Source organism: Chionomys nivalis, chromosome 2 (genome assembly GCF_950005125.1).
Source record: "Chionomys nivalis chromosome 2, mChiNiv1.1, whole genome shotgun sequence".
Classification (NCBI taxonomy): Eukaryota; Metazoa; Chordata; class Mammalia; order Rodentia; family Cricetidae; genus Chionomys; species Chionomys nivalis.
This window is the reverse complement of record NC_080087.1, coordinates 107,625,708-107,768,858: the sequence shown is the minus strand read 5'-3', so window position 1 is coordinate 107,768,858 and position 143,151 is coordinate 107,625,708. Positions and strand designations below refer to the sequence as shown.

General features: G+C 49.0%; 1 protein-coding gene and 1 long non-coding RNA gene across 2 annotated transcripts; one reads left to right on the top strand and one right to left on the bottom strand.

Annotated features, from left to right (window-relative positions):
- Window positions 1–28,421: 28,421 nt before the first annotated feature.
- On the top strand, window positions 28,422–110,280 carry Sh3bp4 (SH3 domain binding protein 4). The gene is made up of 6 exons (XM_057762784.1): window positions 28,422–28,639; window positions 61,471–61,556; window positions 92,320–92,567; window positions 98,804–101,157; window positions 107,369–107,557; window positions 108,298–110,280. The coding sequence occupies exons 3-6, from the start codon at window positions 92,450–92,452 to the stop codon at window positions 108,520–108,522; spliced, it is 2,886 nt and encodes a 961-aa protein (XP_057618767.1). The 5' UTR covers window positions 28,422–28,639; window positions 61,471–61,556; window positions 92,320–92,449; the 3' UTR covers window positions 108,523–110,280.
- A 25,158-nt stretch (window positions 110,281–135,438) lies between these two features.
- LOC130890558 (uncharacterized) lies at window positions 135,439–141,179 on the bottom strand. The gene is made up of 3 exons (XR_009058764.1): window positions 141,114–141,179; window positions 140,704–140,904; window positions 135,439–135,701 (listed from the first exon to the last, which is right to left on the bottom strand). It is a non-coding gene; the product is annotated as an uncharacterized LOC130890558 (long non-coding RNA).
- Window positions 141,180–143,151: the final 1,972 nt, after the last annotated feature.

Here is a 143,151-nt window from a genome sequence, read left to right as displayed (position 1 = left end):
GTATTGGAAAGGAAGAAATTAAGCTTTCATTATTTGCAGATGATATGATAGTATACATAACCGACCCCAAAAACTCTACCAAAGAACTCCTACAGCTGATAAACACCTTTGGTAATGTGGCAGGATACAAAATCAACTCCAAAAAATCAGTTGCCTTCCTATACACTAAGGATAAGGAAGCAGAGAGGGAAATCAGAGAAGCATCACCTTTCACGATAGCCACAAATAGCATAAAATACCTTGGGGTAACTCTGACCAAGGAAGTGAAAGATCTATTTGGCAAGAACTTTAAGTCTTTGAAGAAAGAAATTGAAGAGGACACCAGAAAATGGAAGGACCTCCCTTGCTCTTGGATTGGGAGGATCAACATAGTAAAAATGGCAATTCTACCAAAAGCAATCTATAGATTCAACGCAATCCCCATCAAAATCCCATCAAAATTCTTCACAGATCTGGAGAAGACAATAATCAACTTTATATGGAAAAACAAAAAACCCAGGATAGCCAAAACAATCTTATACAATAAAGGATTGTCTGGAGGCATTACCATCCCTGACTTCAAACTCTATTACAGAGCTACAGTACTGAAAACGGCTTGGTACTGGCATAAAAACAGAGAAGTCGACCAATGGAATAGAATAGAAGACCCTGACTTTAGCCCACAAACCTATGAACACCTGATTTTCGATAAAGGAGCTAAAAGTATACAATGGAAAAAAGAGAGCATCTTCAACAAATTGTGCTGGCAAAACTGGAAGTCAATCTGTAGAAGAATGAAAATAGATCCATATATATCACCATGCACAAAACTCAAGTCCAAATGGATTAAAGACCTCAATATCAGTCCAAACACACTGAATCTGATAGAAGAGAAAGTGGGAAGTACTCTACAACACATGGGCACAGGAGAACACTTCCTACGTACAACCCCAGCAGCACAAACACTAAGGACATCATTGAATAAATGGGACCTCCTGAGACTGAGAAGCTTCTGTAAAGCAAAGGACACTGTCACTAAGACAGAAAGGCAACCCACTGACTGGGAGAAGATCTTCACCAACCCCGCAACTGACAAAGGTCTGATATCCAAAATATACAAAGAACTCAAGAAATTAGACCGTAAAAGGTTAATCAATCCAATTATAAAATGGGGCACTGAGCTGAACAGAGACTTTTCAACAGAAGTTCAAATGGCCAAAAGTCACTTAAGATCATGCTCAACTTCCTTAGCAATCAGGGAAATGCAAATCAAGACAACATTAAGATACCATCTTACACCGGTCAGAATGGCTAAAATCAAAAACACCAATGATAGCCTCTGCTGGAGAGGTTGTGGAGAAAGGGGCACTCTCATCCATTGCTGGTGGGAATGCAAACTTGTGCAACCACTTTGGAAAGCAGTGTGGCGGTTTCTCAGGAAAGTCGGGTTCAACCAACCTCTTGACCCAGCAATACCACTATTGGGAATATACCCAAGAGATGCCCAAACATACAACAAAAGTATATGCTCAACTATGTTCATAGCAGCATTGTTTGTAATTGCCAGAACCTGGAAACAACCTAGATGTCCTTCAATGGAAGAATGGATGAAGAAAGTATGGAATATATACATATTAGAGTACTACTCAGCAGTAAAAAACAATGACTTCTTGAATTTTGCATACAAATGGACGGAAATAGAAAACACTATCCTGAGTGAGGTAAGCCAGACCCAAAAAGAGGAACATGGGATGTACTCACTCATATTTGGTTTCTAGCCATAAATAAAGGACATTGAGACTATAAATCGTGACTCTAGAGAAGCTAAATAAGAAGGTGAACCCAAAGAAAAACATATAAGCATCCCCCTGAATATTAACCTTCATCAGGCGATGAAAGAAGACAGAGACAGAGACCAACATTGGAGCACTGGACTGAAGTCTCACGATCCAAAGGAGGAGCAGAAGGAGAGTGAGCACGAGCAAGGAACTCAGGACGGCGAGGGGTGCACCCACACACTGAGGCAATGGGGATGTTCTATCGGGAACTCACCAAGGCCAGCTGGCCGGGGACTGAAAAAGCATGGGACAAAACCGGTCTCGCTGAACATAATGGACAATGAGGACTACTGAGAACTGAAGAACAATGGCAATGGGTTCTTGATCCTATTGCATGTAATGGCTTTGTGGGAGCCCAGGTAGTTTGGATGCTCACCTTAATAGACCTGGATGGAGGTGGGTGGTCCTTGGACCTCCCACAGGGCAGAGAAACCTGCTTGCTCTTTGGGCTGAGGAGGAAGGAAGACTTGATTGGGAGAGGGGGAGGGAATGGGAGGTGGTGGCGGGGAAGAGGCAGAAATCTTTAATAATTAAATTAATTAATTAATAAAAAAAATCAGCAAGAAAACAAAAAAATAAATAAAAAAAAAAAAAAAACCCAGTCACCAAAGGTCATCCCAGAACAGTGGCTTGGAGTTTGTCACCTCATGCCAACAGACTAAGAACAGGGACTCTCATGGGAATGAGCAAAAGCAGAATCAGGCTTTCTTGGGGATAATTGGAGAAAAGTGAGAAATTAGGGAAAGTAGGAGACACTCTGGAGTGCAGGAGGAGTTTCCAAGTCATCGCCATCCTTTTCTTGGACAAAGGATGAGCTCGTTACCGTGGGACTGGTTGGCTCTCTGGAGCTACCACAGAAGAATGAGCTGTGGTAACTCACCAGCTAAATGAGGGACCCCAGCCTGGGCCCAGCCAAGGAAATGATCACAGACTGTTCATATGTTCCCCACACACTTAGGGGTGGCTGAAGTCCCACTCTGTCTATGTCTGACCTGCGGTTTGCTCGCTGCTGACCTTGACTGGCTGCTACAGGCAGGGCTGGCTGCCATCACCGATAGCCACCATGCAGGTGTTTTGCATCTGTTAATAAGACTACATCCTCTTTGTTCTCACATCTACACGATCAACTCATGGTTTTATCATGGCAGGGGGCTAACTCTATCCCAGCCACCAAGATGTAGCTGTGGTCTTTCTTGCATAGGCCCCTCAAGAGCTCGTGAAGGGGGTGCAGCTGGCTGGCCTTTACTATCCAGAGCCCTGCCCCTCCTCTTCCCTATCCAGCTTGGTCATATTCCATAGTCTTATTCCTCAGTGTTCTAGATTTTGACTTGTTAATCTTTCATGAGAGTTTGAATGAGTAACGTCCCCCATAGGCTTGGGTATTTAAATACTTGGTACTGGGTTGTTGGCTCTGTTTGGGGAGGCTTGGGTGGTGCAGCTAGGTTGGAGGAAATACATCTCCCAAAGCAAAGCTTCCAGGTTCCTCTCCCTGCTTTATGTTTGTGGTTGAGGGTGTGACCTCTCAGCTTCCTGTTCCCATTCACTTGCTTCCACACCATGATGGAGGGCTCTTATCCCTCTGTCCAGAACCCTGAGCCCAAATCAACACTTTCATTGGTAAGCTACCTTGGTTGTGGCATTTGGTCACAGCAGCAGAAAGGTAACTCATACACTCTAAATCTCCCAGTTCAACCCCAGTTTCTGTTCTCACTGAAACAAGTGAGCTGCCTGTAGTCTTCCCTGTGGTCCCCTTCCCTTGCTACCTACAGAGAGCTTGCTTCAGGATGATCTCAAACAGAGTAGGAAAGAAGATGAGGTCTTTTGTGAGCCCAGGACACAGATGATCTGGGGGAAGAGTGAATGCTCTCTTTGATCCTAAAAGATCCTTTCTTGAAAGCAGCAAAGCCTCCTCCACTCTGCCAAGGCCCTCCGAGGATCCCATGGACCATCAGGGAGGAAGAACCGGCTGGTCTAGGCGGTAGGAAAAGGGATTTTGTGTTAGATGACATTGACCCAAGGTGACCTTGACATTTCTGTGAACGTGTGACCCTAAAATCTATTTTGTGGCCCTACTGGAAAGAAAAGCACCAAATCGGGCTGTACCGTGTACTCCACTTTTGGCACACCAAAAAATTCTAGCAGTGAAAGGCCTGTGCCTGTAATTGAAAATACATGTGCCAAAAACGTGAACAATGAAACTTCTCAATAACCGTTTAAAGGTGACAATTGGGTAGGTGGATACCAGATGGCCACTTAAGAATAATTGCTGGGCAAGTTTTAAAGGTGCAAATTGCTATTCAAAGAGCCCTGGATTTTAGACAAACTCCCACAGACATCTTGAGAACATAGCCTCCAGCTGGATGAGTAATGAGGTCCAATTCATCAGGGGTCAGTCCTATGTGGGTAGGGGAGTATCCTTCATTATTTGTAGCTTAATGAATTATGGCTTCTGTGTGCTCGGTGACTGTGCTGGTTCTTTGCTCTTCACTCTTGACCAGCACTTCACAAAGGGCATGTAGATTATCCAAGGCATAGCTTTCAACAATAAATATCAGGTGCCGGGTTTTCTTCTTAGGAATTTGGGAACACGTCCAACGATGGGCTGAGGCTTGTTAGCCATATTCAAGGCATGTACGCTTGCTCTAATTACATTAAGTAGCTAGTACTGGGCAGGGTAGGTGGTTGGGGACACAGCGATACCCTCTATGGCTTAAAGTAAAGGCCGTCAGCTTTTGGTCCATTAGCACAAATCATTCAGTTTTATGAACTACAATGAGAGTACTACAGACACAGGCATCACGTAAGAAACGACTTTTCTTTAGCTCTGCCACGCTCACCAGACATTCAGGCCTTGCACAGAACAGCCTCTCTAGTCTCACAGAGAAGAACAGAAAGCTTTACTGGAAAACAAGTGACGTAAGGCAGGTGCAGCTGAGTTGAGTTCCCTGGAGTCACTCGTGATCAGAGGACATCCACAGGTGTGCCAGTCCCTGGGGAATCACTAGAGCCCAGGAGCAAACCGTGACTGCTGGGTGTCACTCCACTGCCAAATTGCCTTCTGTACTATGTATTGTTACTGAGAATAATTGACCTATAGCATCTAAGAAAATAACCTCATGACTCTTAAGTAATAGGCTTGCCTACAATAACAGCAATAATAATAATGGCATTTCTTTTGTTCACCAACCCAAAATTTAAGTCCTAACTCTCTGAAGAGATTTGTGCATAGTTCACTCGAGCAAATCCATTTTCCCTTGGCAAAGAAAGTGCTGGATGGTGCCCAGTTACATTGGATCACAGTTTTTCAGTCAATAACTGGTTTAAGTTAGCTGCCTGAAGTCAAAAAAACTGCCTGCATATTTAAACTCTAGACAGATAGCCCTGTGGAAGTGAGAGGGTGTGGCTATGCTTGCTTGGAGTGTGCAGGCTGTGCCAAAATGGGAGCCAGAGGAGACAACAGGAACAGACACATCTCTCAAACACTAGAAAGGCACCCACACGATGAAGCGTGCATCTGTGGATGTATATACCCATGTCAGTTATGGGCATGCTGGGTGTGCCTGTCACTCCTCACTTGCTGTGAATCAAAAAATAAGAAATCTCACTTTCTATCCGCGAGTCTCAAACTTTGAATTGGGCTCTTCTAGCTGGATCCCCTCTTGCAGACAATCTGCATGCATCTATTTTTAGATAACTGTTGTAAGCATCAGAGCCACATAAGACACGACAGAACACAATCCATCATTTTGCAGCAAAGCCCAAACCCAAATAACCTTGCGCTGCTGCTGTTAAAATTGCTCCAGTTCTGTGAGGTCAGAGTAGTTCTCCTTTTCTCTGAGCAGTTCTATAAACAAAACTTCACAAGAGGATGTCTATGAAGTAAATGTTTAAAGGCATATCTGGCTATAAAAATAGTCCATTAATAAATATTTAGGAAAGTAAAGTGCTTCAGAATACAGCATCACAACGAGCAAGGCCTAGTAAGGGAGAAAAGGAGGGTGTGGGTTGGACCTTAGCTGTAGGGCACTTGCTTGGCATGTGTGAGACCTGGGACCGTCCCCTGAACTTCAAAATAAACAAACAAAACCTCTCTAATTATAAATGTTGAATAAACATCTATTAACAGGCATAGTAATAAGCTATTAACTGCTGAATCTCTTTTAATTTGTTGTTTCAATGTGATGGCTAATCATGGATGTCAACTTGACTGCATCTGAAACCCAAGCTGCTGGGCACTCCTGTGAGGGATTTTCTTGATCAGATTATTTGAAGCAGGGAGACCCACCTTAAATGTGTGTTGTGTGTGGCATCTTCTGGTGACAGTCCACATAAAAGGACGTGGAAGAAGGGAACTCTGCTTTCTTCTTGCTTGCCCTCACTCTCGCTGGCAAGTTCATCTACCCTGCTGCTGCAGCACCCCTTCACATGATCAGAGTCAGCTTCTTCAGGATTCCAATGCAGACTAAGAGCAGCAGCTTTCCAGGAACCCTTCAGTTTTCAGAGCCAGACTGGGGCTGCTGAGACATCCAGCCTCACGTGCTGTGGGACAGTGGCCTTGTACCATGTAAAGATTTGTCACTTGTGTTGGTGTAATAAGATGCTGATTGGCCAGTAGCCTGGCAGGAAGTATAGGTGAAGTGACCAGAATAGGAGAGTTCTGGGAAGAGGAAAGGCTCAGTCTACAGCTGTCACCCAGACCAAGAGGAAACAAGATGAGAATGCCTCACTGATAAAAGGTACCAAGCCACGAGGCTAACACAGACAAGAATTATGGATTAATTTAAGATGTAAGAATTAGTTAATAAGAAACCTGAGCTAATAAGCCAACAAGTTTATAATTAATGTAGTCTTCTGTGTGTTTCTTTGGGACTGAATGGCTGTGGGACCAGGTGGGACAGAAACCTCTGTCTACAGTTAGCACCCAATGTGGGGAAACTATATCCACATAAAACCTGAGAGAGCTTGGGAAGTAATTCTAGACACAAAAGAACAGAGTTAAGCTTCTTGGTAGTAGCATTTTCTCTGGTGGGTTCTGTTTGCTAGAGACAAGTGTGTCTCATTTAAGAGAGGCTTCCTGACTCAGCTTTAGCTACAAAAACCTTGTAGCTCTTTTAAGAGACCCTGCCACAAAAACATGTAAATGATGATTATGAATAGCCAACTTACATGCTTCTTAGTGGTGGCAGGGAGTTGTGGCAATAAACATGGTTCCTGCCAATACCTCTGCCATGAAGCTAGACTCTCAGAAAACTAAGGAATAGGGTTGATCCAGCTGTCAAAGCCATAGCTTTAATCCTAGCCATATCACCTAGCAAATTAAAGACTCATGTGGTCAGAAAAAGAGAGATATACAGTAAGGATAGATTCAGAGGGGAAAAAAAAAACCTCTAAATGTTTTACGGTGTGTTTAAAAAAATATGTATAGGCTTGGGATAGAAAAGAAAAAGGATAAAGTTCTTTTAAAAAAAGAAAGAGAGTAGTTGAGTTTGGTGGTACCCACCTTTAAAACCAGTACTTAAGAGTCAGAGGCAGGCAGATCTCTGTGAGTTCAAGAATAGCCTGGACTTAAGAGTGAGTTCCAGGACAGTCAAAGATACACAAAGAAACTCTGTCTCAAAAAAACAAAGATTAAAAAGAAAAAGAAAAGAAATAGTTTAAAATAGAGCCACATAAAGATGGAAAATATACAGAGAGTACTGTGTTATCTTTGAATTGTTTGATGGCCGAGGAAGAAAAAACAGCTGCTAGATGACATTTGATTATAAATGCTGCTGGATTAATCCAACAGAAATTTTGAAAGTGTCTTGACTTCAAATTTTAAGTCCAAAGATATGTTACTTTGGAGAAGAGGTTTTACTTTTGTTTCCACAGGAAGTAAAAATATTTACTCATTCTGGGTAAAGAAAAGTCAGGTTTGATCAAGGAAGAACCCCCTGAAAAAAATCTCTGATAGGGGCAGATGGCCCAGATGATCCAACATTTCAGAGGACCTCTGTTGGAGTTTCCTCTGAGTTCTATATTCAGAACATCCTCAAAACTGTTGGCTGAGATGATCAAGCCTCACAGAATATTCCAGTCAGAAATTGACCATAATCTTAAATTTTCTTTATGTCCCCATAAGATTACCAGTGCCCCTAGTCAACAGGAAGTAGCCTGGAAAACTATACCCATATTCCCAAAAAAAATGGATTATGGATGTTTGTCTTTGTTTAGCATGTTGGTTACAAGTTGTTATGAATAATGATCAGGAAGAAAGCTAAACAAAGGAGATTAGATTCAGAGTTTTTGTTTTGAAAAAAAGGGGGAAGTGCTGTGGGACAATGGTCTTGTAAAGATTTGTCGCTTGTATTAGTTTAATAAAATGCTGATTGGCCAGTAACCAGGCAGGAAGTATAGTCGGGAGACCAGAATAGGAGAATTCTGGGAAGAGGAAAGGCTCAGTCTGTAGTCGTCACCCAGACCAAGAGGAAGCAAGATGAGAATGCCTCACTGATAAAGGTACCAAGCCACGTGGTTAACACAGACAAGAATTATGGACTAATTTAAGATGTAAGAATTAGCTAATAAAAAGCCTGAGCTAATAGACCAATCCATTTATAATTAATGTAGTCTTCTGTGTGTTTCTTTGGGACTGAACGGCAGGACAGATACCTCTGTCTACACTCGTGGACTCTCCTGTGTGAGACAGCCATTATTGGGCTATGCAGACCACATCCTGTGAGTCAATCTAATTATCACTGTCTTAGTTAAGGTTTTCTGTGCATTGTTACAGAAGACCTTCCACCTTGAGGCTTGCCTTTGGGTTTGGCAAAGCCACCCACACAGCAAAAAGTGGCCTTTTACCTCTTTAGTTTTCTGGATGCCAGCCGGTGAATCTATCTTCTCATTCTGCCAAGACAGGTAGACTAAATCTTCACCCTCACAGGAAAATCTTTGGGCCTCTTGTACTCAGCAGTTAATGGCAAGTACTGCTTCTAAGGCTGGTGTTCTCCAAGGACTAAGGAGAGACTTGGGATTGCTGATGTTTGGTTGGAAGTGAGACCCCATCCCCCTGACACCCCTATATCCAAGAAGTCTGGGATGTTTGATTAGAAGCTCACCCCAGTTCCCTAATACCCCTTATATAAAGAGTTTGGAATGTTATAGTCAGGAGCCTCATCCCAGCCCCTGGTACCCATCTTTGGAGTACCGGGCAGGCACTCCATTTCAAGGCTCCTCCCCTGGGAGTTACCTTAGTCCGGACTCCACCTCTGGGAAAGCCCACCAAGCAGTGACCCCTCCCCAGGTCCCAGGGAGGGCCAAGAGAGCCTGCCAATTGGTGACCCCTCCCCAGGGAGGGTCAGGACCACTCCCACAGGCTATTTAGGCTGCCTCCCAGAAAATGAACATATGGTCTCCAGGTTCCACATGGTCTCCCCTTCCCTCTTCCTCTCCATGCTTTCCTGGTGCCACCCAGGAGTATTGCATTAAACATGGGCATCTTTTATTCAGTCTAATTTGGTCTGATTGGAATTATTTACATCAGCAGAGAGGCTCGTCTTAAGAAATATTCCTAACATTTTCTATTGCTGTGAAGAGAAACTGTGACCACCACAACCCCTATAAAAGAAACATTTAATTGAGGTGGCTCGCTTACAGTTTCAGAGGGTTCAGTCCAGTATCATCAAGGATGTGAGCATGGAGGTGTCCAGGCAGACATGGTGCTGGAGCTGACAGTCCTTACATCTATCTGACTCAGAGGCAACAGGAAGTTGATTGTCACACAAAGTGAAGCTTGAGAAAAAGACTTCAAAGTCAGACCCCACACTTCCTCCAACAAGACCACACCTCCTAAAAGTGCCACTCCCTTTGGGGAGCCAATTTCGCTCAAATCACCACAGTCCCCTTTTAATATGTGTGTGTGTGTGTCTGTCTGTCTGTATATATATGTATATGTGTGTATATGTATATATTCATTCTACTGGTTCTCTTCCTTTAGAGAACTTTAAACTTATTCAAGGAAGGTATGGGAATTCTAAACTCTTAGCAAACTCAAACGTACCACAAGTGAAACAAATGGAAATAGACAACTGAAAGGCAATGGGAAGGGAATGAGGAGGTGAAGACATTTTTGAGTCAGGATAGAAAGAAATTACTAGCCCCTGCAAGAGAAAAGCTGTCCCCTCACCCTAGAGTCTAGTTGAAGCCTCTTGCCAGTGGACTGGCAATCCCAACACTAAACATTTGCTCTGAAGGCTGCAAGCATAGAATAAATACTCCTTTCATATAAGAAACTTACGTTAAGAAAACAAAGGCCTTTAATCCCAGCACTTGGGAGGCAGAGGCATATGTGAATTTAAGGCCAGCCTGGGCTACAGAGCAAGTACTAGGCCAAGCTCCAAAGCTACATAGAGAAACCCAGTCTTGAAAAACAAAAACAAGCAAACAAAAAACACAAACAAAAACAAAGCAACAACAATTAAAAAAAAAACAATGACCCAGGCTTCCGGCATGGATATATACAACCTTAGATATTGCCTTATTCCTTCTGGAAATCTCAAACACAGCTGTCACAGGGAAAATGGCTGTGTCCCTGCCAGCCAATCCTGTTGGGTGCCCCTAAGGCTCCATCAAGTGACTTCATTCGCTTTCTTAGCAACGTTTTTTATGACAGTTGCTACAAACCCTACCAAAGCATTAAAGGTGGCTACTGCAAACACAAGCAGCAGCCTGCTGTGAGCTGCCAGTGTCCCAGGAGAGCTGGTGCCCACTCTCAGGGATTCTTCTCTAAGAAGCACAAGGCCTGGTTCTCAGGTGTGTCCTCTGAGGATCTCCTCTCTAACCTCATGCTTAAGCCTTTATTCAAGTAACTTCCTCAAATCCCACATCTACTGCATTCTGCCTAGTCCCGAAGTTCCTTTCTGCATCCAAGTCACAGATAGGGGCTGCCCTGAGGCGAGGTCCCCTCAAATGCTAAGGGCAGCTGAGGGTGGCAGGAGGGAGCTGTGCCTGTACCCCAGGAAGCTGGTGTTCCATTCCAACTGACTGCTCTAGAGAGGATGACCAAGTGAAACACACAGACACCATGCCCTTGGGTGGTGGGGTTTTAAGTTGCTTTTTAAAAAACATATTTAAAGGAGTCAAATACAGGGAGGCTGCTTTATATTCACTAAGCCACGGGCAGGGACTTGGCTACTACCTCACAGTTTATTTGCACTCCACTGTTACTGGGTGCCAGACACACCATGGAGGAAGTGCAGGGGTAGATGGCCCCCAAGCCAAGGTTTGCCCTCCTTGTGCTCTGAGAGAGAGGTCCCTGAAGGGGGGTGGAATTCCAATCTATGCTGGTATCACGAATCAAAACAAGTTGTTCCCTGGTTTCAGACATTGGAGTTCATGTTAGATGTCTGGTTTTCCTGGGACCGGTTCAATTATCCCTGGGATCCCCGGAATCCCCACTCACCTCAAAACCCCTCAGTCTTGGGCCAATAGGAACAGTTGGTCACTGGCTGGACAGAGTGACCAGCCAGAAAGGAGGAGCTAGCAGTCAGCTGTAACCAGGCTCTGGTGATGGCAGACAGCATCTGGCCTGATGTGTAAACAAGAGTTAATTAGCATATAGATGATAAGGATGAGCAGGGAGCGCCCCACCAAGAAGGTGCTGTTAGTCTCTGTCAATCAGAGTGAGGGGGGGGGGCCTCCCTTCCAGGTGGCATTTTACCTTTTCTCTAAAGCTCAGGTAGCCTTCCTCACTCCCTTCAGGTATCCACACCCGATAATGTTTGCTGTGACCTTTCCATTGCTTGTCACCTGGGAGGGCTGACTTCTGGGCCATGTGCTTTTGATTTTTTTTCTAACTCAACCTTTCTCCTTTGTCGTGGAGAATGGCTCCATTTCCACCCCTTTCCCTTGCTCACCTGCTGGTTGTTTATTCTTGTTCTGTTTTCCGTTCGAGCAGTGTCCTCACCCCATTTTTTCCTTTCCTTATCTGGACTTTAGTCTTTTGATGCTAATAGTGGCTACAAGAAAGATTTAAAGGGCCATTCTCGAAGGAGATTCACCATCTTAGTCGACAAGAAATATGCTTCGTGATAAATCGCCTTCTGCAAGGGAAGGAGCGCGTTCAGAGAGTCCTTTCTCTGCGCCAAGTGTGCTCAAGATAATCTAATCTACAGCCACCAGCACCCGCGTGCTACCATGAGATTGCTTCTTCCTGCACCGTTTTCTCTTTTTATTTCATCCAGCACCCCAGTCCGTGGGATGGAGCTCCCTACAATTAGGATAGGTTTTCTGGCTACCTCAGTTAACCCAAACCAGAAATTCTCTCACACATGTGTGCAGAGGCTTAAACAATCGATAGACCACAGACACCAAGCATGAGGTACAGAGAGATGGAGCTGACAGCCTGTAGCAGTGGGAAAGAACCTAAGAAGTTTTGGTGAGAAGAGAGACAGTTTTCGGACTGGAAATGCTGTAGGACAGCCAACCCTGTGAGCACCGGGGAGTCAAATATGTACAATGGGTTCGGAGGCACCAAGGCAGGTGACTGTATTCAAGGGGCATTTTCAAGGTGGTGGGAGAAGATATACAGAGCAGGGGGAAAGCCAAGGAGCCCAGGGGCAAATGACAGTTCTCTCCTGTCCTGGCTGATCCAAGCCTACAGATTCACCCAGGTCACTGTTTTTTAAGACTCAGACTCTGAACAGGTCATAGTGGCCTTCTCAAACAGCGTGAAGAGGCAGCTCCAGGCCAGTGTGATATACAGAACAAGTTCCCGGCCAGCCAGGACTCCATGAGACCCATTTTGAAAAGAATCAAGACCCTGGAGGGAACAGACTGGCTTTGGTTAGTGTCTTAGTAGGGTTGTATTACTGTGAAGAAACGCTATGACCGTGGCAACTCTTATAAAGGAAAATACCTAATTGGGCTGGCTTATCCGGTGGAAAGCATAGCGGCGTGCAGGCAGACATGATCCTGGAGAGGTGGCTGAGAGTCCTATGTCCAGATCCACAGGCAGCAGGAAGTGACTGTCACACTGGGCCTGGCTTGAGCCCTCAAAGCTCACCCCCTAGTGATGTACTTCCTCCAATAAAGCCCCATTGCTCCAACAAGGCCACACTGCCTGAAAGTGCCACTGAACCTAATGGAGGCCATTGTCTTTCACTACCATACCACCACAGTTAGATATAGCATAAATATTTCAGAATCAAGTGTTTAGACCTGACCTTATTGTTTTCTAGCTTGTGACCTGGGGAGACCCTACGCACCCCAGATAAGAATCCCACAACAGACCAAAATATGGATATCACCAAAGTCAACTTGATGAACCAATGAGTTTTATTGGGGTGACTTACAGGAGCAGAAATAACCCAAAGACAGCTACATCACCAAAGCCCACCCCAGAATGGGTGGCAGCTCACAAAGCTGGGAACCTGGGGGACACTGCACACCATGAAGGTAGCTCAACAGCTCGGAGAGTGTTCTTTCCAAGTGCCTCACTTGATCTAGACCTCTTCCAGGCAGCTGGTCTGGTCCCAGAGTCATTTTTGCAACTTGGTTCTTCTGAGTCTTCTTTGCAGCTTTCATTGCTTACTGTGGTGGAAAGAGGCCAGTGAAGCTGCTCAGTTTCAGGGACTTCCTGAGGCTATTTTGAGTTGTTTACCCTCCTATATCTGATCTTAGAGGAAACTGCTGCACAGCATTTTCTCAGTACTGGTTTCATCCTGAGAAGGAGCTATCACCCCTTAGGTCATCCACACCCAAGCTGGAGCCTTGTTCTTCTCATGTGTCCCCTCACAGACTCTGAAATGAGCAGGTTTTGCCTTAGTGACATTTACATTGCTGAGTGTTTCCTTTGCTTGATCTCACAGGCTCATCTTGCTTCTGTGTCAGCAAGAAGCACCTCAGTGTCCCCTGGCACATCCTGGTTTCTTCTCATCTGTCTTCCTTATTCTGGATAAAGGGACTTTTGAATGACAGATCTTGTCATGTTTTGTTTTGTGTCTGTGCTTTAAGTCTAGAGAATCAAGACCACAAACATAGAAACAAAGAGAAATTTCTAAGAACATGAAGAAAAAGGTACTATCTCCACAAGATGAATTCTGTCCTCTGGGTGAAGTGAATAAATTTATATTCCTACACAGGACACATATTCATAATTCGCCCTGCTTTTTTTGTGTTGAATTGCCAGTGACCTAAAGGTAAAAAACAGTGAACATTCTTCTCAGTGAATCTCATAAAGTTGGGATACAAATCTCACTTCATTATTACAAGGTTTTTAAACATTTGAGCTTTTAAAAATGGCTTTGTGACGTAGTGTTAATAATTGATAACCAAATCCCTCTTGGGTACACATGTGTCTCCAATGAGCTAAAGGAACAATTTGTTTATTTGTTTTCATTTTAGAAAAGGCTCAGTGAGTAACAGCACCTGGTACTTTGTCTGATAACCAGAGTTCTAAGACCGGGATCCACATGGTAGAAGGAGAGAATAGATTCCTGAAACATGTCCTCTGACCTCCACCCCGTGCTGTGGCACACATACCCGCACACATATGTGCACACACCCATAAATAAACTAAAGTAGTGTAGTGATGAGCTGCGGGCAGGCATGCTTTTCGTCCCGCCCAGCTCCCGCATGGTTAGCTTTACACCCCAAAATAACAACACACAAACTGTATTCTTTTGAACAGTGCCTGGACCATTAGTTTCAGCCTCTTATTGGCTAATTCTCACATCTTGATTAACCCATTTCTCATAATCTGTGTAGCACCACTAGGTGGTGGCTTACCGGGAAAGATTCAGCATGTCTGACCTGGTGGCTGGCTCCATGGCGTCTAACTCACTTCCTTCTTCCTCCCAGCATTCTGTTCTGTCTTTCCCGCCTACCTATGTTCTGACCTATTAGGCCAAGCAGTTTTCTTTGTTAATTAACCAATGAAAGCAACAGATAGACAGAGCACCCGTCAATGGAGCCCTGGGAGCTCTCAGCTGAGAGATGCAGGCTACCCTGGAGAAGTTGCCCAGAAATTAGCCTCCTACAGTTCCACGCCACTGCCTCTGCCCTGGGGGACATTTTAACCTTTTGCTGGGCACAGTGGTGCATGCTTGTGATCTCAGCACTCAGATGCCAAGACAGGAGAATGGTGAGTTTGAAGCAAACCTGAACTTCACAGCAAGGTCAATGTCAGCTTGTGCCACACTGAAACTGCCAAAAAGAAGGCAAGAAAGATGAGCTTTTTAAAACATGTGGTATGTAATCACATGCTTTGAATACAGTCGTTCATGCTTTGGTGCCTAAAAGATGCTCTCCCATGTTAGCTACACCCGCAACTACACTATGAGAGTCTAAGTTCTAGAATGTTCACCCTGTTTGTGTAGAGTTGGATGTTGTCAGCCCCCCAGAAGCACACCCACAAGAGTACTTTTATTTATTTATTCATCTATATTTCCTGTGAATTTGTGGTTTGCCTGCGTGTATGTCTGCAAAAGTGTCAGATCCCCCAAAACTGGAGTTACAGACAGTTGTGAGCTGCCATGTGGGTGCTGGGAATTGAACCTGGGTCCTCTAGAAGAGCAGTCAGTGCCCTTAACTGCTGAGCCATCTCTCCAGCCCCAAGAGTAATTTCTTAATGGATAATGGGATTAATAACATGAAAAAAGGCTCCCATCAAGGGTGAGACACACACACACACCAGAACCTAGGCGTGCACAGATCCCTTAACTTTTTGCATGTTGGAAACCACTCGAGGAGCTGCGTATGTGGCAGCTATAATCCTAACACTTGGAAAATGGAGGCAGGGCAATCATTAATTCAAGGTCATCTCTGGATGCATATAGAGTTGGAGGCCAGTCTCAGATACACAAATTTCTAAACAGGCACACATGCATGCATGCGTGCACAGACACACATCAAACCAAAGCAACGACAACAAAACCCACATGTGGTCCAGAATCGCCGGCAAGAAATGGTTCATTTAACGCTCATCTCATATCTGTCTCCCTGTGACTTCACCCAGAGTGGGCATTGAAAATAAAAATGTGGTTTAGGAGGCTGAGAAAGTAGAGAAAACTCTTATCACAGGAGAGAAAAAGAGGAAGGGTAGGCAGGAAAGAGGACTGTGGGAAGGAGAAGGGGAGCCAGGGATTATGAATATGCCCTTTACAGCATCTTGAGCAGCACGCACGGAGAGAGGAGCTCTGCCCACCAGTAGGTGGAACAGCAAAACAGAAGAAAAGCCTACAGATGGTGTTGTGCAGCTATTTCCTCTGAACTGAGACATTCTCTCCTGGGGGAGGAGGGAGGTGCTTAAGACTGGGGAAGTAAAGGAACCGTGCAAGGCTAGGGCAGCCTGCCAAGCCTCCAGGTTCCCAGGCTCTGCTGGGAAGGTGAGCAATAAACAGTGACTGCTAGGAGGTGTCTTCAGTGCAGATGTCCAAAGCTGGGCAACCAGCTCCAGGGATGCAGCTTTTGGGAGTGCTCACTCAAGCTAGGTGGCTTCTCCGTGATGAGCTGCCTTGGAGTTGCCCATGCTCCTGGATAAAATTCCAGTAAATTCTTTGGTTCACCGAGCTAGACTTTGTTGAATCATTTCTTTGGTCTATTATTGGTGCTCTATCTAGAGTGAACACATACTTATTTCTCCCCAGAAAAAGTAATTTGCTGGGGACTATGGACCCCCAGACTCTGAATTTCCTGTGACCTTTTGCCTGCCGGAGCAAACAACTTGTTTTCCTATGCTTGTAGCTGCTCTGAGCAAACAATTTGTTTTACAGCTGCTCTGAGCACAAGACCCTCAGGAGTTCCTGATGGCAGGGGAGTGGCTTCTGGTGGGCTTGCAGCTGAGAGTTAGGGTGTGGCCATATAGTCAACCTATATAAGCTGTCCTAGAACACAATAAAAGAGGGCATTCTTGGCGTTGTCTGTGTCTCTGTGTATCTGTTTCCATCTCCAGCCCCTTGTCCAACTGGTGAGCCATACTATAGTGCCTACCATTTAGTGCAGACTGTGCATTGCAAATGGAGGCCCCCAGCGAGATCAGGAACTAGGGATTCCTGAGAGATCACCCTCAGAAATGGTGAGGGTGGATTGAAGATAGGTGTGTGTCTATGTGTTTTTTTTCATTCCCAGACTCTTGCCCGATAGTGGTTCCAGGTGGTGCAGGCTCCACAGGAGGCATAGCTGAGATTGGGAACTAGGGACTCTCTGAGGGATGCCCTCTGGAAGACTATCCTACTGGAAAGTATAAAGAGGAGGTGGGAGGGTGAATTGAAGACTTCGAAAAGATGGAATGTGCACAGAGAATCTGGATTATGGGTATTATTGTATTTTCTTTTAATTTTTTGACTGGAGACATTTGATTCTGGGGACTGCTAAGAAAGGTATCTTGACTTTAAAATTTGGATCTAAGGATTTGTTGCTTTGGAAAAGAGGTTCTGCTTTTGTTTCCACAGAAGATGAGAACCTGTGGAATCACTCCAAGGTAATGTGGTTTGACGGACCAAGAACCCCCGAAAGGTTGCTGTGAACAACCCCCCCTCCAAAAAAAATACTTCAGCAGGAAGTAGTTTAGAGAGAATGATGCCCAAATTCCCCAAATGATTGTTTACTGGAGGTTGTGGAACCGAGGCAGCAGTGCCAGGAGCCAAGGTGGGAGTGAGGCATGTTGGCAACCATGGCAAGTGCTGGAGCCAAGGGGAGCCTGAGCCGCCCAGACCCCACTGGGCAGCTCGTGCATGGCGTATGGAGAAGGTGGTGGCGGCATAGGAAGGTGGCAGCAGTCCTGGGCTCTGCATGCCCAAGAGTTTGCAACATGAGCTGCATTGCAGGCTTTCCTGCAGGACCCAAGGGACCCCTGCTCCCCCCCCCACCCCCCGCAGCAGCCACAGAATGGCCCCAAGCCTGTCTGCCGCCCTGGCTCCCAGCAGCAGCAGGAGGCGCGTCACCCCGGCCCATTTGATGCCCGGCCTGGTAGAGCCACCCTGGCCAGTTCTGGTGCTGCATGCCGGGTAGGATTTGCTGAAGGAGGCAGAGGCAGGAGGATCTGGAGTTGGAGGTCAGCATTTACGACTGCCGCTAATCAGCTGGTGCTGAGCTGTCCCAGTTGAGAGAAACTTCGGGATCACTGCGGTGTAGTGGCCGCTATTGTCATCCATGCGGCCCCCACCAGCAGCCAGAATTACAGTGACTATGTTCGCTAGGGCATTTTCCAACTTATTGCTGCATATTTGTGCTACACCCATGTCTGTCCAGAACCTTGGTCTAGTTATATAGAAAAGGGGGAGATGTTGGGGACTGTGGACCCCCGGACCCTGAATCTCCTATGACCCCCAAGCCTGCCAGAGTAAACAGCTTGTTTTCCTGTGCTTGCAGATGCTCTGAGCAAATAACTTGTTTTGCAGCTGCTCTGAGCATGTGACCCTCAGGAGCTCCTGATGACAGGGGATTGGTTTCTGGTGGACTTGCAGTTGAGAGTTAGGGCATAGCCATTTAGTCAAGAAGACCCTATATAAGCTGCCCTGGAATAAACAATAAAGGAGCATTCTTGGCTGTGTGTGTGTGTGTGTGTGTGTGTGTTTCAATCTCCAGCCCCTTGCCCGACTCACAAACCGTAGTGTAGTAGTACATAGACTACAGTAATTCAAGTTGGGTTGGAGAGATGGCTCAGTGATTATGAGGACACACAACTTCTGCAAAAGACTCAAGTTCAATTTCCATCACCCACATTGGGAAGTTTACAACCATGTGTAACTCCAGCTCCAGGGAATCTAACTCCCTCCCTTGGTTTCTGTAGGAACTGCATTCACATGCATATACCCCCCCACTCACACAGATACACACATACACACATATACACATACACATATATACACATACACATACATACACATTCTCTCTCTCTTCCTCTCTTTAATTTTCAGGGGGAAAAAAGCAATACACCAAGTGAGTTTTCTAAAAAAATTACATCCATGGAAGTCTATAGTACTTAAAAACACAAACTGATTGTATTCCAGTCACAGACAATTGCCATTTTAATATAAATTGACAAATTATATGTATTTATAAGTTAGAGATAGATTGCTGGTGTGATATATGGATATATACATAATTAAATCAAGCAAGTTATCATGTCCATCCCAAATGCTTCTCTGTGTGTGTATGTGTGTGTGTTGAGAATATCTGAAATTATACCTCATGATTTTGAAGTATATTATACAGTGTTATTTACCATCTCTTAGTTACTTATTGCAATGATGTAACACCTAGTAAAAGTGACTCGAGGAAGAAAGGGTTTTTATTGGCTCACACTTTGAGATACAGTTCAGCGTGGCGGGAAAATCGTGGGTGGCAGGAGCTCGAGGGGGCTTCTGGCCCACATCAAACCTGTATTAAGGAAGCAGAGCAAAATGAATTCCTGTCCCTATTTTTCTCCTCTTTCTACAGAACAAGATCAGAGTGGGTCTTCTCACCTCTAACCTAATCAAAATATCCCAAGGGGGCATGGCCAGAGGCTAACCTAATTAAGAGGTTAATTAACTAACTAATTAATTATCTCCTGGGTGATCCAGGATCCTTTCAAGTTGACAATCAGCACTAGCCATCAACACAGCTATATTGGCCACACCACAACAGAGCTTGGAAAAGAAAAGCAACTCGGACCATCTCTCCAGTCTGAGATGAGGCGCTCTGTCCTCTGATCCACAGCTCCCCACCCCCACGCCGATTCCCTAACTAGCAATTTCATCTCTGCGTCTGCTGTTTTAAATCCCACAGATGAGAGAGCACGTGTGGTATTTGTCTTTCTGTGCCTGCTTTACTTCACTTAGCATAATCGCTCTCCAGTCTCATCCAGACTGCCAGAAACGGCAGCATTTCCTCCTCTGCTAGACCTGGGTAGCATTTGAACTGGGTAAGCCTCCCTTTTGCTTCATTTGCCTGCCAATGAGAACTTGGGCTTCGTCTCTTTTAGCACACCACTCGGCACACATTAAACACTCTAGATAGAGTCATTTCAAGTGAATAAAGGAGAGATGTAATGAATATTTAGAGTTATTTCCAGGAGTTCCATAAAGCCTTCATCCTTTCTGAATTCTACATGGACTTTCTGAATTGTGGATTGAGAATCCAGTGCTTCTATGCCTCTGTGTGTGTGTGTGTGTGGTGTGTAGTGCGTGTGTGTGGTGTATGTGGTAAGTGTGTGGTGTGTATGTGTGGTGTGTATGTGTGGTGTGTATGTGTGGTGTGTGTGTGCACATGTATATAGTGTGTGTGCACATGTGTGCATGTGGTGTGTGTGGTGTGTATGTGTGTGAATGTGTATGTATGTTTGTTTGTGTGGTGTGTATGCACATGTATGCATGTGATGTGTGTGTATGCGTGTGAATGTGTGTGTGTGTGTGTGTGTGGTCTGTCTCTGTGTGTGTCTGTGTAAGGACAGCCAAAAGGATGGATGGTCCCTACATTTTAGAGTTTGAAGAATAAACATTTCCCAGAATGGCAAACAGGTCACCCGTTGTTTCCTGACTAAATCAGATGTCCTTCCTATAGGAGTGTCCTATGACAGTCTCAGCGAAACTGTGCTCGCTGCGGTGGTAAGGAAGCGGCAAAGCATAAAGCAGTGTCTGGAGGCCCCACGACTCTAGGTTCCCTACACGGTCTCCTTAGGACCTCTCCCACATCGCTGATTTCTTTTCAGTTCTATAGCCAAGCACAGTTCTAGATCTTTCCACCCTGGGGTGGGTGTGGGGCTCTGCCCTTGCTGCCCCTGCCTGCCATCTCTCCTCCCCTTCCCCACTGGGCTTCCCTAGGACATGCTTCAGCCCCAATGCCCAGAGCAGTCTCCTTGTTCTTCACAGGTCCTTGGGTTTTCTTTAAGGCACCTATCAGGGGCTTGTGACTTTTTCCTTCCTCATCCCCAAACCCCAGAGGCATGAGCAGATGTGCCTGTCTCTCTGGGCCTTGTCCTCTCTCAGAGCTGTCCCTGCCCAGGGTCAGCACATGGTAGGCGAGAAATAAATTCTTCCTCAGTAGCCCTGGCAGCTGCTCTTTAGAGGGTTGTATTTGGCAGCCCAAGTAGACCTTTCTGGTTATGTGGATTTTTTTTTTTTTTTTTTTTTTTAAGAAAGGAGGATATATTTACTTGCTTTTGAAATATGTGTTTTTCCCTCGCGTACCTGGAATGTAATGAAAATGAGGAAATGTGAATATCTGAATTATGGATGAGTGTCTGACTGTTTAATCTGAGAATGAATATACAAAGAAGGGTTCTGGACGTAGCTCAGTGGGAAAGGGATTTCTTAGCATGTTAGAGATCCTGGATTTGATCCCCAGCGCGCGCACACACACATGCACACACACACACAGAGACAAAGCGAGAGCAAGACTCTCACTTTAAGAAATAAACATACAGTCATCACAACTTACTGCAAAGAGTATGTCTTCATCTCTCATCCCATGACAATAAAATATGTAACATTTTTGGCCAAATTTCATATTGGATTCATGATTAAAATATTTATAGAATTTGTTTGCAAAGCAAGAAAAGGAATGTGGGGTGTAGGCAGAAGTTTCCCTACCCTGACTGCCTGCTCCAAATAACCAACCCAGAGACTTATATATTAATTATAAATGCTCGGTCAATAGCTCAGACTCTAATATTTTAAGTTAACCCATAATTTCTTATTTATGCTCTGCCATGTGATAGTACCTTTATTAGCGTGGCATATCATCTCCTGCTCCCTCTGCCTTCGCTGGTGACTCCGGACTCCACCCTTCTTCCTCCAAGCCTGGCTTTCCTGCCTCACTTTATCCTGTTCAGCTATTGGTCAGTTAGCTTCTTTATTACACTAATTACAGTGACAAATCTTCACAGCACACAAAAGGATTATTCCGCAGCAGTGGGGTAGTGCAACCTCAGATCTGAATTCTGAGAATTCAGCTGTGTCCCTTGGAGTCACCATACAGTTGACTTCAGTGCTATGGCTATTATGTTTTTAGAATCGCAGCTGACTTTCATTGTTTTAATTTTGGAAGTGAAGTTGAAGTTTATAAAGAAAAAGTTTAACACAGATTTAAGTGTGGGTGTTAAGAGAGAGAGAGAAATGTTTCTTAAAATACCTTGTTTGTTTGTTTGTTTTCTTTGAGACAGGGTTTCTCTGTGTAGCTTTGTCTGTCCTGGAACTGGCTCTGTAGACCAGGCTGGCTCGAACTCAGACATTCACCTACCTCTGCCTCCTGAGTGCTGGGATTAAAGGCAGGAGCCACCATGCCCAGCTTAAAAGATTTATGTTTTAATTTTGTCAGCTATTTATTTATTTATTTATCCCTGCCTAAGATTACAGGCACCTATCTTACGCGGTACTGGGAACTGAATCTATGGCTGTGTGTATGCCGGTACTTTACCAACTGAGCTATGGCTCCTGGTCCGTTTACTTGCTTATTTTGTTGTTGAGTTTTTAAGGCAAGGACTTGTTGTGTAGCCCAGGCTGGCCTCGGCCTTGAGGTTCTCTTGCCTGAGCCCCTGGGTTTTTGGATTACATATGAGCTCCAGCACACCTAGCTCACAGCTGACTCTTTTTTAAAAAATATTTATTTATTTATTATGTATATAATATTCTTTCCGAGTGTATGCCTACAGGCTAGAAGAGGGCACCAGACCCCATTACAGATGGTTGTGAGCCACCATGTGGTTGCTGGGAATTGAACTCAGGACCTTTGGTAGAGCAGGCAGTGCTCTTAACCTCTGAGCCATCTCTCCAGCCCCTACAGCTGACTCTTAAGGGAAGCCAAGAAAGGCTAAGCTGCAACGTTAGCTGTTACAAACCTAACTTCCTACTTCAAATATTAGCCCAAGAATCATGTAGATTCATTCTTAGTTTCAAATAAACTCAAATAGAATAGATGGGTTTCCCACAGATTTGGCTAAAGAGACAGTCCCTTCCATGTGAATTTTAGGACAGTTGTTACCGACGGAAAGCCAGGGTTCTTAAGAAGAAAACAGCTTTGTCTTCAGGGTTCCTTCCCCATGCTGGCTGTGGAATGGACGTGGTGTGGGGCTTGGCATTCTGGGGGATTGAGGGCAGGTTATCTCTGCACACTCAAAGCCAGAGACAGCAGCTTTGAATTTCTTTCTTTAAAAAAATGAATAAACAAACCCATTTTTTTCTTTTTAATTACGTGCATGTGCACATTTGTGGGGGTGCCTGTGGAGGCCACAGGTGTTGGATCCCCTTGGGGCTGGAGTTATAGGGGTTGTGATCTGCCTGACGTGGGCTCTAGGAACTGAACTCCAGCTCTCTCTGGGAGAGCGGCACATGCTCATAATTATTGCGCCATCTCTCCAGCCCCCAATTTGAAGTTCTTTTCATTCATTCATGTGAACCAATCTCTTTTATAGGGTGGATAACAACTGTAGGCTGCTGGACGTGTAGCTGTCTCCCCAGATATTATTCTATGACCTGTATTTTATGCTGGAAGAGTATCGGGTACTATATGCCTTCAGCCCTTCTGTAGCTAGGTCACATATGCACTTTTATTTATTCTTTGAGAATTTCATACATATATACATGGAAATACAATCATATCTATCTCCCATTTCCCTGCTAACTCTCTTTAGATTTCCCTGCTAACTTCATGCCCTCTGCTTTTGCGTTTTCACTAACTCACTAAGTCCAACGAGCCTTGTCCACCTGTTCACAGGTGTGGGGGCCAATGAGAAAGGGGTAACCTACCAGCAGTTAGGCAACACCTACAAAAAAAAGAGTGACTCTTCCTTCCCTAGTAGCTCTCAACCCTGTTTTCCTCTCCGCGCTGCTATTTTGGTCCTTATTGATTTCATTCTTCTAAAGAAATATTATCCTTTCTATTTCATGGCTGAGCACATCCCGGAGTAGACGGAGAGATGCTTTATTGACGGGCCTGCTTCTGATTCCGGAGCAGCCACCCCCTTTGTGAGAAGAGTGTTTTCCAGGTGGCCAGAGCAACGATGGCACACTAGAGCGTGTCTGTAGAGTTCAGGACTGTGAGAGCCACTTGGCGTTGCTCTGATTGGAGCTGGCGATCCTGGTCATGCGTTAGTGGCTTTGCTGATTACTGAGTACTTCACATGGAGCACGGGCAGCACTGTTTGGCGCACATGGGATGCAGCTGGGTTAGTAATAGGTCGTCGAGTGTCTTTTCTCTGCGTCTCACTTTCCCGGATCTAGAAGACAGAAGCCAGTGGAAGAAAATACCTAGAAGGGAGAATGAGTGAAAAGGGAGAGGTTGATTGTCATTCACGGTTTCAGTTCAGAAAGGGGGTGCAGCTTAGCTCCTGGTGGAGGGAATGTGGGAGAGGGGAATGTGGGTGGCCAGGAAGCGGAACAGAAGACAAGAACCTGGGGCCAGGCTCTCACAGGGAAAGCCCTATCCTTAATGGCCTACTTCTACCAGCTAGGCCATAGTTCTTAAAGGTTTCCCAAAATAGCATCACTGAGCTAGATATAAGGGTTCAAAATGTGATTGTGTGGGGGTAAATTTCAGACTCGAGGCTTCACAAGATATGAGGTGTCCCCAAAATGCAGTTTTCACAATACATTGAGTGCATGTCTGCCGAGAGATCTATGCAGAACTCACTCAAGTCACTGTCTTGGACAGTGTCACCAACTTGTTTCCTAAAAGCACCATGGGCAGTCCTTTGAAAAGGACATCTCTATTTGGAGTTAACTTAAGAACCAGACTCGTTCACTTGGACTTAAGGTGAACCAAAGAATCATTTGTCAGGTTATGTGTATGTAAATAACAGGTTGTATCTGGAAGCAATGTATTGTGTGCCCAGCGCTGTGCTAATCGATATCCACACATTATCTCAATTAATCCTTGCAAACATCACATCTATCTCTATTTTTTTTTTACATTTATTTAATTATAAGGAGAGGACTATGCCTTGTCACAGCATAGTATAGAGGTTGGGGTCAACTCCTTCCACCATGTGGGTCCCTGGAACTGAACTCACAGTGTCAGACTTCACATGACAAGCACTTCCACCTCCTGAGCCATTTCACCTGCCCAGTGGTGCCTACCCTAAGATGATAAAACAGGCGCAGATGGCATGGCTTCATTTTACCCAGCCATCGGGAGGTCAAGTTGGCCTATGAGCCCACACAATCAGGTTTGATAGCCCACCACTCTGTCTTTCTGTATATGTTTATCTATATAACTATAAATATAAGTATATATATCAAATTCATATATATGTGTTGTGTGCGTGTACATAGGTTGATTGTTTGTTTGTTTGTTTGTTTGTTTTTCAAGACAGGGTTTCTCTGTAGCTTTGGAGCCTGTCCTGGAACTAGCTCTTGTAGATCAGGCTGGCCTCGAACTCACAGAGAGCCGCCTGTCTCTGCCTCCCAAGTGCTGTGATTAAAGGTGTGCGCCACCACCGACTGGTTTGCATGTATATAGTCTTGATAGACATCCAAAGCTTACAATGAACTTTTACAGACAAGCAATCTACCTTCATCTTGAAATGTTAAGAAAAGGTTTCAATCAGGAACAATGTTTGCATTCATACCACACTGGCCGCTAACATTTTTTGCTTTTGTTTGTGTTTTGAACCAAGGTCTCATGGAGTCCAGGCTGACCTGGAACACACTCTTTAAGAGTAGCTGACCTTGAACTCCTGATCCTCCTGCCTCTATCTCCCAACTGATGGGACTATAGGTGCTTGGCAATGTACCCAGCTCCCGGAAGCTTTAATTCTTGAGACAAATGGGCTCTGTTCTTGTCCTGAGAAACCTGGGTTATTGACTTTTTGCTGTCCCATTTGCACCCATGCTCGACGAACACTTGAACATGGTGACTGCTCAGGGTGGCTTATTTTCCCCTTCTTTTTGTCTTAGAGATCTTTAAAATAAGGGCAAGTCAAAAAAAAAAAAAAAAAAGCCAGCAGAGGCACAAAGCACGCGTTCAGCAGGAAGCATATCTAGAGACCTCATTCCTTCTAGAACACACAATGCTTCACAGATGGCTTAACCTAAACACAGTGTTCTCTCTCCCTGGTTTAGTTCTCTCAAAGTTGAATCTGACTTACGGCAGGAAGAAGCAGCCTTCTCTTTCTCTCCCTTATTTTGCTTCTAGACCCTGGATTCAGTCCACTCCTCACCTAGGAGGCAGGCAGGCTTGAATTCTCTATCCCATGCTCTGCTGGCAGGGTGGACGCGGGAGCTTCTGCGCTCTGCAGCGTTGAGTTCATTCATCTTGCAGTCTGAATTTCTGCCCCGTTCCGTCCGCTGACTTGCGGTGTGTCTCTGGCCTTTGCTTCCCAGTGGTCAGGGCACTGCCCAGGTCACACTTGGGCTTTCTCACCTTGCTGCTTCTTTGTATCTTCTGAGCTTCCTCGTGGGTGGGTGCAGCTGAGGAGCCTTTCACATGTTGGGCTATTTGCAGTGTCGGGACTCCATCTTTTTATACCTTTGATCATTTACAACTCACCTGTGTTTTTAAATGCTTTATAAGCATCTCTTCCTCCAGTCTTGCTACAGATCCTAAGCTGTCTTTGAATTCACAATCCTCTTGCCTCACCTTCCCAAACACTGGGATTACGGTATATGACACATAACTGAACAGTTCGCCTCTTGCCCCAAGACAGGATCTTTTATTTTTAAAGATTTATTAATTTAATTTATTGATTTAAAGATATTATGTAAATGCGTGTTTTGCCTGAATGTATGTCTGTGTACTATGCCTATGCCTGGTGCCCATTAAACCAGAAGAGGGCATCCAAACTCCAGTTAGATATATGTTTGTAAGCTGCCACAAGGGAGCTGGGAATTGAAGCTCAGCCCTCTGGGGCAGCTCTGCTTCATCTTTCCAGCCCCTAAGACAGAGGGTCTGATGCACCTTGAATTTACTAAGTTGTGGAGTATGACCTTCAACTTCTGTCTCCACTGTCCTTGAACTCAGTCCTCGAGTACAGGCTAGATCCACCACACCATCCCTGTTTATTTAGTGCTAAGGATGAACACAGACCTTGTGCATGCTGGGCAAACTCTAACTGAGCTTTATCCCCAGCCCATAGTCATTAATATCCTCCCTGTCTCCGACAGACGTTAGTCCTTTGGAGTAGCAGTAATACAAATAGCTAAAACTTAGTGACAGCTACTTTGTGCTAGGCACTCTGCTGAGACTTACGCTCTGTATTTAATTTTCATACTCATATAGGTATGTGAGTCACCGAGAGGCCTAGCCTTCCCAGCACAGCAGGCTGGTTCCTGACATGCCCTCCACAGTCTGGATGCTTTGTCCCCTCCCCCTCCGCCTAGGCTAAGCCAGGCTTTACCTGAACCTTCAGGAGACTGCTTCCTTTAAGGTCTGCAGCTATATTTTAAGAGTAATTGCGATGATTTCCACGTTATAAGAGAATACTAAATTTCACCATCTGAGCCCTAGACTGACCCATCTGTCTACCAGAATCCACCAGGACTGTACCTGGAGTGGAAAAGACCTAATTCCTCTCAAGGGAGGCTCCCAGAGCCGAGTGCAAGGGTTGAGGGAAAGGGGAGCATAAAGAACACGGATGAGATGCAAAACTCCTGGCTGGAATTCCGATTTCGAAACACCCCATGCGCTCTTGACAGATACGACAATTTGCGTTAACGTCTGAAGTCACTTTGAAAATATAAAGGGTATCTGTCGCCAGTGATGGCAGTGAGGACTGACTCAATGGGTTGCCGGATTTGGATTTGTGACATTAAAGATACGCTTGCTCCGGCTTCCAAGTTGCCGCTTCCATTCCTTACCATTTATCACGGCTATCCAACCCTACAAGCCACTGTCCACTCCCGTGAGACGACTCATATGAGCAGCCAAGCGTGGGCTTTTGCTCCATTGCTTCGCAGGGCGTTCATTCACTGAGCGTCTCCTTCTGTGCCAGTGGAGCCTGGGCAGAGGAAGAGTAAATATGCTGACATGTATTAAGTTTGCAGACTGCCTAGCGGGCAGCTCTCCTCCCTTAGTAGCTGTTCCCTAAAGCCGAGTTTTTTCTCCGCCTAACTGCTTAACCACTGCCTTCAATAAGCTTGATTCTGGGCGGGAGGACAAGAGTCTCCCCCAAAACCGAACACCGGAGTTCTCCGTCAGACAGTCGGAGGCGTATACTCTGGGCCCAGGGGCAAAGTCCCCTAAAGATCCAACCCCGATTCCTCAGCTGGTGTTGTTAAGGAGGAAGACAAGGAGGAGCGTTGGCGGGAACTGCACGCGGGCGGCGAAGGCGCCAGTCCGCCAAGTGGCTTCTCTCAACCAGTCGTGGCTCTCTTGGCCCCGCCCCTCCGTGATGCCCCGCCCCCTGAAGCCAGGCTCCGCCTTTGCTAAGCACTGCCTTCCCCCCCCAGCTCCAGACCCTGCCCCTACTCGCTCCAGCCTGGCATTGACCACGCCCCTTAGAGCATGTCCCGCCCACGTCAGCCCCAACCTCACCTAGGCCCGCCTCTCCGCCTGAGACTCGCCCCTAGCGTGAAGTTCCGCCCCGGGTCTTCTACGCCCCAGCCTGGGCTTGACCCCGCCTCTCGCTCCCGCTCCGCCCCCAGTCTTGCCCCAACCCTCTCGCGGTCCGTGCTTGCGCTCCGCCCTCCTCGCGCCCGCTGTCTGAGCCCGGGACCCGCCCGCACTCGCGCCCCGCCCCGACCCAGACCACCTCTGAGCCCGCGGGCGAGAGCCAAGCCCTCTGAGCTGTCGCGGCGTCCGGGCACTTCACCACCTCCGCCCCTCGATCTCCGTCGCCGTGGTTCCCGGAGCCGCGCGCGCCCCCGGCCGGGCGAGCCCCGCACGACGAGCGAGCCGCAGGACCCGCCAGGCGCCATGCGAGCCAGGTAGGCGCGGCGAGAAACCCGGGGCCGGACGGCGCACCCTACCCCCGCGCGCGGGGTGGCTTCGGGCTGCATCCCGGGCTCAGGGGTGCGGCCAGCCCGAAGCAGCTCCAAATCCCTAGAGCTCCATGTGCCCTGCCCTCTGTAGTCACGGCCCGGCTCGGGTTGCCGATCGTGGTCATTAGGGCCTGGGGCGTAGGGAGGGCTGAGAGGGGTCGCGGGTGCTATTCACACAGTTCTGGGGAGGAGCGAAGGGCGCGCGGCTCCGGGTTAAACTTGGTGACAATGCACATTTCAACTTCTTCAGAGAGCCCTCCCGGAGGATGAAATTGAAAACTCCAGTTTCTATCTTGGAGATCTAGTGACCGAGCACCCTCGAGGTGACAGCTCCAGGGTGCGCGGGTGGGTGGGAGCAGTGGGCTGGGGTAGAGGAGCGTTGTTCTGCAAGTACTGTTTACCGGGAAGCCGCTCTGCGCCCCCGAGTGTGTCTTGTTAGAGGGTCCCAGATTGGGGGCCGGGAGTCTCCTAGCTGGGATCTGGGGGTGCAGTGTGTAGGTTTGGAGGGCTTCGCGGTGCGGAATGGGGGCCTTGCTGGTGCTGGCCCTTGCCGGGCGCCGGCAGATGCCCCACGGGAGGAGCAGTGGAGAGCTGGCTGGCCGCTCTGCGTGCGCAGAAGGTTGTGGAGCCTCGTGGATCAATGAGATTTGAAAGGGAATACCGTGTTGGGTTTTATTCATGTTTATTCTTCCCCTTGTTAACTCAGCTGATTGGTGTTCTGTACTGTTTTGTGATTTAGCAGCAGAAATAAAGTTCGCATAACTTTTGTTCTGATTATAAAAGCATTGAGTGTCCAGAACAGAAAAAAACAACACAACAGACCCATGCTGATTCCACATTCGTGGGGAGGGGGTGTCACAACCTTGTAGATTTAATCATTGAATTATACCTGGCGCCTTCTTGCATAACCCCCCCAAAACCCCTTGCATGAAGCCGTACCCTCTCCACCCTTCTTATTGTCTCCAGTATCCAAAGTTTGGTTTTTTTTCTGGCGTGCCTCACCACAAAGGCTGTTTCTGATAGTCACGAGTCTCCGTTTTGATGTGCTGGGGTTTTCCGTGAGATGGTGGGTATAGCTTGAGAGAAGGGAGACCCGGTACCTCAGCCCTGTTCGTGGTTTTGGTGCCGAGCCTTGTAAATATGACAGTAATGATTCCCAGTCTGCTTCCTAGGCCACCATAAAAAAAAATAATGGGTGGTTTGTGGAGCGTTTTGGCATCCTTAGATGGACAGCGGCTGTATTTCAATGTGCTGGGGAGCATTTAGCTGTTCTACGGTGTCATCCGGTAAAACAGGCTACCTCGAGCTTGGCTACTCTGCCCTGGAAGCAAGATCCAGGCAGGCCCCAGGGATCCCAGAACACACTCCTATTTCCCTATTGGTGCAGGCCAAGTCCTTCAAAGTGGGAAGCTTGGGAGCAGCTGGGGTTCTCAAGACGGCTTTCCTACAGCAAGCACCTTCTGGACTTGGGAGGATGGGTGGATGTCCTGAAGTCAGGGAGTCTTGGTGCCTGCTACAGACAAAGCTGTAGACTGTCCTGTAAAATGCCTGCCCGGGTCATCCTCCAGGAGGGAACAGTTGGTTCTGGGAGGGTATATGAAGCGTACAACCTGGTTTCCCAGAGATTTGTTTTATGTCTCCCGTGTTTACTGACTGAACAATGACCAGCTCCTAGGCCGGCGGCAGCCACGCCAGTGAGGCCTCTGTGGACTTTCCTTTCTTTCCTGTTGTCCCCAGGTCCTGGCACCGGCCTTTAATGTTCTTAAAGAACAATTAATAGGGACCCAGACAGAGAGGTGAGGCACACAGGCTGCCTTTTGTCCTCACCCTGTCTCCCAGCCAAGAGCCCAGCTGGAAGATTCTCTGCGTGTCACTGGTGACCCTCTGATAGTTTCGTTTTTAATTGTTGCTCCCCCTGCCCCCCCTCCAGCCCCCAGCACTTTGATGTGGCCTGGGTCTGGTTGCAGATGTGAGCTCAGGCACAGGGTCTTGGAAGGGTCCAGAAACCTGGCCGGATATATTGTTGATAAAAGCACCCTTCGTTCCTGCTATTGTTAACACAAGTTGTGCTGTTAATTTTCTGGGCCAAGGTAGAAGTCGGGGGTTGGGGGGTGCGTCTTCCTGGAATTTCTCCTTTGCTGTTTGCTAACCCAGCAGCAGGCTGGAATTATTCCCCTTTGGGCTGTTTGCATAGACTTTCTTTTTATTCTCTGGTTGGTTTCTAGTCTGATAATGAGATAGGAGAATGAATGATGAATGGGGTTTACGCCCTCGATTCCTGGGAGGCCTCCTGGGTTTGAGTTTTCTGTTCCCAGCCAATTAAGAGCCCTTGGCCCTTGGAAACCATGTGGGAGGTGTGTGTGACTGTGTGTGTGTGTGTGTGTGTACACACGGGTGCGCACCTCCTGAGTGAGAAGACCATTTGTGTTTCTCTGAGAGCCCTTGACCGGAAGGAGGCCAGAGCCACTGTGTTCCTAACTTGCAGTCCTGGCTCAGGGCACAGCATCTTAACTCACTGTTGGAATCAGCAAGCAGACAGCCTTCCCGCTGCTTTGTTATTTTCGGCCTGGACACCTGTATGGGGTTGTGTTATCATCTTTCTCCTAAGACTTGGAGTCAGATCCCTGGGACGTTTCCCAGGGCTCTAGAGATAAGCATCAACTTTTCTTTGTCCCAAGGTTACAATCTGCCAGCCAGGCATGGGGATAACCGGCAGATAGCCACGCTCACCTCAGTTGCATTGACTCCCACAGCCCTGGGCCACCCCATTTCTAACACAGCTTCTAGTGGCTTCAGATAGGTCCTGCTCCACAGAAACTTGCACAACACAAGCGGTACAGCTGCCCCACTTTGAGGAGTGATAGAGAATTATTGACCAAACCCCAAGACACCCAGGGAACAATGCATGTGCATTCAGTGTCCTCCAAGAAGCCTTGGCCAGCTACTCAGCAGGCCCCGGGACATCTGTGTTGCATAACTCCACACCATAGGCATGGAGGCCGGCTCTTGGGAGAAGATGTGAGCCTCTAGAGGGCAGAGATTGCACAACCTTTCAGAAGTGAAGACGCATTTGAGGTTGAGTTTTAAGAAGCCCATCTAGTCTCTTACCAGGTACTCTGCCCTTTCGACAGTCAGCAAGCGATGATGCCACTCAAGAGAACTAGACATCTGTTGTGTGACTGTTGCCTCCATTGCATCCTGCAGGGAAACTTCTTAAACAGGAGGGTAAGCAACTCAAAATTGCTTCAGGAAGTCCCTGAAACTGACCAGATTCACTAGGCCCCTTTCCGGAGTAAGCAATAAAAGCTGAGTGTCACTCACAGACCTGCCTAGCTGCAAGCGAGATCAGACCAGCTGCCTGCAAGAGGTCTAGACGGACTGAATTACTTAGAAAGGACACTCTTTACCTATTGAACTGCCTGCAGGCTGTGCCGTGTGCTCCCGGTTCCTGGCTTTTGTGAGCTGCCACGTGTGTTGGGGCGGGGCTGTCTTTGAGTCATTTCTGCTCCAGTAAGTAAGGAACCCCACACTCACACTCCTGTAAGTAGCCCCAATAAAACTCATTGGTCTACCAAGTTGGATTTTGGTGGTGTTTGTACTTTGGTCTGTGGTGGGCTCCCTGTGGGGTGAGTAGACATGTGTAGCGTCTCTCCAGGAAAAGCCTTGTTGCACAACGTCACACGGAGAACTCTAGTGACACTTTTTGTGCTCTTTGGAGTTTTCCTCTATGCACTTTAGGGAGCCCGCACAAATAACTGTTATTGGCAGGAAGACTGGCAGAATTCTGCTAACTCTTCCACCTCCATAGTTGGATGCATGCTTGAGCCGGGATTTGAACCTGGACCTGTGTATTCCAGAGGCCTCCATCGCCCCTCACAGAGTGCTGAAATGAAGAAACAAAACACCCCAGTCATGCATCCGGGGAGTGTTAAGAAACAGGCATGGAAATAACTGGATGCTGTCTTTCTTACACAGTTACGAACTAGCTCACACTCGAAGGTGATGAAACCTCTGCCTCTGGAAGGCAGCCAGTGCGCACCTCCACTCCTGCAGCGGGCGTCCTCACCCTGCCCGTCTGCAGGGCAGAGCTTGATGTATCTGGAAGATCTGAAGTTCTGCAGTGGGGAGAAGCCAGGCAGAATCGACCAGAAGCCTGCCCTTGTACCACCCAGAGAGGTGTCCTGGCCTGATGATCTCACAGAGTTAAGATTGTAGGATGACTGTTAAGTAAACATAAGATAAGGATTCCACCTTCCTTTTTACAGCCAAATAAATGACATGTTAATGAGATTATTCTTATCTGCTCGGTAGAGACTTGTTCCAGGAGAACTTTGGGGCTGCCTGTTAGCCCAACTCTTTTGAGCAGATTGAAAAAAAAGTTTATTTTTTATGGCTTCGAATTTTTTTTCAGCCTTCTCCTCATGAAGAGCTCAGATCTCAGGACCCCCCTGAAATCTGAGGGCCTGTTTACCCATCTTCCGGTGTAAGAGGCTAGGAGCCAGGTGTGTGCTGGGAACCTGCTCCAGGGGAGAAAAACAAAGAGCCTGGATGGTACCACCTGCCAATTTCTGTGGTGTAAACACTCCCACCCTGGCTGGTTTTAAGCTCACACCATGGGCTGGCAAAATTCCTACATGTTTATATGTGAGAGCCAACCAAAAAGGAAGAAAAGAAAGAGAGAGAGAGAGAGAGAGAGAGAGAGAGAGAGAGAGAGAGAGAGAGAGAAAATGAAAAACCTGATTCCAGCTCACCTTGCATGTGCCGAGCCCCTCGACCAACCCTTTCAGTGAGATGACATAGTTGCCTAGCTTGAGCAGGTTCTGCCTGGAAGCAAATGTTGCAGAGGGTTTTGAGAGACACAGTGCAACCTAATTTGACCAGCAAGGGAGCTTCAAAATCTAGGCTGCGTTCAAGTCACAAGAGAGCTTGACAATGTGCTTTCCACTCCCACCAATAATCTCTCTAGGTATGGGCCTTCCAGCTCTACAGAGTTTAGTGTATGTGTGTGCTTGTTTGTTTGTGTGTGTGTATGTGTGTGCTTGTTTGTTTGTGTGTGTGTATTTTGTGTGTGCACACATGCGAATGTTTTACAGCTGGAGGCCAGGCATATCAACTTTGCTGTTATCCTAAGGAGTGACCCACTTTTGGAGAACTTTTAGATCTATTTATTTTATTTTGCCTGCATCTGTGTAAGTGCACTCCATGCGTGCCTGGCTCCCAAGGATGTCAGAAGAGGGTGTCCGAGGGTGTCCGATTCTCTTAAGACTGGAGCTACAGGTGGTACCACCATGTGGATGCTGGGGAATGAGCCCGGGTCCTCTGCAAGAGCAACAAGTGCTCTTAACTGCTAAGCCATCTCTCCAGTTCTCCACCTTACTTTTTATTTTTAAGACCAGGTCTCAATGGCCTCAGACTCACCAAGCAGATGGGGCTGGTTGACCAATGAGCCTCCTTAGCCCTGCGATTACAACTGTGCATAGTCCTGATGAACTGTTTTAGTGGGTCGTGGGGACTGAATTCAGGTTCTCCTGTTTTCCAAGGGAAGCACTTTACCCACTAAGCCGTCTCCCCAGCCCATCAGTAACTTACAAAAGTGCCCAGGTAATGCTCACACAATCCCAGGCTTTGGTACCACTGTTACATACAATTTGTGTGAGAAGAGAATTGAGCTGGCAGCTTAGGGTAAGGCATGGAGCAAGTCCTGAATTTGCATTGTGTGTGTTGTGGGCGGGGGGGGGGGGGGGGGTGCGGGCATGGGGAAGCTGTTGTTGTTTCTGCTGGTGTAGATTATTCAGGGAAGTGCTGTGTTCTTGGGGGAGGCAGGCAGAGGCCAGTTTCCTCAGCTGCCTCTTGATGTCCCCTGTGACCATTTCATCACAGGGTAGTGGTAGACCTTCCTCGTTTGGTCTTGGTTGTTTCTTCTGGTTTGGAAGAAGACTGGGTAGGATGGATTTGGTCCTTGGGTGTGTATGATGAGGGGATCTTGCATGTTAAAGCAGATGCGGGGAATTCCAGCATCCTTCCTGAAGGCCATGTTGGTAAAGGAGAAAGTCCAGGGCTCCATCAAGGGTTTTTTTTTTTAATCATTGGTGGCTTATATGTTTTCTCTGCCACGATTAGCAGTAAAATTACTTTAAAACTAAGAGCTTTCTTTAGCAGCATTATGTGCAGGAGAGAAAAGTGTCCTTCAACCTCGGCTAGCTATGGTTAGCAAGACATCTTCAGCCCCAGCCAGCTGCGGTTAGCAAGACGTCTTCAGCCCCAGCCAGCTGTGGTTAGCAAGACGTCTTCAGTCCCAGCCAGCTATGGTTAGCAAGATACCTTCGGCTCCAGCCAGCGCTGGTTAGCAGGTCTGGTTGAGAAGAGGCATTGGAGTCCCCTAGGTGTAATTGTGAAGGAGACAATAGGTCACAGGCAGGAGAGGGGGCAGGTCTGGGCTCTTCTCTGCTTTGTGGGAAGAGGGCTCTGGAGACTTACTGTAAAACTGCTGCCTGGGGTCACCGGTGAAGATGGACAGGAAGGCCAATGTGTGCTGATGCAGAAGCAGGTGGGGGTCAGGTGCTGTTTAGGAAAAGGGGACTGAGAACCCCAGGATGAAGGTCTGGAAGTGTCTGGGTTAGGCCTGAAGACGCTGTGCTATGAGATAGGGGCAAGTTCTAGGACAAAGGAGAACAATCACTAGTAACCAGATAGCAGGACCATCTCTTGAAGGTGAGCTGATGGACAGAGTAGCAGGAGCCAGGGGTGACCAAAGGGCTCTCAGATCTGCGGGGTCTGGCATCACATGGGCAATAGGATTGAGGGTCCCAGGGAAGGAGCGAGAGAGGCTCTTAAGGATCAGTAGGCTAAAACCAACCCCCAAGTACCTGCCCAGGTATTAGGTCTGCAACTTTCTTCATAGCGTTTGTGGAAGGCTGGCTGGAACTCTTGTTCTAAGAACACCGTTCGTGGGGATGCCTTCGTCCCCAAGGCCCAATAGAGCTGGATTCCCAAGGTCAAGATCTGCCCTGTACTATTTATCTGCCCCGCCAGTGCCCTTTTGCCTTTATGTGTATGCGTGGTGGTGGGGTAACATACCTATGTGTGGGTGCACATACCTGTACAGGTGACCCTGTATGTATGTGCCCGTGTGTATGGGAGCCAGGGCACAGTCTTGGGTATTATTCCTCAGACACCGTCTCCTTGGTTTTAGCTTTCTGAGGCATTACCTCTCACCAGCCTGGAACTCAGCAGTAAGCACTCTGCCTCTGCCCAGTACTGCGATTGTAAGTGTATGCTGTCCTTCTCTGCGTTTGGTTCTGGGGATCAAACTCGTTTACAGACCAAGCTTCTTCCCTCCATCCTTACATCTTGTAATCAATGCATCTTCCATTGTACAGTACAGTAGACTTTCAGCCACAGCATGCCAGATGAGTGTGTGTGTGTGTTTGTCTGTGTGTGCCAGCCAAGTGGAACCCAGTGGTGATTTTGTCCTGCCATACAGTGACAAGCCTAATTTTCTCTTCTTAGGCATCTTGGCACTCTAAAACTTAGAATATATATGACCAGAGTAATTTCTGGCTTTAGTATTCTGACTTATGAATAATAATCAACTTACTTACAAATGCTGTCAAATGGCCATCCCAGAGTTGTAAGCAATTTAATTTTTAATCCAGACAGACATACCCTGCCTCCGTTTACCCGTGTTATGTCACTGCTCTTTGTAAAGTAGATTGACTGTTCAATCACTTTAGGGTACAGAGTGGTCCATTTGAAATTCACCAAGAATTACGGCTCTGACAGGCAGCTGTGTCAAGAGTTTACTTGTGGTCCATGCATTAACGGAGAGTCAAGGTACTATGTAGCGATCTAGCAGAAAACAGTTCATAGCTACCAGTGTCGTGCAGATAAAAAATTCATGTAGCATGCTGGCCCGCAGTGTCCCTGGGCAGCCCAGCAATGCTCAGAGGGTGAGCAGAGCGCAGCCCTGTACTGCTGGCTGCTACAGTTTGCCCTTAGCTCCGTCTCTCTCAGGACATTCTCTCACAAAACTGGTGTTTTCTTGTTGCTGTGTTTCATTTCAGAAATCTGTCCCTAAGGTCTTTGTGAGAACAGTTTTATTCCTGGCAGGTACTGGGAGCCATACCTTTATTGGGGTATTGCCAAGAGGATGGCATTTGAATTTGGTGCCTCTCCAAGTCCATAGGGAAGGCAAGACAATGGGCGACAGCAGGACCCATCCCCAACAGCCATCAGCTGCCGCAGGTGACTGCTGTGCACACCTGCGCACACCTATTTTCTTCCATGTTTTTCTTAGAATTGTTCGAATAGAGGCAAAGGATATGTCACTGTTTGGCGACACCTGTGACACCCACTTGGAATAACTGCATTTTAACATAAGAGTTTTTCTGTGGTTTCAGATTCTTCTGAGTTGGTTGGGTTTTTCCCTCTAGCGGGCATTGCGACATGTCGGTCAGTAGCTGTTTCTTTGTGGTCAGTCAAATCTGAAACAGGCTAGTTTGCATAAGCTGAAGTCGTCCAGGAAGATCCCAGCTGGGAATTAAATAACTTGACTACCTATCGGGTTCCCCTCGCACACTGCATTCGCACCAGGCCATTGTAGCAAACAATAGCTGAACGGAGACCTTGGTGAGCTAGAATCTGAGAAGTCCCTTTTCCCAAGGGGCCTCTCTGGTGGCCTTTCACTGGGCCTGTTTCGTTTTGAAGGGAGGCGTGTCACAGTGCAGAAAAACCTGGGTTTCGCCCATCACAAACATGCAGCTTCCTTTTGGACATTGGGTTTGTAAGTGGTGACCTCAGGGCTGACCTCCTGATGTTGGTATTTTCAAATGAGATCATGAGAAATATCCACACCCTGTCTGAGGTGGATTCGGGGTTCCTTCTGGCTTGAGGGGAGTCTTTCATGAGTATTGTTCATACACTGGAGTTTGTTTATAAATACTAGGTGATGAGAGGGACGTTTTATGGCCAGCGGAGTGACCAGGGGTAACTTGGTTAGGGACGTCTCATCGCCAGAACAGAGTGCCAGGGTTTGATTCTTTTTACATTCCATCTGACCTTTAAAAAGCAAGCATGTTTACTTACCCTTTGTTCACTGTTCGGGGAGGAGGAGGAAGAAGAGGAGCAGGGTAGAAGTAGAGGAGGGGATAGGAAGAGGAAGAAGGGAGATGAGATGCTGCAGTTCGCTCTCCAGGCCCCAGACATAGGTTTGTCTGCTCCATGTAGAAAGACCCTAGGAGGATGGACGCATGTTGCTAGCGGTGCCTGGGTCTTGCTTGGGTCGGGGGTTGGGAAGCATCCCTTGCACTGTGAATGCTTTATAGATGCATGAATGGTTGACAAAACAGATGGTTTTCTTTTCTAAAACTTATCAAAAAAAAAAAAGAAGAAGAAAGAAACCTGTTTCTGCATTGAATTCACATCGTTACTCAATAATTGTATGCTCCTTTTAAAATAAAAGTGCTAAAGGGGAGGACATTTATGTCAGCAATGGTCCACATACCCCATGATGGAGCCATTCACATTTTTATGTGAGTGCTGGTGCTCCTGGCATGCCGGGATTTTTTTTTTTTAAACTGCATTTTTGAAGTTGATGTTTTCAGATTGATAAACAGGATTTGTCTTCCTGCTTTTGACATCAGGTTCATGGTGGCGTTTACCGTGTATATTTTGTTTTATTTTATTGAGACAGGGTCTCACTATGTAGCCCTGGCTAGCCTAAAATTTGCTGACTAGACCAAGTTGGTCTTGAACTCATGGGAGCTCCTCTTGCTGCTGTCTCCAGAGCCCTGAGTATTGGTATTAAAGGCATGCTTACTTACCACGTGACCACACAGTTCATAGTTGCCCTGATTATACGCTGCATTTCAGGGAACATCTCATTAACATAAGCTTGCGTCTTTCAGTCTGAACTTCTCTGAGGATGAGTTTTACTTTTATGTTGTTCAGAATCTGTACAGCACTCCTCAATCGTATTGACTGTCGGTGGCCGGCATCCCTGTGCAATAACGCCCCTCGCCAGGCAATGCCACTGGTGGCAGCCTCCCTTCCTGACCCCTCTTGGCGCTAATTCCCTAAGGTGCATTGCTCTTGGACTCTGGGGTGGGGGCAAGAGTTCCACCTAGGACTGGGGCAGGTGGTGACTTCCGCTGATGTTTAGATTCAGAAGCCGAGGCCCTGAGCTCTTCAGAGAGACTGCATTGTGAATGGTGCCGACATGACTTTGGGAACCTCTGAGTTCATTGAGAGAAGTTCCTGGTCCAGGCTGCTGATGGCCAGGCTGCAGTTCTGCCTCCAGACTGCAGTCTGGTGTCACAGGACTGCTTCAGTCTGGCGAGAGAGGAAAACCAATTTATAGGTGGAATATTTTTTGGCCTGTCTCCTGAGAGTGGTTTTGGCACTGGCTGTCTGTGTGACTCATCAACCTTTTGGTAACATGAAGCAGCATTTTAGGGGCCTTGTAAAACCCTATGGAGGGTCATGGACTGATTTGGCTGGTAGTCTGGACTGCTCAAGTCTCCTTTGCTTTGTTATTTGGTCTTGAGTGCCAGGCACACACCACCACCACCACCCGCCACTGCTGCTGTATTTGACTTTAACTCACTCACTCACTGTGTAGGTAGAGTAGTCGGGACCCAAAGACAGCTCTAACTGGGTGTCTGCCTGTCACTGGAGGGATGTTAAAGTATACAGGGGAGGAGGGGAAGGCTCACAGGTTAAAGTCGGGGCAGGAGAAGATTTCCAAAGAACGTTTATGACATGAAGGGTTGCGTAGCCCAGGAGGGTATGGGCAGAGTTTGGAGGCCAGTGGGTAGTCAGTTTCCAGGTTTGGGGAATCCAAAGAACCAAAAGGGATACCATGGTGATAGAATTTCCAGAATACCTGGGAAGGATGCCAGAGGAAGATGCCTGGTCGGACAGGCCCTTCTGGGCTTCCGTCCACTTTGAACTTTATTTGAGGACACTGGGGATATTTGATTAGATGTGAGAGCATGATTTGAAAGGCCAGAGGCCAAGCTGCCCAGGGGGAGAGCAGTCCAGCGGGTGACATAGCTTGGGAGGTGACCCGGCAAAGGACTGAATCCACAGGTCCCTTCTCACCCTGGGTCCCTTCATCACAGTCTGGATATACAGAGGAGTTTGACTCCCTGCCTGCAACCTCACACCGATACCACACGAGTGGCACATTTCCCTTCAGTCCTGTGGTGAGATTTTCATAAAATGTAAACCCTCTGTTGAAGAACCTTTCCCCTACAGTCTATCTTTGACATTTTACAGCCCTTTTGCCTCTGCTCAATGGGAAAAGCTGTGTTGAGCCTGCTGTGTGAACAGGGCTTATCTGAAGTTGATCAGGCAGGTGGCCAGGTCCCTAGGAAGGCGGTCTTTTCTGGACCCAACTTTACTGTTAACTTGTAGTTCGCCGACCACCAGAGTGATGTCTTTTTAACACACAGACACCTAGATACTCGAGTCTTGTTTGGGAACCTTGAGTACAGCCTGCTTTGAGAAGTCACAGTCCTAAGCATCCCCAGGGTAAAATTGTAACATTTCTAGGGTTCAGAGGATGCTGCCCTGAAACCCAAGAAAAATGCCGTACACACCTTTTAGAAAACTCGCCTGGAAATTGACTGTTTGCTAAGCTTGAGTTTGATTCTTACAATGGCGAGAAGGAATGATTTCCTCTGAGCGGGGAGAGAGGATGGCGGCCATTATTTCTACTGTCAGTGTTGTGTCTGGAGGCTGAGTACCAACAGGTGACGATTGACACTGTCAGAGCAAAATCCCCGATTGGCCGCTTAGCGGATGATGGGAAACTGGGCATCATGACTTTGAGAGTACTCGTTTGTTTGTGGTTGTCTTTTGCCTTCAGTTGACACTGCTGGCAAGCATTCCACAGAGTTCCGCAAACACGGCCTGGAAAGAAACATGCAAAAAAATCAATTCGGTCTGAGCTTTGACATGGAGACGGTGGGTCACTCCTCCTGCTGTTTGAGGAAACAAAGCAAAGTGTGCCCTTGAAATGGGAGCAGAGAGGGCCAGAGAAGTGGTGGCTGGTATTTGCAAGGTCTTGCCAGGCAGTTACGACAGCAGAATCTTTGGATTTATTCGGTCTCCGGGGACTCTCACAGGGCCAACTGGTCCTGACCCCAGTTTACCAAGAAAAAACTGAAGCCAGGTAATGATGCCAGAACCTAGAACGCTGTGCCTGAAAACACCAGGCACACATGGCTAACCTAGGCACCTTAATCTTATGCCTAACCCCCTGCCGCTGTCTGCCTCTCACACCTGACTTCTGAGGTTCCCTGAGCTATGGCTACTGTTCGAATTCTTGTCTTCCTTTGGATTTCAAGGTTCAGGAGAATTTTCAGAAATTAAGTCATTTTCATGGATGGCAGGCTCTTTGAAACCGACCAATGTGAGCACCACCCGCCTTGCAGAGAATACGCAGCTTTGCTTCATGAAACTGTCTTTAGACTCGAGAGTGGAACCATTGGAAACTGTGGTCCCACTGTGCTGAGAGGCCAAGTTTGTTGTTTCTCCTCCTAATTCTTAGATGTCCATGCCCTACCCATCTCTCTTATGCCAGGATAACTGTAGGGATAGACAGGGCTTCTAACATTTCAGACAGGCTCAATATCCTCAGTGTTTTGCCTGGAAACTATTTTTCTGACCCCGTTGAGGGAGTGGGGACTTTTACTGCAACTGTGTAAAGGAAGAAAGTCAGTCAGAGGGTTGAGGCAGCCAACTGGAGCTGAGAATTGCAGAAGCCAGCAGTGAAGGCCAGGCTGTCTTCATGTTTTCATCGGGCTGTTCTGCCTAGTCTGGGTACCAGCCCTCCAGATTCCAGGGTGAACAGGCCATTGCTGGTACCAGTCTGAGGAGCACCGTTGTAGTTAGGGTCACTGTTGCTGTGAAGAGACACCATGACCAAGGCAACTCTTCTACAGGAAACATCTAAGTGTGGTGACTTGCTTATGTCCAGAGGTTCAGTCGTTATCATCATGGCAGGGCGCGTAGCCGCATGCAGAAAGGCGTGTTGCTGGAGGAATAGCCTAGTATCCTACATCTTGCAGGCAACAGGAAGTCAACTGACTGTGACACCAAGCGAAACTTGAGACAAGAGATCTCAAAGCCCGCCCCCACAGTGACACACTTCCTCCAACCAGACGACACCTCCTAATGGTGCTACTCCCATTTTCTTTCAAACCACCCCAATAGTGGGGTCTCCAGTGAGAGGTGAGCAGCAGAAAAAACGTCCTCGGGAGTGATCTGAGGAGCAAAGGTAGGAGGCAGAGCTGGACTGGATGAGGGATCCTGATGCTGAGGGGGCATGGAGGCGTTAGGGGAGCCTCCACCTTCTCCTTTACGCTTTGCTTTGCCATCTCTCGCCTCTCTGCTGCCCCCCCCCCAGGCTGCCTCTGCTCTGGCCTCTGGGGCCGTCTGTGTGCAGCAGCTACTCTCCTGCATCCGCTCCCCCAGAAACTTAGGGCGGTGCCACCAACCTTGTTCTCATGGTCAAAGAAGCTTCTTCTGTGCTGTGCCCAGAGTGTGCCCTCACCTCACGGCTCCTGCCATCCCCTTTCCTTTTTCCCGTCGGCTCTCACCGCTCTTTCTCTCCAGCATTCCAGACATACTGTCACTGTAGCCACCTAGTTCAGAGCCCTGGTGCCAAGCCAAGTACTTCTGTATGATGGGACCCTGGCTGCATTCCTCATGGCCTCCTCAGATCCATTAGAGCCTGCTTCTCGGTTGAGGCCATGGGTCATGGCCCACACTGCTGTGCCTAGTTGGTGTCGGAGAGGCAGCTTTGACCTCAGTGGTCAAAGACATCTCCCTATGCTGTTCCTTCTGATCACCTACCAGCAAGAAGTTCCCAACTTAGTGGACCAGAGTACTTCCTACCGTCTATGCAGAAACCCACCCCTTCCCCGAGGGTGACCTGGCCAGCTGGGTCTCTTTGCCAGTCCACGGTGGAAGGAGTGAAAAGGGGGGCATGTTGGACTGTGGTCTACCAGAGAGAGCCTCCTCCTTAAATTAACCAAGAGATAGTCGTGATGCCTGACAGGATGTTCTAGAATGACCTCTCTTCTTCTAACCTAGTGATGGCCGATAGAATGTTCTGGGTAGTCTTCGAGCTCTGCTCAGAGAGGGTGTTTGGGGTTCACAGTGTTTGTGCTTCTTCTTGGGCACATAAAAAGCAGTTGTGTTTTCTGGGTGATGGGGCCCTTGGCGTGGCGCAGTTGAATTGAGGTTGTGCTTCACGTTGCCTGCTGGGCGCCTTTGTCTAGCAGCCCCCCTCCCCCCACTAGTATTGACAGAAGGGTCTCTGTGTGGCTGGTGGCTGTATTTCACACCTTGCTGATAGCTTCCTTCCTCTATTCTTTTGAGAGGTAGGCCAGCTGCCCTGGGTCTAGTCTGTGGAGTATAGGTATAGTGTTCTGGTGTCCTTGGTGTCGCTGTGGCTAAACACTGTGACAACATGCAACACGGGAGGAAGGGGCTGTGTCTCTCTATACTTTCAGATCACAGCCCATCATTGAGGGAAGCCAGGAGAGGAGCTCAAAGTCAGAACCTGGATGCAGAGACTGTGGAAGATGCCGTTTGTTGGCTTGCTCCCTGGCTTATGCTCAGCACGTTTTCTTGTATAGCCCAGCTCTCCTCTTCATAGGGATTGTGATGACCACAGTGGGCTGGGCCCTCCCTCCCACATCAATCAGTCATCAAGGCAGTCTCTCCCAGACAAGGCCACAGGCCAGTCTGTTCTGTGTAATTAGTTGAGGTTCCATCTTCCCAGGTCACTCTAGGTGGTGTCAGGCTGACAATAAAAACTAACCAGGAGAGGCCGTGGTGGAGATTACTGCACCCCAGGGTAACACCCCGGACCTCTTCTCCTCCTCCCAGTGGGCCCTATGGGTAGTTTTCATTTGATAGTGTTGTGTCTGCTAGTGTTGTGAGGTGTTTTCTTGTTTCTAGTATCTAGTTTGTTGGTGTTTGCAGTGCTTTGTGTGTGGTTTTCGTTTTGAGTGTTTAACCTTGATCTGTGAATGGCTTTGGAGTATGACTGGTCTCTCTACCTCAGTGCATCTCTGTCTTCACTGAAGCGTGGAGATGGTGTGTTAGCACGAATGCTGGTGGGTTTCCTGGGGCCTGGCAGTCCTGCCGCAACCTCCTGTGAGCCACAGTGTGGTCAGTGAGTTAGTTTGGGTGTCTTGAGCCTCACCTCCAGCTGTTCTTCCTGCTTTGACTTCCTGGATTCATGCAGCAGACACACTGAGTACCCTCCACATGTGGACACGCCCTTGCAGTCTTGGCCCTTTCCCAAGAACCGAGAGCATGGATTCAGTAGTGCCCCCTCCTCCTGCCCTGCAGGGGGCTGCAGACCTCTTAGTGTCAGAGTGAGCCAAGACTCCTAAGATGGCATGCAGAGTCTGCAGCTGGCTTTCCCTCATTTCCTCTCTAGGCTGCCTTCCCTGCAGCCTCCACATAGACCCAACCTTCCATGGAAGGTGGGAGCAAACTTCCTTCCGCCATTGCTGCCACCTGGAACCCCTGGAAACTGGGCTTTTGTTGTTTGTTTATTGATACAGGATCTCATGTAGCCCAACTCACCATGTAGCTGAGGATGACTTTGAAGTCCTGATCCTTCTGCATCTACTTCCTAAAAAATGGAATTTCAGGCCCGAGCCATTGTTTAGGGCCAACATGGATGGGGGTGGCGGTGGCCAGCACGTAGAACAAGCAGCCATGGAGGCTCACCCCTAAGATCTGAGTGCATAAAACACTCGGTGCTGTGAAGCATTGCGAGACTGCTGTGTTTGTTTGAGTGATCTAAGCTCACTATAGAAGATTTAGAAAACATAGATTGGCAGAAGAAATTGAAAATCTATAACTATTGCCGTGAGATAAATCACACAGGCATTATTTTCAAAATGGAGTCCTTTGTGGTCAGTTTTACAACCTGGCTATTTTTCCTGGGCAGGGTACAAAGACAGCATCCACTGGTGGACACTGAGGTCACGTGCAGACCTGCCATCCTGTGCATCTGTTCAGGGGGAATCGTTTTCTGAACGTCACCCAGACTCTTCACTAAGCACACGAGGTTGCCAGTCCCTGGGTACTCTGGGTAGTGATGGTTTCAGCCTACCTTTCCTCATCAAGGTTGGAAGAGCCACAGAGCTGCTCCATTCGCTCTGCTTGGCCGCTTTCACGGAGTCATGAACTAAGCTACTGCATTGCTGGGGAAGATGGACAACCCCAGCCTTGATCAGACAGCAAGGCTACTCACGTCTTCTCCTCGCTGCCCTGCCCTCCTTCCTCCAGCCTGGGGTCTGAGGACCGCATTGCAGACAGGGACTGCGTGCCTGGGTGGTTTCCCAGGTCGGCTGGGACTTCAGGTTTCAGCAGCTTCTCTCCAGCCTGGAGACACAGCCATAGGATGAAGAAGAACATCCCAGGTCCCATCTCTGGTTGTGTGGGACCCTTGTGGAAACCCAGGGAACTGTGTGGGAGTTTTGGCTTTTGACTAGTGAAACCTCACAGGGGTTTACTTAGTGATCTGGGGTGGGGATGGGGGGAATCTATTCCTTGATGTATTTTACAGTGTCACTTAGCGGTGCCCACAGCCCAGGCAGGTGCAAGCTTCATAACATGGGAAAAGCATGGGGTCCTTCCTTCCTCAGACTCTTCCCTGACTAGCACTGGGGAGACGGAAGGATCTGAGCCAGTCTGCGTCTCACACTGAGGCTGAGTTTTACGACTACAGGCCCTGCCTGTTCACTACATTGGGCAATTTGATTTGTAATGGGGACGGTGATTTGTAATGGGGATCATAAGAAAGCACCCCGATTAGAAGTGGTGTGGAGCGTGCCTGGCACGAGCCATGGCCCTGTGCCTTGGACCCGGCTGTTCCCAGTTCTGCAGGCAGCTGCCTTTTTGCAGGGGGTTCAGGAACTAGTGGTGGGCAGCGAGTCTCCGGAGTCAGTTGTTTGCGGGAGCGGGGTAATCCTGAAGGTGAGTGTGTGCATATGAGAGCTCCTTGGAAGGCAGCTGTTACCTTGGCTTGGATTGTTAGCATGAAATGGAATTGGTTCCCTGCTTCTTAAACCTCGGCGGCAGCTGCCAGGCGACTTGAAGGCCTCTGGGCTCTGGCTCGCTGCTCCCCTTCAGCAAGGCCCAGGGCCTTTAAGCTCCCATTGATGTCACAGCAGTGGGATATGAGCCCAGGACCCTGGCTGTACCTGAGTGCCATGTCCTTTACCTCCCTACCTGGAACCCTTTGTCACCGGTCTTTCATCGACTACCTGGGGACTCTCCCTAATTCTAGAATCTGACCTCCGAGGCGTCAGCATGTGGAGAAGCCAAGACTCTAAGCAGTTTGCCCAAGCCTTGAGAGTCTGAGCACAGGTAGTTTGCCTTGGAGCAGGGAGATCTGCTGCCCGAGACTTTTTAACTTCTGTGTGTGAGAGAGTGTGTGCGTATGTCTGTTCTGTCTCCTCACCTCGTCATCCTCAGCACAGCCCGTCCCAGGAGAAGCTGGTGTCTGAACCCTGAGCTTGTTCTCACAGGCCAGGGGCCTACAGCAGTGTCTGGGGCCTGAGATGGTCTGTGGTTGGCTGTGTCTTCTAGTGGTTAGGGACCCAGCTTACCCCTGCAAAGGAAACTCACAGGCTTAGAGCACCACTACGGATGACTGTCTCAGGCTAGTATGTAGCAGGGGATGGCTAGTTTTAATTGTCCATGCTATACAATCATCAGGAGACTCTCAGTGAGAGCTCCTCTAGATCTCTCCGTCTATGGGCATGTCTGCGGGTGATGTCATTGCCTTAACTGATATGGGAAGGCCAGCCTGGTTTGGGACTCCAGACCGAAATATAGTTGGAAAAGCTAGGTGAGCACTAAGCCTGCATGCGTTGATTGCTCTCTGCTCAGATTGTTGATGGGATGTGACTCACTGTTTCAGGTTCCTGCTGCTTCACCTGCACAGCTAGGATGGACCGTAGCCTGGAACTGTGAGCTCAAATAAGCCCCTTTGACCCGAAGTTGCTTGTTGTGTTGTCACAGCAACAGAAGTGAAATGAGAACGCCCCCACATGACCCACTTGGTTAGGTTGGCGTAAAGGGTCTGGGGAAGGCAGGTGGTATTGAAACCCCTCTTCCGGAAGCTGTTCTAGGTTAAGCACAAGCCGGATCATCGCCTTAGCCATTTTTTTCACCACTCCCGCTGAGGCGGCAGTGAGCTTACAGCCCACCCCAGTTCTACCGAGTAGCTACCTCAAGTGCATCCAGGTGTCGGGGCAGGTGTGCGGGAACTGAAGGTCCCACATTTATTACAGCCTGCGGTTAAGCCAGGGTTTCTATCCTCGGATTTGTGCTTCCTGTTGCGTAATCCACGTGGGAGCTGGGACTTGGGCCCCTCTGGCTGGCAGTGGCGCAGGAACATCTGTGAGCAGGGAGGGGGACAGTGCTTGGAGAAGGGGCTTGAGAGACGCTGGACACGTGCCCACAGTCTGCCTAGCTATGCTAATTCCTGCTGACAGTCTGCTGTGATGACTATGTACGCCTCCCCTGTGCGAGCATCCTGCCATTGACACATCACCTCGTAGGACTAGTGAAGAAAACCCAAGACACCAGTCCCAGCTGCAAAGCGCCGTCTCAAGCACCTGCCTGGGCTCTGACTGTCAAGGTCACCTAACAGCAACTTGTCGGGAAGTTACACAGTCAAGAGGAGCCTAAAAAGACAGCAAGTGGCAGCACGATGATGTTTGGTATCCCGGATGAGACCCTGGAGCAGACAGGACAGTGGGAGACTCTAGTGGGAAGGTCCAGCATCTCCCTTCTCTGCAGAGCTGTGCTCGGTCAGCCTGGGCCTGTCTGCGCTGGGCCTCAGTCTTCTTCCCATGGGCAGCTTTCTTGTTCTGCCCTGGCCTGGACATTTAGAACTGAACACCTTTAAAGCAATGCTCGGCTCATCTCTTCGAGAGTGAACTTGAGAAAGGGAAAGGAGCGTGGAAGACAATTAATAAACTACCCAGAATTCAGAGCCCAGGGCACCAGGCCTTGCAGTGAACTGGCAGGTTTATTGGGAATCTGTCAAGGTTCTCACTAATCCTGCTCGTGACTTAGGGGTGGGAGGATGGAAATTTGTAGGGATTAGCTCTCCCGCAAAGTTTACCCAGATACTGAGTCACATCGAGGCACCTGTTGAGTTAAATGCGCTTAGTCAGTGTCTAGAGTGAGATCAGGTCTTGGGGGTAAGTATTTGTGAGCGTGCACGTGTGCTAGTGTGTGTGTGGGGTGGGGAGCGGGGTGTATCACAGAGGACTTTACACTTAAGGTCCTAGTCTTACGAAGACTGTTTCTTTGCAGGACCCCACTCACACATGCTGGAATCCTCCAGGCCAGCACTTCTCACGTCTTTCTTGCCTGCCCAGATGGGACCTAGTGATATTGTAAAAATGCAGCATCTTAGCCCAGCAGGTCTGGGACGGGGGACAGCAAAGATGCTTGCGTGCACTGACTTGGACTGTGCAGAGTTCTGAGTGCCTCTCATGTGTTCCCCGTCCGTAGTAACCTGCTGGGCGAGGTGAGATAGTGTCTGTGCTGTCAGGAGCTGAAGGATTGTTGATGGGCAGACCTGTGGCTTGTGGAAGGCTCCCGAGGAAGGGACGGATGGTACTGGGTTCCCATCCTGGCCAGGTCTGCTCTGGCCTCCGCATCGGAAGCTTCTATGGTGGGACAGCGGCAGACAGCCCATGGCTTCCGTGGTCATGCTGCCCATCTTTGCTGGGAGAGGACAAGTCAGGGTGGTTAGTTCCCTGTCTTGGGCCTCTGAGATGTTGTAGTTGAGGGGAGTGTCAGTGGGTAGACCCCCTATAGTGGCCTTCCTGTGACTCCTTGGTGTACGCTGGCATCGGCCTTGCTAGAGGAGAGTCACAGAATAGAATGCCACACAAAGGGGAGCTAGCTGCACTTCTGTCCTTGTGTTCCTCAGAGGCACTGTGATGGGTGTGCCGTCAGACTTGTCAGCCCCTGGTCCACCTTCTCTTCCAGGCTGGAGCCCCAGGCATTGCTGTCCTGGGACCACTCTGTTGTGCTGGCTGCACCCAACTTCATATTCACCCCCCTACCCTTGTGAGCGTCCCTCACAGCCCAGCATCACATTTTGTTCCTCACGCCAGCAAGAAGGCTCTCTGAATTTAATGTATACGTTTGAGGTCAGTTAGATAAAACCCCCTCCTCACACCCAGGCTCTTCTGGTATGCCCTCCAGGAAGAGCCCGGAGGTGAAGCACTTTTTCAGAGAAGATTTGAGTGTTGGGGTGGGGGCTTGCAGGGCTTTTCAGTCCCCGGGCTGCCATGCACCGCGGTCACAGAAGTTTGCTGTTGTAGCTCCACGCAACACTTCCTCCTCTGATCTGTGACTACACCACCCTTCTTCAACCACCCAGAGAAGGACCACGTTTGTTGGCTCAGCCAGTATCTGATGATGCTGAGGTGTGAGGGGCAGGCACAGGTGTCCTCACCACAAGGACCAGACCCTCTGACCTTTCACTATATAGAGTCCCGTGCCTGTTGCCTGGTTCATCCGGCACTCACTGAGGACTCCTCCTGCTCTCCTTCCTCATTGCAGACTCACAGCTCTCCTCGAGCCTGTTTTGGGGAGCAGTGCTGGCATGATTGACTCCACACTCCTCCAAACAGAGTGCAGCTTTGTGTGATGCCCAGCATCCAACAGTCAACTGGTGTTTCTTGTTGCCAGAGAGGTACAAACACCCCAGCAGTACAGTGCTTCAGGGTCTTAGGGGAGCCCTGGTCCAATGAAAAGCTGAGTTTTTATAGCCATGGCACCTATATTTAGTAGAAAGTCAAGAGCTGGGGTGATCTTCGAGTACCCTAATCCCTCCTGGAAGGAGCAACCTCACCTCAGAGTAGAATCTGAGGCCACTGTTGAGGTGGCAAAGAGGATTTCCATGCTTTCTCTGAGCAAGATGAACAGGAATCGGGTGTGCAGAAGAAGCAAGCTGAGTTGTTGTAGGCTCTCAGTGTGCTCAGTAGCTATTGTCACTTCCATGGGGTGCAAGGGACCAAGCCAGGTGATTCCGTAAACTTTGTGTGAGTGTGTATGTGTGTGCGTGCATGTGTATCTGTCTGTCTGTATGCATATATTTGTGTGTATATATGTTACATATATGTGTATGTGTATATATAATTGCATATATATTATATATAATTGCATATATTGGCATGGTCATTGAAGAATCATAACAAAGAACTCTTGTCCAGGTTTATGCAGAAAGAGAACTTCAACCCTAGCTTTGGCGGACCTCATTGTCTTCCCTGTCTTAGCTGTTTTTTGTTTTTAAATTATTTTTAAAAAGATTTAAAACTAAAAAAAAAAAATATGCCTATGAGTGTTTTTACCTGCATGTATGTATTCCATGTATGTGCCTGGTGTCCATGGAGGCCAAAAGAGGACATCAGATTACCTGGAGTGAGAGTGGTTGTGGACTGCCATGTAGGCCCTGGGAAGTGACACCTGGTCCCTTGGAACAGCAGCAAATGCTCCTAACCACTGAGCCATCTTCCTAGCCTTAAGCATCGAGAGCCATCCTTTTCCTGGGCTGTATGTCGACCCTCCTCTGCTTGTTTGCAGTTATACCATACGGAGTTCAGTTTGCTATTCCCTGTCTCTGGCTGGTCTACATTCTGCCTCTAATAAAATTCGTTTGAATGCTAATGTTTTAGATTGGAGTGCTTGCCCAGTATGGTCAAGGCCTTGGTTCCATCTTCAGCACCATTAGACCAGGCATGCCTGTAATTCCAGCATTCTGAGTAAAATCGGGAAAAGTGGAAGTTCAAGGTCATCCTAAGCTATTTTGGGATTTTTAGACCCAGCCTGGGCTATATGAATCTCTGTGTCAAATCAAAGCAGAATACAACCAAAGGTCAATGTCCCTTCTGTGATTAGTTGTGTTAGAATGCTTGGTAACTTGTTGACTTTGTGCACAAACTGCCCTGTGGTTGGGATGAGAGTGGCCTCACACTCTCAGCCAGCCGGGAAGCCACAGGCCTCTGTCCTCTCCAACCACGTGATGGGGGAAGCTAATTCCTTCCTGGTGAGCCTTGATGAGATCTTGGCCTTGATTGAGAGACTGAGACCCCAAGAGAAAAGGGTCTCTTCATTTGGGTAAACCAACCCTGATTCCTGAGCCACTGAAACGATGGTCAGCCTCTGTCACTGTTGGTCATTTGCTGTGTTTGGTTTCTTTTGCCCCACCAGCCTGCCCTTGGGTACACCTGCGCCATGCATAGCTGAATTTACCCCACCTTCACCATGGGCTTTTCTGTGGCATGCCTGTTTTCTGATTGACTTCCCCCTTCTTCTCCTGAAGGATGATAGAATATTACAGGGGAGGGCTTTGTCCTGTCTTCAGCATGTACACTGCCAGTGGAAGCCGGATTCCCTGCACCCCACCCCACCCCAGCCCCCTGCCGTCCCTCTGCCCTGAGCTCCACACTGACCACCTTGTGATATTAGAGCTAGTCAGCCCAGAGTGAAGTGTATCTGATTGACTTTCAGTGCAGGTACACCTGCCACCCCTCCCCCAAACTCATGTTATTATTCCAGTTTGTTCCAACCAGAAGATTCTTGGCGTGTTTTTCGGTCTACTTTTCTCATCGAGCCCTACAAATTCGAATTTTCTAGAACATGGCAAATACTGGTTCTTCATCTGTCTCTCACTTCAGGGACCCCGACTCCACCCCCACTCCCACAGAGGCCTTTAAAATATATAGAGGCTTGTTGGAATCCTTCTGTCCCAGGGGACAGTTGGCAGGGTTGTTTTCCAGGCTTTTCCAGCTATGACCTGAGTGCTCAGGCCCTGGACTTGGCTTTCTGAGCACAGCTCTGTCGAGGTGGAGTGTGGTCTGCCGCATACCCTCCTCCATCAGAGAAAGCCCTGCTTAGGCGCTGCTTTTTCTGTGGGCTGCAAAGGAATGTGGGCCCTGGCTGAGTGAGTGTTCAGAACACACACATTCCTGGAGCGAGTTAAAATTAGAAAAAAAAACCCGCCACATTTCCTGCCATTCAGGCACAGGCTCTGGTGTTTGTTTGCACAAAGGCTCTTCGGGTAACAATCTGGAGTGGGTTTGGGAGGAATGGGAGGTGAAGTCATGATTTTTCAGGAGGGAGGTGAGCGGTTTCCATGGAGACCTTTGTTGTGGGCGTCACCCGCTTTGAGCCCTTGCAGCATGATACTGGAATGGAAGGGAAAAATTCTGTCAAACAACTTCTTTTGATAGGTCACAAGAAGAATTTAATATCGTTTGTTTGTTTTGTAGAAGGCAGCTGTAAAGGGGCGTGTTGCAGTGCACCTCTACTTTTTTGACTACTGACCTCTACTTTCTGCCTAGTCTAGGGGAGATCGCTCCCAGCACACTCAGCAGCCAGAGTTCTCAGGTACCAGGTTCAGCGGTCTGTCCACACCTGGAGCATGAGGACTTCGCAGTCCGTGTCCACACATGTGCACTGTGACTATTCTACAATCATCCATGGGACACAGAGTTACTGGGTGCCCGCTAGGACCCAGGGGCTTCCCAGTGCTCAAGTGAACAGGGCAAAGGTCTTCATAGAGCATTTATTCTGGAGGAGGAGGGGTGGGGAAAAGGGGAGCCGTGTTTACCAGAAGGAGAAGCAGGTGAAGCTGGGTGGGGGTTGGGCAAGTAAAGTATGCAGCGGTTGATGGACTGTGTGTGTCCATAACTTTTATTGATAGGGCAAAGAGGCCTTTGCAGATGGAAGGAGCCTGAGGTGTCAGGATTTCTTGGTGTTTTACTTGGTAAAGAAGAGATTCAAGAGCCCCCCGCCAGCATCTCCAGCACACGGTTTGGGGCATGGCACTACAGCAGGACCTTGTGGAGTGGTGAGCTCATCAGGAGAGACGGGGGGGGGGGGGGGGGGGGTGTGTGAGGGAGTCTAGGATGGGACCAGGCTCGTCTTCGTGTGATTCACTCCAAGAGAGGGTGCCCCCACTCTTTGATTGCCTTCTGCTAGTGTTTCTCTGTAGCTCCAGTCTGGGAGACTAAGGTTTCAGTACTCAAACTGTGCCCTAACATAGCCTGCGGGGTTTCTACCTCTGTCTTACATGCAAACACGCTGTCTTTGTAAGAGGTGGTGTACAGGGTGCCACCACGCGCTGATGACACAGAATAAACTAGTGTGCTTTGGAATCGGAGGCAGCGACTTGACACCGGGAAACACTAGAAACAGAAGAGAGTTTCTAGTTCCAGCCTGCTGACCCCATCTCCTAGGCTTTAACTCTTGGGACCGGTTTCTAGCCCCTAGAAGGGCATCTAATACAATGCCTTAACGCTGTGATCTGTAAAACCATGTTACAGCAGTAACAGGAGAGAGGGCATCCGGGAATCCAAGGAAGTCACCTCTTCCCAATCCCATGATTTCTGGTGATCCTCAGCCTGAAAACCATCCATTGTGATTTTTTTTATTAAACTATATATCTTTCTCTGCTCCCCTTTCTTTCCCCTCCCCTTCTACCCTCTCCCATGGTCCCCACACTCCCAATTTACTCAGGAGATCTTGTCTTTTCCACTTCCCATGTAGTTTAGATCCATGTATATCTTTCTTAGGGTCCTCTTTTTTTTGTCTAGGTTCTCTGAGATAGTGACTTGTAAGCTGATTTTTCTTTGCTTTATGTCTAAAAGCTACTTATGAGTGAGTACGTATGATATTTGTCTTTCTGGATTTGGGTTACCTCACTCAATATGAGTGAGATGATCCATTGTGATTTTATGTAAAAACCAACTATTCAAGCACAAACGCCCCTCACTTTCCCCTTCAGATTTAGCTGTGTGCTAATGCATCATAATAATGAAACAAAATATTTGCTTGGCTTTCTGAATTGGGATTTTCTGTACCAACCATACTAAGTCACCCTCCAGCTTTGACCAGAGCTAACCAGGAGAGCCTCGTGTTTGTGTCTTGGCAAAAACCCAACCCAGTGACCTGGAGCCAATTGTACATTTCCTATCTGTTCTAGACTGTGACCCCCTCCCCCAAAGACAGAGCCTTTATTTTAGATTGTGACTGCTCCCAGGAGCGGGATTTGGGGAACCAGGAGGATAAGATGAGGAGAGAGAAAAATACCAATGGGCGAACCGTTGAAGGAATGGCGTTATGGACTGCTGAGGGCTGCATGGCGCTGGAGTCTCCTTGAGGACCTGTGAGAATATTCATTGGAATTGTCCCTGGGGGCAGGAAGCATGGATCCTAGAGCTGCCACTGGTGTGCAGCAATGGGGAGCACCCTCTATAAGGGGCACCCATTGTCTGGAATTATCCTGGCAGCCCCCTGAAAGAGGTCTGTCTGTTATGTGATACCCATTATGGTGTGGTGTCTCCTGTAGTGTGAATTTCTGTAAGGCTTTGTTCCTGACCTCTGAGGGTTACAAGAAAGGGAAGTGTATTAGTCAGGGTTCTCTAGAGAAACAGGACTGACAGAATGAATATATATGCATATCTATTCATGTATATGAGATTTATTAGAGTACATTATAGGTTATAGTCTGGCTCTTCCAACAATGGCTGTCTCCCTATGGAAAGGCCAAGAATCCTTATTTTTTCATTCTGTGAGGCTGGCTGTCTCAGCTGGTCTTCAGTATACTCTGGAGTCCCAAAGAAGTAGGCTTTAATGCCAGTGAAGGAGTGCACTTGCTGTCGGGAGTAAGGACGAGCAGGCAGAGAGAGAGCTTCCTTCTTGCATGTTCTTTCTCTAGGCCATCAGTGGAAGGTGTGGTCCAGATTTAAAGGGGGATCTTCCCACCTCGAAGGATTCAGCTTTAGGGTGGGTCTTCCCACTTCAAACAGTTCAATCTAGAAGGATCCCTCACAGGCGTGCCCGGGGGCTCAGGTTTTAGTTAATTCAAGTCGACAACCAAGAATAGGAAATATGTCTGCTCCATCCTATTGACTTGGAGACAGGTGACTCGAAACTGTCTCTGTGACAGTTTGAGGAGAACATGGGGGAGAGTTAAAGTGTCCAGAGGGTAGAGGAGCCTGCTCTCCGTGCGGGTCACACAGTCCTTGTGATGCCAGACTCGGGGTGCCATTCTGTCTTGTGTTAAAGCATTCAGTCAACTTCCATCTACTGTGTTCAACCTCATCTCTCTCTGATTTCTAGCTCGCTTGATAATCTTGCCAAATTGCCGCTTCACAGAGGCAAGGAGGAAAGCGAGCTGATGAGGAAGCACGAGGTGATGCAGCCAGCTGATGACATCTTGTAACTTCCCATCCCTAGGAGCCAAATGAGCCCTAGCCATGTAGGGCGGGAACTGGGTTTATAGCATGCTAACCCTTCTTGCCTAGTTAATGGGGCTTATGAGGAAGGAAGGCGGGAATAAACATATACATAGAGCAGGATAGAGAAGACAGAGCCCACCTTCGTGTCTGCACTGCCTCTCTGGACAGGTGTGTGCTAGATCACAAGCCTTTCTGTGCCTGCTTCAGTTTGGCCCAAGTCAAAAGGCTGTGGGATCATGGCAAATGGAGCTAGCCGGCAGGCTGGGTGGTGGCTCGGCCCTGTACCACAGATTGAAAGGCCTTTCAAAATACCTTACAGTTGGACAGAGTGACAAGCAGATTGCCTGTTTGCCAAGTTTGCATTATTTTTAATTTAAAAAAAATAAGACATTGCCTGGTATGGTGGCACACACCTCTAATCCCAGCACTCCAGAGGCCAGATATCAGGTTTTAAAAAGAATGAATGCAAATGAAAACAAGGTGTTTCCTACAGACTGGAGAGATAGTGGAGTCTGTACAATGCTTATACTAGAAGCCCGAGAACCCCAGCACCCATATTCACAGCACCCATGTTTAAAAGGTGGGAGAGGTGGAGATGGGCAGGTGTCTAGGGCTCACTGGCCAATAGCCCTGGCCTCTTTGGTGGTCCCAGCGAGAAACCCTGTCTCAAAAACCAAGGGCAGATCCTAAGGATGACACCTGAGGTTGACCTCTGGCCTCTACGTGCCCCCACACACACCACACTAAATGAAAGAAGGTATTTCTTGCAATGGGGGCGTTGTATCATCTTCTGGATAAGACTGTGGTCATCTCCGAGGAATTTAGACTCCGAGGAGTCATTTGGGTGAGATATTCAAAGCACAGACCCGTGCTGTAATTTGATGCAGGTTTGGGGCTCCAAGCAAACACCCCCACTGGTTTTCCTTTCTTAGTTTCTGTATCTGTTGGGGGGAGGGGGGACATGGTGTATTTGAAAGGAATGGTTTGAGATAACCTATCAGATCAGTGATCCATAAGTCCTTATAAAGTAAGCTATCTCCCACCCCCTGCCCCGTTCCCAAGTAGTTCAGGCGTTCCCAAGTAGTTCAGGCGTTGACTGGGATTTGTCAGCTATGACTGTCACCCCAGCCCTCTGCCCCTCCCCCCTCAAATCTGAAGAGAGAAGAGGACTCTTGGTCCACAATGAATCAAGCATGGAAAGAATTTGGGTCTCATTGAAAGACTCAGGCCTGTGGCTGCATTTCTCCCTCCATTGCCTCTTACACTGTTGCCAAGGTGAGAGGTTACCAAGGAGTAGATTTGACCTGTAGGGAGCGGTACTCGAGAGGTCAGCTGGCAGCCCCATTCTGGTGGTCCTTGGTCAGCAGGGGACTGCTCTCCCTGCTGCGCCTGCTGTACTGCTGGAGGGGGAGCTGGCTGGTAGGATTGTGGAGGGTGGGGCCAGAGCTCTGTGAAAACTGGCAGCTGCAGGGACCACAAGTGATGTTGTTATCTTATTATCCTGCCCAGCATCCGGGAGGGGCGGGCAGAGGAACTGCACTATCTATGATAGTGCTGGGATTTGAGTCCCTGCTCATGGAAAACCCAGGTCTCCAGCACGGTCACCTTTTCTTGGTCTCTGAAGCCCCCTCTGTGTTTCGTGGAGACAGGAACTCTTTCAAGACCCAGCCACAGCTGCCTTCATCTACTGTAGGCAGGATATTTAACTTTATCCAACTTTGAGGCTTGGAAGGTTGTGTCACCTGTGAGGGCTGACAGAAGGAAGGAAGTACAACCTGGAACGGCATTATGTCCTTGCTTGCAGACATCCGGTCTCGGCAGTTTGCTTTGTCTAGGACTGTTGTCTTTACATTTCGCTCCCCTAATTATCGAGGTTGCAGATGCTCGCTTTATACTGCATCGGGTCACAATCCCAGCTCTGCTCTTCCCCGTCCTCCACAAGAAGATGAGGTCATCGACGCCCTCCCTGGTCTGCCTCTCCCTGGCCTGCCTCTGTTCCTTTTCCACTCAGTGTGCTGGGGACACCGGTCAAGCCGCCTCTCTGGCTTGCAGAGGACAGTCACTGAGATGACAGATGGAAAAACACATTCCGGGTTCACTATCCCAGTGACTTCCAAAGTGTCGGCTGGCCCTGTGTGCCATGTTCATTCTCAGGCCTGCCCGTAGACTTCAGAATCGGGAACCTGGACAGGATGGGGGTGGGTATTGGTCTGTGGTAACCAGTTCTCTGCTATATGCCCATGTTCAGGAACCCCAGCCTTGTACAGATGTAGGACATGAATCTGTAAGCACTTGGGGAAGTTTCTGCTGTATACTTGGTGCTAAGTGTTGGGTATCTTCTGTTTCAAAGAAATAAAAGAACAAGGTCCATTCTTCCAAGTGGTTTTGTATGTGCTTGTTGAAAAGACGGAAGGAAACAAAGTCACATTGGAGTTTTTCACATGCTGTGGAGAGAGAGGCTTGTTTTAGCAGACAGGAAAATGAGTTGATGCCAAACCCACCAGGCTTATCTGAAAGCACATGTACATGTGTGACTGACAGGCACCAATTCCTCTGTTCATTTCCGTACACACATCAAGTCCTGCAGAAGAACTACTCATTTCCAAGATCCCCATGGGTGGTCTTTCTTCTTTGGTTCCCCAAGAAGGTTTCCAGGTCTTAATCAGAGCACAGGCTGCACCCTACCCAAGGAAGCGGCCCCCTGGGGTAGCTTTTGGATGGTGGTAACAGATACAGCAGGTTAGAGACTTCAGCCCCAGGGAAGGCAGGCAGATTGGGGTACGAGACCACCCTGGGCTACATGAGACCCTGCCTCTGGAAACCGAAAATAAATGAGAACTCTTCTGCTGATAGCGTCCGGAAGTATGAAGTGGGCCGGACTGTGAGGGCTCTGAGGGAACTGGCCCGTGAGGTGAAGAAGGAAGTCAAAACCTGCAAGAACAATTTTCCAAGAAATGTTTTTTGACCAAGTGCAAGTGGTTCATAGCGCTGGCCATCCCGAGAGTGGGCTAGGGGCTAAGTGCTCAGTCGGGACCTGGAGTCACTCCTGGATGGTCACTCCTGGCCGTCACGGGGTCTGGTGGAGCTGACCTGCCCTTGGAAGACTTTGGGAGGCACCGTGCCACCGAAGGGGTCAGGACTGCCGCTCTCCTTTGCGAAGGAACCCTGGAGTGCCTTTCCCCTTTCCAGGTTGGAAGCAGCTTAGGATAATAACTTTGAAGTTGGGTTGGGTAGGCTCTCGTTTCCCATTGTGGCCACGTCCTTGCCTTTGCGTTTCTTTCTGCCCTCATTGTGCTGGCTGCCCTTGGCACCATGCCTGGCCTCCGGCCCGCACCTGTGGGTGGGGGCCCACTTGCCTCTGGCTTGAGCCCGCGGCCGCCTGGCCCTGTGCCCGTTGCGTAAGTAGCCTGGCATGGAACAGGGGCCTGTAAACATCTCTGAAAAGCCAGGAAACAGGTCTTTCAGCTTTGTGGGCCAGAAGGTCTCTGAAGCTGCCTCACGGTTTAGCACAGAAGCCCTACAGGGGACATTAGCTGACATGCTAACTTCTTATTCAGTAAGATGTCAGGGTAAGGGCGCCAGATGTGAGCTTCATGTAATGCCCACCTCCCAAAACACTCGTCTTTCGATTCATTCCACTCATCCCCCAACTATTTAAAAGTACGTAAGCATCTGGTAGCGTCCAGAAGTATGGAGTGGGCCAGACTGTGAGGGCTCTGAGGGAACTGGCCCGTGAGGTGAAGAAGGAAGTCAAAACCTGGACGCACAGTGGGCCCGACAGAGAGAGATGGCCACATTTGGTTCGGCCCACAGGCCATGCTTGCCGCTGGTGTGGGGCAAAGACTCGCCTGTTTCTGTCTCGTGTATTCATTCTGGAACCTCAGGACTTGCCCACGGGAGGGCGGGGGATACAGGGGTGAGACTTACTTAGATCATAGGTGTCTGCTGAAGTACTGTCTCCGGGTGTTGACAGAACACAGCCCTTGAGATATATTGACTGGAATAGGGAGTCATGCGGGGCCTTTCCTGAAGGCCTATAGCAGATGAGGTGGGGGAGGACCTTAGCCGTCTCAGGTCTGTCTCCCTCAGCAGCACCCAGAATAGTAGGGTCCTGTGACCCTCTCCCCTCTTGACACAGAACCACAATTACGTTTCTGTCAGTTCTGGTGCCTGGAGTCTAGCATGGATGCAGAATGGAGGCAGAGGAGGCTCCCTCAGGGGGTCGCTGTAAGGGGCTGCCCCACCCCGCCTCCGCCCAGCCTCAGCTCTGGTAGCACCTGGAGGAGGCCTTTGGCCATCGCCAGAATCACATCCATCGTTGTAACCATTTGCAGCAGCGAATTACTTGGTTTTATGGATTAGGGCCTTAATCTCATTTTACCTCCTTAGACATTCTCTTTCCAGATGTATTCTGAGATACTGCAGCTGGGAATTTGGTGGAGAGGTCACCCAAGAACATGGAAACAGAGGGACATGCTAACCATCCTGGAATGAGGTGTGGACAGTCTCTGTCTCTGTGTAGTTTGCTGCTTGAATTTAGTGGGATGGTGGCCGTGAACCTTCATCCGGCCTTCTAGCACTCAGATCGTGTCAAGCTCTGAAATTTCATGTCCTCCAGGTCCATGAGAGGTGACCAGGACACTCTCTCATTGGGCAGTATGAGAAGATACTGGTGCTTTGAGACTCCAGGAAACAAGGCAATGCTGTCCTTTTGGCGTTGGGTTTATAGGGAGTTCCCCAAATTCTTCCCAGTGGTGACAATGATGTTTCTTGAAACGTCTGGATTTTATGACTTCATCCATTCGTGTTAGGTCCTATGGTTATCCTAGGAGTCATGACTGTGATGGGCCCTGGCTCCCTAGTCGTACCCTTCCTTTCATTACGCAGAGACCTTGGGTTTCAGGAGAGTTAGAGCAGGAAGAAGAGAGGTGGGGAGGGGCCATCTGCCCTCAGGCACCCCTCCCTCCCGTAATTCAGCTCTGCATTGGCAGGTGGTTAGTGGGGTACCTCTGGGTTGGCCTGGTTTTGCTGTGCTCAGGGTCTTTCCCTTCTTGACAAGAGCTTCCTGATTGTGGGGTCTTATAAGCGCTCTGATGGAGAGTCCCTGGTACTGAGGACTTGTTTGACCTAAGAGCAGCATGGCTGGCCATTCTCCAGCAAGCCTGACGGCTGGACTGTGGTGCCTGCCTGGTGTCCTGAATGGCCCCTCCCATCGGTCTCCTTTGGGATTGAGGTGTCTCTTTTTTATGAACACTTCTTACATTGTCCACGCCTTTTTGGTGGTATGCGTCAGGTTGAGTGGTGTTTTTCTGGGGCCCCTGATGTCAGACGCTGCCGGTGTGTTTGCAAGACCCAGCTCTTTTCTCGTGTGGCATTTTTTGGGGGTCCTCTGCTTCCCACCTTTTGGCACATCTGAGGTTTGTGTTTCCATTGAAGCCCTAGTGGGTGAGGTCTGTGCTCTGAAATCTCAGCATGTGCCCTGGCTACACAGGGAGGGGTTGTGTGTTACATGGATGTGGGCCAGGTACACAGATGCTGGTCTGTAACGGTATGGGGCATGGATATGGGTATGTGCACATGAGGACTGTTGCGGGTGGAGTGACTTTTGAAGTGGGAAGGTGTCCAGAAGGGACTCTCCCTACCCTGCCCAGGACTACATTCCTATAAATGTCCACAGCTGCACAGCCACCCCGGTTCTCCAAAGAGCCTGGGGTCGATGGTGCCAGGGACTCAAACGTTAGCCTCACCACATGGTGCATGGAGGTCAAGTCTACCCTTGCTGGTGTGATGTGGGATTTCCCTCTAGATGCTGTGAATATGTTTTATTACCATTGGTTAATAAAGACTGCTTTGGCCTATAGCAGGGCAGAATAAAGCCAGGCAGGAAATATGAACAGAGATCTATAGAGAGAGTAGGTGGAGTCAAAGAGACACCATGTAGCTGCCAAAGGAGAAAGACTCCAGAACATTACTGGTAGGGCACAGCTTCGTGGTGATAATAGGTTAATAGAAATGGGTTAATTGAAAACATAAGAGCTAGCTAGCTAGAAATTTGCTGAGCCATCAGCCAACAGTATTGTAATTAACATAGTTTTTGTGTGGGTCTGGGCGGCTGGGGTACGGAAGCGCACGCAGCCTCTGTCTACACTGGTAGTCAGTCTTTGGCTGTCTCACTGTGTCACCAAGATATCCCCTCCTCCCCCAGTATGTCAGAAGGGTACCACACTGCTCCCTTGGGTTGGAGTCTGCCTGGGTTCAGCTGCCGCTCAGATAATAGCCAGTGGCAAGAGCAGAAGCAAGGTCAGGCTAGCCCAAAGGGGCTGCTGTGATCCTTGTAGCGGGGCAGCTCTGGGTGGCCCACAGTGATGGATCTGATGTCTGAGTGTCATCTCACCTCACCCCCGCAGGGACCCTACCAACAGAGCCCACCCAGAATCATCTCACACTGCCCGTTCTGTCTCCTAGGGCCTCCCTCTGTGCCTGGACACAAGGCTGCATCTCGGAGTTCTTCCTCTGACACCAGGAGGCCAGCGTCCCCCATCCCCCAGCAGGTAAGCAGGACCTTGATGAAGTCACTGCCCAACAGCAGCAGCATTTGGTGCCTGAGATGCACGGACCAGTGAGTTTATGTCACCCATGGAGCGGAGGGAAGGCTCCCAGCACACAGCCTCGCCAGAGCAGGGAGCACTAACTTCCGGAAGTTAACTGTCAGAATCTCCCTTATAGCCCTCTCTTTCTTGATGGCCTCCGGCTCACAGTGTGCCCAGCTGGGGAAGCACAGTTGTCTGAAGCTGGCATCTGTGTATTTCCAGGATGGCCACGTTCCTTCTTACTTTTTGTTAATTCCCATTCATGTCCTGTGGACAGACCAGTGGAGCAGCTTTTTCTCTGGTGGCAGCATGGGGCAGGGCCACTTACCCGTCCTGCCTTTGCACAAAGGGACTGTTATTCTAACATGAGTTTCCCAAGTCCAGTGTGGAGTGGTTGGTTCCATTGACCCTGGGGTTATAGATTACCCCCCCTCCGCCGCCCCCATTCCAGGGGTGTCAGGAGGAAGAGGATTAGTAGGCATTCGGATTAGTTCCTGTTTCTTCTGACCTTTCCCTTCTGGCTGTCCCTAGTAGTCATGGGTGGGGGGGGAGGAATTTCCACATGATATAGAGGTGCCTCGTGTCTTTCCTTGCCCAGTGGAAAGCTCAGAAGGCTGAAAAGGGAGTTTGAGAGGCAGCTGCTGGGCCGTGTCATCTTCCATTCGGAAGGATGTACGGGTTTATATAAAGCCTACCACTGGCTACAAGGGCTAGTTAGGGGTTTTCTTTAAACCCACAGACCCTTCTGTGAAGCCACGTAAGCTGCATGTTTGTTTCTGTGTCTCTCCCCTTCTTCTTTGTCTTATCTGTGTTCGAGTCTACACGGGCACTAGGGTAGGGAGAATGCCTGGGTGTCATGGGCTACCGCGAAGAATGTGGGTGCTGTCAGTCCCGGGGTCCGCGTTCAGGCTCCTGAGGTAGGTTTGAATGCCCAGGAAGTGGCCGGCAGCAAGGTCTTTCCTTATAAGTGCAGCTCCTTGCCCCGTAGGCGTCCATCTGTTTGGGTTGTGGAAACAAGCTGAGAGCCGCAGTTCACATTCCTCGCGTTCTTTTGGCCTGGCATTGGCCAGAGGGGGCCCAGAGCTTGAAATTACTGTCGGTGGCTGCCCCGGTGATTCTCTTTGGATGAACTCAGGGAATCCCAGAGGAAATGGGGGAGGGGGCTGCTTTTCCCCTCCTCCACCTCAGACTTTCTGCTCTTGGCTATAGGGTAGAGCCTGGCTGAGCAGGGGCCCCATCCTGATCTCTGTTGGAGGAAACTAAAGAGACTGCTCTGTGGCCCCTGTGTTAGAGGCTGGCACCATGACACCCAGTATTTGCCTGGGTGGCATTTGTGTGGTTTGCTTTTGCTGGCACTCTGCCGGATTCACTGGGCCAGCAACATGTCAGGGAAGAGGAAGTAGGAGGAGACGTGCCCCAGGGTGGCTTTGCCATCTCAAATGAGCCAGTGGGACTTGGTGTCTCCCACCTGGGAACTCAATGAGGTGAGGCAGGTTCTGTTTGCTCACCCTGAGGTCATGCATCTTTGGGTGAAGTTCAGGGACTGGACGTGGTCCTCACAGCTCTCAAAGAGCCCAGCACTCTGGGCTGTGATACCTTGGGGTCAGTGCCTGTGGTTTTTGTTCCAGAAAAACAAATGTCCCATGTTCTTGGTCTTTAAACTCACCGCTTGATCGTCCTGGAGGTCGCTGGGATGGAGAGCTTCCCAGGATTTCTATGGCCAGAGTTCCAGTACTGGCCATTTCTGTGGTTTGCTTGGAGCACCTGCAATATAGGTTCAAAAGCTTAGCCTGGAAATCTTTTGCCCTATGCCCATCCATGTCCCATTCAAAGGGATGGACCATGCCAGGGTGTGCAGTGGTCTGGTCATCCTCGAGAACAGTGTGACTGACCCACGCACCTGAGATTCAGTCTAGGGGATCTTGCTGATAGGTTTTCAGCTAGTTAAAGAACTAAAATGCAGGAAAAATCTGTTTTTGTTTTTTTTTTTTGAATTTTCAAGACAGGGTTTCTCCGTAGTTTTTGGTTCCTGTCCTGGAACTAGCTCCTGTAGACCAGGCTGTCCTCGAACTCACAGAGATCCGCCTGCCTCTGCCTCCCGAGTGCTGGGATTAAAGGCGTGCGCCACCACTGCCCAGCAAGGAAAAATCTTGAGTGCCACAAGTGGCATGTGAGAAATCTCAGACACCAACACCAGGAGTTGACAGAATCACCAGTTGAAGAAAGGCTTTTGTTGGGGTTTGAACACAGGCAGACCCATGGAGAAAAGAGCCCTCTGCAAAGCAGAAGCAAATTCAGTCTCTTAGGGCTGTTTTTTGTTTTGTTTAGGTCTCGGAAGTCCCCCCCCCCCCCGCCCCCAATTTCAGGTTAGTCAGTTTGGAGAAAGATAGCCTGGCCGATAGGCCCACAACTGCTGTGTAACACGTCCTGATCCAGCACTGAATGCGTGGGAACTGTGCCATCAGCAGGGGGCCCGCTGGTGGGAGACCACAGCTGGCAAGGCCTTTGTTTGAAGCTGCCAGACTGTTGTCCCAGGTTTGGAGGGTAGGGAAGAAGCGGAGATTCCGCCCTCTTTTTCACCTCCCTGTCTGTCTGCCAGCGAGTCTACTCCCAGTCTCTCACCTAAGACAGTTAAGAGTGCAGCCCCGCAGGTAAACAGGGAGCCTGAAGTCATGGAGAACCTGAGCCCTTTGCTGTCCTGCCACCCCCAGGCTCCAGAGTGTGGACTTCAGAGCCCTGCAGCTTCCATGACCACTAGCTGTTCTCTGAGGCCCCAGGAACACTCTACGCACTTCCCTTTTTACCCGTGAGCCAAGAAGCCTCTCAGGGGGCCTCATTCAGGTTTAGCCCAGAGGCTTATAATGGAACAGCAAAGCCCAGGCCTAGAATTCTCCGGGTTTGTGTGCCCTCATAGCCACCCTCCTCCCGACTCACTTCTCCGATGGTACCTGGGAGGCCGCATGAGCCATCGGGCATGTGCCGTATCCCTGGTCCCTTTGCGGACCTGTGAGAAGAACTGCAAAGTAGACACTAACGGGTGAGCTTTATGTTAGCAAGTATCTTTAAACGTCAGATATACAATTAAGAAATGTAATGAAATTTAATGAGGGTTCCTTTGATCCATGGTGATGGGACTTTTTCTTTAGGGGTTCAAGTGAAGCCACTCCGTGCAGCTATCTCCTGTCTGGACATTGTAGAGAGTCACTAACACATATGGGTCTCAGATGCCCCTCAGATACCCACATGTTGAAGGCAGGTTTGGCCGTCAGCCTGTGTTTGCCACTGGACCGCGACAGAACCGTTAGGGGTGTGGCTTTATGGGAGGAAGTCATGGGCTCACTATTGAGCTGTGTGAATTAGGATCAAGTCACACACAGGGCAGGAGACATTGGCTTTCAGGCTGAGTCATAGTAACTTATGCCCCCAGCCTGACACGCCCGGAGCCCCATCTGGCCAGGTGACATTCAAGTGCGGAGTCTCTCTCTCTGGATACTTGTGGGTCTGTCTGGGGTCAAGTGTGATCTCATAGTTTCTGGCAGGTGATTTAAGAGGCTCATGGCCCGCAGTGTCTCTGGGAGGCAGTTCTTGGCATCTTCCAAAACCTCTGCCTTGAAATAGCCATGAAGTCTGTGCGTCTTCATTCAAGAAGGGACTTCAGCTGAAGGTGGGCAAGGTCTGCAGCGGTGAAGGGGGACCTGGGGAACCAGGGCTGGGAAAGGAGCCTAAGCCTGTTCATGGCTTTTAAGTGGTCCTGATGGCCTTTTCACCTTCCTTCAAGCAGGTACGGCCCTGGGGACAAGTGAGACATTCTTATCATACTTGAGACTTTGGGCAGGAGGGGGTAGTTGGGGGGAGCCAAGGAAGGAAAGTTCCAGTGTTGTTTATAGTGAGGGCTTTGGAATGTCTTGATGAAATACACTTGGATTTGGAAGGCCCTTCCAGTCCAATCAGAGAAGCTCACTCACTCTCCAGCCCCCGTTCCTAGAGTCCCCGAGCAGACTGACACTTAGAAAAAGCCCTTGGACGGTATGCACAGCTCCCTTGGTAGTCACAGGGGTGGGGAATGAGACCTAGGACTCCCTCAGGCTATCTCGTCCTGTACCTCACTGTCATATTGACTGCAACCTGCCCACATCTTCCCACATGCTCCTCCCCTGCAGCCGTGCGTGGCTCCTAGTACCTGGTACAGCGTGAGCGCTGTCTAGTTTACACAGTGTATTCTAGGGGAGGTAACAGTCAGAAAAGACTCTGTCCATGTTGGCTGCAGACAATTGTTTTAATTCTCCGTGTGTGTGGGTATATAGAAATGTGGGTGCTGGTGCCTTTGGAATCCAGAAGAGGGGGCTGGGTTCCCCTAGAATTTTGATGATATCTACTCCTTCCAGGTCCCCTTGGACCACTACTACCACACCCAACTTCATGCCCTCTTCTTTTTTTTATAACCTACTGAGTCTAGTCGGTGCTGTCTATGTGTGCAGGAGTGTGAGACCAGCCCCTGGGGCATGTCCAGCCTGCTGGCAGAGGTGACCGCAATTCCTGGGAATCCACGGGTGCTCTAAGTGATACCCCAAAAACAGCGTTTTACACTACCCCTCCCCATTCTCCTGCTCGTACATTCTTGCTCTCCCTCTCTTCGACCTTAAGACTGATGTAAATGACTGAGTTCTCTAAGCCAGTTAGTCTCAGCATATTGACCAGTCACGAGTCTCTGAGTTAACCTTTGCTCCAGACACTTTTTTTTTTGTCTAAATATTTTCACCTGTGGTTGTTTGAATTCATGGATGCAGGAGCTCTGGTAAGAAAGAAGTCTGTATTTATTGACTTAGCTCTAGTCCAGCTTTGAACCGGCTGTGTAGCCAAGGATGATTTTGGACTCCCGATTCTCCTGCCTCCACCTCCGGAGTGCTGTGTTTATATAGTCATGGACGCCCTGACGACTGGTTTGTGCAGAACTGGGGACCAGTGATTGAACCCAGGGCTTTGTGCACACTAGGCAAATGCTCCGCCAGCCGAGCTTCATACTCAGCCCTGTGAGTCGTTCTTGACTTCTTAAAATTATCCGCGTAAAGAATTTATAACTGATCTTCTCCAAGCTGGGTGTGACAGCACATACCTAGAAGCTCAACATTTGACAGAGGCAGGAGGATGTCTGCAAGTTCAGGCAGGTAGGGTTATGTAGTAAGACTCTGTCTCAGAAACAAAACAAAACAAACAGCTGTCTTCAAAGCACAGGCATTTTTGGTTCTAGCCATGATAGCGTTTGCATAAATTAGTGTATATTTACATAGATTAATTTAGTATTTGCATAGATTGGTTTCCCCAACAGTAAACATGAAGCCAGGGTCCCGGGATAGGTATTGAGAATTATATGTTTGTCATATTTACTTTTAGGTTAATCAGGTCTTTTAGATACATAGAGATTATATTTAGTATAGATAGTATGATCTTCAGCCTCTTCGAAGAGCTGTAAAAAATGGCCTTTAATCTAACCTAAAATTTCTGTGCCAACGAGACACAATTACTCCTGGCAACACCACTCTACTCCCGAGAGAACGTTGAGCACCAAAGACACTCCACTGGGAGCTTGTCTTCTTGGCAGAACTGGCCGTTGGGCTAAGAAAAGCCCATACCTCAACTTCTGACAAAGATACAGAATATCCCTAAGTGGATAAAACAGGATTGTCTTATCCTGCCAAGACAGGGTAGGATAGTTCTAAGAATGGTATGTCAGTTATGTTAGGCCTTAGCCAAAGTTAGTTGACTCAACATTGCAAACGAGACTTTGGGTGATTGCCCAGGTAGTCAGTTGTCTCTGTCAATTGTTACACATTTTGGATATCTCTCGTTTGTTAAGTAATATTTATTCCCTTCTCAGATCTTTGACAGAGTTGAAGATTATATAATTGTAGTTACTCTCTATGTTATTTAGACTCCTTGAGATAGAATGTTTAGCAAAACTTTTGTTCTCAATATTGTTTGTTATATTTATTATTTGTTATTATTGTATATAGTTGTATTTGGTTTAGTTCTGTCTTATTTAGATAAAAGGGGGAGATGTAGGGATAAGCCCCACCCATTGGGGACATGTTCGCCTTGGGCTAATGTTACTGATAAATCTGCCGGCGTGATTCCAACAGCCCCTTTTCTCTGCTTTTCCTGTTCTCCGTGGGAACCTGTGGTCCTGTAAGTCTATTTTCCCATTAAAGCTGTATATATTTTTATAATCTGTCTGCATTCATTTACGTCGTTACACTCAAAGAACACGGGCGATTGAATGTGTGCTCAGACCTGATGGAGAGGGAAGGCAGTCGGTGAGATCCAGAGTCTGAACACAGCAGGGCCTGGGAGCCGGACCTTGAGGAGCGAGGTTGCCCTTCAGGAATTGCAGAATCACAGTCACCCTTGCCTGTGCATCCTGTCACCAGGTCTCTGCTTTCTCACTCAAGGAACGCCTGACCCAGGGATGGCTGCCAGCCCTTGCACAGATATTCTTTATGGGACGTGGCCCTGGCCGCTGGGGATTTCTCAGTAAGGGACAAACTTGGACCTTCCGCTCCTGCAGTGTGGTCTTCTGTCTTGGTGTGTGGCACCCAGCTGTGACTGTCATATTCCCTTAGACAGAGGCAGGGGCTGGAGCCTGGCATGAGATGTGCTAAAGCGGCCAGAGAGCCACACCGCACTGACAGTGAAGAAGCGGAGATCAGAAGACAGGTAGCTGTCCAAAGTCTCCTTGCGGGGTCACCTGCCCCTGTCCAGTGCCCTGCCAGTGTCGCCAAAAGCCCTGGACTGCACACTCAGCACATCTGTTCCCTTTCCCTTGACATTGCCCACACTCTGTCCACACTCACCCTAGGGTGGCTCACAGTGGCTTCGAAACTCCTACTGTTCCTGCAAACCTTCCCAGGTACAGTGATTTTCTGCACACCTTTGCCAGATTCTTTTTTTTAAGTTTAAATGCTTATTTTATTTATTTTTGTGTCTATGGCTGTTTTGCGTTTTGTATCTGCACAGCATGTAAGTACAGTGCCCCCCGTGGCCAAAAGAGGATGTCAAGCAGATCTCCCTGGTCTGGAGTTACAGATGCTTGTGAGCTGCCATGTGGCACTGGGAACTCAGCCTGGGTCCTCTAGAAGAGTAGCCAGTGCTCTTAACTAAGCCCCCCTTTACCAGATTCTTGAAGGATTGGCTGTAAAATTAGCTAATAGCCTGGTCTTGGAAGAAAGCCTCCCAAGCAGGCCTGTGGAACTTAGCTGAGCATGGTCTCATGTCTCACAGAAGCCACTGAAAGAAGTCATCATCAAACTTGAATCCTTGATAGATTTTATTTCTTTGGCATTTTAAAGCCCTTATGTTAATTTGCTCACCTTTGGAACCACCTGCCTTGTGAATCCCTGTGGAATTTGGTTGTCCTCAAATGTGGAGGTACTTTCCAGTGATGAATGCAAGCCCAGGAAGCAGGTCCTGAACAGGTGACAGGCAGAGGTTCCTCTGAGCTGACTGAACTCTTGGCGCTGAGGTGGTGGAGTGTCATTTGAGGGGACTTGCCAAGGAGGTGGGTAAGAAGTGATGTTCTCTTCAGACTCGACAAGGGGAACGTGCGAAGACAGCCTAGGCTGTTCAGTACTGAGAAACTCCTCTGCTGTTGGTTCATGATTTCCAGTAGGCTTGTCTCCCTTGATCCTCTCAAGGCCAGGTGGCTTGGGCAAAGCGTTTGTTCATGCTGCTCTCTGCGTATGAGGTACTTGTGCCTTCAGATTGAACAGCAATTAAACCGAAGGTCCGCAGCTGGGAGAGATCCAGTCAGACTGAGTCATCAGGACTCAGCGCCATTACCCAGGATCCCTCAAATATCCATGATCTCACATGTTGCCAAACCAAAGAAGGTTCTGGAATGGCCCAGCTCAAGAAGAAATTGCTTGGCAGTAGCAGAATGCAGAGAGGGTGTGCCTGAGCCTCTGGCTCCTTTGACATGCCGAGCACCTCTCTCCTGCGTGCCTCTGAGCTCTTGGTCTCAGGGGAGCTTGGCTTCTTGCAGAGTGGCCTGCATCCACGTCACCGTGGAATCCTTGACTCCACCTGTGTGCCAAGTTTTGGTGGATTGTTGAACTTGGCCTAACTCCAGATAACACCTGGAAATTCTTCCAGTGTGGCATACGAGTGGGCTTCAAATTGAGCACCCCGAGGGTTTTTTTGGACACCCACCTCCCTCCGGACAGCCCACAACTGCCATGTGGGCCTGCTCGGTCTTCAGTGGTGGTCCTGGAAGCTCGGGGGGAGGGGGGGGGCAAGGATAGCTGACTGGCAGAACTGTGCTCTGGCTGGGACCTTGGGGACCTGGGAGTCTCCAGGCTTGGGCTGTGGGCGTCAGAAGACTACTTGATGGATAGGGTAGCATCCCCACTGAGCAGCTGGGTGTGTGGTTTCTGAGAAAGGCCTCTCCCCTCCGACCTCACTCCCCCCCCCCCATCCCACTTCCCAATTGGTTCTGGAGGTGAAGGCTAGATCTGAACTCAGCAGACCTTGGCCTCTGACACTGAGTGGCTCCAATGACCTGCCATGCCTTAGTTTGCTCCTCTAAGACAGGAGTGAGGAGTTCAGCTCTGAGTGGACCCACACCCAGGTGAGACGAACCTCGAGTAAAAAGACATTGCACCCACAGTGGGGTGGCAAGATGCCGGAGGCTGCCCCTCTTAAATGTCTGTGTCAAGGGGGCGCTAGGCCAGACACCTGTCCTTCTCTAAGCTGGGGTCCTTTGCTCAACCTTTGGATTGGTTTAATAGGATCCTGGAAAGCATGCGCAAAAGCTGCAGGAATCTGTCCCTGTTCGTAGTGCGTCGCTCCAGAGACACCACCAGACACTGACTCCCTGTCAGTACCTCTAACCAGCTGCTGCTTGCCGGTGACACCCTAGGGACGCTTGCCTCCACCTTGTGCATTCAGCATTTTCTCTTCGTAGGGCCACCTCTGTATCCAGCCACAGGTTTTCTTTCTACTCATCTCTGCCTCGATCCTGACAGCAGTCATTCTCTCCCTGCCCACGTTTCTCGGTCCAGGCTACTTATCAGACCATTCTTCATGTGTGTACATCCGTGGACAGACGGTCACTAACCTGTCACGGTCCTGGTGGCATGGCACCTCCTCAGAGTCACTCTGTTGACCATCTAAAAATGCTGGCCAGTGTGGTCACAAAGTAACCACGCCTCCTCCGTTTCCTCGCCAGCACATTTTACAGGCACTCCCACTCTGTTCGGGATAGCTGCTTGCTCTGCTGGCCCCATCTCATCAGGTTTGCCTTGGGATGTCACAGCTCCGTGATTGGTTTATCAGATGCACTCTGTTGGAAGCTATTAAAAGTATATGGAGTGCGGAGGGTTCACGTGTGCTTTCTGCTTACACTGGGTGTTCCAGGATGGTCTGAGTCAAAGAACATTTGAGAATACATTCTGCATCAGCCTGCAACTTCCGGTGTGTGCATTCTTCCCCTTCTTCCCCTTCGCTTGCCTGTTGGAGATTCAGTTATATTATGGTGTGCATGAGCATTCCGTTTCTTTCTATGGCTGAATAATAGTTGGTCCGTTCCTTCTTCCGTGACCATCAGGTCATTTTTACTTCTTGGCAGTGGTGAATGATGTGGAATAAGTTGTTTTATTTTATAGTTGAAGCTGACTTCTCACATCCAAGCTCTCCGAGATCCTTAGCCATTAATCCCTGTGACCTCCCCCATCCCTGACCCTAGTCTGTCTTGAATCCCCAAGCCCTCAGGCTTGGTCTGCTGGTGAACTCCAGCTGTCGTGTGCTCCACGTGGGTCAGTCACACATCCTTTGCCGCTGTCCCCAGCTATCATGAGCATCACAGTAGTGCCCAGCAGCCCTCTCCTAGGGAGCCTCAGGGGTGCTAGGACAATCGAGATTGTCCACGCGTGCCCTCAAGGTGACTCACACAGGAAGCTGGTGAGGAAACAACCTTCTGGACATCCTTTAAGCTGTGACTCCAGAGTCTATCCTGGGAACTTCGCCGCTCCTGCTGTGAGTCCATTTGAAAAGACTTCCCAGGCTTCTGGGCCACAGGAAGTGGGGGAAGAAGGAATCATGGCACACTCCTTTCAACCACACCTGGGGGTACCCAGGCTTCTCTCCTGGGGATCCCTGTCTCCTGTAGCTAATCCCCCCTCTCCCTGTCTCTTTCATCATCCCCACCACCCCACCCACATCTTGCACCTTGTTTGGGCCTTGATGACGGCTGTTCTTGTCCTAGTACTGAGTGATGTCCTCCAAGGTGGAGCTGAGAGCTGCACCCTCAGTCCGTCATCAGCCTGGACTCCGCAGCAGGCTAGACCAGCCTTCTGCCTAACTGTTGAGACTTCACAAGTTGACACAGGAAGGAAGAGAAAAGGGCGAGTGTTATGAGGGTTAAGATGAGTTCATCTCTCCACCATAGGACATCCAGGACCCCCCGACTGGGTCCTCCCATGCCAGGTACCCCACTTGGTTGTAGCTTCCACTGGAATCCCACTGTCTGTCCACTCTGTGCCCCTGGCCATAGAGACGTCTCCGGTTAGAAGCAGGCTTTAGCCTTTGCAACTGTTGAACGCCAGCCCTCCTGGCTCCACGGCTAATCCTCGCTGTAGCCACCTGTCCTGGCCCTAGTGCTCGGCGGGCTGGTGCATAGAGAAGCTGAATGTGGTGCTGATGTTGTGCCCAGAGCATGTGCTGTTCCCAGCCTATCCTGTTTATGGTGCAAAGGAAAAAAAAAAAAGGACGCTTAGGGCGGACAGGCGGAGAGCCGCCTGGTGTCCTGCCTGACCTCCTGCAGGGCAAGTGCCTGTATTCAGTTAATTTAGGGCTGCTTGCTTCCCAACTCTGATCCAACCCCCAGTGAAGAGACAGGCTGACCAGGATGGACATGGGGCTGGAACTCTTGAAGGCAAGCAGGAGAGGGAAGTCCCCAAAGGAAGATGAGGGCTCCCCAGCCAGGGATGAGGAGAAGAGGAAGTGCACCGGGAAGATGGCCTTGCACCTCCAAATGTCCCCTGACCCTCCTCTCCAGTCTCATGAGGCCTGAGGTGGACACTTGGTTCAGAAAGGCAGGAAAGAGGATGTTTGTGAGCCTGGAGGAAGGAGATTTCCAGTTAGACTGCAGGGCTGGGCCAGCCAACCGGTGGGAGGGAGGCCTTGCTGCCGCGGGAGCTGGCGGGCTTCCAGCTACCCAGAGGGCCCCAGAGAAGGGTCCAACGGAGCCAGTCCGAGGTCTGAGAGGACCTCAAGGTTCTAAGCAAAGGACCGAGTTGCAGCTGACAGAGGTGGGGCCACTTTTACGTGTTGCCCCTTTTGTGGCTGCATCTCTGCTGGACCCATTGCCACCCCTGTCGTGTATAGCCCTGTTCCTTAGGTACTTCAAAGCTATAGACAGAGAAGCTTTGAGAAACTGCCCTGTGCCCTCTGGCTCTAGGTCACTCTGGCCCTAGTCCTGGGAACCTCTCCCCTTGTTCCTTTCCATAAGAATTGTAAGAAAACAAATCAAGATTCCCAGAAGGCCCCAGGCCTGGCTGAGCCCATTGTCCCAGGAAAACCTGTCAGGTAGGTTACCCATCACTTACCTCTCCTGGGTTCCAGTCGGTGGCAGAGGCTCCCCTGAAAAGCAGGCAGATTCCCACAGAGATCACTTTGTGCCTTGACTCTGAGGAAAGAAGAGAAAGCACGGAATTGTCTGTCTGTTTACCAAGTCCTGCTTGCCACAATCCTTTCACCCAATGAGGTAGGTTCAGTGGATCAGGGACCACTGGAGGAACCAGCTTGCATTTCTCTTTCAGGACTGGAAGTCAGCTGATTTGCATGAGACTTGTGTTCCATAGCTGTGAGCACAAGCCTTTACAGCTGACCTTTTGCAGCGCCTGTTTAAATAGAACCGGTTCCTTTAGAATCCACCAATCTCTGTAGCATTTTAAAACCTGAGCACTTTAAGGCCTGTTGCTTGGGGGGGAAGGGAGGGGTCGGATGAACCCCTAGAGGGTTGCTTGGCCCTTCAGCCACACAACATATGGAAAGCTTATGCAAGCTGCCCTTCCTGTGCAGGCAGCCACCAGGCCAGGCTCCCTGCTCCCTGTTGTTGCTCAGCTTGGCCTGCTTCTGTGCCTATGGGATTGGGGGAGTGAGGTCTCGGTAGTGGGGGTCCTGCGATGGCTCATCTGTGGCTGTATGAGTCTGTAGCATAGGGTGGCCATGTTGTCTATGCAGATCAGCACACAGAAGCTCATGGGGTAGAGAGTCCAGCACACACCCACCTTGCCGCTGGTTGCTTTAGCAGTTGTGGTTGGGGTGCTGTTCAGTTGTAGGGTGCTTGAGCTAGTATGTGCAAGGTGCTAGGTCCCATCTCTAGTTCTGGAAAAAAATGTTTAGTTTCCTGTTTTATTTCGGTTCATAAATCCAGTCAGTCTCAGAGTAAATATTCGGGGGGGGGGAGGAGATCTACTGTATTGAGTTTTATCCTGGTCATTATTCCCTGAATAATACAACTTAACAACATTTAAAGGGTACTAGAAGGCGTGTATAGGGTGTATGTGTAAACATTTACACCCTTTTATCTAGGGGTCTTGAGTGCCTGCCAAGTCCTGGGACCAGCACCCTAAGATGCCAAAGGAAGACTAAACCAAAGCAGAAACGCATTCTCTCATAACCTGGTGCCTAGACATTTACATTGGAGATATTGACAGGGTCCCCCTCCCTCTCAGAAATCCTGGGGAACCTCTGTGCCTCTGCCTCTTAATGGCTTCTGGTGGCCACAGGCGATGGCCCTCAGTGGCCTCCAGGGCTTGTGGCTGCATCCCTCCGATTTCTGTCTCCATCCTCACCTTGAGATCCCCGTTCTCTCTCTGCATCGAAACCTTTTTTTCTTAAAGGGATGCCAGTGAGTGGCAGGGCCCATCAGAATGAACTTGACTGAATTTGACCAAAACATGTTTCCACGTAGGCTCACGTGCACAGCCCACAGAGTGAGGACTCGGACCTATGGGTGAGGAGGCACAGGACAGCTCCTGAGTGTGGCTTTGCTCTTTGGTGTCATCTGTACTGTGGCTTCCGCCAGGCAGGGAGAAGTCCCGGGCTTTGCTTTTCTCTCTGCTGTGTCTGGTAGATGCCTAGTCCAGCTGCTGTGACTTCAGTGAGCCTCCACTTTCGATAGTCTTCTGAGACATCTTTAGAGCCTGTCCCACACAGGAGCTAATCAGCTGCGCACACAAGCGCTCCTGATCTGAGGAGGTGTTAGGATCACCCACAGCCGCTAGACTTCCATGTGCTGTTTGCTGGGGGGTTTGGTGCTAAGTCCCAGGTGTTATGGTGCTGGAGCCCGAAGAGCCCACAGCTCCTGCTGTGGTCAGAGAGCCGTGGAGTGAAATCAGCAGATCCAATGAGGTCCTTTTACAGTAAAGCACAGGGCACGGGGCAGGCGGCTGCAACCTCAGTATCAGCGCAGAGCAGCGCGAAAGATATTCCATGAACCTTGGCAGTTTCCTGTCTGTTGCAGTGACAGTGTCACGGGATGCTGACCGCTACTCAGAGCACCCTGGGGGATAGCTGACCCAGAGAAGATGTGGATGGTCCTGGGCCTTCTTGGACAGGTTCCCGGGGTTCCTCTTGGATTCAGCAGTGGTCAGTGATAGACAGGCATGCTGGGCAGGCTCTGCATGCACTCTGGAGAACACCAGGGATAACTAGCTGGTCCCCAAAGTGCTTTGTGTGGGAACAGAGCCACCTGCTACTTCCTTCTCATGCGCGTTCTCTCATGCACTCGCGTCTACCAAAAGAAAGCCTTGGAGAGTGTTCACCTCAGTGTGTGAGAGGAGACCGTGCCTCTGAGCAGGGCGAGAGAGGATCTGTGAGTCCCCAGGCCCTGCTCTTGCCAACCTCCTCTCCCCACCTGACTCATATGAATGTGTTCACACTGAAGCCGACTCCAAATCCCACAGTTCTTTTGTTTGCCATGCCTACCTCCCTGGCTTAGTACCCTACCATAGTCTGACGGAGACCCTAGTGGTGCTTTAATATTCTACTGACAGGGAAGAAGCCAGGGACTGTGCAAGAAGACCCTGCTGGCCTTGGAACAGAATAGACCCTGCTGGGTCTGGGCAATGATTCTGGGGGCCGGGGTGAGTGTCTTAGAGTGGTGATGACATAGTCTGCTTGTTACACAGGCTTCAGAGACAACCAGCCTGTTAAGAAACAAGAGGTGCATGTTCGTAGCCAGTCTCCAATGCTCTGGTCGCCCAGGATGTCTGACTCTTGAATGAGAGTGAGATTCAGTTTGTACCAGAAGACATATGTTAAGTGCCTGAATGTCCACTGCAGGACATGACTAGCCAGTAAGGGAAGAGATGAGATTTTCCTTGTTCTGTGCCATTGGTTCCTTTTGTGAGGCTGCTTGTGCCTGCTCTAGTGCAGTAACTAAGCGGGTGTGTGTCCCTTTACGTGGCTTTGTTAGTCGATGCCTGTCTTACTACAGCTGGCTGGGCCCAACAGGACTTCTGCAGAGAGAACACCATCTAGCTATGCCTGCAGGACTTTGGGGGTCTCATTCTCTGGTCTTGTTACTCCAGCCTATTTTCTAGTAGAGTGATGTGTTCCTAAGGAATCCCGGCATGCAGCCGGCATCTTCCCCTAGCCTTCCTCGGAGGCCCCGTTATGTGCTTATCGTCAAATGCCTCTCTCTGTCTCTGGAGGTAGCTCAGTAAGATAGTTTAAATCCCACTCCAGACCTAGAAGTGGAACTACTGGCTCCCTTCCAGTGTCAGACTCACCCCTCAAGAATGTGTGCCAAGCAGGACCAGGCAGTGGCTGGTGGTTTTGGAAAATACACTCAAAGTCTGGGCAAGGAGAAGTTTTACCCTCCACGTAGAGGTAGGTGTCTAGGAGGCGCCGTTAAATTAATTGTGACAGATGGAGAGAGGTTTGCTGGGGAGCAGGGCCACCCAGGGTCCCAGAAATGGACTGTGGTTCTGCAGACAAATTACAGTTTTAGCCTCTGAGCAGGCTGTGCTGGCTCGCTGGGCTGCAGAGAGTATAGCAAGGCACAGCCATGTGTTGTTTAGGGAAGAAGGTGGTTCTCCAAGGTGTGACATCCTGTCCGAATGTTGTGGAGTGTGTGCCCATATGTTAGGCCATCTATGAATGGGTAATATGTTCCTTTTCTTTCTTTTTTCTTTTAAATTTTATTTTTATGTGTGAGTGCTCTGTCTGCATGTTTACCTGCATACCAGAAGAATGCATCGGATCCCATTACAGATGGTGGGGGGAGGGGCACCACGTGGTGGCTATGAATTGAACCTAGGACCTCTGGAAGACCTCTGGAAGTCCGTGCTCTTAACCACTGAGCCATCTCGCCAGCCCTTATGAGATCACCTTCACATGTACAGTTCTTCATTAACCCCACAATGTTGTATGACGTGTGACCATAGCCCATGATGGCTTTGAACCCGGATAAAAATGTTCTCTGAATCCCAGAGACCTCAGAAGTTCAAAGCCCAGTGCCTGCAGAGTTGGTTGCCTGGCAGGTGTGGAAGGGAGCCCTCCCACATCTCCAGCTCAGGTGTCTCGGCATCATGGGCATACAGAGGGAGGTTTCCTGACTCGGCGGGATGGGTTGCCCATCATACTGGATTAGGGCCACCCTAATGATATCGTTACTTGGTCATCACAAGGAAGGTCCTGCAGTTGTGTATTAACAGTGTGCAGTTGATGGCCTCTCCACATTGTCTCTGGAGTTAAGGTTTTGGCCATAGCAGCTGTACACACCATCCTACTACGTTCCTGTTAAATCTGAGGCCGGTGGCCAGTTCTTAAACTTCTCAAGCCACCGAGGAGAGGGCGGGCACACGGAGTATCTTTAAACCCTCAGTGCACTCAGCCCGCCCTGGCAGAAAGGCCAAAGGAGGTCACACTCAGAAAGTGACAAATGCTCTAGGAACTCGGTCTGCCTGTTTAATGAAGTACCCAGAAACCCTAGTCAGTTCCATCCCTTGTGTTCAAACCACGGTGGGATGAGGCCCTTGGGAGGTCCAGGACCCTCTAAAGCAGTCTGCAGCAGCTGGGGGTACCATCCAAAGCAGTCTACAGCACCTGGGGGGTACCCTGTAAAGCTGTCTATAGCACCTGAGGGTACTCTATAAAGTAGTCTGCAGCACCTGGGGGTACCCTGTAAAGCTGTCTATAGCACCTGGGGGTACCCTGTAAAGCAGTCTGCAGCACCGGGGGTACCCTCTAAAGCAGTCTGCAGCACTGGGGGTACCCTCTAAAGCAGTCTAGCACCTGGGGGTACCCTCTAAAGCAGTCTAGCACCTGGGGGTACCCTGTAAAGCAGTCTGCAGCACCGGGGGTACCCTCTAAAGCTGTCCAGCACCCGGTTGTGGAAGAAGGCAGAAGGCCCATCCATACGCTTTGTTGTACATAGCACAGCCCCTGCCTTCTATAGAGACTCACTGTCCTGGCCTGACCTTAACACCAGGCTGTGTTTTCAGGCATTGTACCCTGTCTTCTCTGGTTCCACCCATGGCTCATATAAGACCATGGGGCACTGGGGTCTGCCTATCTTTCGGACATGGACTTGGCCAGAGTACCTAGTAAATGCGATACATCCTGGGGTCCTCTCCTGCGTACTCGGGGGGATGCAAGGATGGTTTGAGTCCCTACGCCAAAGCAGCCCTCCTGAATGGTGCTGCAAGGAGAGGCCGTGCCCAGGGCACCTTGCGGTGTCATTAGGCACATCTCAGGGCTGTGGGAGATGCAGGACTTCCAGCACTGGCACGCGTCGGTCATAGTCACGTGGAGGATACTTGTCAGTTATGGAGTTTACCTTTGCGACATTGGTGTCATCGCACCCAGAGGTGAGGGGAGACAGTTGCTGGCACCCAGAGGGTGGAGAGGAAAGGTGTAACAGGTCTCCTAGGATGCTGAGGCTAGCCCCTGGCACCAAATCCCCAAATGTGTGGGTCATTTCAAGGCGGGGCATCCTGGACCCTAGAGGTTGCAGTGCTGGGAGGACGCAGGCAAGGAAGAGTGCACATACCTGGCGTGTTTGAGAATCAGAAATAAGATGTGCCCTGTGTGTTGCTTTATGTCTTAGAAGGCAAGGGTGTCCCGTGAGGATAAGACAGTTTTCGTGCTAAGAGTGGGGGCAGCTTGTTCTGACCCAAGGCTCCAGGCATGCTGCAGACAGAGTGGGGCCAAGGCTAGCCTGTCTCAGACACAGAGAAAATGACAAGTACTTGAATCACCTGCATCCCACCTCTGTGGTCTTTCCTGTCTTCCTTTGGGTAAACCGATTTCTTTCTATCCCATACACAAGAAGGAAAGACAGATCATCCGAGACTATTAAGATAGCCGAAATCTAAATTCTTAGCTTGTCTTGCGTGGGAAAGGGGGAGAGAGAACTCAGGCTCATGGGCTCCGGGGCCATTTGCCTCAAGTCTTCTAGGTGCTTTGGGTAGGCATGGGAGTGGATAAAGGATGATTGTGTTGTGCAAGTATCCATGGGGGCTTTCGTGGACACGGAGTGAGGGAGGGGAATGTGGAGTTGACAGCATGCAGTCCCAGGCCCTCCCGATTTTGTTGATAAGCTATAACCTCCCACGGTCCTTCTCTGGGCTGGTGGGTACACTCCTGAGCCTGTTGCTTGTGCTGGCAGGATTTTCCTCCTCCAGTCACTCTTGGTCTTGGCAAGAAAAAGCTATTGAGGTTTGTGAGCCACGCTCTTAATAGGAGTGTCTCAGGTACCTTTTAAGTCTCTACCACAGAGTACCGCGGGGCTGCTGAGGCACTGGAGTTCCCAGGTTGGGGGATAGAGTTCAGGTCGGGGAACCTGGGAGGGTGCAGGACTGTGGTGTCAATTTGCCGCTCCCCGCCCTCACCTTCTTTAGCTGCTTCTTCTTGAGTACCTCTCAGCGCTGTGCTGGGGGGGCAGAGGCTTCAGGAGCAGGGTTTTCTCCAAGCACTCTGAGGAAGCAGGGAAACAGGCCAGACCTGAAGAAGGTGAGTGAAGAAAATTCCAATGTAGAGTGAAGGCTGCTGCCATGGTGAGGGATCTTCCTAGAGGGACATTGAATTGAGGTTCAAACAGAGAAACTGAGGCAGGTGAGGTTGTGTGGGGCAGAGCTTGCTGCCAGAGGGAACTGCCAGTCCAGTTCATAGTTCCCCGGCAGAATAAGCTAAACTGCACTAAGGAGAGCACTGGGTATTGGGCTGGGGTGGGGGAGGAGTAGCGGTCTCCTTTAGAGAGGCAAGAGTTCATTAAAAGCACAGAAAGGTGTCCCTGTGCTCACAGGAGAATGGTTGGAAGTGAGTTCCTGGGCAGGGGATTGACTGACTGAGCAGATAACTGGCCCCTGCAGTGAGCCCAGGTAGAGTCCCAGGGACCTATAGAAACACGGTCAGATGAAGGGTCCAGCCTGGCCAGGGCTGTATCTGAGACCCGCGGACAGGGAGGAAAGCTGGGGAATTGTTGGGGCACATGGCGCAGCTGGCAGGCAGGGCAGAACTTGCTGCCACCACTCCCAGTCCTACTGTTAGCACCTCCAGGAAGAGGCCGGTCCCCGAAGTGTGCCAGGAATCACATCCTCCAGCCTTGTGTTCCGGGTAAGCCGGGTAAGCCGTCTGCGGTCTGAGTTCCCTGGCTGCATTCCCTCTCTTTCGGGAGGAAGGGGCTGCACTGATTCCAAAGTTTGTTTGCTTTCTTTCTTTCTTTCTTTCTTTCTTTCTTTCTTTCTTTCTTTCTTTCTTTCTTTCTTTCTTTTCTTTCTCTCTCTCTCTCTCCCTCCCTCCCTCCCTCCCTCCCTCCCTCCCTCCCTCCCTCCCTCCCTCCTTCCTTCTTTCTCCCCCCCCCCCCCAGACAGGGTTTCTTTGTAAAACAGTCCTGACTGTCTTGGAACTCTCTCTCTGTAGACCAGGCTGACCCCAAACTCACAGAGATCCACCTGCCTCTGCCTCTCAAGCACAAAGGCGTGCACCACCACTGCCCAGCTGATTCTAAAGATTTATTGTTTAAAAGGTCGGCCTTGCTCCCACCTCCAGTCATACAGTGCTCAGCAATACACTACTCGTGGGGGTCAGAGAACAAGGCGCAGGAGTTGGTCCTGTCCTTCACCTAGGATCAACCTCAGGTTGTATACCGAGACATTTCCCTAGCCTAAGAGGAGTTTCAAAGTTTTGGGGTTTGCCATTGTTTTAATATGTAAGTATGTGATTGTGTGCGTATATGTACACCGTGTGTGTGCAGTGTTCATGGAGGGCAGAGAGGGCAACACATCCTTTAAAACTAGAGTCACAGATGATTGTGAGCTGCCCTGTGGGTGCTGGGGCCCACACCCATGTCCTCCGGAAGAGCAGTAAGCGCTCTTCACCTCTACGTCATTTCTGCAGCCCCCAAGAGTGGAATTTTTAAAAGAAAGAATGGCATATTGCAATTCCTGCTTAGAAACGCACACCACGATAGCCGTACGTGCATGTATTTTGTCTGTTTGGTTTGGGTTTTGAGACAGGGTGATTAGAACTCACTGTATGGTCCAAGCTGGTATCAAACTTGCCCATGTTAACACTTCCTTACATTACAGCTTCAAATGTAATATTTTAAATCAGTTATTGCCTAGACTAGGAGAAAGCCAGCTAGGGTGAATCTGTGTGCCAGTGAGGAGGCTGATTTGCGATGGATGAGGACGTCAAGAAAGGATGGCCATGCAGGACAGACTGGCAGGCCAGGGTACCAAGACAGGGTCTGTGCAAGTTGTTACCATTCATCGGTTTCTCTAAGGCAGGGTTTCAGTTATTGAATTTATAGTGTGTAGATACAGAAGCCAGTGGCTTTCCAGAAATACTGCCCTGAAAATATAGGAGAAAAAACTGTGCTCAGTGGTAGTAAACACTTCAAAATCCAGTTTAAACTGTTCCTGAGATGTGTTCTGGACAGAAAGTGAGCTGGCTCTTTGAGACAGGTCTCATGTAGTCCAGGCTGACCCCAGACCTGCTGTTTAGGCAAGACTGGCCTTGATTTTCAGATCCTTAAGCACATTCAGCCAGGGTATATTTGGTGAGGAACATTTTATTAAATTATTCTAAAGTTCATCAAGGAAAAATAGTTTAAAATAAAAAGAAACGTACAATGATTTTGCAGGAGGGTGGCCCTTGGAAATTCTGTCACAATTCCATAAGAGGATATTCTCACAAAAACTGGCAGACTGCTCCAGTGCAGACCCTCATGTCCGCATGCATTAAAGCGTGTGACGGTGACATTGAATTAGTCAGTAGGGGACATGTTGTTCAGGAACACCATGTAGAAGTAATTACTCAGTTCTTTGCTAATTAATTTTGTGACATTCCTCGCCGAGAAGCAAAATAAATTTTTTGTACATTAATGTCAGTACACAAACCAATTTTTTTAAGTAAAAGGAAATAGATGGAAGTGCTCATCAAATTTTCCATTAAAAGGGGCCGTGCTGTGCATCCAGGGAAAGCCAGGCAGGACAGATTGATACGCTTGCATAATTCAAACTTCAAGCCAGCCAGTGGGTGAAGCTCAAGCAGTAGGGTGGAAAATGGGCCAGAGAGACAACTCACAGGCTAAGAGTACTGTCTGCTCTCACAGAGGACCTGGGATCAGTTCCCAGCGCCCAGTGGCAACTCAGGATCATCTGGGAATCTGACACCCTCTTCTGGACTCCTCAGGTACTGCATGGTGTGTATATACATACATACATACATACATACATACATACATACATACATACATACAATACATGCAGGTAAACACATATAAATAAATCTTTGGAAGGAAGAAAGAAAGACATGTGTGTTCTGAGACACATAACACAAAGCCATCTTGTCACCGTTCAGACAGAAACCTGATGCTACAGTGTCACCAAATGCCCGTCACAGGTTCTGAGTTCTGGGTGGTGGTGCAGGAAAGTGACTCAAGCTTGGATATTCTGATCCTACTTGGTAGGTTAGAGCCTTCCTTCAACTGCTGCGGACGGGCAGGAAATGAACTCCCGCCACCGTTGAAAGGTTTTAGATGTCTAGAACCTTCCAGCAAAGCATTTGGTAAGTCTTCATTTTTCTCATCTAGGAAACTGTCCTGAGAAAATAATTTAAAAGCCGGGTGTGGCGGCACACAATTGTCATCCCAGCAATTGAGAAGAAGAGGCGGGAGAAGTACTGTGTGTTTAAGGATAGCCTAGGCTGCAGAATGAGATCCTGTACCCCTACACACACGCACGCAGGAAAAAAATAATTCAAAATGCAATAAAATTAGATATCAGGGTCACTTCAAGAATTGGAAGTGGGTGTAAGGCTTCAGGCCATGGTAGTCAGGCCCCTACAGACCTGAAGATGAGGTTGTTGGCTTGGTCAGCCTGGCTCACTTCTGAAGCCTTTTCAGTCTGGGCCTTAACATCGCCCTCTTTACTCAGGGAGCCCCATCATCTAAGTTGTGGAGTTGCAAGCAACAGGGAGTGTACTGACCCACCCTGGGTCACAGTGCCAGAACTGGGTACCTCGGGTTCCACACCCCCCGGGGTCCGTTCCCTTCGCAGGTGTCATGAGAGAGTTTGAAGTGTTCGGGACCCACTCACGGGTCAGACAGTCTGCCTCTGTGCTGGGAAGGTGGCTTTGCCAAGGCTCAGAGGACCTGTAGAAGCCAAGGCTGGAGATAGGGGCCGGGAATGGGACTTAGTGAAGTATGTCTTTAAATGATCAAAAATAAGAAAACAAAGACGTTTAACATTATTAAAGAAAAATATCCCTTCCTCCAAAAGGTCAGTGCTTTGCTTTTCTGCCAGATGTACACCTCTGAAAATGAAGTAGATTAGGATCTTACCATTAAATTTACTGGTTATTTCCGTGTTACATTGTACTGATTTTTGGTTCTTTGAGCAATCCTAAGGAGATGCATATGAATGGTACTCTTAAAGAGATTCGCTGCTACCCCCTCTCCCTCCCCCTTCCCCCACTCATGCTGGGTGCTTAGGGACTCCCATTTCCACAGCATCTGGAACACTTTAGCTCTATCCTTAATTTCCTGAGGGCAAATAGACGGAGGAACCATAGAATGCTGGGGGGACAAGAGCTCTGCGCTCCTCCGTTTCCCCAAATAAGCCTTTGCAAAGCCCCGGTTTCTAATTGGTTCATTGCTCTAGCTAGCTCGTCAGGGATTGATTCATGAGCACTTGTTCTCGGGGTGGGAGGGTGGGGGGATCTGCTTCGGTCCCAGGAATCTTATCACTTGCTCACTATGCTAAATGGTCCTTCTTTTTCTTTCTTTCTGAGCCAGGGTCTCACTGTATCCCACACTGACCTCTGCATGTGACGTGATTCTCCTGCCTCAGCCTCCCTGATGCTGTGAATGCAGGCATATATCACGTAGACCTAGCTCAGTGTTAGCCACTTAGTAAAGCTGGTAGGTGACGTGTTGGTGGAGTCCTTCTGGCCGGAGGCAGACACTAATTTAGTAATAACTGAGCCTAAGGAGGGAGCCCTTGGGCGTCCTGTCCTCCCCTTGCCGGAGCAGCACCTCGGTGTGCATGCCGTTTAGCATCAGGCAGTGTAGCGCATGTTGGTTTTTTTCTCATGCTCCATTTGGAGGGCACAACTCTGCCCTCTACCCTGGATTTTTGCAGGGACAACTGTAGCGGACTACCATGGATCTGCTTGGGGTACAGTGACTTCTGCTTTGTGCCCCTGGAATTAAATGTGTGTCCTGAACTTAGGCGTCTCGAACATGGCATATGTGGACTGCCCTTGGGGACGCGCAGGAGACTAAGGACTGCGTAAGGTAGCTGCCTCCCCGTTAGCTTCAGAGACACCCCTTCCAATATGGCCAAGCTTGGGCTCCCTCGCTTGTGAGGTGGGCAGACTGGCCACCCCTGAGCTTCCCAGAGTACTGCCTAAGACCATCCTGAGAATCCCGTGAGGAGGGATAGTAGGAAAGATGTTTTCAGTCTGCCTGGGTAGACTTAGAAAGCATCCTTAGAGCAAAGCCAGCTGTCGTGGGTTGATTTTTTTTTTAAAGAGTTTTAACATTTTTATTTTTATTTATGTTTATGTGTGTGGCCTGTGAGAGAATGCCACATGTGTAATTCTCCTGAGGCCCGAAGAAGGTGTTACAGGCTGAAGCTGATGTTACAGGTTCTTATAGGCCATTCAGCTGAGATGCTGTGAACCAAACCCGGGCCCTCTGCAAGAGCAGCAAGTCCTCTTAACCACTGAGCCTTAACCCAAGCGGACTGATGTATTTAAAGAGTACTATTAAATTACACATACATGGTGGTCTGATTTTTACGCATACATAGGGTCTCACTATGTAGCTGTGATCACCTTGAACTTGGAATTCTGCCTCAGCCTCCCAGTGTCTTGGACTGTAAGCACAAGTCGCTCCATCTAGCTATTTCGGTTGTTTGGTTGACTTTTTGCTTGCTTTTCAATATGGAAGTCAGTGGCTAGTGTTGGAAATCATGCATCCTACTGGCTTGTAGACTTGAGTACCGTGTCAGATGGAGTCTGAACTCAGGTTAGATGAATGAACATCCCTCTTTCTCAATGCTGTAACCACACTTCAGAGACAATTGTGCCTTTTCTTCCTGGCCACTGGATGGAGATCAGAACTTGGAAGTATATGCAGTCTGGGCCAGTCACACGACCTTCCTCATCCCTTATCTGCCTGCAGCTACACCACACGCTGGCTTGGTCTCTCGCATGGCGGAACAGACCACAGGCTTGGGTCTGAGGAGTGAATCTGAGGTTCTAGGAGACAGGCATTGTCACGCTCTTATTGGCTGGCCTCCAAACTCTGAGGTTTTCAGCAGCCTGGGGTATAAGGGAGTGCTTTGTCTGCTGTGGCACAATCAGTGTGGCACTCTTGATCCCTACCACAATCCTATGTTCCCGACTCAATTTTCAGTATTTTTGTCACTGATCCAGCTTATTTTTGCCTACTTGGTCTCCATCGCTGCAAGCGAGCCAGGCTTCCCAACTGTCACTAGCCCCCGGGCTCCCCTTCAAGTCTCTGGTGAATCCTTCAGCATTGCAGGGTTGGTCCTTCTTTGTGGAATAGTGTTTTAAGGTGTGTTGCGTTTGTTTCTGCTGTGGAATATTTGTTTAGTGATGCAAAGGTGTGTTGCATTCTTTTGTGTTGCATTTGTTTAACTCTGTGAAGCTGTGTTGCTTTGCCTGCCTAAAAGACCCAGTTGGGCTAATAAAGAACTGAACGGCCAATAGCGAGGCAGAAGAAAGGATAGGTGGGGCTGGCAGGAAGAGAGAATAAATAGAAGGAGAACTCTGGAAAGAAAAGGAGGCAGAAAGGAGGACTCCATGGGCCAGCTATACAACCAGCAACCGAGGAACAGTGCCTAGACCAGTCTGATCGAGGCTTGGAGGCAAATTTCCTTGGCTTTGCCTTCCTTGTAAGACCAGATACTACGGTACTAAGGCCGTGGTAGTCTTTTAGTCTCAGGGTGACTCTTAGGAAACGAAGTGACTTCCCAGTACAACTGTTTCTTGGGGAAACAGAAGATGGAAGTCATGGGGACAGGTCAAAACTCATTTAAACCTGGGAAAAATCTGATGAAATCAGCCCAGAACTCCACAGACTGCAGGTAGTTGTCAAAGGTGGGTCACCTTAATCCAACCGGAATCTGTGAGGGAGGTGCCTAACATTCATGCCCTGGTTTCCTCCCGCCTTGGCTGGCTCCCCGCCCGCTACTCCTGGTTTCTGCCCAAGTCACACACAGTCCTGTGAGTTCAGGACACTCCCCATCTTGGTGCCTTTTCTGGATTGGGTTGTTTCATTGTTCCTGGAGCCAGGGTGTTGGCAGAAAGAGCACCACATGCAAATCCCGTGACTGGGAGGTGCAGGGAAGCAAGCTGGCAGCAGCAGAAAGGGCACAGAGCGCCCGAGGCTGCCAGCAGGATCTGTCAGCGGTTCTGTCTGTGGAGAGTGCGTGCCAACCTCCCAGCTCCCGGGGTCTTGTCTCTAAACAAGTCAGCCTTGGCACACAGGAAAGAAAATCTCAGTAGTTAGGAGCGAGCCTCACAGAGGGTGCCTCCTTACCCAAGCAGCGCCTGGAAGTTTGGGGTGGAGTCATTGCCTACCCCTCCCAGTGTCCTGAGACTGACCTAGAGGGTAAGCAGCCATAGGCTGCCGTGGAGAAGGATACCAGGAGCCTGAGAAATGGAGGCATCTTTCTTTGGAGAAATGCAGGTGTTGTTTTCGCTTAGTCTGGTTGTCTGACTACTTCCGAGGTGTCCACCCAGCCAGGCTGTCAGTGTTTAGGGGGAAGTCACCCCAAGTTCAACAAGTTCAACATGCTGTGTGTCATCAAGTCACATCAGCCTCTTGGCTCTATAAAGGTCATTCGGGATACCCACCACATACCTCTGCCCCATCCTCTTGGGAATTCCCTATGGCAGGAACAGAAAGAGACCAAGTAAGTCTGTGTTCCATGGGCACCTTGCTAAGGAAGAGTGGGGTTTAGAGGTGATGAGAAAAGGACGGGAGAAGTGTGGGGTGAAGTCATTCCTCTTGCTGTGGATCAGGTGTTGTACCTGGGTGGGTGGGTGGATGAATGGACAGACAGACAGGTGGATGAATGGATGGACAGACGGATAGATAGATGATTGAATGGATGGGGGATAGGCTAGTGAATGCCTGGGGAGAACCTTCCAGGCCTCCAGACAGCACACACTGGCATGCTGGATCCTGTTGTGGGAAGGGAACTTGAGCGAGACGGTGGAGGCAGGTGGGAGGAGGGCAAGACTTTAGGAAACTGACCCAAGAGGCAACAGGGCAGGCAGTGTGGTGCCTGGAGGTGGTGTCAGCACTCCTGAGAACACAGAAGGGAGGGCAGAGAGCCTCCCACTGCTGATTGAGGTGTAGGCTACAGGATGCAGGCAGCCTGGCGGGAAGGAGCCAATTTCTGTAATTGAGCTGAGACGAGGTGATGTGCCCGTGCTGAGACAGGTCAGGTGGAGGTTACTCCCTGACAGTGGAGGGGTGTGTGTGTGTCACTGAGGGATATAGGGGGTCTTCTGACTGTTTAGCTGGTCGGGTGGAGCTGCCAGTGGCAGGTAAGAGTTAGGGAAGGTGTGAGGCCACCTTTGGGTTGGATTTAGACCCAGGAAACCCTAGACACCTATGTGGTCCTGTACCCAAGATAGGGTGTTGAATGGAAGCCTAGCCACGTCCACCTGAGCCTTGAAGGGCCCAGAGTATAAATAAACAGTTCGAAAATGGTAATAGCTGGGGGCGGGGGGGGGGAGAGGCCTGAGGACATTGGTTAACTGGGTTGATCTGATGAGAGCTAGTACCCATGAGTCACCTAGAAATTGCAGATTCCTGGGGAAGTGGGTGGAGCCAAGAGGGAGGGGATACAGAGAAGCCTGGCTTCTCGAAAGCCCAGATAAGCCATCATGGTTTTCATTTGGTCCTGGAATGAAAAATGAAAGAGCAACTCCTAGGCAGGCCTGAGACACAGCAGGTCCCAATGTAGTCGGGATGGGTGTGCAGGAGAAGAAGGCAGGCCGCAAGCCTGGCGCTGAAGGTGAGAAAAACCCAAGAGGACTTAGCGTGCCGGGCTGGGAAAGCTAACTTGGCCTCCTTCGAGACCAGAAATAACTCCCAGAGGTTGGAGGGAATGAGATGGCATGACCTTAGAGACGCCCTCAAGGACAGATGGTGAAGAATCAGTAAAGCCCACAGCACTGGCTGTAAGGCTAAGGAAACGGTGGCCAGCCTTGAGGCAGTCACAAGGACTCCTGAGAGAGATTGCTTCCACAAGGTGAGTGAGAGACGGAGGGTTGGTACTCATGCCTTGTCAGCACGAGGAGGATCAGGCCAAGAAAGCGAGAAGCACAGGTAAGGGGAAATGAGTCCATTCACCGGTAGCGATGGGAGCAAGGACCCATCTTCTGGGCAGTGGTACAAGGTGCAGGGTAATTCTGGGCGCTGGCAGCTGCCATTCTCTCTGTGTGCCTGGCACAGAGCCGTAGAGTTGGTTAAAAAAAAAGGGCTTCACATTCCACCTGCCTGGACTGTCCCTGGAGGAGGGAAGAGGAACACGTCCAGGCAAGTCCAGAGGAGCCAACTACCCTCTCGCTTAGCTGGAAGAAAATGTCCTCAAAGGACCACTCAGTGTGGTATTGACAGTGCCAGGATCCGATCCAAGGATGGGCTATCACTGGAGGGGGAAAAACTGTCCTTCTTAGGATTTTTTTTTTTTTAACCATAGGGCAAAGGTCCCCTGCTCTGTGGAAAGGGTGGGGGCTGTGTGTAAGTGAGTGCACTGGTACCCAGTTTGAACACATGGCATGTCGGAGTAGCGATGTTCACACTTCAGAGCTTGGCTTCTCCATCTGATGGGGCACCCATAGGTGGTGACTTATCTGTCTCTTGAATGTTGCCTCTGAGGGTGTCATTGTTTTCTATATCTTGCTGGTCTCTGTGTAACTGCGGCCATCCCTTTTGTCTTTCTCCCGGGCTCAGGGCACTAGTGTGTCCCCTCCATTAGAGACAACCATGATTCGTCTTCTTAGAACACTGTGCCCACTCCTGAGGCCTGAATCTGATGGTCATGAGAGGGTCCCAGACCACTTTTCTGTATTGATCCCTTGTGTTTTCCACTGACCTCTGCGTCCTTCGTGGTGATTGTGGGGAACCTCTAGAACCTCAGCCTTGTAGATACAGTGCCCTGGTGTCCACCCCTGATCCACCCCGATAAAACTGCCCACTCAGAAATATCCTGGTACCTCTGTGTAAGTTGTTCCTCTGCTCAAGATTTTGGGAGAGGCAAGGCCATCCAGCCGATCCCTCAATACTGTCCTCTGCTCCTGCACCTGGCCAGCAGCATCCAGCTTTCCTAAACCCACAGTAACATTCCCAAAGGAAAAAGTGTTTTTCTCAGCTACATCACTTGACGGTTCCCAGCCAGGAGTGTCAGTCTCTTTTCGGTAGCTGTGATGAAACACCACAACCAAAAGCAGCATATGGGAGAAATGATGTTATTTCGACTTATGGTTCCAGAGGGGTAAGAGTTCATCATGGCAGGGAGGCACGACAGCAAGCAAGCACCAGGCGCAGTGGCAGTCGCAGGAAAGCTGAGAGCTCCCATGTTGAACCACAGCACAAATGCAGAGCATGAACTGGAAGTGCCATGAGCCTTTTAATCCTCAAACCCACCCTTGGTGATGTACTTCTTGCACCACCTAAAGCCCCCCAAACAGGGCTGCCAGCTGGGGGCCAGGCATTCAAATGCTGAAGCCTCTAGGGGACATTTCTCATTCAAACCCCGAAAGACCCCAGGGAAAGACGTAACTGGTCCCCACCCGCTTTGCGTGCTGTTCTTGACTGGGCTCTCCAGGACCTTCCCTTGACCCAGTTCCAGGCTCCAGGTACTTGTGAGCAGCGCTGTACTGAACCCCAGCTCCTATGGCCCATCTCATCCCAGACCGTTTGTGTGGGAGCTCAGATAAGGTTCTGCCCGTAGCTTTCTGAAGCCAAGAGGTTGCCTCAGAGCTCAGCGCTGTGCCCCTTTTTTTCCATCTGGGCTTTGGTTCTTTAACCCTCGATAAAATCGGTTCTTGTGGCTAGGAGTGGGGCAGTCCATAAGACCCCCTTCTTAAAAGGAGTAAGGGAGGAGGGATGGGAGAAGTGGCCGAGTCATTTCTGTCGTTGGAGGGACATGTTAGTCATGAGGAAAGCCGGCACAAGCTGTAAATGCCTGTGTCCCTAGAGCAGATTAAGAGCCAATGCATTGCCTATCTTTTGTATGGGGTCCTCAGAGCAGCTCTGGGCTGCACCAGCATCTATGGGATCTAAGTCTGCTATCAGCTGTCACAGCCAGTAGACAACCCCTGACCTCACCTTCCTTTTCACATTGGTTGTACAGTCAACTGCCTCTGCTTAGGAGCCCCAGCCTTAAGGGACACTTGGCACTGTGCAGTTGGAAAGTCCCTTCGGCAAGCTCAGGTTATGTATGGGCTCCAACCCATGGCTGAAGTGACACCTCCCACCCCGAGCCTCTGATTTTCCCAGTGTCCATAAATGACAATGAGTCTTTGGCTCAGAGAGCTTGGAAGCAGTCATCTTCTGGAGTCTTCAGGTGGGTGGGAACCCAGAAGCCTTTCTTGGAGCTCTGCCCACTGTCACTGGATGCTTGGTACTGGTAAGTGGCGTTCCCTGAGCCCTTGCCTTCTGTTCTCCACCATTCCATGTGAAGCATCATGTATAGTCCAAAAAAAAAAAAAAGTCTACTTTATGGGGTTTTATCCCCAGGAGATAGACACAAACACCAGGGCTGAATAGGATTCAGGTTGTGTACTGGTCACCCTGTCAGCCGGAGATGGGAGCGGAGCCTGCTCATTTACTGCATGGGGCCTTTGAGTGGCGAGTGTGTAGTGATATTTCACGTGTATTTTAATAAATAAAGCTTGCCTGAAGATCAGAGAGTTAAACAGCCCCACTGGCCAGCCTTACAGACCAGGCACTGGCAACACGCACCTCTAATCCCATAACCACACTAGTTTGCCATAGAAACTGGGCAGTGCATTCCTCAAATCCCAGTAGTGCGCGCCTTTAATCCCAGAACTAGAGAGAGTTATAAAATGAGAGGAGACAGCTCACAGACAGTCTCCTTCTGAGATTCCTGGAGCAGGCTCACAATTTCGGATTAAGATAGAGATAAGAACCAGTGGCTGACTGCTTTGCTTTTCTGACCTTCAGGTTGAACCCCAATATCTGTCTGTGGTGAGCACGAAGTATCACCTTGTTATAGAGAGTGGGTGTGAGAACCTCACACCTGCGGCAGAGGCCCCATTTCCAGTCATCTTCTAAAGAGAGTATTGAGCCATGAGGAACTCAAGTCCTGCTTTAAGGACCAGTTGTGTGGAGATGAACTTTGTCTCCTTCCAGTGTGGTGGGCCAGCAGTGGCTGATGGTGGCCCACTGAGGCAGGTTTCTGTTAGAGAGAGGTGCTGCAAAACTCACGCATTGAAATCAACTCGTTGCTGTTGCTATTACTTGACCATCAGTCCTGGGTTAGGGTCTGCTCCAAACCAATGAAACACATCCCCATCTCGCCACAGGTCTTAAGTCCTGTCTCTCTCCCCACTCAGAGCAAAACCTCACTCATAGTAATGTCCTCCACACCTGGTAATAACAGTTCAGTAGCGGGCCCAACATCACATGTATTAGCTACACATCAAATCCCTCGTGGCCCTGAAGACTGGATGCCTGTTTGAGGTCCAGTGGGGACTGTGGGTACACACAGGCAAGGAATAGCCCCCTAAATCACCGTGGAAAGGCCTTAGGAGCCACTGGCTCAGTATTGCTTGTGCCAAGCAACCCATGGTTGCTCCAACAGGACCCACAATTCTGGGCAGACAGAGGCTGTTTTCTTCCTGAGTCCTGGAAGTGGCAGTGTCCCACACAGACCCAGACTGTCCCCTTTGACTGCACTGAATAGCCAGCCAGGTGCTGGGACACATTTCACAGACCCCATTGTGCCCTAGGAAGAGTGTCTCTGCGTGCTCACTGGGCACAGAGTCTGGGCAGCATGCTGCCTCTGCTCCCAGGCCAGAGCAATGAATTGCTCCTCTCTTCCCTGGAATGATCTAGAAGAAAGAGGATTCCCTCCTCCTGGATGATTCCCCTCAAAGCCATGTTCTGCTCGCTCAGAGGAAATCGTTTCTTCTCTCCCTCCAGGAAGAAGCACACTGCCAAGCTGACCCTGCCGTGCACCGTGGCTGCCCTATGAGACTGCAGCTGCTGTCCCTGCTGGAACTAGGGGAGAAGACATGAGTTCATAGCGCCTCACCCGCCCAAGACTTTCAGCATGGCAGCCCAGCGCATCCGGGCAGCCAACTCCAGTGGCCTCCCTCGGTGCAAGTCAGAGGGGACTCTGATTGACCTGAGCGAGGGCTTCTCAGAGACAAGCTTTAATGATGTCAAAGGTAAGATCCTAGCCAACCCCTGGCTGAGGGGACAGTGGGGTGTTGATGTCTCCCTAACCCTGGAGCTTCTTAGGCTTATGGGCAGCCGGTTTTGTATCCCTCCCTCCAACCCTTGCTGTGTTCTCGGTTCCTCCCTGAAACAATGCCATTTATCTCAGCTTTGAGTGTGTAGAGAGACAGTTGTGTGCACACGCATGCACTTACTATTATGTGGGCATGGGCACACACAGGTGGGGGTGCACATGTACGCAAGTTCACTTGGAGTCCACACGTCACTCAGATGCTACCCGCCTTGGTTTCTGAGACAGGGAATCTTACTGAACCTGGAACTTACCAAGTGCACAAGGCTGGCTGGCTAGCTCACAGAATCCGACTGTTGAGCAAATCTATCTTTCAGACACACACATGTATCCCAGGATATCATTTGATTCCTGAAAGTCCACTCTCACCTTGCTGGATGACATCTAATCACTTGTACCTTGGGATGCACTGGTAGCAACCTGATCACCTGTGTCACTATGGTCTGCCTTCTTATAGTATTGACAGTTCACTGCTGATGTCACACACACACACACACACACACACACGCACGCACAGCTTACTCTCCTTATCCTCCCTCTCCCGCTGAGCACTCAGAACTTTATTCCTGAGAACTGTTCCTTCTCTCTTGGCGAACTCCAGACTAAGCGGTTCTGGACTGAAGCTACAGCCCCCGTGTCTTCAGCCCTCACATCAGCTACCTGCTCCCCTGCCCTGGCTAGTGCACGCAGTCCCGAGCTCTGCTACACGTGCTCTTTGAAAGAAAGGGAACGAACTGGAAGGTGTTTTAGCAACAGAGTTAGTGGGTGTTGCTGTAAATAACAGACCATTTGTTTTTTGCAGTCGGGTAGTGGGCAACGTGTTCTTATTTCTAGCTTTGGGGGTGGAGGGCTAGAAAAGGTGAGCAGAACCTGCGTGGTTTGTGCTCAAAACACAGACACGAGAGCTGAGTGTTTAAAAATAACCAAATGCTATTGTCCTGAAAGCAAGCAAGCTTGCCCCAGTATGCAGAGCCAGTGTGATTCAGAGAGGGCATCTGAGAATCCAAGGTCACTCAGGACTGAGGAGGAGGAGGCCTAGTCTGGTCTGTGCAGATGATCCCGGGCCTCGATGCTGGCCTATCCCAGCTGGCAGCATCACATTCATTTTCTTAGTGTGTGCATCAAAGGGCAAAGCGACCCACTGCAGATTCTCCTTCCCTCATTCATTCTTTGCTTGTGTACAGACTTAGGGCAGGCGATAGAAAATGTCTTATTCAGAATCCTGAAGTTGTAAACACCCAGGGAATACTTTTCTCTGTATTATAACCAAGGCGGTTGTTGGTCTGGGCAGTATGCCCCATACCTCATTAGGATGGAATTCGGTGAAGAGTTAGTGAGGCAGAACCTCCACCCGGTACCCACTTGTTCCTGGTGCTGGGATGGAGATTCTATAGGCTTGTCCCCAGGAGGGAATTGGTGGCACCATGGTGGTTCCCCAACGGATGCAAGACTGTTGCCCCTTGCAGGAGCCAGATCTTAAAGTGAAATATATTTTCATGTCTCCTAGAAGGAGAGTGCTCAGAATTTTAAGTAAAACTATCCTGATTCTTCAGTCTAGTAAACTTAAAATGATAATTTGTATTGATGTGTTTCAGACTGTGTACAAAGCATGCTTTAGTGCGTTGGTGCTTTTTTTTTAATTTTGAAAATATTGCTGTAAGAGAATTAATTATTTGAAGGGAGCACAACAGGAAATAACTTTGGAGGGATTCCGACAAGGTTTTAATGGCTGGCACACACTATTTAATTTTTACTTGTGTTTTATTTATTTGTTTGTTTTTGGTTATTTGGGTTTTATCTTTTATTTCTAGAGGACATGACTGGCCACATATGTGGGAGAGAAGGGTTTCTATGACCTCTAGCCCTGCCTGACTCACTTCCTTTCTCTAGTCTTCCTTCAAAGATTCTTGGGATTCAGAATGAGGCCCCAGAAGCACAATGTGACCTGCCCTCTTGTTTCTATCCTTTCTTGACACATCAAGGAAAGAATTCCTCCCAGATGCTCAGGGAAAGCTCTGAGCCAGCCAGACCGCCAGCAGTCCCACCTAGCTGTCCCACGTCTCTGGTTAGAGTCGGTGGGGAAATTAAGATGCCTATTCCAGAGGAGCCTTGCCCTGCGTGTCAGGGAGAGGTTAAACAGACAGAAATTAAGAATAGGGGCAGACAGGCCTTGCTAGTGCCTAGCTCCCTCTGCCTTTCCCATGGCTCATCTCCTTCTCATCCAGTGGCTATCTCCGCATGGCCACCCAGCGTTAGTTAGGCAGTTGTGTTTCCCTGGGGTCGGGGCTCCTCAACCTGAAGGCTTTGTGTGATTTTGTGTCTTCACACAGACTGGCTATGCTCTCGTCCTGTTCGCCTGTTCTTTACTGTTATCTGCAGGGTCACATAGCGCACCTCCAGAGAGGAAGCTGGCCTCCCCCTGCAGGGTCACATGGCGCACCTCCAGAGAGGAAGCTGGCCTCCCCCTGCAGGGTCACATGGCGCACCTCCAGAGAGGAAGCTGGCCTCCCCCTGCAGGGTCACATGGCGCACCTCCAGAGAGGAAGCTGGTCTCCCCATGCAGGATCACATAGCGCACCTCCAGAGAGGAAGCTGGCCTCTCCCTGCAGGGTCTTCATTCATCCCCATCCTTTCAGAGGCAGGATTTATGTGATGGTTGACATTTGCATTTTTACAGAATTGAGACTCACCTAGGAGACAAATTTAGCCAGTGAGTCAGATCCCAGACTGGGTTAATTGAGGTGTGGAGACCCCCCTTAAATGTGAGTAGCACCATCCCATGGAGTGGAGAAAAAAGGAGAAACTGAGGAAGCCGGCCGAGCCCCAGCACTCATCTCTCTCTGCTTCCTGAGTGCAGACAGGCCGCCTCACACTCTACTAACTGCGCCTTCCGCCTTTACACCCTCAGACCCCGAGGCAAAACAAACCCTTTCCTTTGCTCGGGTGCCTTTGTCACCTGTTTTGTCATGGCATCAGGCAGGAGAAAGAAACCAATCTAGTTCGGCACTGGTAGGAGGTGGTGGCAGAAGGGCACAGGCCAGGGGACTTGTGACCTGTTTGTCAGCCCTGTGATTCAATGGTTCTGGTGCTGGCGTGTGACTGTCACCTCCTAAATATTCCCTGCCCACCTGCTGTGTGCCAGGTTCCTGGAGCACTTACAGACCTCTGAGAGACAAAGACTTCCACCCTTTCAGACATGGAGTCCTCGACAAAGACAGATTAACAACCACCTTGCATACAGACCATGACGTGTATGCTAGCATGACACGGGACCCCTTTGACGGAAGTGAGGACCCCAAACTTGAGGCTAAGCTAGGCAGGTTTGACGACGCGTGAGGAGTAGTAGGGACAGGGGGTCTGAGCTAAGTGTGCCGAAGCCCAGCTGCGTGAGTCCCACATCTCTGGCCACATTGGCCTCAGGCACAAGGAGGATGTGTTCCCCTCGTGTTCCTGTAGCAGAAATTATTCTGGGTGGTGTTTTGAGGAGTTGGCTCCTGAATCCTGTCAAGTCTGCAGTGACGAACCCTGGGCCGGGTACCTGCTGCGCTGATTAACCGAGGGGGGGGGGGAGTGGGTACAGATGCAGAGAGGGGTTTCCTCCTGCTAGAAGTCCAGACCCAGGAAGATCGCCTCCTCTCACTTCCCCGGTCTCCATGGCTAAACTCACACTGCAGGAAGGGATGTGTGTCCACATGCTTGCATGGACTGTCTCATTCCTCATTTACCTCGCTTTCATCTTAGAGTCATTTGTGAGCCCGTGTCCCAGGCACGGCATGTTCTACAGACATGATGGTTTCCCCTAAAGATCACACACTACTTTCCTCAAAAGTCTCTGCCTCCCTGCACCCCTCTTCACTTTAGAAAGCCGGGAATTCCTTGACTCCCCTTTTTGCACACTAATGATTTTTTTTATACCTTTGCTTCAATTTAATATTGGTTTCTTTGTTCCTCTGAACTTTGAGAGTAAAGGAGAATGTTCCCCTTGCCCTGTATTAAGTGCTGTGGAGAAAAAATGAAATTAGAAGGGAATGAATGAATTTTCTGGCAGATTATGCATAACCCCAACTTCAGGCTGTACACCATCAGGCCACACCACAGCCTCCTAAAAAGGATGTCTTTTCTCCATTGGGAAAAATAGGGGACCCCGTGGTTACATGGCTCCAAAAGGCAACTCAACGTCGGTCTGGTGAGCCAGCAGAAGCAGGGCCCTGAATCAGGGCTTTGTGTCCTTTTAAAGGAGTGGAGGGCAGGTTCCAGGGCCCAGGGAAGCCCGGTGAGTGCCCCTCTTCCGGCTGTGAATCTAAGTGACTTCCTTGTCTGCTCCCCAAGCTTGGCCACGGAGACAGAATTTGATTTGTCGTGTCCCCTTTCAAAGAGAAATGAACCTGGCAGGAAATGGCGTCTGGGCAGCCAGTATGATAGATGATGACCCAGTGACCACGGACTTCATCCTGTATTGAGCAACTGTCAAGTTGGGTTAGCTGAGAATTTTTTAGCCCTTTTGCTCGTTTCTGCATGCAGTCAGTTTTAGACAAAGTTTCACTTGAACTGGGAAAATGGTTCAGTGGCTAAGAGGGCTTGTTGCTTAAGCCCCAGGACATGACATCAAGTTCTGGATCTCACAATGGAAAGAGAGCACCTAGTCCTAAGTTACGGTCTGTTCTCCACACCCATGCCATGCGCACCAGTGTGTACGCCTGTATGCACGCATGCACGCGCACCAGTGTGTACGCCTGCACGCGCACCAGTGTGTGCACCTGTGTGCACTCATGCACACACACTAGTGTGTACGCCTGCATGCGCACCAGTGTGTGCACCTGTGTGCACTCATGCACGCATGCACAATTTAGTTTAATTTTAGAAGGAAAGAATGTTTCTTTCTGTTTGCTGTAGAGACCAGATGTCTCTAGACTAAGTAAGGTCATGGTGGAGGACTCCCTTGGGGAGGGTTTCTGTCTGCTTCCATCAGAAAGAGCTGTCACTGTCCCCTGAAAATTGTCTCACTTGGGGCAGGCCACATATGGGAGTTGAACACATCCATTATGTTATATTTCCAGGCACACACTCTACTTAGATGACTTAGTTTGTCTGTTCCAGGTGTTGTCTATGGTACTCACAGGCATGATGTGAGGGGGAGACCAGGCCTTACCCTGAGCTGTTTTCAAAGTGGTGGCTTTTCAGGCTGTGTTCAAATAGATACCGGGTAGTAACACAATCCATGGATAGACGAACCTCCGATTATCAGGGGATGAGGGTTCCTTGCTTCAAGCAGTCATTTAAAATGGTTCCAAAAGACCCGCAAATATCGTTGTCACCTAAAGAGGAGTGAGGTTGGACTTTGAAATTGAACTAGTCATGGTTGTCAAGAACCTGCCCCTCCTTCTATACCAACAGAGAACAAGGACTCAATGATCTGTCGCTGGAATCTGAGTCTTCCTCATTCCCAGTCCATACGTGCAGCGAGCCACCGCCTAGCCCATAGCATCACTGAGCCACCGCCTAGCCCATAGCATCACTGGGCCACTGCCTAGTCCGTAGCATTACTGGGCCACTGCCTAGCCCAAAGCATCACTGGGCCACTGCCTAGCCTATAGCATCAGTGGGCCACTGCCTAGTCCATAGCATCTCTGAGCCACTGCCTAGCCTATAGCATCACTGGGCCACTGCCTAGCCCATAGCATCACTGGGCTACCGCCTAGCCCATAGCATCACTGGGCCACTGCCTAGCCTATAATGTCAGTGTGCTCTCCAGCATGTCACGTTTGTCCTCCCTTTCATCATAGTGACAGTCCTGATCAGAAATTAGATAAAAATTTTATCAAAATGAGGTGTTCAGAGCATAAGGACATGTCCACTGTCTATCATGTGGTATGCCTTTCTGGAGTGGTGGAGGGATATTCTTATGGGCCCTTTGCCTCAGCTAGAAGATTGAATTGGAAAGTAGCTAGGTGGCAGAATACCAGAGTGTTCCTGAGTCATTACACGGATCTTTCCCCGGGATGGTTTCTGTTCTTTCCTTGCTGGGTTGGTGACCACATTATGACACCGTCCAGTTCTGGCCCACCCCTCATCCACTCACTCTGTCCCCAGTTTGAAAGTGTCTCCTGTGCCTGTAGGCCTGGCCTCACTCTGTCTCTCCCTCTCTGTTTTGGGCAGTGCCTTCCCCCAGTGCCTTGCTAGTAGACAACCCCACGCCTTTTGGAAATGCAAAGGAAGTGATTGCGATCAAAGACTATTGCCCAAACAACTTCACCACCCTGAAGTTCTCCAAGGGCGACCACCTCTACGTCTTGGACACCTCTGGCGGGGAGTGGTGGTATGCCCACAACACCACGGAGATGGGCTATATCCCTTCCTCCTACGTGCAGCCGCTGAACTACCGGAATTCTACCCTGAGTGACAGTGGCATGATTGACAATCTCCCAGATAGCCCTGAAGAAGTTGCCAAGGAGCTAGATCTACTAGGGGGCTGGACAGACGACCAGAAAGAATCTGGCAGACCCTACAGTAACAACCCTTTCTGGAATGGAGTCCGAACGAACCCATTTCTGAATGGGAATGCACAACCCAGCATGGATGAGCTAAACCCCAAGAGCACTGTAGACTTGCTGCTCTTTGATACGGGCACATCTTCCTTCACCGAATCTAGCTCAGCAACCACCAACAGCACTGGCAACATCTTTGACGAGCTCCCGACCACCAGTGGACTCCACGTGGAGCAGCCGGTCAAGCGGGACAATCCCTTCTTCAGAAGCAAGCGTTCCTACAGCCTTTCGGAACTCTCCGTCCTGCAAGCCAAATCGGATGCTCCCACAACGTCCGGTTTCTTCACGGGCTTGAAGTCACCCGCCCCAGAACAGTTCCAAAGCCGAGAAGATTTCCGAACTGCCTGGCTGAATCACCGGAAGCTGGCCCGATCCTGCCATGACTTAGACCTCCTTGGCCAAAGCCCAGGTTGGGGCCAGACCCAAGCTGTGGAAACAAATATTGTTTGCAAGCTAGATAGTTCTGGGGGTTCTGTGCAGCTTCCTGACACCAACATCAGCATCCATGTGCCCGAGGGCCATGTAGCCCCTGGGGAGACGCAGCAGATCTCCATAAAAGCCCTCCTGGATCCTCCGCTAGAGCTCAACAGTGACAGGTCCAGCACCATCAGCCCCGTGGTGGAGGTGAAGCTGAGCAACCTGGAGGTGAGCACCTTCATCATCTTGGAGATGAAAGTCTCTGCCGAGGTGAAGGGTGACATCTTCAGCAAAAGTACAGTGGTCCTGCAGTGTCTGAGAAGTGACTCAAAGGAGGGGCCTTACATGTCCATCCCCCTCAGCTACAGCTATGGGGACACGGTCCAGGTACAGCTGGACAACCTGGAACCCTGCATGTACCTCGCTATTGTTGCCCAGGGCCCCAACATCCTCTACCCTTCCACCGTGTGGGATTTCATCAATAAGAGAGTCACTGTGGGTCTTTATGGTCCCAAGCATATCCATCCATCCTTCAAGACAGTGGTGACCATTTTTGGACATGATTGTGCCCCTAAGACCCTCCTGGTCAGTGAGGTTACTCGGCAGGCTCCCGGTCCCGCGCCAGTAGCCCTACAGCTGTGGGGCAAGCACCAGTTCATCTTGTCCAGGCCCCAAGATCTCAGAGTGTGTATGTTCTCCAACATGACCAACTACGAGGTCAAGGCCAACGAGCAAGCCAAAGTGGTGAGAGGGTTCCAGATGAAACTGGGCAAGGTCAGCCGTCTGATCTACTCCGTCATCTCCCAGAACCCCAACGAGCTGTCCGACTTCACGCTGAGGGTACAGGTGAAGGACGATCAGGACGCCATCCTAACCCAGTTCTGTGTCCAGACTCCCCAGCCACCCCCCAAAAGCGCCATTAAGCCGTCCGGGCAGAGGAGATTCCTCAAGAAGAATGAGGTCGGGAAGATCATCCTGTCCCCGTTCGTTGTCACCACCAAGTACCCAACGTTTCAGGACCGCCCCGTGTCTAGTCTCAAGTTTGGCAAGCTCCTGAAGACCGTGGTGCGGCAGAACAAGAGCCATTACCTTCTGGAGTACAAGAAGGGCGACACGGTAGCCCTGCTTAGTGAGGAGCGCATCCGCCTCAAGGGACAGCTGTGGACCAAGGAGTGGTACATCGGCTACTATCAGGGCAAGGTGGGCTTGGTGCACACTAAGAACGTGCTGGTGGTCGGCAAGGCCCGGCCCAGCCTCTTCTCAGGGCCCGAGCTGAGCACATCGCTGCTGTTGGAGCAGATCCTCCGGCCCTGCAAGTTCCTCACCTACATCTATGCTTCCGTGCGGACCCTGCTCATGGAGAACATCAGCAGCTGGCGGGCCTTCGCGGATGCCCTGGGCTACGGCAACCTGCCGCTCACCTTCTTCTGCCGGGCAGAGCTGGACAGCGAGGCGGAGCGGGTGGCATCTGTTCTGGAAAAGCTGAAGGAAGACTGTAACAACCCTGACAACAAGGACCGGAAGTCGTTCCAGAAGGAGCTAGTGATGGTGAGTACCCAGCCAGTGTCCCTTGGGGTGAGCTTCCTGAGGCAGACAAGCGTGGGTCATGTTGGGCCAGCTCACAAGGGGGTAGTATTGGAAGTGTAGCTGTTGGATCCTTAAGGACCCCTAAAGAAGGTGTCTCCCTCTCTTCTCCTGCGTTTATGAGCCTGTCTGTGGCCTCTGGGGGACCTGTGTGTGCTGGTTAACTTCACACAAACTAGAGTTCCCCAGGAAGAGGGAGCCTCAATTGAGAAATTACCTCCTTCAGATTGGCTTATGGGCAAGACTGTAGGGGTATTTTTTTTTTTTTTTTTTTTTTGATTAGTGATTGACGTGAACGAGGAGTTTATCCTGAATTGTCTAAGAAAGCTGAATGAGCAAGCCGTGGGATGCAAGCCCATAAGCTGTGCTCCCGGGTGGTTCCCACCTCAGGTCCTGCTCTGACTTCCTTCAGTGATCAGGACCTGTGAGCCAAATAAACCCTTCCTCCACACCCCGCCCCCCCCCCAAGGTTGCTTTAGTTCATGATGTTTATCACAGCACTAGAAAGCTAATGGGAGGAGGGGCTGCAGGCTATGATCCAGAAGCCTCTGTTTGGGTCTTGAGAGGATATCTGTGTCTCCTTAGGACCTCAGCAAACTCTGTGACTTAGGGCAAAGGCCTTTTGTCCCAAATCCTGGCCTTGCCTTGATGTGCATTCTTGCTTTGTGCTTTTTACCCAGCGCCTCCAACTTCTGTCTCTACTGCGATACCTTCTCCCTGCCTGGGGTTCATCTGAGTTCATGGGGCACAGGCTCTTGGCCAGTATGAAACGAATAGGCATTCTAAGAAATGCATGGGAAACAGAAGTTCCATGCTTAGTTCTGAGGCGCCCTGACCTCAGGCCACCTAGAGACATTTTCTGAGACCTTCCCAGGTCTTCCAGCAACCTGGGCCTTGGGAGCATAAGGCAGTGGAACAGCCCTGTGGCTTCCCACAGGCAGCCCACCCAAGTTGTAAGGTGCTGATGGTCACTGTGGCCGGTAGGAACCCTTGGTGACCTCCTCTTGATCCTTCCTGCTTTTCCTGTCCCCAGCTTCTTGGGCTGCCTTCCTGCTCCACGTCCTATCCCCACCTGCCCCCTGTGTGTGACATCATCACACATCTCTCTGAGGAGCAGCAAGGCATGAGAGACCCTTTAACTGCGCCACAGCACGGGAAGAACAGGCCTACGACTCCCCAGAAAGGGAGGTGGCAGTGTGAACTGCAGTTAGGAGGGCCCTTGACAGTTAGGAAAGCCAGAAGTGGATGGGGACAACATGGGCTCTGCATGTGGGTCACCCACCGGGGTCAGACAGGTCTCTTCAGCTGTCACCATGTAATCAAATCCCCGAAGGTCATGGAGAGTCCCTTGCCATGGCCTCCCTGGCTGACTGGAGCTCCCCAGGCAGGAGCCCTCTGCCAGCATTCTTCATTGACTGGAGAATTAGGTGCTTTCGTTGAGCATAAACAGCATCCCGCCGCTGAAGGGCGCTTACCCGGAATAGGCCCAGTTCCTTCCTCTGTGGGCAAACATCATGGATGGGGGCTTTATTTCCTATTTACTTTTCGTGGTCAGGTTCTTATGGATCATGGCAGGTTTGGAGAGAGGAGGGTCCTGTGCAACTCTGAGTCTCCTCTACCTTCCTGCCTGGAGGAGATTTGGCTGGGACTTGGCCCTGGGGCAAGGGCAGTTTGGTAATAAAAACAAAACAAAAACCAGGTTCCTTGTGTTCTGTTCTAACCAGCTGTCTCGGGCATTGCCTCCTGAATAGCTGAATTTTAATGACTGGCCACACGTCAAAAGCCCACGGCTGGCTAACCCCAGCCTCGGCAACCAGCTTCGTTTTTGTGGACTCATGACGAAGGGTCAGTCGGGCCCCAGCCTTCTCTTGCCCCACTTAGCAGGTCACTTAGCTAGACCAGCGCCCCCTTCTGTTTGTGAGCTGCCGCTGCACCATCAGCATCTCTGTTCTGACAACTCTAATTAGCAGAAGTAGGAAGGTTTGAGATGGTCACTGTGCGGACTGGAAGGAAAAGGTCTCTCCAAGGTCTGGAGGCTCCTCTCTGTGACCACCGGGCTCCTCCCCTGCACCTCAGGCCTGTGGCAGCCCATGCCTCTGCCTGTGGGCTTTTCTCTGTGTCCTGCGTGCACCAGCTGTCCCCCTTGCTGTGTTCTACAGCTGATGTCCCTCCTGCCTGGACTCCAGGTGATGCGTTCGCTCGGATGCCCATTCTGGTGTCGCTTCCAGCCCTTGACGAAGCAAGCTTGTGCTCCTGGTTCTTCGCAGTGCTTGCTCGAGTCAGGATTGGCTTATGCTTGTTTCTCGTTACTGCCCTCCGTTAGACCTACGCTCCATGGAGGAAGGAGGGCCTGCAGGAGACCCTGGAAGAGCGTGGGAGGGAGTGGGTGAGTGTATGGGCAATGGCCTAGGTGCAGAAGCATCCAGGCCTTCTGTGCTCTTGTGGGTCACGCTCTGCTTCCTTTCTCTACTGCCATTCCACCCCTGTATGTCACGAGGGTTAGCAGCTTATGCCACTCAGGGCCGCTTGTGTCCCTCTTGACAAGGGGTAGGATGTTGTGGTGTGTGTTCCACGGCTGACTTTTCTGGGGCGGCCTGCACTCTGGTACCTTTGCATATTTGACTGGAGACACTGGTGGTTTTGATGACCACTGAAGTTTGAGACCCTCTGTAAAACCTGTCTGTCCTGTTCTGAGTCACAGGCTCTTTCCAGAGAGCAAAAAAAGCATCCTTGAAGACAAAGATAGCCAGTGTCACTTTGGGGTCAGTTGGCAGGAAAGTGGCAGGAGGCATACACTGACCCTGAAGACATTGGCCCAGTGCCTGGCAGGGGTGGGGGACTTGCTTTTGTAACCTGAGGTTTAGTGTGTATGTATGGGGAAGAGGGGGTGTCTTCAGAAAGGAAGAAAATGCAGAACGTGTTGTTTTTGATGCACCAGGATCCTCTTGCATCTACTGTTGTACTGTGTGGGCCCTGGAAAGGAGAATTTTCTGAGTGTCTTTGAAAGTCCGAGTAGGAACACATATTCGTGGATGCTCTGTGAATCACAGAAACACTGAGTGGGGGGAACAGTTTGACCGTAGGCACATGTGTGCATCTCTAGATCTGTGGTACTGTCATCTCGTGGGCACACAAGTTTGAAGTGGTCTGGGGAGAAAGGGGTCATAGGCAGGACCCCAAGGAACCAGGCCTTTAGGGACTATGATGGGCTTTATCCAGTAATGTGCTTTTTAGTTTAAAGGAATACACTTTGAAGGTTTTTTATTGTGCCTATCCCTCTTCACACACATGCTCCAGTACTTGGATGCCAAAGGAGGGCCTCAAATCCATTGGCGATGGAGTGACAGGTGTTTGTGAGCTACCTGATGTGGGTGCTGGGATCGTCATGAAAGAGCAGCAATGCTCTCAGCTCCTGAGCCATATCTTCAGTCCCAGCATGCCTTTGTAGTAAGTCACTATTTCTTTGAGGACACCACCCTGATTGGGCCCTGTGGTCTCTGTTCTTGTGGGGAGGAAGAAGTCATTGCCTGAAAATGAAGAGGAAAAGGGATTTTAGAAACCACTCGTGGTGACCTCACTAAAACCTTGGGAGGACTGAGGAAGCCCCGCCCCTCAAGGGCCCAGGGTCAGCTCTCTCTGCTGCTGGTCCTGGAGTCACCACCGAGAACCAAGCCACCATCAGTCCATTGGGTCATAGCATGGGACTCTCCAGAAAGAGGGCTACACTGGGCCCTCTGGAGGAGTTTGTGTGAGAAAGAGGGAGCGGGTTTGTAGGGTGCCAGCCAGGAAGACAGTTGTCTTCAGGAGGGGAGCGGATAGACGTGCCCCAAGACACCAAGGTGGGCGGCTAGCAGGAAAACAGAAGAGTCCATAAGGATGGCAAGGGAGCTCAGAACGGATCAGGAGGAAAATCCACCTCATCCCTCAGACCAGGAAAGCAGAGATAGAACTGCGGGCTATGTGGTTAACTGTTTGAAGAGGGTGACCCCGTCAGCCATGCCCCTTGTGTTGCTTAGGAGAGTTTTTACCGGAGTCTCTCAGGAACAAACACAATAGCAAAAGCCCAAATACTAGCTTACTGTATGTTCCTAAGAGCTTGTGAAAACAGGTTAGCAGCCACACAGCCTGTGGCCAACTGTTACTGTGAATAACATCTTACAATGACACGGCCATGTCCCTTCACCTCCCGGTTGTCTACAGTTGCTGTGATGGTTAATTTTTAAGTCAGCTGACCACAGCCTAGAATTGCCTATAAAGGAAATTTCAACTGGAGACTTGTTTAGATCAGGTTGGCCTATGGTCATGTCTGCAGGGGGCTGTCTTGATTGACAGTCAGTGTAGGAGGACCCAGCCCATTGTGGGCGGTGCCCTTCTCTAGGCATGGGACCCTGAACTGTGTAAAACACTAGAAAGCAATAGTCAGACAGGAAGGGCACATCTGCTTCTCTCTGCTCTTGACTGAGTACAGTGTGACTAGCCAATTGAGTTTTTCCCTTGAGCTCTCAACTCAGTAAAGGACTGTAACGTGGAATTGTGAGTGAGGTAAGCCCCTTCCTCCCTTGTTGCTTTGGATCAGGTGTTTATCACAGCAACAGAAATAAAACTAGAAGAGCCGCCTTTGGGCAATGTCGTTCTGCCCCTGTGAAGTTGGGACAGAAGCCGTGTGACCTACAAGCCACAATTTAAAACTGTCCCTTCTCTATACCCAAATTCTATCTGAACTCCGTATTGTGTTTTATTTCCTTTGGTATTTTCTAGTATGTCTGTGTATACCTGAGTAAGCTATTATGAGGGTTGGGAATCCCCAGAGCAGAAATCCTGAGGTGCACTTCCTGCTGCTTGGACTTAATGTGTATCCAGAGTTCACCCTTTTGGAGAAGGCAGGCACTCTAACACACTGTGTGGTGTGAGTGGCTGGGTCATAGAGAGAGCCAAGGCTGGGTGGAGTGCAGGAGAGGTGAGACACCTATATTCCTGACAGCAGCACTAGCCTATCCGGTCATCAGCTACTCCCAGAAATGGAGCCTCAGCTGCCCAGGACCTGGCCATGTGCTCTCATGACCAGCAGTGGCCCATCAGAGGCCGGAGAGTGGCCTGAGTTTCCCAGGACCTTTGTAGTCTGTGCCCAGAGCCCCTAGGGAAAGAGCAGATTCGCTGACTCCTGCCAAGAGTGACCTGAATCTAAAGCAGGTGATTTTGACGCACTCTGTTACCCAGAACACAAGGCCACCTCCATAGCCAGGCAGCCAAGTGTTTGTTTGATATGACTCACTGACTTGCTGTTAGGCCCTGTGTTCATTTGCAGTTTCTTCCAGGACAACACATAGAACTGAGGGGACCCTTCCTGCATCAATTTATCTCTACGTTCACAGCACCTCAGACAAAGCTTAAGACTGACCCCCGACCACCAGTATGTCACGCATCCACTCCCACACATGTGACTGTATACACGATCATGCCTTTTTCTTCCGGAACATAAACACATTTTTAGTTTTCATAAAAACAATTTCTTTCCAGATGTCAGAATCCAAATTATAATCAACCACTTTGTGAAAGACCGGAAGTGGTTGAAATGGGGTAAAACCCTTCCACTCTGACGCCATGTTTGCTTCAACTCCTGGTACCATGTGCCCAGCAACATGGAAAGAGCCTCCAGAAACGGAGTCCTGCCTCTGCCTCTGTCATCTCTGGCTGAGGGGCTCAGTGTCTGCCAGTGTGTCTTGCTATCTATACAACAGTTGTGCTTGGCCAACTTGAGCCAGGCCTTCCCGTGGCTGGGACACCACAGACCTTCCCTCAGGAAAGAGTATTAATTCCCTCTACCCCCTCTGGAAAGAATATCAGTCCAACACCCTTCATAAGTGGGTGGCCCTAGGGACTTTAGCTATGATGGTCTGCCCTCTGTAGTTTTATTCGTCAAGTTATGTCTGAAAAGGCATCTGTCCAAGCCAGGTCGATTTCTGGGGTCCTGGACATGAGTTCTGGAGACAGTGCCAACCCATATGCCCTGTAAGCCTTCTCCTTTCTCTTGTGCACGGATGGTGCCAGGTTGTTAGGCAAGGGACCCGGACACTGCTTCGGTCTTGAACTCTTGGGGTAAAGAGCATCATCTGCAGGTTGGCCTTCCCCCAAAGCCCAGCCTACCCTGGCCTCACACTGCGCTTCCTCTTCTCAGGCTTTGCTGAAAATGGACTGTCAGGGCCTGGTGGTCAGACTCATCCAGGACTTTGTGCTCCTGACCACAGCTGTCGAGGTGGCACAGCGCTGGAGGGAACTGGCCGAGAAGCTGGCCAAGGTCTCCAAGCAACAGATGGACGCTTACGAGTCTCCTCACCGAGACAGGAACGGGGTGGTGGACAGTGAGGTGAGTGGGGTTCCAACCCCTTGGTTGCTTAATTCCTTTGCCGCCCCCCCCCCCCCCAGTTCCTAGGACCCAGGGAGTGCAATACATAATAAGCAATCTACTTCCTAGTACTCTAGGAGGGTAAGAGGACAGCCCCGGCAGGTGGGAGCCAGCAACTATTCTCAGGATCCTGTCTTGAGAACCCGCTAAAGAAGACATGAGGGCTGCTCTGCCGCAGGCCGGGGAGGGTGGACTGCCCTCCCTCGCTAATTTTATTTTTAAATTACCTCCTGTGAGATCAGCAGAACCCTGGGGGGTCTCACTGTATTGGTGGAATGTCTGCTGCATCACCTAACTTAGGCAAAGGTGGCTATGGTAGAGTCATGCCCGAAGGCTGGCTGCCCTATTGGTGGAGGGTGTCTCCCGTGTGTTCCTGGAGACTGATCCGACTCACAGAACAGGGAAGCAGGAAGTGCCAAATATAAAGGCGTTCTTTCTTTGCATGGTCAGTTTATATTCCACAGCATGGGCAAAAGTGGGTACTGTGAGGAAAGAGAGGTTCTGTTAGCAGTTCATGTACACGAGGACACTACTGTTTGCCCACTGTCAGCTGACCAGCCCCCTGGCTCTGCCTGCCACTGTGACGCCCAGTGAATGTCATAGGAGTGACCAACGTAGCTTACTATCCTCTGATCCTGCTTTCTCTCATTGTTTGTTTGTTTGTTTGTTTGTTTAATATTTCTGGTAACTCCATCACCCAGGCCATGTGGAAACCCGCCTACGACTTCTTACTCACCTGGAGCCACCAGATTGGGGACAGCTACCGAGATGTCATCCAGGAACTGCACATAGGCCTGGACAAGATGAAGAACCCCATTACCAGGCGCTGGAAGCACCTCACGGGGACCCTGATCCTGGTGAACACGCTGGACATCCTAAGGGCAGCAGCCTTCAGCCCTGCGGACCATGATGACTTTGTGATCTGAGTGGGGGAGGGGGACCTGGCCTACTGCTCAGCAGAGCTGGAACCCTCCGCCCATCGTCTACCCACAGCAGGGGGAGGTGGGGCGTGAGCCATCACCAGGTGGTGCAGGGGGCCACGGCTGCTCAGGTAGAGGCCCATCTGCCAGCCACGCCCAGGAGGGACTCAGGCCCTTGGACTCTCTGCCCCGCCCCTCTATCCAGGGGCAGGCCCCAGGGGTTTTCTACTTCTGGTTGTTGCCAATCGTTTTGCTTTCTATTTGTCGAAATGTATGTTGAAATTTAAAAATGACTTTTTTTAACAAAAGAAGAGAGAGGACGTGAGAAAGGTGGTATCTAATTTTTTAATGGACTGTAAAAGTTATTTAAAAAAAACATCACCTTAGTAAAGGCGAACGCTGTGGAGATTTTTATGTTCTTCAAAGGCCTTTTTAAATTATGTCCCAGGTGTATAGAGATATTTAAAGGCCATGGGTGTCGCGGAGTCCCAAGCATACTTGGCGTTTGGACGCTCAAGAGTGGAAAGGAGTTTGCTCCTTGTGGACATTTTCCACTCATCGCCTATGAGAGGGCAAGTCCATGGGCCTGGTGACGTCAGTAAACGGGCCTTGAGGATGCCCGCAGGCCTGCCATTCCTCTCTTCTTCTCCTGCCTTGCTGTCCTCGGCGGCCATCCACAGGACGTGTTGGTCTGTGTGTTTGGTGAGCAACAAAGCCCTCATGTGGCAGCTCAGTGCCATGAGATTCTGCCAACAAATGAGAAACCAGCTGGAGTTGGGGGTCCCTGTCACCCCTGTGTATGCAGCTACTACTCAGAAGAACAATGCCCCCTTGAGAGCAAGGTAGTCCCTGCCACTCTGGGCATTGAATGCTATCTCTCTCAGGGTGGCTCTATTATAGGTGAGAGAAAAACCCTAGCACCCAGCCAGAACCTGGTGGCCCGTGACTCTTCCTGTGCCCATCACGGTCACCTCTCAGGCTATGTCACATGCTGGCCTGCAGAGGTGCCATCTACCATTGCCAAACGCCACACTTCATCTCTCACGTTGGATATTCTCCTTCCTGGTGCACCCGTATCTCCTTGGTAATAACAGTACAGGGGGAACAACTGGTTATCCAACGGTGTAACCCTTGGCACAGGGAACATTTTCCTTAAGCGATATTCTAGAAAAAGTTGGGAGCTTGCAGAGGATTGTATTCAACTTCAGGGTGGTGGGTCACACAGTAGCTGTGGCTTTGGGGGAGGAAACAGGAAGTCGAACTCATACCAGAAAGATCAGCTGTTAAGTGATTCTGGCAATGGGTAGGACTGGGGCTGTCTCCGGGGGCAGCTGCAGACCCTGGGGGCTGCCCTCCGTCTGCTTTCCTGGAACAAGATAATGACTTCCTTGGGTCAGTGTACAGTCCCGCATTGAGCTGACATGTCCTCCGCTTCTGACTCAGATCCTTCAGACCCGCAGAGTTAGAAGGAAGCAGTAGGTATGAATGCTGCAAGTACCAAGTCACACGAGCTCCCCCATCACCACCGACATGCCCATCATTCTGCGCCTCTGTTTTACCCAGAGAACATCTCTCTACCTTTTCCCCCAAAGAAGAAACAAAACCAGTTGCACCTTAAACCGTGGCTATTTTTCCTCAGGGGCTTTGAATAGTTTCCTATGCAACAAGTCTTGTAGCACACAAATTCTACAAAAGTTGCAGTAAATTTTATTTGGATATTTTAACTGGTTAGCGTGTGTGTATGTGTCTTTGTGCCTAGCCAGAGTTTAAATAAAACCCAGCATAAAGATCAGTCAGTGACTAGGTTCCCGTCAGTCACCCTGAGTGACAATGTGGCAGTTGGTGTAGGGGACTTTTTCTCTTGCTGTTAATTGCTCCTGAGTGGGTAGATAATTCATTACAACCAAACGGGATTCAGTGTCACCCAGGGCACCCAAAAGAAGCAGGCCGGTGTCTATGTCTCTCCTTGTTCCTGGTCTCTACCATCAGGAACTAGTAACACCGTCCCCCAGCACTGAGTTCAAGACCCAGCAGTTTCTGAGCGTGCTGGCCGTGTTCCTGAGCCTACTGGTGGCAGCGAACAGTGAAGGCCTCCTCTCGTGCACCCTTCCGATTGTCAGGAAGAATGGAGCAAGAAGTGTTGGCATGGGGACAACCCCAGCTGGAGGTGGGTGGGAAGAGTGGGGCTCATGGAGAGCCGGCTTGAGAGAGTGGAATCCATCAATCGGCAGGCTGAATGGGAGCCAGCTGGACCAAAGACAGGCGAGACCAGGGAACACTGTCCAGCATTGACACATGAGCATCGTAGATGGAAAGTGGCATCTGCACAGCCTGGATCTTCATCACACGGGCCCGAGCCCCCTGTGAGCTCAGCCCCCTCCGCCTTCTACGCCTGTGTTAATTCTGGCTACTCAGTGTTGAATCTTGAGTGTTCCCCACAGGCCCTGGAGTTAAAGGCTTGGTCCCCAGCAGGGCACTGGTGGAGTGGGGGTGGGGCCTTTAAGAGGTAGGGCCTGATGGCGGGAAATCTAGGTTACTGGAAGTGTGCCCTAGATGTGAACTGGGGAACCAAGTCTTCCTCTTGTTTTTGTACCTGGCCATGAGGTGAATGGCCTCCTTTGCCATGCATCCCCCTAGCTTCCACAGGCTCCATAGCAGCAGGGCCAATAGTCCTGGACATCAACGCCTAAGTTGTGAGTTCAGATAAACCTGTTCTTATTTTGGGATGATTGCTGAGTGCTCACTTACGTTGTTGCCGAAGTCACAGTCCCATGTGGCTCCCTCCCTAACTTACCCGTTACACGTGGCTAATAGGAAAATGGATTTTCTTTTCTCAGTGTCAATCATGTGAATTACCAGGGCTTTTATTATACCAGGCAAGTGTTGTGCCTCAGAACCGTCCCCTCCCCAGCCCAGAGCAGCCCTAACAAACTGCTGAACTCGGAAAGGGCATCCTCTCCTCATTGTGGAGGCCAGACGTCTGAAATGAAGGTAACAAATGGCCTAATTAGTTCATTCGCTCATTATTAGGACACCGATCGCTGAAATTAGGTCCCACCGTAATCTAATGTAACGGTTTCATCTATGCTGATTCTAATTCAAATAACTCACAGTAGCGGGACTTAACTCAGGTTAGCTTTTGACACCACACAACCCCCAGCATGTCGTCTCCCTCCATCCCTCGGTGAAAAGCAGTGTCTCAGTTCAGCTGCTGCTGCGCCGTTTGGGGATTGGTGTCCTTTGGGACCAGATACTAAGCAAAGAAGATGTTAAAACTAGACACAGGCATGATGGCGCACGCCTTTAATTACAGCACTTGGGAGGCAGAGGTAGGTGAATGTCTGTCTTCAAGGCTGGTCTGGTCTGGTCTACATGGTAAGACCCTGTCTCAAAAAAAAAAAAAAAAAAAAAAAACTAAACAAAAAAGCAGTGGATGGGGGTTGCCGGAGAGATGGCTCAGTGCTTAAAAGTGCATAATGTTCTTGCAAAAGACCAGGGTTCCCTTCCCAGGACCCAAATTGGGTAACTCACAGCTACCTGTAACTCCAGCTCTCGGAGATCTGACACTTCTGGCCTCTGAGCACTCACACGCAAACACATGCAGTTATAAATAAAATAGTAAAGCTTTTTAAAAAATAGGCTTTGACTACAAGGGAAAAAAGATGAGTTTTACTTGTGGTGAATTTGTTTCTTTTGGTGGTGGGGCGTTTTTTGAGACAGGGTTTCTCTGTCTAACATTTCTGGCTGTCCTGGACCTCACTCTGTAGACCAGGCTGGCCTCGAACTCAGAAATCTGCCTGCCTCTGCCTCCTGAGTTCTGGGATTAAATGCATGCACCACCATAGGCTCATGGTAAATTCCTTCTGTGACCTCCGCCTGATTCCACTCTGTCACCTCCAGTGGGATGCTCACTGAGTAATTCCTTCTGTAATTTTTTCTTCACCCGTCTCAAGTATTTACCACCTGGCTGCAACTCCCAAACTCAGACTTGGTCATAGAACCTTCCTGAACAGTTCTCACCAGCTCTTACCAGTCAAGCACCTAGAAGTGAGATCTTGGCTCTCACCACCAGTCCCCATCTCCCCTCTCCTCCAGATGCTCCGAACCCTGCTTCCTGTACACTTCCTACGACCTCTGTCCTCCCTGGATGGAACATGGAAGTCTTCCTTGTTTGGGAGCAGTTACTGGAGCTCAAACTAGACCCTTGCATGCGCTAGGCAAGCCTTCTACCGCTGAGCTAACATCTTGGCTCTTCGTTTCGCTTTTTAAGATAGAGTCAATCTAACTTGCCCAGGTCATCCTTGAATTCCCTGTGGAGCCAAGGCTTTGCACCGCCTGCCTTCCTCTGTCTCCGCCTCCCAAGTAGCTGGGATTCCAGGACTGGCACCAGGAGTCCTTGCTGCCTAGGCTTTCCCTTCCCTTCCACCTGGCCAGGTTACACACTGGACTCTCGATGGAAACAGCCTGTCTGTCTCTTGATGTTTGTTGCATGAGGGAGTCGCTCCTATCCACAATAGAAATGCATTTGAAACTAAAGAGAGAAATGGCTGTTGGGGTGGATAATAGGGGCTTCGTGCTATGTTTACCACCAGCATAAAAGCAAGTGGAAGCTGGAATGCATCAGAACCGGCTCAGATCCACAGGGGTCCAAGAACCTTGCAGGCATGGAACTCGGCGAGGTGCGTCCCAAGAACACAAAGAAAAACATTTTCATTTGGTACCTGATGCTGTCACAAAATTTGGTGTTTTGTAAACTAGTTTGAAAGGAACTCAACTGGCTCTCTGTGCCATGGAACCCTTGATGATTTGATGAAGGTAAGATACACCTCAGAATTATATAAATGCATGAAATAAAACCTGGGAGAACAAAGAAAGGCCTTCTTTACACCTAAGTACCAAAGCTTGCAATTGGAAGTTTAAGCATGCTTCTTTGTCCGTTGAATAGCACCACCTAGTGAGAGCACACATCTGCACCAGACACTAGCCGTGGTGATCAGAGGTCTCGGAACCGCACCCAACAGCACACAATGGTTGGTCTTACCCAACCAGACACGCAGTGATGGAAGTCTCGCCAGCACCAGACGCTCAACACGCGGATGAAGGCCTCACCCAGTCAGACATTCAAAACAGTAATAGGAGGTCTCAAGGTCTCACCCGTGCTAGACAGCACACTGATGGAGGCTTTATCCAATCAGACACAAGATAACGGAGGTCTTATCCCACCAGACTCTCAAGGCAGTGATAAGCGTTTAGACATCTACAAAAACATCCACAGACATAAACATCTGAGAATTCCCTGGAGTGTCTAAAACATTAGTGTCTTGCCTATATAAACTCTTGACAGAAATGCAGAAGATAATGAAAATTAAAAGTGCAATTTTCCCCTCATAAATAAACAATCGAAAACTACCACTTATTCTAAAAATCCCAGTCTCCCACACATTAGCTATCCAACTATCCCGTTATTTTAAAATCTCCTATATTAGTATTTTTTTTGTTCCAGGCTAGGAAGGATGGTGTTTTTAAATTTTTGATTTAATATTCTGCCTAATAGGAGAGAGAGGAAGAACTGAAGAAATTAATTGGTGTGTGAGTTGGCATTTTAAGTATCTAAAGTCATTTTTCTTAATTTTCCATTTTAATTGGTTTGTCTTAAAGATATCTGTGCACTCATATGTTTGTATACATATATATATGTATGTATATACATATATGTGTGTATATATACATATATGTGTGTGTATATGAGTAGTGTTGAGTGTATTTTTCACCTCAGAAGGCAACCCAAGACTTCTCAGAATGCATCATGTGGTCCTGTGAGCTGAGGGTAGATGGAGCACACATATGTTGAACAGTGCCTGTCACTTACAAACACTCTTGTTTTATCTGGAACCTCAAAACAGATTCTCGGCTTCCGTTGCAGCTAAATAATACTCCTGACCAGCTTCCATTGTGTGGAGCTCTGATTTGAAAGCCAGAAATTGTAGGAGCAGGCAAGTGAATTGGCAGAAGTGTCCGACTTTCCAACAGAGGTAAGGTGTCTCCACCATGGGGTCACACGAGACCATGGCAATTTGCAGTTTTTCCCAGGGCTTGCAGGCCTGCTACAGAAACATATTTCTCACGAGGACAATTATAGATGCTTCACTATTTAACACCAGATGAGGAGGTGCCCTTTCAGAAGCTCCAATGTGAGTCAGCTCTTGCCACTTGGGTCGCCCGTGGATTGTCAGCTCCCAGCTCAGCCCTACTAGTCAGGCTCCTGTGAGGGCATCTTCCCTGGTGCCCTTTCCAGGCTAGAGTCCCTTCCTTTGTTTTCCACAGCCTTCTGCCTCTGCTTCACAGCCGCTTGGTGTGGCCGGCACTGTGAGTGGGACACCCAGAACATCTAAACACACACGTGGTCAGTTCTTGGATGACCGAACAGCCAAGGCAGGCCATGGCTCTGAAGGAAGTGTGGCTAGGTATTCATGCCCAGAGACCTTTGGGTGCACCTGGTGGTGCTTTTTGTTTTGTTAAACAGGTGTAAGTTTGGGGGAGGGGGGGATAACTAGATAGTTTCTAGAAAGTTCTGTGTCTGCTTGTCTTGGTTCCCTGCTCTTTCCACTGTAATGTTGCATATATATGCTCAGTGCAACTGAGGTTCGCACATCGGGATGGCAAGTGCTCGCTTTAATTTTCACACACCCACATATTCTTCTGCACGCCTGGTGTAAAGTCAGCTCACACCCAGGGTGCAGATCGTCCTTCGTGGGTGTGAATGGCAGATGTGGTTACAGTGGGGAGCCGCTACGTGCGACTCAGGTCAACTCTGAGTGGCCAAACCCTCTCTCACATCCAAACAATCAGGAGGTGGGGGTGGAGTGGGGTGGGGGTACAGGTAGTTGCCTAGCAACCCCAGCATGGCTGCCTGCCTTCCTGTCTCCGAGGAAGAGAGCTAGAGAATTTAGACTCTTTCCTGTTTGATTCCCAGGCTGGCTGGAAGAAAGCAGACAGGGTGAATTGTGGTGAGGTTGGCACTGAGAAGTCGGCAGAGAGGATTGTGACATTGACGTCTACACACCAACCCCTGTGCACGAGAATCAAAGTGTTTTATGGAGGCAGATTCTTTGTGCAGCCAGTGAACGCCTAGGAATGTAATTATGCCTTCAAAACTTAAGACGATCAAACTACCCTTCTCTGAGCCATTTTCCCAGCACCTGTATATAACCCTAATTATCACATCCTCCATGTGACAGTGACTTGAGAAATTGAAGGCAGAAGAAGTGACGAATGTGTGTCAGAGACTCCAGAGCACTTGACCTAGTTGAGAATAATTCACAGAGATCTGGGGATTTAAGTACGATTCCCAGGACGTGGTGGGGGGGACACTATCGTTTTTCAAATATTAGGTTTGTACAAAATACACAGAGATGTTCCGATGGCTAGAGGCGCTATGCTACATGCATGCTATCTTGAGCTACGAGAACGAGAGTAAATGTGTTTTGCATGAAGCCTCTGGTGTCTTTTGCAGAACGGAGTCGGGCTTTTTGTTACTTCTTCCCTTGTTAATTGTTTTAGTTAGGGTTCCCATTGCTGTGACTGAACACCATGACCAAGGGCTGCTTGGAGAGGAAAGCATTTGTTCCTGTTATACATCCAGGTAACAGTTCACCACTGAGGGAAATCAGGGCAGGCACAACGGAGATCAAAGACCACATGTGTGCAGGTTGCATTGTTTTTCAAGAAAGCCAAGAGAAAGGATAGTTTACCAGGAGCCCGAGGGTTGTGAGGCAGAGGGTCTCCAGCACAGGCCTCCCCTCAGCACTTTGAGGAACCTGGTGATTGAGAATGAATATTACTCTTTAAAAAAGGTCTCCAATTCCAAAGTCAGAGCAGGAACTCAAGCAGGGTAGCAACCCAGAGGCAGGAGCTGATGCACAGGCCATGGAGGGGTGAAGCCTTCTAGCTTGCTCCTCATGGAGCAAGACACCACCCGCGGTGGGTTGGACCCTCCCACAACAATGATCAATCAAGAAAATTCCCCACAGGCCCATATGGTAGAAGCATTTTCTCACGTGAGGTTCCTTCTTCCAAAACGACTCTAGCTTGTGTTAGGTTGACATAAAACTAGCCAGTACATTAATCATAGCTGGTTTTCTCTGGTGTTAAAGGAGGTGTGATGGTGACCATGGCTGTGAAGCCTTAGGGACAATGGAGACCACAGACAGAGTGTGTGCAGGCAGCTGCTCTTCAGGTCTCACTTGATTTCGAGAAAATCAAGAGAATGCATAGTTTACCAAGAACCTGAGGCTTGCAAGAGGGAGGGTCTCCTGCGGAGATGTCTCCTTAGCATGCTGAGGGGCCTGTTGGTGGAGAATGAGTACTTCAGATATAAAAGGTCTCAAAATCAAAGCCAGAAGCTAACACTAATCAAAGGGACTCTGTTTCGTCACACATGTTCTGTATTCCAGAACTCTGCTTGAAATATGACTGGAGGAGTTTGAGGTGGTCAGCCGTTCCCGTCCCTCAGTAGTGAGTTTTGCCTTGCACTCTGTGGCACTTCAGACAGGCAGCCTTTCCCTGTGGTTATGGATAGGATTGTTCTCAAGATATAGTCAGCATATGCTACCTCTCCTTGCATCATTCAAACGCTCACCAAATGCCAGACATGGCGACCCGTGTGTTTAATCCCAGCACTCTGGCAGGCGGAGGCAGGAGGATAGCTGTGAGGTCAAGGCTAGTGTGGTAGGAGTTCTAGAACAGCCCAGGCTACACTCAGAGATCCTGTCTGAAAAGCAAGCACAAACCGTTTACAATATCTGATCTTACTTTGCAAGACATTCAGATGACAACAGACCTCTGGTTAAATATAACAGGTAATTACGATAGTCCCTTCTTCCCACGGCTGTGGGAGGAGTCAGATTTGGTCACCAACCTGGTAACCTGGAGAAGACAAAGGGACTTCAACCAAGGTCATTAGTTTTCTTTTTAATGGAGCAATGTAGACAGGGAATGCCATTGGACCCACTAGGAGGTGCATAAGAGAAAACGATGACATTGGATTCCGGGAGTAGGAGTGGGGGTGGGGGGAATCTGACTGCAAGCTTTCCATTCTGTCCTTAGGAGCGCTGAGGTATGAGGACAGGCTTGATTTTAACTCAGTACCAACACACTGGGTGGAAAAGCAGGCTAGAGAGGGCATTCCAAGACTGGAGTGGGGAATGTATTCTCTTGTGACTCCTGTTCCATCCAGAGCCCTTGCAGACCCCACCAGAGTCTCAGCCCCTGTCCCACACCCGCCCCATCCCTACCCCCATGCCCCACTTACAGCCCATGTCCTCTGAGCTTTAATTAGACCCAGGGCGTTGTTTTCTGGGAGTTTTCTCTGATAGGAACTACGTAACTGAGATTCAGGACCGCCCCCGCAGGAGGGAGAGATGGCCCCATTGCTTGGCAACAGGGTCTTTATCGTCCCGTCTTGGTGACTCCCAGGAGCACAGTGAGTTCCCAGGGGAAGAAAGAGGCCACCTCAGGGTGTGAACGCAGGACTAATGGCAGGCTATTTTCAGGGAACAGTGGCCTCTCAGTAGGCTCCCAGTGTGAACTGCTATGCAGGTCTAGATATCGACCAGTCTGCAGTTGGGACTCTGTGGAGGAACTTCCCCACAGCGGGCCAGGCTCAGCAGGCCTGCAGTTTCAGGAAGAGACTAGTCTCTGCATCTTTGCAGGATGTATCAAGGCAAGCCGGCTTCTTGCTGTGAGCGTCCCCTGACATGACAGTAATGCTCATGGGTTGGTTAAGAGCGAGGAGATGGTTTCAGGGAACAGCATCTGTTTTATTGCACGAGAACCATCAGCTGTATGGTAGAAGCCCAACCACCCAACCACTGTGATTGGTGGGCACATTACCTCGGCTTGGACAGTGAACGCTCACACCCCAGGGTCTCTATGTGGGAGAAGCTCATTAGGGAGATATGGAGCATGCAGATTCATCCTCAGGCCAGCTCCTGGCCACTTCAGAAGTCAGTGTTCTGGCTTCTGGGCCACGGTGTGCCATGCTTCTTGGATGTGCAGTGTGCCAAGTAGGCCGGCTAGGTCATGCCTGCATTTTCTCCCGCATCCTTCCCCATTCCCCTCTGAGTTTTCTTCACGGGCACCCTGACTAATAAAACCCTCAAACACTTGCGAAGTGTTACTTGATGTCCATCCTTGGTCATGGCACTTCAGCTGATTGGATCCTAGCAATGTCCTATGCGGCATGCACAATTATTGTCCATGTGTCATAAATAAGAAAGGAAACAGAGAGGTTAAGCAATTTTCCCAAGCTCACATAGGTAGAAAATATGACGTTGAAGTTCAGACGTGGACAGCCTGTCTCCCACAGCATGCCGTGTCCCTTTCTCTTAGTGTTAGTCACTGTTCTATTGTTATGAAGAGACACCATGACCATGGCAACTAGGAAGGAAGGCATTGAATTGGGAGCTTGCTTACAGCTTAGTTCATTGTCATCATGGCAGGGCACACAGGCAGACACAGTGCTGGAGAAGAAGCTGAGAATCCGACATCCTGATCTGGAGGAGAGAGAGAGAGAGAGAGACTGGGCTTGACTTAGGCTTTTGAAACCTCAAAGCCTACCCCAGATCAGCTTCCTCAAACAAGGCCACACCTCCTAATCTTTGTGATCCTTTCAAACAGTTCCACTTCCTGGTGACTGACTAGGTATTTGAATATCTCAGCCTACAAGGGCCATTCTTCTTCAAACCATCACAGCCTGCACATTCAGGTAGTGGAAGCCCCTGGCTTAAAGAGATTGCTCATGGAACAAAGCGATTGCCACACAAGCAGGAAGCATGTGGCATGGCTGCCTACCTGTCCTCTCTCTTCAAAGGATGGAGAGGCATGGGATGCCTGGAGCAAGCTGGCTAGCAGGAATGGCTACAAGAGTGAGCTCTGAGCTCAGCTGAAAGACTGTGACTCAATATAGAAGGTAGAAAGTGACAGATGACCAACCTCAATATACATATACACATGTGCACACACACATGCACACACAGAGACATACACACACGTAGACATACATGCACACACACAGACATACACGCACATAGACATACATGCACACAAGCACATACATGTACACACAGACATGTATATACACACAGGCACACACACATGCACACACAGAGACATACATGCACGTAGACATACTTGCACACACATGCACACATAGACACATACACATGCAAACAGACACATACACAGTTACAAAATCAAACAAAAAAGAACTTTGTACAAAGGTAAACCTCAAATGGCCATATCCAGCTTGGGTATGCTTTATGTGAAGGGGTAAGCAGATAAAGTTTTTTTAAGTTTTCATTGATTATTAGTGTGTGTGTGTGTGTGTACACACATGCTTATGCATGCAGGTACACACTCATGCACATGCATCACCACTGTGTGGCTCCTGGGAATCAAACCCAGACTGCCAGACTTACATAGAAAGCACCTTTACTTAACTGAATCATCTAGCTCAGCCCCAAAGAAGGGTTTACCATAGACTTTTTGGTTTTAACATTTTTAAAAAATATTTATTTATTTATTATGTACACAATATTCTGTCTGCGTGTATGCCTGAAGGCCAGAAGAGGACACCAGACCTCATTACAGATGGCTGTGAGCCACCATGTGGTTGCTGGGAATTGAACTCAGAACCTTTGGAAGATCAGGCAATGCTCTTAACCTCTGAGCCATCTCTCCAGCCCCAGCTTTAACATTTTTTAATTTCATTTTATACATGAGTGTTTTGCCTGCATGTGTGTCTGTGCACCACATGCAGGGAGGGAGGTCAGAAGAGGGCATTGGATCCCCTGAAACCAGAGTTTCAGGCAACTGTGGGCCATCATGTTGGTGCTGAAAACCAAACATCAGTCCTCTGCAAGAGCAGCAAGCACTCTTCATTGCTCAGTCATCTTTCCAGGCCCCCGAATATTTGACTTTAATTTCCTCTGGTGGGGTAAATTTAACGCCTGTCCACACACTCTGATGGTTGACACGGAGACAGCCGTGTGGCTCCCTGAACTGAGGGTATTTCCTATGACTTGAGAGAGCATGCCATCCACTGATAGCTGGGTAAGAAAATTGACAGTAGCATGTTTATGCAAAAGAACAGTTTGGCCATGACAAGGGAAAGGCCAAGCTCTTATGAGTGGGTTAAGTAAATGTTCTCTAAGATACAGTAGGGGAGCAAATCTGACGGTAAATATAGAATTTCTGCTTACACTAAAGGGAACACAGATATGCCCTAGACCCCTGAGATACTTGGCCTGGGGCGGAGACTAGCATCTTGAGGGAAGCCAGCTCCAGTTGTGCCCCCTTTGTGCTGTTTAGTTTCTTACTCTGAGCCAAGGGAATGCTATTTTCCTAATCCTACAGATATGATAGATCGTAATTTATGAAATGACAGCAATTTGGAATTGGCTGTAAGTACCCAAGAAATAGACAGAATACCCAAATTTGCAAAATTAAAAATCAAAGCACCTAATTTACATGCTGTTAATCAATGGAGTAGGCAGCTATCCACAGATAATCAAAATGGAGTGTATAGGCGTAGATCAAGGTTCTTTATGCCTCCATTCAGGGCCCATGCGTGGCTTTTAGGGGTCTGCAAAACCCCAAATGGTGCATACATTTTGTGTTAAATTGGTCTCTGTCTTCTGACCATACAGTTTTTTAGAGACTCAAACAGATTGATCATCCACAAAAACTTAGCTGCTAGCCAAGGGCTGGGGAAAATGAGGAAGAGATGTTGGGAGAAAGGTTATGGTCTGCCAGCTAGAGGGGAGCTTGTTAGCTGAAGTTAGAAGCAGCTGGAAGGATCTAAGGTTCATGATGACTGAGCCCACCTGCACCCCAGACCTGCCAGCAATACATCTGTGCCCCTGCCCATGGAGAGCACCCTCTGCCAGCTGTCAGGATGGCACTGGTACCCAGAGCATCTGTGCGAATGGAAGGACTCATTTTTCTCCACTAACTGGTTGTCTCTCTGGGTGAGTGGTCTGGGTTAAGGGACCAGCCTCCTGTTTCTCCCCACATGCTCACTTACCCACAGGGTATGGCTTCCTTCCATGGTAGAGGTGCCTGGGCACAGGAACCCCATCTGTCCTTCCCAAGGAAGCAAGGGCTCTGCCACAGAGGTTTTGCCAAAGCCCCTTGGCATCTCAACCAGCAGGGCTCTGCAGCAGGGCAGCTCTCAGGCAGGAACATAGGTTTAGAGTGTAACCACAAACCACTAGGGATTCTGCACGTATGGAAGAGAATGCCCAGGGAGGAAAGCAGGACAAACTGGCTTCCCTGGCCAACCAGGAGAGAAGAGGTCCCATGTTTGGGAAGCAGGAACCAGAAGATGAACTAGGCCTGGAAATTGACATTCAGTTGTGGCCAGAGGTCAGAACTCACAGTTCCATGACGGTTGAGAACAATATCTGACTTTTTACTGTTCCTGTCTGTTATGCCCAGATCGCAGGAACCCCCAAAAGATCACCGCAGAGACTGAATCCCATATGTAAAAGCAAAGAGCCTTTATTTAAGTTTGAACTTGGACTCTCCACGTGTCCAAGGCATTGGCACGATCAGAGAACCTGGAGCTCAGTTGAGGTGAGGTTTTATCATAGCAGAGGTTGGGCTGAGGGATATCTAAGGCTCAGGACCCCTGATTGGCTGACATTTTTCTAGGGGTGTCTTGGTGAAAGGGGATGGGTGTGTGCTGGGCTAAGGACCATCAGGTGAGATATCTACCAAGCTGGTACATTAGGAAATTCCGTTGAACCATTAGGCACTTTCCCTTAGATGGTCCATTCCTGGGTGGCTCCTGGGTGGTCTCAGTTTGTGGTCTTTCCCGGAACCAGGTAATCTGAACTCAGGCCTTTATTGAGCTTGTCATGGCTGGGCCCTACACAGACTAAAAGATGCTTCTGAGGTATCCTGATGCATTCATGATGAAACAAAACGTGTTTTCTTTTGCTTTTATTTTATTCTGTGTCGATTGACTTGTTTCTTTGTTCATTTATTTGATGGAGGAAGGTCATTGGTTAAATAATAAAGAAACTGCCTAGGCCCATTTATAGGCCAGCCCTTAGGTGGGTGGAGTAAACAGAACAGAATGCTGGGAGAAAGAAGCCGAGTCAAGGAGTCGCCATGATTCTCCCACTCCAGACAGACACAGGTTAAGATCTTTCCTGGTAAGCCAGCTCGTGGTACTACACAGAATATTAGAAATGGGTTAGATCAATATGTAAGAGCTAGCCAGTAAGAGGCTGTAGCTAATGGGCCAGGCAGTGATTAAAAGAATACAGTTTCCGGGTAATTATTTCGGGGCATAAGCTAGCCATGCGGGCGGCTGGGTGCTGGGGACGCAGCCCTGCCGCTCTTATTACAACAGAGTGGCGCCCAACGTGGGGCTCGAACCCACGACCCTGAGATTAAGAGTCTCATGCTCTACCGACTGAGATGACCCTGGCACACAGGTTATCCCATAAAAGACCTAAATAACAGCGCCCCCATTCAGCAGGAAGCAGTTTGGAGAGAAAAAACTCCGCCCATATTCCCAAATATTGTTTATAAATGTTCTTTTACACTTAAAGGGGGATATGATATAGATATGAATAATTTGCATTGATGTGGATTTAAAGGTCAATTTTGTTATATGTATATGCATATTTCTAATCTTGATTAAGGTATTGTGATTGTGTAGTTCATTTAAAAATGTAATATATAATTAGAAAATATAGGTTGCTAATGGATAATCATCAATAGTCAAGCTTGTAGTCATGTTAGTTAGATTTTCTAGATCTATAGAGATATATTTCAGTTAGATAGACATTCTTCATATCTTTCAAAGACTACAAAATATGACATTTAAAATATTTTAATAACTTAGGGCTTTTCATGACAATGAGACACGTCTGCTCCTGGCAGCACCAGCTACTTCAAGAGGAAGATGGGCATCGAAGAGGCTCCTTATGGAGTTTGATAGCCATTTGGGCAAGAAACTGCTCTTGCCTGGACTGTTACATAAACTGGACACAGAGAACCCGCAGAAAAAGGACTGCTAAACTTGCCTAAAGGTGAGATGGATTTTCAGGGTTCCTGACTCATGAAAGAGTCTGTGAGACATTCTGCAGGACACAGCAGATAGTGACTAAACTGTCTTTAAAATTTCCTGCTTCATGAAAATGTGTCTGCTGGATACTATGGGCCTGTAGGCCAAAGATGGATGCCCCAACGGTACAAAAGAACTTTGGGTGACTGTCCAGGCAGCTAGATGTCTCTGTCATTTCTAAAATTTAAAGTTTCTTATTTCTTGTTTACTTAGGTAATATTATATCCTTCTGGAGTCTTTGATGGAGTTGAAGAATGGTTAGTTATAGTTATAGTTTTCCTTAGTTATGATAAAGGATAAAATAGATATAAATATTGTAACTGTAATTCTTGCTTGATAACTGTTTTGCTATATGTAATCTTGCTATGTTAAAGTGAAAGCCTTTCTTTTTTGTTTAAACAGAAAAAGGGGAAATGATGGAGGAAGGTCATTGGTTAAATAATAAAGAAACTGCCTAGGCCCATTTATAGGCCAGCCCTTAGGTGGGTGGAGTAAACAGAACAGAATGCTGGGAGAAAGAAGCCGAGTCAAGGAGTCGCCATGATTCTCCCACTCCAGACAGACACAGGTTAAGATCTTTCCTGGTAAGCCAGCTCGTGGTACTACACAGAATATTAGAAATGGGTTAGATCAATATGTAAGAGCTAGCCAGTAAGAGGCTGTAGCTAATGGGCCAGGCAGTGATTAAAAGAATACAGTTTCCGGGTAATTATTTCGGGGCATAAGCTAGCCATGCGGGCGGCTGGGTGCCGGGGACGCAGCCCTGCCGCTCTTATTACAACATTTATTTATTTGAGATGACATATCACTGTGTTACCCGGGCTGGTTTCCACCTTCTGGGCTTAAGCAATCCTCCTGTCTCAGCTTCCCTGAGTGTTGCATCTATAGGCAAGCTCCACCCTGCCTAGTACACAGATGGGGGAGGAGAGACTTTTATATTTAAATATATCTTTTAATTTTTTAATCTATTTATTTTTTTCTAGAGAGCTCTGCCACGTCATACACATGGGGATCACAGGACACTTTTCAGGAGTCTGTTCTCCGGCATGTGGAGCCCAGGGGTCAAACTCAGGTTGTCAGGTTTGGTGGCAAGTACCTTCACCTGTCATCTTGCCAGCCCCCAAATGTATTTAAGACAAAACAAAACTCAAGACACAAGAAAAAATATTTACAATAACTGAATGTTCTTGATTCATTTGCAGGCACAGCCTGTCTTTGTCTGCTTTTGTTATCAGCTAACAGTTCCATAAACCAGGCCTCAGGCCAACCTCACTCTGTTTCTGTTCTTCCTGGCCAGAAGGTCTTCTTGAGTCCTCTGCTGGATACCCTCATGGTCTGAGAACGCATGTTGGATTGTCTCCCAACTAGGTACTCAAGCAAGGAGGAAGGCTTCCTCGCAGCGAGACAGCTGGAAGGCAGCAGGAGCAGCTAAAGTGGAGAGGAAAATCTTCAAGTGACTAAACAGGTGTCCAGGACACACGGGACTGTCAGTCAACCGCCTCCGTTAACACACAGCTAAGTCCTGTCCCCGTGATGCTCTCAAGTTCCCATTGCAGCCCCCGCCCCCCCCCCCCCCCCCCCCCCCCGTCTGTGACAGCAGTCAGCCTCTTGAGGTCACGGCATTTCAAACACCTCAGCCCACAGTCCTGCTGTGCTCGTCAAACTGCCAGTGAACTTCTCGGCTGGCCTGCTCTCCGAAGAAGGTTTTGGGGATATTTCCCAGGGAAATTTGTCTAATGCGACAATTTCCCGAAGACCAAGAACCCATTAACTAATAAACATTTCAACAGAAATTTAATTTTCTATTTTGATAGCCCCAGGTAACCTTGATCTCACAGTCATCCTTCTGCCTCAGCATCTCCAGGGCTGGGATTACAATCACGTGCCAGCAGGCCCTGCTAAACTCTTTAAAACACAAACTTAAAAGTATTCTCCCCGCCTCCTGCTCATGTCTTTTATATTAATTATGGAAACTTAATTGGAAAATCTTTAGTCTTAAAGAGATATAGCTGGAAACTGCAGTCTTCAAATGTCCCCTTATTACGACATAATAGCCCTCCTGACCACGCTGGGCATCATCTAGGCTGGGCTATGAGGGAAAGGTTATTGGGTCTATCTTTAGAAAAATGCAGTCTAAGAAAAAGTAAAATTCCCTCTGTTTCTGCGAGAAGAAACTCAAAATGCACAACTCCTGGCTCGGACTTTCTTTTTCTTTTTTTGGTTTTTTTTTTTTTTTTTTTTTTTTTTTTTTTTTTTTTTTTGGTTTTTCGAGACAGGGTTTCTCTGTAGCTTTGGAACCTGTTCCGGAACTAGTTCTTGTAGACCAGGCTGGCCTCGAACTCCCAGAGATCTGCCTGTCTCTGCCTCCCGAGTACTGGGATTAAAGGCGTGCGCCACCACTGCCCGGCTGGCTCAGACTTTCATTAGGAACTATTAGACAATAGTTTCAGGTCCAGCATCCCTTTCGGGACCACACAAGACAGTATTTTTTAAAATCATCCAAAGTGCCTTTGATCTACGTTTTCTACACACCCAGGGGAATGGCTGTGCATGTTTGAAGAGCTGTAATTCTGGGGCTTATCAGCCCTTTGATTAAGACTCTGAGGGTGAATTGGAATCTGGGTCTCTTTCACACAAATCCTCTTTGCTTATCGCAACTCTAACCTGTCTCAAAGAAGGTATGTTTCATGCAGTGTGCGTCTTTAGAATATGCTAGGCTTTTTACCAACGACTTGTGAAAAAGTGTCTGGTGGGCTGTATCAGAAGTTAGATGTTGGGGTCCTAGCGCCTCTGTGGGAGTTGATTGTCAATCCTGGTGGTGCCTGGAGTGACTCCACTCACTCAGTAACAAGTGGCCCGAGTCTGCTATCAAATAACGCAGGGATCAAAGGCATGTCTGTTATCCTGTATGCCCCTTCCAAAGCAGGGCCTCCTTGGGACCAAGTGAAGCCACAAGGGTCACATTGGAGATCTGAGAAGGCATAGACCAGAAGCTGTTCTCTGGCCTCAGACTCCACCCTGAGGGTAGAAGGAGGGAGTCACCTCCACGGAGATGGCTCTTCTTATGTCTACTCCCACCCCTCCTTTGGGTGACATCTCCTACAGCACCCTAGGGTACCTCACTGGTCTCGGCCTTGGTCAACTCTGCTTGTAAAACCCTCTTAGCTTCATGACTTCTCTGTAGTTGGGCCTTTTCAATGGGTCTGCCAGCTCCCCAGCTATGACACAGAGACTTATTAATTACAAAAGGTCGACCATAGCTTAGGCTTGTTATTGACTAGCTCTTACAACTTAAATTACCCATTTCTATTACTCTACGTATTGCCACATGGCTCGTGGCTTTACCTGTCCTCCAGCATGCCTTGCTCCATGTCTCCTGGCGACCCTGCCTTTCTTCTTCCCAGCATCCTCTGTGCCTAGCTGTCCCACCTACAGCTCTTGCCTAGCTAATGGCCATTTAACTTTTTATTAAACTAGTAAGAAGGCACCTTGGCAAAGACATATCTTCACACCTCACTTTCTGATTTTTGCCTTTTTCACAAGAACTATCACCTCAAATTGTCTCCCTAGGAGCCTCCAAGAGGGGCTCCGTCTGACTCTGCTACCCATTACATCCTCGGTGGCCAGTCAAAGGGGCAGGGGCGGGCACACTAAGCATGACATTGGGCAGGGTGTGGCTAGAAGGAAAAGGAAGCGGAAGGAAGGAAAGGAGAGGGTAGTGAGAGAGGATGGGCAGAGCATATGGCTGGGTTGTCTACGCTGAGGGATCCAAACGGTGGTGGTTATAATCTAAGGTGGTGGTTCTCAGCCTTCCTCATGCTGTGTCTCTTTAATACAGTTCCTCATGATGCGGCGACCCTCAACCTTAAAATAATTTTCATTGCTACTTCATGACTGTAATTTTACTACTGTTATAATTGTAATGTAAATATCTGTGTTTTCTGGCCCCAGTAAAAGGGTCAACCCCTATCTAACAGGGTCGTGACCCACGGGTTGAGAACCACTGTTCTAATGCAAAGCCCAGAATGGCCAGAGAGTGTCTTCTTCCAGAGAACTCAGACAGCTATCTTCTGCCTCTTCCCCTCTTTTATCACTTTAAATTGTTATGTGTATGGGTGTTTTGCCTGCCTGTATGTCTAGGTGCCACATGTGTGCAGTGTCTACAGAGGCCAGAAGAGGGCGTCTGAGGCTCCAGAACTGAAATTAGAGATGGTTGTGGGCTGCCGGGTGGCACCTGAGCCTGGAAGAGCAGTCAGTGCTCTTACCTGCTGAGCCCTCTACTTACATTATTAATGTTCCTTAAAGCAGCAGCAACAGCAATGCTTAGAGCTGCTCAAAGGACCAAAACTGCCATCATATTTTATTAAAAATAAACCATCCCATAACCCAGCACTGAATATCTGGTGTGGTATGGATAATGGCAGGAATCTGACATCATTACCTGCAGCTCTGTGGCCCAGCTTTGTTGGAGTGAAGGGTTTTATGGACCCAGGTACTTGGGCCACACTGTCACTGTGCTGGATCTACCTGGGGAGGGGAGAGCTGTGGCAGTCCGTATGTTAAAAAGTTACTAGAACACATGGTTCTGTTCAGTCAGGCAGAAGACTTAACCAAGCAGGCAGGCATTCAGGAAACCATTCAAAAGGTTCTACATTAGTCAGAGGCAAGAGCCCTGCCAGGGGCCAAGGCTGTGCTACACCTGCCCTAAAGATGTTAAAACACGTCTCAACTAGATCAGCCTGACTCAAAAATAATTTTATGCCAGCCACAAATGCTGAGTCACTCCCTAAAGGAAAACAAGAGAAGGTAGTCCCTCGGCAATGTCTAGTTCACCTGAGGAGGGGAGAGAAGGTGGTGCAGGGTTACAGGAACAGACTGCCTCGTTTTCTTTCCCTGTTGCTGTGATAAGATGACCAGTCATGAGCCATCTAAGAAAGGGTTGGTGCTACTTCACTGTTGGAAGGGAATTTGAGGGAGGTCCAGCTGGTAAGAGCGTGGTGAAGCAGCTGTTCACACTAAATCAGCTCTTAGAGGAGAGCAATAAACACTTGCTAGTGTTCATCTTGGTTTCTCTATTTTATACAGTTGAGGGTCCCAAGCCTAGGGAGCAGTGGTGCCGCCCACAGTGGGCAGGTCTTCCCACCTCAATGGACGTGATCAAGAAGATCTCCTACGGGCATGCCCTGAGGCCTGTCTCCCAGGTGATTCTAGAGTCTGTCGAGTTGATAGTTAACACTAAGCAGGGTGAGCAAGTGTGGATTTAGCAGAGAAAGACTTTACAATCAGCTTTTACGGGGCTGGAGAGATGACTCAATGGTTAAGAGCACTTGTTTTTCTAGAGGACATGGGTTCAGTTCTCAGCACCCACACCAGGCTCACAGCTGTCCGGAACTCCAGGTCCAGAGGACAAGACACCCTCTTCTGGCCTCCTCTGTCACTGCAGTCACATGATACACCGGACATGCACACAAAACACCCACACATACATAAAACATAATGAATAAATCTTTCACAAAAGAAGTCCATGGAGAACAATAATGTGATGAGAAACAAATTGAAAAGTAATAGGAGGGGAGAATTATAACAGGAAACAGACCCAAAGGAATTGTGGGAGCTAGAAAGTACAATGCTTGAAACAGACACTGGTGGCTTTATAGCCAGAGTAGATGCCTGGGAGGAAAAGATCATTGAGCTTACAGATAGAGAGGACTGACCCAAATGGAGACCCAGCAGGGGGAAGTGTGTTAGTGAGCTAGCGACCAGGATTAAGCAGTCCAGTGAGCATACAAAGCCCCAGCCAAAGGACTCTGGGAGGTGGGCAGGACATCTCTCAGGAAATCATGGCTGAGAGGCTCGCAAATGAAAGTCAGCCAAGAAGTACAATGACTCTCAGTAGTGAAGAACAACAAAAATAGTAACAAATCCCACAAATGCCAACTGCATCTGGACCACTCTTGCCTCTGTAGCTACACTTACATCAAACCCACACGTCTCTATCTATGTTTATATGGCATTACTAAAAGTGGGTGATTTAAAAAAAAAAAAAACCTTAAACACATCCAGGCAAAATGGTGATTGCCTTTAATCCCCACACTCAGGAGGCAGAATCGGACAGATGTCTGTGAGTTCCAGGACAGCCATGGCTGTATAGTGAGACCCTGTCAAGTGGGGAAGGATGGGAACTTAAAACTGAGCAGGGAAATTAAGACAACCACCATTCAGGTAGGAGTTATGTCTAAAATATACAGCTGGGGACCCGAGAGGTGGGCCAGAATCAGGCGGTGGTGGCACACACCTTTAATCCCAGCACTCGGGAAGCAGAGGCAGATGGACCTCTGTGAATTTGAGGCCAGCCTGGTCTACAGAGTGAGTTACAGGACAGGCTCCAAAGCTACAGAGAAACCCTATCTGAAAAAAACAAAAACAAACCAAAAACAACAGAAAAGCACTTGTTGCTCTAGCAGAGGATTGTACTCACACCCACATGGCAGCTCACAACCATCTCTAACTCCAGTACCATGTGATTCAAATTCTTTCTTCTGGCCTCCTCGTGCACCAGCTATGCACACAATACACAGACACAAGCAAAACACCCATGGGTATAAAAATAAAGTTCAAAATATTTAAAAAGGAAGATACAGTTTCCATAATGTTTGGAGATCTGCAAAATAATGTATCATATTTGCAAAATAAGGGAGAGTGTCAACAGCTACCACAAAAAATCTGACAGAATCTGATGTTGATTGCCCAGGGGAATGCTCAATATTGGGAGCAGTGGAAAATTTTTAAATCAAAGGCAAAAGTTCCTGTGAAAATGAGGATTAAACTTAAAAAATGGACTTAGTTGTCCTCCTGCGATTGGAAAAGAGGTAAGGGGACACACACAACAACAACAACAACAGAGAGTCTAGTAAGGTAAGAAGAAGGAGGACCAGAGATGTCTGTGGACAAAACCCTTACTGTACAAGTTTGATGACCTGAGTTCAATCCCCAGAACTCATGGTAGAGGAGAAAGGCAATGCCACAAAGCTGTCCTCTGACCTCCACACAAATGTCATAGCATGAGTACATGTGCGTACTCATTGCACACACACACACACACACACACGGCACACATGCATTCTCACATAATAATAGTAACAAAATTTAAAAAAAAAACTTATAGGAAAGAAAAACCAGAGAAGGGAAAGAAGCAGGTAGGCAGCAGACAAGCTGCTCTTTTTCTCACCGACAGACTTCTTCATGTGGCAAATCCCAGGGAATTTATCAAACCCATTATTAGACCTCATGTGTGAGTTTATCCAAGCCACTTGGTATTAGGTTAATTTGCTGGAAGTCCTAGCATCTTATAAGTAATGGCAAGAAATTAGAAAGTTATAAAACAGATCTGGTCTATGGCACTACAAACAGCATAAGACACTAGGAATAAACCGAGGATGACATTATATCAAAAATAAAAAGCTGGTGGAATGTCAGATAAAGCTGACCCTTGCCTAGGAGGACTATTGTTTTTACCTTTCGATAGGGGAAAAAACCCATAGAAACAACATAGACTCAAAATATAGAATAGAAAGAATTCCTACTACCCAGCTCCCACTCCACCAGCCACCCACATTCTGCTCTTTCCAGCTCATCTGGTTCCCTAAAAGTGATTTCTATTTGTTTGAAACATTTAAGACAAATGCTGTCAATTCATCTTTAAAAAAAAAAAAAAACCTAAGGATTTACTTCTAATCAATAAGTGATTCAAGTTTAACCACACACAATGCTATTGTCACAGCTGAAAGATTAGCAGTAATTCCTTAATACTCTCTAATGAGCCACTTCTGTTAATTTTTGCCCTCATTGTCCCCCTTTATGCTGGCTCTCAGCTGTTAGCCCTCCTAATTCTCCAGTGACTACGACAGCGGTGCCCCACCTCTGACTTTTCCGTGCCCGTCAGGTGCTGGAAACAACTTGAAGATTTCTGGGTCCTTTGTCTCACTATTGGATTTGGCTGGTTGAGTGGCTGGGGGCGATCTCAGGTTTATCTCAGCCCTCTGTGTCTTGTGGCAGAGGGCTAGATCTAGAGAGACACTTGGGTTCAGGCTGTGCTTCACAGTGCTGTGAGTTGTCAGGAGCCAGGAATTCTGGGTGTCCCACCCTTCACCAGTGTGTTAGCCAGCTTTCTGTCTCTGTTTAAAAAAATCCCTGACTCGGGCTGATTACAAAGAAATGGGACTTATTTAGCCCATGGCTTTAGAGCTTTGAAGCCCAAGACTGGCGGTTCTATTGGTCTGTCCCCTGGTGCATTTACATCATGGTGGAAGCAAGTGTTTACTTCTGCAACAGGAGTTTGGGGCGGGGTGTGGTTACAGGGGATGGGAGAAGTTTTTATGAAATGCTTCCTCTAAGAACTGCCCTTGGGGTTGCACAAGCGAGTCCTCATACCCCAATGACCTAAAGATCTTGGGTGCATGCCACCTCCCCACAGTACCACTCTGGAGACCAAGCCTTGGTCAGAGCGGACCCTGGGGTGGGGGGGTGTAAGCCATATCCAAGCCCAGCAGCGGTGGCACTAAGATAAATGAGAGGCAGCCAGCCTTACCCATCCATTATTTAGTTTTCCATCAGTTTCATCTAATTTCCTCGGAATGATAACACTAATACATCTTTGCTGATATGTCCTGGCTGAGAAGACACATCATTTGTTTATTGGCTGGCTTGTTCACTAGCTGTTAGTTGGTTGGTGTTTCTTGGCACCCTTCCATCATCCCAGGGGATTTCTCCATGACCCAGCTTCTTCCTTATGAGGCCTCTGCACTGTATCTTGGTCTTGAGTCGGCTCCATGAAAACAGTCTGATGGGGTAGGGGTTGGTATAGGAAAGGGAGAATTTTGGGACAGACAAGAGGGAAGATGGTGGAATGTCACACAAATGCCCCTCTTTGGAGTGAAAATGGCCCTCCTTCCCCATGCAGAGAAGCCTCACTCTCTGCTTGGGTGCTTTATTTCTATGTGGCTCAGCCTCAAAAGAGAAGCGTGGGTTCCAGGTGTAACCCAAGACACCAGTCATGTACCTGCTCATCTTTCAAACCCACACATGTGCACACAGATTGTTTGGAGGGTGTGAGGGCTAGTTTTATGTCAACTTGAGACAGGCTAAAGTCATCTGAGAGGAGGGATCCTCAACTGAGAAGATGTCTCCATAAGACTGGGATGTTGTGAAGCCTGTGGGGCATATGTATAATTAGTGATTGATGGGGGAATGCTCAGCCCATTGTGGGTGGTGCCATCCCTTGGCTGGTGGTTCTGGACTGTATAAGAAAGCAGACTGAGGCCGGGTGGTGGTGGCACATGCCTTTAATCCCAGCACTCGGGAGGCAGAGACAGGCGGATCTTTGTGAGTTCGAGGCCAGCCTGGTCTACAAGAGCTAGTTCCAGGACAGGCTCCGGAGCTACAGAGAAACCCTGTCTCGAAAAACCACAAAGAAAGAAAGAAAGAAAGAAAGAAAGAAAGAAAGAAAGAAAGAAAGAAAGAAAGAAAGAAAGAAAGAAATCAGACTGAGAAAGTCACAATGGGGGGGGGGTAAACTCATAAGCAGCATTCCCCAGCCTCTACATCAGCTCCTGCCTCCAGATTCCTGCCCTTATTTTAGTTCCTGTCCTGACTTCCTTCAATGATGGACTACAATGTTGAAGTGTAAGGCAAACAGACCCCTTTCTCCTCAACTTGCTGTTTTGGTCATGGTGTTTCCTCACAGCAAGTGTTACCCTAACTAAGTCAGAGGAATTAGGGGAGCCAGATCCAAAATCCTGGACCAGCGGTTCTTCAAATCTTTGCTCCTCTACTCCTTGATTTTGGATGAAGACAAGACACAGACTGGAGTAAGAGAGACAGAGACAGAGAAACAAACAGGGAGAGACAGAGAGACAGACAGAGCATCAGAGAAAGAGAGAGACTGAAACAGAGAACACTTTGAAGCCAGGTCTCCCCAGAGTTTCTGTCTCTAGTTATATTGGAGAAAATGGAGAATGATCGCACAGTCTCTGACCCTGTACAGTTAGCAAAAAAAGGTTGAGGCAGGACTCCTCCTTGCAAGGCTGGACCTCTTGAGGGTCCACATCCCTTGAGGTGAGCTTGTCTTGGAGATCCAGTTTGGCTTGTGGCATGGGAGTCTCCATTCTTTCCTCTCCGGCACCCAGAAAAAGAACCATGTTTCCTCCGCAACCATGGAAACATCTCCAGAGAACAGTTAGATTGTTTTGAAGTGTTTTGAAATCTTATCAATGGTTTCCAAGGAAACACGAGATGATGGATAGCGGTCTTGCTAGGTAGGTTCAAGAAGCAGGGGGGTGCGGGGGCAACAGACTGGATTAACGGCACACAGGCATTTGGTTGTTTACAGCTGGAGAGACACTTCAGCTCGGACATTTTAATTTTGCTGCCCATTCAGTTTTCTACACAGTCGCTCCTCAGGGAGGAGGTTGCATTGTTTGAACCTCAATTAAGGAAATCTTACAGTGTCTGAAAATGGTGGAACTTGGGTCTGGAGAGATGGCTTATCAGGAGTTAAGAGCGTGTATTGCTCCAACATATGACCCATGTCGGGTGGCTCACAACCACCTGCCACTCCAGCTCTAGGGTATCCTATGCTTCTGACCTCCATAGACACTGGCATTCACACACATATACACACACAGTCACACCTTCACATAATTGAAAAATATATTTACAATAGTGGGATTTGCATAACGTTAATTGATCTGGTATGTTATTACATCTAGGGAAAAAAGATTAAGGTGGCAACCCAGCTGCCAAACTTTGGTCACAATAGTTCGTCAAACAAACACAGCTGCAGAGTCCTCATGCCAAAGCCTGGAAGCATCTGCTGGCTGCTCTCAATAGGCCCAGTCCTGTACCCACCAGTTTAAAATGCTCGGTAAGTCTGAACACCTAGCGGATGCTGGCTTTGGCATCATTTGGATATGTGTCCCTGAGAGGGTAGCTGCTTCAGTTTTGTTCCTGTGTGGGGGCTACCGTCGTGAAACACTTAAGACATGGGGACCAGGGAAAGATAATTAGGTCATGGTCTCTCGTACCTCATGAATGGATTAAGTCTGTCTGTTGGACTGGATTAGTTCTGGAGAAAATGGGTTGATATAATCAAGTCTGGCACCTGCCCTGAATCCCTTTTCCAAACGCATTCCCGCAACCAAGAGACCATCTGTCATGAGGCCATCTGCTTTGGTCCTGCCACCGCCAACCAGATGCTGTTGCTGAACTCTTGAAACTTCAGAGCAGTGAGCCAAATAAACCTGTTTTCTGCATAACGTCCATAGGCTCAGGGACTTGGTTATAGCAACAAAAAACATACCAGGAGAATAGAGCTTCCCATTACTGTGATAAAATATCTGGGAACCTACTTGGGGGTGAGGATTTGTTTTGATTCATGGTCTCAAAAGTGTCAATCCATGGTCTTTTGCTTTTGCTTCTGGACCCACCATGGTGGGGCAGAGCTTCACGGACCAAGGTTCATGCCAGAGCAAAGTAACTCAGCTTATAGTAGACTGGAGACAGAGAGTGATAGGAACGGGGCCAAGGTAAGGCACATTCCTAAGAACTATCCCAGTGACCCAGTTCCAGACCAAAGCCACCTCCTAGTTTCCATCACTCCATGCGGAGGACCCAAATTCATATCTCAGCACTCATGTTGGTGGGATCACACCAAACTTCTGCTCAAGGGTGACCTAACACCCTCTTCTGGGCTCTGAGGGTTCTCTCTCTCTCTCTCTCTCTCTCTCTCTCTCTCTCTCACACACACACACACACACACACACACACATACTCACACACTGTTGTGACCAAAGTTTGGCATCAAGTCGTAAGTCCACCAAGAGGTAATCCACCGAAGAAGTTAGGGTCTCAGGATCCACAGGCTGGGGAGATGCTCACCCACTGAAGTGCTCAAGGATCCCCAGATTGGAGAGGTGGAGATAGGCAGACCCCAGGGTCTTGCTGGTCAGTTGGCCTCAGCTCGAAGAGTTCTAGGCCAGTAGGAGACTCTCTGAGGAGAAAAGAAAGGAAGTAGAGCTGGAGAGGTGACTCGGTGAATAAGGTACTTGTCTCAGTGTGAGGACCAGAACATGGATCCCCAGAACCCCATGTCAATGCCCAGTGGCATGGTGGCCACTTGTAATTCCAGAACTTGGACATCAGGTGCAGGGGATTCCTGGAGAAGTTGGCCAGCTAGATTGGATGGAAAGGCAAGCTCTGGGGTCATTTCAGAGTCTCATTTCAAAGAGTAAGGTTGAGAGTGATGAAGAGAGACTCTCAACATCAAAGTGAGGCCACACGTGTGCACACATGGGCAACAGTTTTACACACACACACACACACACACATGGAGCCCCAGTAGTCCTTCACTTCCCCAGAGTCCCACTGTCTGGCAAGCAAAGCCTCAGCTCTCAACACACAAGCCAAGGGGGACATTCAGCATTCATTTCAGGCTTTGATCTGCTGAACTCCAGAGGTATTCCACAGACCCCTCACCAGACAACATTTTTACTTTCTCAGTTTGCCCAGAACCTATCTCAGGGTTCATCTCTACTCTTATTTAAGATTGTTTAGAAAAGTCCAAGATCTCACTGTTAGGAATATCTCTTAACACGAGCTCCCTGATGATGCAAAAATTCCCAATCAAGCCAAATCAAAACAAGCCAAATTAAGAAATATCCAGGTTTAATGGGAGATCTGCACTCTTGGGTGGCTCTCGGGGGGTGGGGGGATCGGAAAGCTGCAGGAACGCAACCCCCGGGAGGAAGAAAGGGAGACCACGTGTTCCTCTTTTGGGGGAATCACTTAAATACCTTGGAGAGTGGTCCTGACCCCACCCCCAGGGAGGGGTCAGGACTTGGCCTGCTGGGATTTGGAGTCCAGACCAGGCCTGGGGACTGGGATAGGTGTGAGAGGCAGGGGCCTACGCTCCCAACTTGACATTCACACTCTGGAAGTCTGGTACAGTTTACATTGAATCCATCTCTTCGTCCAAAATTAAAAAATTCCATTCTAATACCCTGGGAAGTCATCCCCATCTTTCTGAAGCTCTCCGTGTATTTTCTATTTATTTGTAAATTTGTATTTTCTTATTTGCTTTTGATCTGAAGCAGGTGGGGTGGGGGAAAGGAAGCCTCCTATCATATTGCTGTCACCCCACAAGCACACCACACTTCAGAGGGCTTTTGAGGTTCCGTCTGGACTCTTCCCAGAGAGATAGATCTTAAGACGAGGAAGCTGCAAAGGCGTGCTGAGCATGGCTTGATGTCTTTGTCTTCAGAAGCAGAAGTAGGGTGGCCCTTACAAAACTAGTTTGCCTGCTGTAAAAACGGGAGACCGTGAACTTGGGTATGTGTTGGGAAGTGTCAGGATGGGAGAAGGGAAAAAAAACTAGTGGCAGGGGTGGGGATGTAAGAAAGATCCAGCAGGTACTGGACTGGAGGTAAAGGCTTCACCAGATAGACACATGGCAAAAATAAAATGCCTCTTCTGTCTCTCCGTGGCACCGTGCAGTAATGAGAACACTGGACACCCCGAGTTTAAGCTCTAAACACCAATCTCTATCAAAAGAGACTTGACAGGTCCAAATCAACATGAGAGATGTGACTAAGTCAGCTTGAAGTGACTTCCAGTCTCAGAACAGATGATGTAGAAGCGTGTAAGAATGTCTGGCAAGAAGGGCTCCTGCTGGCCAAACGTGGGGCAGTTCAAATGCACGCACAAGTCTAAAGTAATACCTTAGAAAAGGATGGAGAGGCAGGCTCTCCTTGTGAAATGGCACCTGTTAACAAAAAGGAGAGCCCTCCCATGAAGGCGGAAGTCAGTTGACTCGTGGCAGGGCAGCCACTACTCAGGCGAGGACGGAGAGCTGTTGAGAGCACTTCTGATTGCTCACCGGGGAAGGCTACCTTTATTAACACTACCAGTGTCACCACTGAGGGCGTGAACCCTCATTTGTCCACGGCAAGTGTCCTCCAGGCCCAGGGAGCCCGGTACCTATCTCTCAGGGTTCTTTGCTACTCTCCTGTGGCTGAATATCCACCCATGGAGACTTCCCAAATGGGTTGTTTGATGTAACCCCAGTGTCTCTTCCTCCTCCCCCAGGCCACAGGGAGGCTGCTGGCCCTGGAGGAAGAAGTTATATGTGACCTCAAGATCTCTGCAGCAACTTTCTTAATTGCTGGCTTTTGCTCTCTGTGCCATTCAGATATGACTGCTGGCCTTCTGGGATGGTCCAGAGCACCACATGAAATAAGAGGCTTGTGAGTGCCAAGAGCACACTGTAGCCCAGCGTGCATCCTGGAAAAAGTCGGGGTGATCTGGTGTGTGTTGCTTCTGCTTCAAGACTTGCCAGAGCTCCTGGTATTTACAATAATTGTATGGAGTTAGGCTGCCCAACCCAGAGCAGGCTTCATCAGGCTTCTGGTCTTTCTGCTCATCACCCTTCCCAACCCACTTCTCCACCCAGGAAATTTTTGTGTGACCCTCAGATATATACATATACACATGTATATACACTATATACACACATACACACATGCACACACATACATATGTCTACGCATATATATGCATATATGTATACATATATACACACATATATGTATATAAATGCATAGTTGTACACACCACACACTTATTAATAATGTATCATAAAGAATTTAGTATCTGAGCGTGGTGGTGCCCGCCTTTAATCTCAGCACTTGGGAGATGGAGGCAGGCGGATTTCTCTGAATTCAAGGGCAGTCTAGTCTGTATAGTGAGTTCCATGCCAGCCAGGGCTACATAGTGAGACTCTGTGTCTCAAAATAAAAATAAAGAAAATCATGAAATTTAATATTGTTGTTTTTACTTTGTTACCTATCCCTTTGAGCATAAATAAAATGTTGGATGATTTATGTGGTAAGGGATACATGACTAACCAGATCAGTAGTTATGTGGGGGAAGGCAGCCTGTGCCGGAGAGGAACCTCAGCAGAAAATACGATAGAGCTACAAAGGGGCTGTGCTCTCCCTGTGTGGGACGTGGTCTCATGCTATCTGACACTGGGCACACGAAAACATAGCTTGTTCCAAAATGCCTCCCACGTCTGCTCTGTGGGTGTGCAGCTGTGAGTGTCTTCCTCAAACATGCCTTCACTTCATCCTTGCAAGTGAAGTGAGGCCGGAAGCAGGGTGGGGATGCTGTACTGACTGACAGGATCCAAAGACACTTTTGCTCTGTTCAGGTAAACCCCCAGGCTAGCCTGAAGCTCCTGTGGAAGCAAAATACAAAAACGGAATAAATCACAGGGAGGGGCGGGATTGGTTATCAAAAGTTAGCACAGAGCAACTGTAAGCATCATCTAAGGACAAAATAATAAAATAAATAAATAAAATAAAAAATTCAATGGACTCAGACCTGCGCCTCACACCACATACAACCAATTGAGCAGGGCAGATTACGGACCTGAATCCAAAACAAGAATCTTTCAGATGAAGGAAGAAGAGGAGAATAGTTTTAGGGTAGAGGCCTGCTCTAAGATGTCTTCTTAGACTTCACACCCAAAGCAGATTCGGAAAAGAGAAAATCAACCCACTTGAAACAAAGAGCCTTGCCTTTATCTGGGGCTAATTTGGATTGCAGTCTAGAAAAACACAGGCTCCAGCAGCCTAGACAGAGATGCTCTGTGTTTATCTTTGAACCTCAAAAGGGTTGGCAATGACATCATCCACTAGTCAGGGATTTGAAGCTGTGCAGTTAAGAAGGGCTTGGGGATGGCTTAGCCTCTGGCTCACTTGGTGGGTGGGACTACTGTGGGAGGGGGAGGGGCGGGCGATGCCAGCAATGCTTCAGTGGTGAGCTTGCTTCCGGGTGAGAGCGCCCGATAGCCTCCTGACACCTGTTAAGCACCTCCATTTTGAATTCTTTTTTCTTGAGTCTCCTTCCAGACAGGCATTTTCTGCTCCATCCTCTATCTGGTACACGGAATGTGGCTGCCAGCCAGCCAGGAGGTGCAGGCCTGTAACCCCAGGATTGCAAAGCTGAGACAGAAGGAGAAACATAAGTTCAAAACCAGTCCAGGTTTCAGGGTGAGTTCAAGGCCAGCCTTGGACAGCTTCTGTAGACCTCATCTTAAGATTTTTTTTTTTTTCTGGTTTTTCGAGACAGGGTTTCTCTGTGGTTTTGGAGCCTGTCCTGGAACTAGCTCTTGTAGACCAGGCTGGTCTCGAACTCACAGAGATCCGCCTGCCTATGCCTCCCGAGTGCTGGGATTAAAGGCGTGCACCACCACTGCCCAGCCATTTTAAGATTTTTTAAAAAGGGAAATAGAGTGTGCTGGCTAGTTTTATGTCGACTCGACACAAGCTAGAGTCATTTTGGAAGAGGGAAGATCTACTGAAAAATGCCTCCACCACGTTAGTCTGTTGGCAATCCTCTGATGTATGTTTTTGATTGACAATTGAAGTGAGAAGGCCCAGTTCATTGTGGGAAGTGCCAGCCCTGGGCAGGTCACCCAGAGTTATCTAAGCAGGCTGAGCAAGTCACCAGGAGCAAGCCAGTAAGTAGGCTTCTTCCATGCCTCTGCTTCAGCTCCTGCCTCCGGGTTTCTGCTTTGAGATCCTGCCCCGATATCCCTGGATGATGAACTACAAGCTGTAAACTGGAGTAATCCTTTCTTTTCCTCACCAGGTTGTTTTCGGTCATAGCAAGAAATAAACCCTAACTAAAACAGAGAGCTGGGGACATAGCTCAATAATAAAGCACTTGCCTCAAATTCTCTGTGCCCTAGGTTCAATCCCTAATACTGCAAAGAATATAAAATATAAATAAATATAGACAATGAAATAAGAAGAGGCCAATGCAAGATCCCAAGTTTACGTGTTTATGACCTAGCCCTTGGGAGAAATTGAAGACTTGTATTTAATCCCCTGTAGCTAGAAGAAAGTCTGTTCTCCAGCTCTGTGGGGTCAGATGACATCACTACCAGAGCCAGAGGACTGGATCACTTTGTAGGAGAAGCCAGCACCTACCTTAGTGTCACAGGCAGTTTGAGGAGTTCATTGTTGGCCACGGAGACCCCCAGCATGCCTCCACCACACAAGTCCTTCCGTCCCTCGTGACCAGCTTCACGAGCGGTCAAACGTCAGGGCTAGCCACGCATTCTCTCTCCGAAAGGGAGTAGTCCACGTTTCCAGCCGTCACAATTGAACCGAGATTTGTCAAGTGCAGAGCTGAAAGAAACCTCTGGATTAGCTTTACGTATCCAGGAAATTAAATGAACCACAGCACTGGCCCCCGAGGCAGCCAGAGAATCAGTTTCATTTTGTAAATCCAGATCTCCAAAAGCAAAAGCACGCTTTGAGAATTGAGCCCTGGGACTCCCTCCCAATCCCTTAAGCTCTCTAAAACCATTATTTATTACACTGATAAAATAATTTACCTGGGGCTAGTTCACAGCAGAACGGTAAGTACCTCAGTGCACGGTCATTTTCTTAGAATAAAGTACTGGTTCTTCTTAAAGATAACGCAAGAGTCAAGGCAAACGTCATCACCCTCCCTACTGTCAGGGAGGCTTGCCTAACAAGTGAGGTAGGGGCACCAGGTCAGGTGACTGAGACGTTGCCTTGCAGAGGGAACTAAGCCAGCCAGGTGTTAAGCTTCAAAGTACAGTCTTGAAAACCGGGAGGCAGGAAAGGGGTCTTTTCTTGTATAAAATTCCTCGGGAAGGATTTCAGGTCTTGTTAGAGCACTTATGCAGCCAGATCGCGGCACCACAAGTGTGTGTCCGTTCTAAATAAATAAACGAGTCTCAGAACATCTGCTTCCTGGATTTGGAACTTATTATTGACTGAATCCCACAGTTTGGTCCCCTGGAGTGGGTTTTCATTAATTAAAAGCCCAACTCCATATTCTTTTACCACAGAATTTTCAAAACATCAAAGTACACAAAGAAGTTTCTAGAATTGCTTTGATTCTTACCTCCTCCCGACCCCAAGGCATTCGGCATTGAAGGAGGCCAGAGGTTACTGGGGGAAGGAGGGACCCAGAGCAACAGGTTGAGACCAGAAGGGTAGTGGGCAGGCTACTGGCAAGTGTGAAGGGCTTTGAAGAGAAGTTTCTGGCACCCTCCTGCCTTCCTGCTGCCTTGGCAGCTGGGGAGGAGGCTGATAAGATGAAATCACATTCCAAGCATGCCATTCCTGAAGGAGGGTAAATATGCTTAGCAAAGCCAGGTTCAAAGAGGAGTCTGCCTCCTGTCTTTACGGTTTCTACACACACACACACACACACACACACACACACACACACAAAAAAAAGCCTAAATGAGAAATCGATTGAACTGGGTTGGAGAGATGAGATGGCTCCCTGGTTAAGAGCACTTTCTGCTCCTGTAGAGGACTTCAGTTGGTTTACAATGGTGGCTCACAACCATCTCTAACCCCAGCTCCAGCTCTGAGGGATCTGGTGCCCTCTTCTGGCCTCTGCTGGCACTGCACACACATGTCCACTTATACACATGTACATAAACATGCATGCACACAGGGCTGGAGAGATGACACAGTGGTTAAGGGCATTTTGACTCTTCTTTCAGATTGTTAGGGGAAAAAATCCTAAGAGGGGTGGCTCCGCCAGAGCAAAAAAAATCCAATTAGGTCAGATCAAACCAAATTAAAATGCCCATTGTTTTATTAAATATAGTGCTCTCAGGTGGCCGAGCACAATGCAGGGAGACAGGAAAGCAGGAAGCACATGAAAACCTGGAACTACATGTTTCTCCTCTGGGAGCCCACTTAAATACCCTGTGGGAGTGGTCCTGACCCCTGACCTGGCATGCTGGGATTTGGAGTCCAGACCAATGCAACTCCCAGACCAGGGGGACTGGGATGGATGCCAGGTGTTGGGGCTATGCTCTAGACTTAACACAGATGACCCAGGTTTATTCTCAGCACCTACATGGCAACTCAAAACCACCTGTAACTCCAGTTCCAAGGAACCTGACTCCCTCTTTTGGTCTCCGTTGGTACCAAGGAGGAACATACATGTAAACAAACATACACACATTAAAAAAAATACACTCATAAAGTAAATCTTAAAAGAAAATGAATGGGGGTCACAGGGTACCCCATCACAGCAGATGCATGTCCGGAATGCCTTCCCCTTGAGGGTTGAGGGGCAAAACAAGGAGCACCATCCCCAGAAAACATTTTTTGTTGTTGTTGTTGTTTGGTTTCTTTGCTTTTGTTGTTGTTCTTTTGGTTTTTCAAGACAGGGTTTCTCTCTAGCTTTGAAGCCTGTCCTGGAACTAGCTCTTGTAGACCAGGCTGGCCTTGAACTCAGAGATCTATCTGCCTCTCCCTCCCAAGTGCTGGGATTAAAGGCGTGCACCACCACCACCCAGCCAACATTAATTTTCTAAGATGCAGTATCTAGGTGTCCTTTACGATCAGCAGCTCCGTGGTGTCATCAGATGACTGGCC

Coding starts and splice junctions, on each gene's coding strand:
- Sh3bp4 (XM_057762784.1), top strand. CDS start 92,450: ATGGCAGCCCAGCGCATCCGGGCAGCCAACTCCAGTGGCCTCCCTCGG. Junction 92,568..98,803: donor AAGCTTTAATGATGTCAAAG/GTAAGATCCTAG, acceptor TGTTTTGGGCAG/TGCCTTCCCCCAGTGCCTTG. Junction 101,158..107,368: donor TCCAGAAGGAGCTAGTGATG/GTGAGTACCCAG, acceptor TCCTCTTCTCAG/GCTTTGCTGAAAATGGACTG.